This window comes from Xyrauchen texanus, chromosome 4 (assembly GCF_025860055.1).
Source record: "Xyrauchen texanus isolate HMW12.3.18 chromosome 4, RBS_HiC_50CHRs, whole genome shotgun sequence".
Classification (NCBI taxonomy): Eukaryota; Metazoa; Chordata; class Actinopteri; order Cypriniformes; family Catostomidae; genus Xyrauchen; species Xyrauchen texanus.
In genome coordinates, this window is record NC_068279.1 from 3,335,082 (window position 1) to 3,457,534 (window position 122,453).

Consider the following 122,453-nt stretch of genomic DNA (forward strand, 5'->3'; position numbering starts at 1 on the left):
CACCAAAGTGGCATTCAACTGATCACAAGTATATTCAGCACATTACTGATGTAAAAAACAGCACCATCACTATTTGAAAAAAGTCATTTTTGATCAAATCTAGACAGCAGCATCACTCCAACACCTTATCCTGGAGTAATCATGATCAAATGATCATTTGGTACTAGAAAAATCACTTGCCATTATATCAAACACATCTGAAAGCTATTTGGTTCATTAAATGAAGCTTAACATTGTCTTTGTGTTTGTTTTGGTGTTGCCACATTATGCAATAGACTGGCATGACTTAAGATCAATATTAGGCTAAAAATGGCAAAAAAATAAACTCTAGAAACTCATCAGTCAATCATTGTTTTGGAGAACCGAGACAAACCGGAAATGAGCCGCCACGATATGCAGAACGGGCCACAAAATGGCGCTGTGATATGCCGAAGGGGGCAGCGTCATAAAAGTGACACCACCAACCCCAACCCTCCCCATGTAATATCCCTTACCCGATTTCTCTTCCCAGTCCACCCCTGACTATAGTCTTCAAAGAAAAAGCACAACTGTCTCTAACAAGGACAGAAAGAGATGTGGAAGACAAGATGTGCAACTAAACAAGAGGATAAGTACATCAGAGTCTCTAGATTGAGAAATAGACGCCTCACATGTCCTCCGCTGACAGCTTCATTGAATTCTACCCGCTCAACACCAGTTTCATGTACAACAGTAAAGAGAAGACTCAGGAGGACTTATGGGAAGAATTGCAAAGAAAAAGACACTTTTGAAAAGAAAAGGTTCGAGTGGGCAAAGAAACACAGACATTGGACAACAGATAATTGGAAAAGAGTGTTACGGATCTAAACCCCATTGAGCTTTTGTGGGATCAGCTAGACTGTAAGGTGTGTGAGAAGTGCCCAACAAGACAGACACAGCTACAGGAAGTGAGGGGTGAAAGGTCAAGTGCTACAGGAAGTGAGGGGTGAAAGGTCACCTGAGTACCTGAGAACTCTTTGAAGTAGTTAAATTTTTTTCTTTAACATTTTAATAGTAATTTGACACGTTTATTAATGTTCTGACTATACATTGTGATCAGTTGAATGCCACTTTGGTGAAAAAAATGACTTTTTGCCAATAGTGTACAATGGTATATGGAAATGGTAATCATACTCTATATCATGGTATTCTTTGAAGTACTTTAAGGAATCACCTAAATACAAAATGGTACATAAATATAGTTGTATATAAAAGTACTATGATTTACCTTCTGAGACCATCAGATATTGGTATTGCCCATGGCCATGTGTGCACACACAAGAAATTTGGACTCTGAACAGAAGCTTGCATACAGAAATACAAGAGCTAGACAAAATTACAGGATAAGATGAATAGTATGTGTGTAGAGTTGTTATATATACTGTAGGCATGGGCAAAGGAAACTGAGTATAAATGGGAATATGAAAAATAAAATGTAAAAATAGTAATTTTGCATATTGATCACATGGGTTTGTATAGGTAGCATGTATAAACATGCTTGCAAATGCATGCATATTTTGGCTAGAAGGTTGTTGTTATCTCTTTGAGATTGACCGGAGCAGCAGACAGATTCACTTTGTTGTGTTTTGAGGAGTAAGCATTTCTAGGAACACTTTGGTTGTACATCATTTCTAGTTTTCAATTTGAGTTGTTATCCACTTAGGGATAGGGATATGGGGGATATGAATCAGTAAAGACGGATTAAATTAAACATGACCAGAAATCTTATCTTTTTTGACCAATTCTTTATCTTCCATTGCCTGTTGTACAACGGCTATGTGACCACAAGAGGGAGGCATTGGTCACAAAACGCCAATTTGTGCACTTCAACACGTTTTATCAAGTAAGCATTTTCACATTTACTTCAACCACTTCTGCACTAGATAACAACATTTAAATATGCATCCCGCTGTAGCCTAAATAAAACCAGATTTTTGCATTATATGAAGACAATGCATTTGCCAAACTTTCCACCATAATGCTAAGGGCATTGCTATACTGTTGGGTCGCGAGCCCCTGCCCCGTTCATTCACAAATCTAAAGATGCCCCTCTGGTTCAGAAAACAAATAGACACTTTAATAATTAAACTAAAATAGTTAAATAAAACAAAATTAAAATCTTGTAAAAATCTCATAATAACAGTAATAATGTGTTATTATGAGGTTTCTTTGTTAGACATGGGGGTACTCAAAAAATATAACCGCATGCGCTACAACGTGGAGGCGTACTGACTCGCCTCAATCCGGGTGGCGGAGGACGAATCTCAGTTGCCTCCGCGTCTGAGACCACCAATCCACGCATGTTATCATGTGGCTTGTTGAGCATGTTACCGTGGAGACATAGCACGTGTGGAGGCTCACCACGCGCCCCACCGAGAGCGACCATGAGGAGGTTACCCCATGTGACTCTACCCTCCCTAGCAACCGGGCCAATTTGTTGCTTAGGAAGTCTGACTGGAGTCACTCAGCACGCCCTGGATTCGAACTCGCAACTCCAGGTGTGATAGTCAGCGTCATTACTTGCTGAGCTACCCAGGCCCCACCTGAACTTATTTTTGATGCTACAGGTGTAGTGGGCTAAAGCACATAACTGGTAATCAGAAGGTTGCTGGTTCGATCCCCACGGCCACCACCATTGTGTCCTTGAGCAAGGCACTTAACTCCAGGTTGCTCCGGGGGGATTGTCCCTGTAATAAGTGCTCTGTAAGTCGCTTTGGATAAAAGCGTCTGCCAAATGCATAAATGTAAATGTAAACAGGTTAATTCTCGATTGCTACCGTATTTCCGAAATCACATGGCACACACATGGTCTTTTTTAGAAGACTGCCATTAATTTAAGGAGCTTTCTGATTCAGTCAACACCACTTTGTTTTTTGTATAAACCAGTAGACTAATCACTTTCAGAAAAATACCATGGTATTACCATTTTTGGGCATGTTTTTTACCCATTCAAGACCATGTTGGCGAGGTCAGAATGGAAGCAGCAGAGATAAAATGATAAAGTGAGGCGTGCAGAGATGAGAGAATTGAAAAGTGATGTGACAGGAAAAAGATTAGAGCCCTAATCGCTGTGCCGTTACCAGAGTAATACCACGGTACTGAATGATTATATTCATATTTCATGATACTGTCATAGTACTCCACGATACTTGGTTTATACCATGATGAGATTTACCATGGTTTGACTATGACACATGTTAAAAACATGGGATTATCTAAGACAATGTCACAGAGCAAAAGTGTAAAATATGGTGCTTTTTGTTATTAATATAATACATATAAAGTTTATAATACAAAAAAAAGCTTAAATACTCAAAAAGCAAAGACTAAGTTAAGGATGTATAAGTGCTACACATTAAAATAATTACAAATCTTTTTATCCTTTCGCCCCTGTCCATGCTGCGGTCTGTGCACGCCCTTGGCTAGGGCATTGTAGGTGATTTATTTGGTGGTACTTATCCCCACCACTAAGTATAACCAATAAGAATGATCATGCTTGTCTTATCAAACAGCACTTATTAATAGATGCTGTATACTTAAAATGCTTCATATTGCTTAATCAATTACTGTGCTCACTGAAAGGGTTCTTGAAACATGTTTCCTCAAAAATCTGGAAACTCCTTCTAGCACAATGAGTTCATAAGATTCATTTCCAAAGAAATGGTGTGCATGATATTTTATCCAGTAACCTGACAGGCCCAGGACATTTTGAAATGCATTGGCCCACACGCTATCTAATGCATATGAATTTGCGCTCGGGGGGTGAGCAGGACTAGAAAGGACAGAGAATGGTGAAGATGAAAGGTCAGGCACTCTGAAACATTTATATGCATGTTGAGAGACTGCCCACTCCATTTCATGCATCACATACACATACACCAAATGATTTGACCCTCCACAAAAACAACAACAACTGATTCTGTCTGCAGCCCAAAGAGACATAGAGAGGATGTGTACAGAGAGATGTTTTTGGGTCATTGTGAGATCATCTGACATTATAGAAAGAAAATATATATGTGATATGACACAGCTAAGTTATTATAAAACATCATAATAATTATTTAGTATGAACAATTATTTAAAAAACATGTCCAGGCTACAGTAACCCTCAAAATCAAAGTAAAGTAATTTTATCATATTTTAGTACCATTACAATATATATATATATATACTGTATATACACAACAGTTAGTTCCAGTCCTCGAATCTGACTGGACGAGAGACGTTCCATGAGCACCGATGGTCTGACAGCATCAGCACTCGGACGCTTCACTGTGTGTGTATCACTCCGCTTGTGTTTGTGCCGTTCTAAACTAAAGTGTAAGAGCAGTGCAGATGTGTTAAGAGCTACTGTTTGTCTTTTTTTTTTTTACATTACATATGTTAGCCAGCAGGTGGTGGCAAAAGATCATTTTTGTGTGTAATATGAGCCAGTTAGGTGACGTGAATACATACAACAGCTCTTCGTGATCACTTACTACACTACTAAATCTAGGAAATAGCTTTAAATCACTTTAAACAAACAACTTCAGCATTACGGCTCATCACAGCTGAGAGACACAACAGACTGATATATTAATTACACAATGGGTGCTGTTAAAAATGGCGGAGGACATTGCGGTTTCTATAGCGATCGACTCTAGTGCACCGGCTACCGCGAAATAGGGAGACATACCCCCGCATGGACGGCTATTTTACCACTGAGAAAGCTGATCTTCAGAAAGCTGACAGCATCTCTGATTGGGAGTGGCAACAGGTGATCGCACACGCTCCATCTCTCTGTGACATTTTTGAATTACTAATAAAGGCTTGGACGCATCATTTGTTTTGAACCAGCAACAGCAGTTTCTGATCCGTCGCGTAACAAAGTAGTTACATGCACATGTAACAGCTGGTAGATAGCTGTGCAGTGTGAAAACCTCACTCTCCTGACCTCAAGAGGTGCACTAGCAACTGACGCTAGAGGCTGTAGCCACGCCTAGGTAGGACCTAGGTTCGAGTCCCGTACAGAGCGGGTTGAACAAGAGCGTCACATTGGTGCCGTGACCCGGATGGGAGTGAGGTTTAGGGGGGTGAGTGTAACGGGAGCCAGCTGGTAGATAGCTGTGCAGTGTGTAAACCTCACTCTCCTGACCTCAAGAGGTGCACTAGTGACTGACACTAGAGGCTGTAGCCTCCTTGTTAGAGCACCCGCCTCCCACGCGCTGTCCTGTACGGAGCGGGTAGAACAAGAGCGTCTCACACACACACACACATATATATATATATACTGTATATAGAGGTGTAAAATATGACCTGATCTTGAGAAGTCTCATGAGAGATTAATACAAACTGTCTGAATTAACTCATTCGTTCTAGGTTCATACTAGTTTCAGAGTAGCATACTTCCATACTATTCTTACTACTACTGAAGTATACAGTATATACTGTATACTGTGCACAGAATACCTGGATGACATTGGCTGAGTTCAGAACAGTATACTACCATCTGCCATAGCTACTGTATATAAAAGTAATCATCCACTGTCACACATTATTCAGTAAACAGTGAACTAGTATTCTACAGCGAACATAACTGTAGTGTCTATGAAGTGAGCGCCAGTATTTGGTTAGACAGGCGTAACACCACCCTCCTGTTCGTCACAGATGATCATTTATTTCCAGTTTGGACTGTCGTTTTGTCTAGTTGAAGGCTCATCTCGTTCAGTCTCAGGTGCAAGTTGTTGAAATTGCATTCGGAATTGAATGTGTGATGTCAGATTTTATCACACCGTGACTAATAGTCACATTTAAATGGGGCTTGTGCATGCAGAGGTGATGCATAATGAAATGATGAATATTAATATTTTGGTAGACTATTAAACATCCACTGCATTCAAAAAGTGTTTATATATCACAATATTTAAGCATTCAGGAATTAAAACAAGTGTGTTTTTGTATTCACTTTATATTCGAATGGAGTGATGAGTTCACTGGTTCATGCATCCACTGACAGCACGACATCGGAGATGTGATTGATATTCCTGCTCTAATGGTTGAATTCTCTCTGTGTGTCTCTCTTTTTGTTTAAAGGCGTGTAAAGACATTAGAAGGAAAGGAAACTATAGAGAAGTTCTAGCATCACTTGTCATAAGTAATTTGCTGACCTTTCCATAAATGCTTGCATGAAAAGTCAAATGTGAGAGAAAGAAGCTGTACTATTGCCTCTCAGCCTTTGGCAAAAAAAGAGATTGGCCTCAGAGACTCATGCATGCTTAGGTATGTACTGTATACTGTGTGTGTGCGTGCATGTGTGTGTGCGTGCATGTGTGTGTGCGTGCATGTGTGTGCAGTCTTGTGTGCGTGTGTGTGTGTGTGTGTGTGTGTGTGTGTGTGTGTGCGTGTGTGTGCGCGTGCTTGTGTGTGCGCGTGCGTGCTTGTGCGCGTGTGTGTGCGTGCTTGTGTGTGTGCGTGCGCATGGTTGTGCGCGTGTGTGTGTGTGTGTGTGGGTGTGTGTGCGTGCGCGCGCATGGTTGTGCGCGTGTGTCTGTGTGTGTGGGTGTGTGTGTGCGCGTGCGTGTGTATGCGTGCTTGTGTGTGTGTGTGTGTGTGTGCGCGCATGCGTGTGTGTGTGTTTGTGTGTGTGTGTTTGTGCGTGCGTGTGCGTGTGTGCGTGTGTCTGACATGAGCAAAAGTTATGCAAAATGTATTTACGCATCTTAAATATGCACAATTAAATTAAATGTTCACACTTTCTGCATAATTTGGCAAAATTACAGCTTGATTACAAATGATGCCCAATAAAATATTCTGTACAATAGTGATATTTACCATGTTTTTTTTATTATTATTAATTTTTTCCAGACATTACTTGTCTAATATTTCCTCTCAAGCATGCTCTTCACTTAGCTCTTTATCAACTTGGTTATTAATTACACTAACTTTAAAAAAAATATATATAATAATTATAATTACTGGATGCAAAATCGGAAATGACGCCACCACAATGAGACAGTTTATTAAAATAAAAATACAAATTAGAGAAATAATTTTCACCCAATAAATATTGAAACGGTTTATGATTATTGCACTCTTTGTTTAGATGAACATACTTTTAAACGCGTAATAATTAGTATTTTTAAAATAGATTTTATAGTTTAATTTGAAAGTCTGGGTACAGTAAACAGTAAAAATCAGTACATAAAAGGCATTTGAAAAGTATCAAAAATAAATGATGAAGGCCTGTTAAAAAGTTTCTAAGTCGGTGACATGAAAGTGTCTGAAGTTGAAGAAACACCTGGCAACTTTTGTACTATTTTTGTCATTTGATGCATGACAAATGCTGTGAAACCTGTGCAAAACATGCCACCACAATGGGTTATTAATAACACCTTTCATCAGCAAGCTTTGAGGTTTGATTTGAGGCATCATTCATGTCCGGAGCACAAGCAGTGAGGGACAGAGTATGTGCTGATGTTTAATATTTAAAGTTAGGACTTCAAATCCCTCACTCTAAAAACGTGCAATAGTACTAGTGACTCTGGCCTGAGTGCCGCTAGTTCATGTTCATATGCATTAATATGCCTGGAATTGTATTGCAATGCTTGACACGTCTACATGCATTTAAATCATATACCTATGTACATAAGATATAAGTAAGTTTGCACATTTAAAGTAGCACATTTGAGTTCTTGCGTATTGTCATGAATATGCATGCAATAACTTGTGCTTTTGATTGTATGGATGAAAAAGGGTAGCCAAACGCTCAATTTTCAAGGAAGTTTCTATGTTAAATTCTCTTATAGAAAGTATGGAATGAAGATGTGTTAATCTGCATAGCTAAAGGACTTCTGTGAAATGTAATCCTCTCGTTTTAGAGCGCACATGTCATCCACACCGCATTAGCATGCTGTCAGAAGGCAAGACAATCCTAAACCAGCAGCTAATGTAGGTCAGATGGTTTAGAGTGGAATTACATATTTGACAGGAAGTTGGGATTTTGCACTAGTTTACTGTGTGATATAGAGGAACCCATGTGAAAAGTACTGCAACATATTTCTATAGTCATTATAATATTTGAATATTCTGTATGTGCTTTTTTTATCTTGTGTGTCCTGCTTTTAGTTAAAAGCCTTTAAATAACTCTGAGGCACAAGTGTTTTTAACATCTTTTACACTGTCCAGTTGGTGTGTAGGTGCACTTGTTGTTGTCTTATTTGTTTATCACACTATACCCACACATACAGCAGTGTTATTATGTTTTCTTTAAAGCCTATTTTTTCCCCAAGGTGTGTTATTATTTTCATATTCATCTCTCTCTCTTGTACTGTTTATTGACCTTATTTTTGTTCATGCATTGGATATGTCTATATGACTGTACCCCCTGGTTTACTGGATGGCCCATACAAACACATCATATCGTAATCATAACGGTTCTTAACATCACTATAACTATTGCTAATACTATGAACAGACATCTAACCCCAAGCATTGTAGGGGAGACCGGGGCTAGTTGTCACAATTTGTACTCCAGTGAATTCAGATAGGTGTCTTTTAAAAAGTACATTTTTGCATAGTCATGTACTGTACCTTTAAGTATTGGCTACATAAAAGCTTTTGACATTTCACAATTATTGCTCTGGAAAAAAGATACAGTACGCATGTTGACCTTTTGTGACAACTTGCCCCAGTAGCGGGCCAAAAATAAAAAACCAAGAGGGGTTTGAACTGGTTGTTTGAAATCAACATACAAAACCTCTTCAAGAGAAAACACACATTTGCGCATTTGGACTTTTGTCTCGTTGTAACTTGTATCATTACTGAAATATAGCCCTTGTTACAACTTCACCTTGTGACAACTAGCCCCAGTCCCCCTTAAATTATCCCACACTACTTGTGCTTCGTAGTTCAACCAAAAATGAAAGTTCTCTCATCATTTACTCACCTTCATGCCATCCCAGATGTGTGACTTTCTTTCTTCAGCAGAACACAAATGAAGATTTTCAGAAGAATATCTCCGCTCTGTAGGTCCATACAATGCAAGTGAATGGTGACCAGACATTTTGTAGCATAGAAGTAATCCATAAGAACCCTGTGTTTAAATACATATATTCATAAGTGATATAATAGGTGTGGGTGAAAAAACAGATCAAGTCTTTTTAAAAAAAAAAAAATTATTACTCTAAATCTTCACTTTCACTGTAAAAGTGAAAGTGGAGATTTAGAGTATTAAAATGACTTAAATATGTATCTGTTTCTCTCCAACATCATATTGATTCTGAAGACATGGATTAAACCACTGGAGTCATACAGATTACTTTTCTGTTTCCTTAATGTGATATTTGGAGCTACAAATGTCTGATCACCATTCACTTGCATTGTAAGGACCTACAGAGCTGAGATATTCTTCTAAAAATCTACGTTTGAGTTCTGCTGAAGAAAGAAAGTCATACACATCTGGGATGGCATGAGGGTGAGTAAATGAGAGAATTTTCATTTTTGGGTGTACTATCCCTTTAATGCAGGGAACTGAGCCATATCTAGAAACCAGAATTTTATAGAGACTTTAAAGTGGGCTAGTAAGCAACCACCCAGTAATTTACAGATCTAATTTCCACATGCTAAGAATATACAAATGAAGTTTGTAGGACTATGAAACAAGCTCTCAAATCAAAGCGAGTTCCATTTTTCATATAATTTTCATATTTTTCAAGACTTTTTCTTCTTTCTTCTCCTGCTCAATTTAAATCTCAGCTCCTCCTAATGATCATCTTTTAACAATGAAGCAGCAAACACACTGGCAATGATTAAAGGACCTGGTTGAAAACACCCCCATATTCTAAACATATAGTGATTAGAGGCTTATGTGAACATGTTCCTTTAAAATTCTAGCACTTTTTGTTAATGTTTGGAAACTGGATCCTTGCTTACTGTGTGACACATAATGAGGTGCAGCGCAAAAGCTTATTAACAGGAATATTAAAAAAGTTATTTTGCACAAGAAGGAGAGAGAGAGAGAGAGAGAGAGAGAGAGAGAGAGAGAGAGAGAGAGAGCAAAGCTTAATTTGTCCTGGTTGGTCTTTCTCAGTCGTAAATTGCAAAGTTCCCAGTGAGCTCGTATAATGAGCTCTACACGCCTGTCAAACTGCTTGTCATATCCGCTAATTAATGCCGAGGAGGACTTTCCAACAAATGGAATCTATATATACACACAACAAATTCATCATTTCGTGTTTTGAGAGCATTTAAAGGGCTAGTGTCTTGGTGAAATCGTCAGAATACTGTTTCTTAAACTCTAAAGGGATTAAATGCTTAATGGAATAGTCAGTCATTTCAAACCTCTTTCTTATGTGAAGCACAAAATGAGAATTTACATGCACAGATGTAATTAAGCTCCATAAATGACAAAAAGCACCATAAAAAGTAGTCTGTACGATTTGTGCGCTATATTCCAAATCTGACGATAGCCATGCGTAGGCCTGTCGTGATTAATCATTAATCATTATTAATAATAATCTGATTGCTAACCAATTATTGTGCATTTCAAATTAGGGAATTTTAAGTGAATATATAAATGCCATGAATGGCACATTTGTGTGTCTCCAATGATATAATATAATGTAATATAATATAATATAATATCTTGTTGATTATATTTTTTATTATACATTTTTTGTATGTTTGTTCTATTGTTTTTATTTCTTTGTTCTTATTTTATTACTGACTGTTTATTTATCTTTAAAAATGATTCAAATTAGTTAGAATTTGGTTTTGTAATGCGTAGCACAGTCGCCTCACAGCAAGAAGGTCCCGGGACAACTGGGCCTTTCTGTGCGGAGTTGGCATCCTAATGAGACTCGAACCGGCGTCTCCGGCGTGGGAGGCGGGTGCGCTAACAAGGAGGCTAAAGACTACAGCCTCTAGCATCAGTCGCTAGCGCACCACTTGAGGTCAGGAGAGTGAGGTTTACACACTGCACAGCTATCTACCAGCTGGCTCCTGTTACACTCACCCCCCTAAACCTCACTCCCATCTGGGTCATGGCACCATTGTAACAGGACTCGAACCGGCATCTCTGGCGTGGGAGGTGGGTGCGCTAACAAGGACTAACAGTCTCTACTTCAGTCGCTAGTGCACCTCTTGAGGTCAGGAAAGTGAGCTGTATCTACCAGCTGGCAACCGTTACACTCACCCCCCCTAAACCTCACTCCCATCTGGGTCACGGCACCATTGTAACGCTCCTGTTCTACCCATCCATACGGGACTCGAACCGATGTCTCCGGCATGGGAGGCGGGTGTGCTAACAAGGAGGCTAAAGGCTACAGCCTCTAGCGTCAGTCGCTAGTGCACCTCTTGAGGTCAGGAGAGTGAGGTTTATACATTGCACAGCTATCTACCAGCTGGCTCCCGTTACACATACACCCCCCTAAACCTCACTCCCATCTGGGTCACGGCACCATTGTAACCAGCCCTACTCGCCCCGCTCCAAACGGGACTCAAACTGGAATCTCTGGCGTGGGAGGCATGTGCACTAACGAGGAGGCTAAAGGCTACAGCCTCTAGCGTCAGTCGCTAGTGCACCTCTTGAGGTCAGGAGAGTGAGGTTTATACATTGCACAGCTATCTACCAGCTGGCTCCCGTTACACATACACCCCCCTAAACCTCACTCCCATCTGGGTCACGGCACCATTGTAACTGGCATCTCAGGCGTGGGAGGCAGGTGCGCTAACAAGGAGGCTAAAGGCTACAGTCTCTAGCGTCAGTCGCTAGTGCACCTCTTGAGGTCAGGAATGTGAGGTTTATACACATTGCACAGCTATCTACCAGCTGGCCACGTTACACTCACCCCCCCTAAACCTCACTCCCATCTGGATCATGGCACCATTGTAACTGGCCCTGCTCGCCCCGCTCCGAACGGGACTTGAACCGGCATCTCAGGCGTGGGAGGCGGTTGCACTAACAAGGAGGTTAAAGGCTACAGCCTCTAGCGTCAGTCGCTAATGCACCTCTTTATACACATTGCACAGCTATCTACGAGCTGGATCCTGTTACACATGCAGGTTAAATGAAAAGAAGACTTTAAATTGCCCCGTAGGTGTGAGTGAGTGTCAGGAAGGGCATCTGTCGTAAAACCTGTGCCAATTCAAATGTGAGGATCACGGATGGTCTGCAAGTTTGCATTTTGTTGTGGTATCAAAATTTGTATTTACAATCGTCAATTGCAACATATATGTAAGCAAAATGGACATTATAACTGAAATATACCCAAAATGCCCAAAGCTTGTGAATTTGAATTGAATCAGGAAACCTATATCAAAACCCAGCACTTTTGTGCATACTCTCGTATTCAAGGCTTTGCTTTAGATATACATACACCTCACACTGGGGTATAATAATGCTTTCGTTCCCGTGGAATTGTGTGGCAACATTTTACATAATCATATCCTCACCTGAGCACATGATAAATCCCTCTCCTCATGTTATTCCTCATAAAACTATATTCCTGAGGACTTTTGCCATTATAATATACATGTCTAATAGGCATGCTCACACATCTACAGCGCATTATCACAGGTGTCATTTATCTCGCTAATGTTTCTTTTGTTTTCACTACAAGTGTTGCCAGGTCACTCATTTGTTTAATGTAATAAATGAAGTTTGTTCTTGTGTACCTTTTATTTATAGCTGGAGGAGGTTTGGTGAAAAGTAGTCTTTCTTGTTCCCTGCACACATAGCTGTCTCCCCCCCCCCGTGCAATCCATGAATATTTAAAAACATTTGCTTTCTGCTGGTTTGCTGATTGGAGGAAGTTGGGATTTATTTTTCGGCCCGTTTCGATGTATTATTCATCAGAGTATGCAAATAATGCATGACTGCTTCCCTGCGAAAATTAACCCTTTGCCTCGGAACTGCACAGCAGTCAGTCTCTTGATCAATTAATGAGGTTATTAATACTGCGATTGGCATGAAATCTCTGTCTGGGTAAAGACATTAAATATTGTGTTTGTTTACAATTCTTGCTGACAATATGCAGATGTTACAATATTAACAATTCTGGTTTATTTTGTGTTTTATTGGTCACCTGTAGATTGTTATGGTACACTTTTCATTGTCATCGTGTTTTCAGATGAACACAGTTTTCAGGTCCCACACAGACCTCCTTTAGCATTGTCTTTTGTTCTTGTTACTTCAGCATATGGTCTGGTCCATTTTGCAGTTTCTCCTGGCCAAGACACGCCCACTTAGACAGAAAAATTGGGCTTTTCCACTGCACGATACAACTCGACTCCACTCGACTCTGCTCGCTTTTTGGGGGTTTTCCGCTGTGGATAGTACCTGGTACCTGATACCTTTTTTAGTACCGCCTCGGTCGAGGTTCCAAGCGAGCCGAGCCGATACTAAATGTGATGTCAAAATCGTGCAGATCACTGATTGGTCAGGGAGAATCGTCACTACCGGCGTCAGTGGATTTCCGACACGCGACATCAACCCGCTAGTTTTAAAGTTAGCAACAGCGATAGCAGTATCATTTGTTCACGTGACTTTCGACTTGTGAAAAAAGAAATGGCTGTGTGCAAAACCACGCCATGGTCAATAAACGAGGTGCAGACGGTCCACTCGTTAGCGATGAGCGAAATGAAAAAGTCTCTCAGGAAGTGTCTCAGCTGTTGGGCGCACACTGCTACCACCGGACCTACCAACAGTGTAGGGAAAAGTACAAAAATAACTTAAAAGTGACTACAGAACCATCAAGCAAAAGTGGAAGTGGTTCGACCAAATGGACTCTATCAAAACCGGCGTGCAATGGGAGGGAGAGTGCAAGGACGAGGTGGGAACCGGCTGAACAGTCAACATAAAGTTTAATGTAAAACAAAAATGTTGAGTGCAGCCATGTGCGCCTCTCTCTCTCTCTCGCCCTCTCGAACCGGCATCTCTGGCTGCCCTTTATCTCACTCTTCCGCCGATCAGCTGATTCAGCTCTGGCCGTGCACCCTCATGAAGGACGAGACACAGAGAGAGAGAGAGAAAGAGAAGAAATTGCTCGTGGCTCTACAACATAATGAAAAGGAGGAGGTGAGAACCGGCTTAGGTGTCAGACAGCTGTCCGTAAATCTCTCTCTCTCTGTTGCACTGCCATCTTCGGTTGGCCTTTATCCCTCTCGAGGGCTAATTAGCCTGATTAGGGGCCGGGTGTGTAGCATCACGACTTGGCCCCGCCCTCCGCCCTGCCACACACTTCTACAATTTAGTTGCCATGAAACTTAATGTCAACCAACCCTAAAATGCATGTTTCTGCATTTAAAGCCTCCAAAAATGGGCCCCATTCACTTCCATTGTAAGTGCCTCACTGTTTCCTAAAGTTTTTCTTTTTAAGAAAAGGAGGGACAAGTCGAAATGTTTTTTTGTGGTAATCAGCATTATGCTACAAATGCTGTCAATTGAGCTTACCATGGATTTTCCGAAAGGATATCTAGCCGCTGATACCTCGCTAAATTAAAGTAAACATGCACATAATGAGATCATGTGACAACAATATTACACGCTAATGCTTGAAACGTTTATTGTTGCATACTGTAGAGTGTATACAGTCGACAGTATGCATTACATCCTCCACAGTATGCACTACGCAAGTTTACCGTTCCAAACATAGCCATAGTCTCTTACCGCATCTGTAAGGTAAACATTTCTTATATCACGACAATCAAAGGGTTAAAGGTACTAAGATCCCAAAACCCATTGTGCATAATGTGTTCTGTATAAATGACTGCAGAAATAGTCCCACTGTTAAACAACAGAATGAGACAATCATCTCTAACTCAGTTTTTGCTCTCTACATTCCCCATTCATCATAATGATAATAATCATCAGTTTTACACACCCTGCTTGACTATTACAAGCACATCTATCTAATAACAGCAATCTCATTGTGCCACAGGGGTGGAGAACTCAGCTTGACGGTTTTACATTGTAGATTTAGAGGGATAGAGAGGTAAAGAAAGAAAGACAAAGAATAATTAAAAGCGAGCAATGTGGGATCTGCCTCTTTTATTGTATTATTGCTGTAGATGTCAGTGCCAGCAGAAAGAAGGCATGACTTTGACTGTTTATTGTGCATTAGATACAAGGCACTTAGTACACACTGGGCAGACTGATTTTGTGAATTCAGAAACATTAGGTAGAAAGGTTTACTGCTGAATTCAGTCTGTCAACTCCAGTTTCCAGGTTAAATGTCCACAGAGAAAGATGTGTTGTATTTTTAGCAGTAAATTGTGTGAGACAGTCAACAGGAATGCATGTTTTATTAACTCTATCCTCTAACTCCAACCCTAAACCTAACCGTCAGTAGGGTATAAATGTAATGTAAGAGTGAAAATGCAACTTTTCACCATTACATGTCACCAAGACAAATTTCTTATATGTTTAAGCATTTGTTTGGCAATAAAGCTCATTCTGACTCTGATTGTGATTATTTCAGATAATGCAGATTGTGCAGTATTCACAAAAGTTGACGCTACCTGCCTGGATTAAGTAACACTGCGTTATTTAACAGATTTGAAAGAGCAATCTTATCTTCTTCATATCTATGTTGAGCAGTCAAACACACTCTCATCACTTTTACAAGACAATTTTAATCTGCCTGGATCACATGTAGTGTTTCTGGATCTATCCAAACACACATATATATATATATGCAACATATACAAGTGTCTTCAAGAGACACTCTTAAAGGTTTAAATTACCTTTAACTTTATGTACTGGTAAATGTAAAAATATTCTGGGTTCAATAAAAGGTTAAGATCAATCGACTGCATTTGTGGCATAATGTTGATTACCACAATAAATAAATAAATACACTCGTCCCACCTTTTCTTTAAAAAAAAAAAAGCAAAAATTAGGTTACAGTGAGGCATTTACAATGGAAGTGAAGGGCCAATGTTTGGAGGGTTTAAAGGCAGAAATGTGACGCTTTTAATAAGGTAAAAACACTTACATTAATTCTGCTGTTAAAACTTGTGCATTAACATCATTTTTACAGTCGTTTTACATTTCCATTTATGCATTTGGCAGATGCTTTTATCCAAAGCGACTTTCAGTGCACTTATTACAGGGACAATCCCCCCCGGAGCAACCTGGAGTTAAGTGTCTTACTCAATGACACAATGGTGGTGACTGTGGGGATCGAACCAGTGACCTTCTGATTACCAGCTATGTGCTTTAACCCACTACACCACCACTCCATGGGTTTTTGGTTTTAGAGTTTCCTACATTACAATATCATGGCAACAAAGTTGTAGAATTGGCTCTAACTTTACCAGAATAGGTTAGTAAGCGATTTTATTGCATTTAAGTCATGTTAACATGCATATTGTTTATGTCTTGTGGCTTTAATGTTGAAACGGTGAGTATTTTAACATTTACAGATTGGCCCCCATTGACTTCCATTGTAAGTGACCAGAAAGTGGCCTTTTTTTAACAAAGTAGAAAAGGAGGGACGAGTCGAAATACATGTTGGTGTTAATCAACATTTTGCCACAAATGCAAGAAGCAGAACATTTCCGCATTTATACTTCACACGGCATCGTTTTAAAAAATGATCGTTCAGGAAAATAAATGAAGAACGTCACGTCCAAACCACAACTACAATTAGTTTGAACCAAATATGAATGCTCTTCGACTAGCCGAGATCAGCTAGGTCAAGAATTTCAGCGATTGAATCAAACAGGAGAAATATCACCAAACAATAACCTCAGCTGAACAAAAACTTCAATTCAAAGAACCCTTAAAATGTGCCTTAATTTAACGCAAACAAACCACCTGTTGATCATCCAATGCTTGTTTCAGCTACTAATGAGGCACAATAAACCACCGTCTGGTTTGAGCAGATGGCGAGACGTGAAATTTTATGAAGCCGTTACGCCGGCAACAGTAATTACTGAAGTAGCATCTGAAGATGGAACATTAGCAGCGCTCGCAGGTGCTGCTGTCTGCCAGTAATAACATCAATGAAAAAAATCAATTACAACATAACGGCAAACACCATCCCAGCTGAAGGGAGGGTGAAATGAATCAGTGTTTATGAGTGACTGGTCCCCAGCAGGCCTTTAAATATCTCTGGACACACATGAATGCTAATACTGGGCTAATTAGCTGCCACTTAGACCAAAATGACTGTGAGTTTGTAAAAATTACGTTTAGGGAATAAGTTGATTAGAGCAAGACCGACAACACCTTTTTTGACCTAGATGAGTTTGTAAATTTGCAGTATTCGCTATGAGAAAGCAACAAACTCAGCATCTCCGTTCAATCTTCCCCTCCACCGTAGCTCAAAATGCCAGGATTGACATCATTAACATCGAGCATCGTTGGTTCTACAGTGAGAGCTTGCTGCAAACTTGCCACGAATCTTCCACTCATTATTTCCACTAATGGCCGCGCATTTTCCCGGTGGGCCGTCGCACTTTGGGGCCGACCAGGGGCTGACTGGCCAGCGGGAGAACCGAGCGGGCCGGTGGGTCGGCCGTGAAATGTGCCGAATGGCCCGCGATAAGCTTAAATGCGCTGCCGCATTGTGCAGAACGGACCACAAAACGGAGCTGCGATATGCAGAAAAGAACAGCGAACCAAACCCCTTGCAAAGCAAGCTCGATGAAGTGTAAATGGTATTGTAAATGGTCTGCACTTATATAGTGCCTTTTTAACCTTAGCGGTATTCAAAGCGCATCTCATTCACAGATTCACACACCAATGACGGCAGAGCTGCTATGTAAGGCACTAGCCTGCCATTGGGAGCAACTTGGGGTTCAGTGTCTTGCCCAAGGACACTTCAGCATGTGGAGTCATGTGGGCTGGGAATCGAACCACCATCCCTGCGATTAGTGGCCAACCCGCTCTACCACCTGAGCCACAGCCGCCCCGTTTTGCATTTTCAATGATGCCGCAGGGGGCACAATAGTGAGATAAGTGGGAACTGTCCGCTTCTATGGTGAGTTTTGTTTTCTTTCAACTCAACTGCTGTCATGTTATAGCAGTTCAGATAGAATATTGCTGAGCAAGTAAGTTAAAGTCAATATATTTAGAGCAACTTACCAGAATAGTAACATCTCAATTAATGGCTCAGATGTTTGAAAGTAACTCTATCGCCCCCCCCTTGAGTACTGAGGTTTGTTCCAACCACGGTAACACAAGATCGCACGTTAAGCATGTTCAGCCAAACCACGCATTGGCAATTATGTGGTAAATGGTCTGCACTTATATAGCACTTTTTTAACCTTAGAGTTAAACCAATCGGCCATTCACACTCATACACCAATGGCGGCAGAGCTGCCCTGCAAGGTGCTAGCCTGCCAATGGGAGCAACTTGGGGTTCAGTGTCTTGCCCAAGGACACTTCGGCATGTGGAATCATGTGGGCAAGGATTCGAACCACCAACCCTGCGATTAGTGGCCGACCCACTCTACCAACTGAGCCACAGCCACCCATGTGTGGCCATGTGCTCCCATGCATTCATATACTTGTATAGAGTATGATTCGTTCTTTAGGAATATATTTAGAGACTCTCTGTATATAGAGAGCACACAAGTCATTTGGTAATTTTATTGTGTTGTTTTTTTTTGTCCATTTTGGACTTTAGGTGTAGAGGTAGACTGATATATCGGTATTAACGATTAATCGGTGCCGATAGTTGCTTTTTGGAACTATCATTATTGGCAAAAATCTTTGCCGATAATTGTTGATAGCTTTTCGTCATTTCAAAATAAGAGTCTCTGGTGTGTTTCAGGCTTGTAAGTACCACTTTATGCACCAAATCATCAATTTTTTCTCTTTGTCTGTGCCTGTCATAGTAAGGAAAGTATAATACTCTTTGTCAAAATCAATTTTGAAAACTATCGACCAATTAATCAGTTATCAGCCTTTCCAACCACCACTATCGGTCGACCTCTACTTGGGTGTGTAGTCAATGTCCATTTTCATTGTGTTTAATGTATGCAATAAAAATTCTCCTTTTGTGTTCCATGGAAGTAAGAAATTCATGCAGGTTTGGAATAACACAAGCGTGAGTAAATGATGACATTTACTGATGTTGACTTAATTGGTCAACCAGTTTCACCAGAATGGTCATGTTTGACTATTGAAGTCTTGTTGGCATAGCTATACTGGTCTACCCCCCAAACCAGCATCAAACTCATTGCAAACCCACTGGAAATTGACTACTGATCACAGCTGGTCTTTTCTGCAATGCTGCTATCAGTAAGGAGCTTTTTTCAAACAACATTTTTCAAGGTTTTCTTGGAATTGGAACCAAATTCCATTTTTTTTTGTCCGTATCATATTAATCTTGTCACCAGCCTCACAAAGTCATTATTTTGGCTATGATCTTCATCTTCTACTTCAGGATATTGAAGTTAAAAATGGCCTTGGGAAACCGGTACATGCTGATCGTATCATTTCTGGGGCCGTTTTTCTCCGTAAAGAGCAAACCCCACTGCTCATCTTTATCTCTGATGAGTTCTAAAGGGCGGTTCTGTTCAACAGTGACTGATTGGATCTTCTTCCACAGTATCCATTGGTCATTCACCGCTGGCTCTTTATCCTCAGAGGAGACCAGCTGGGATTGAAGATCTAATATAAATGAGAGGTCAAGTGGGGGTCAGTTTAAAACACTAATCAAATGCCCTTTGCTTTTGTGTGCAGATGTGGCCAAGGATGCTCGGAGAAATGGTTTGCATGCAGCTCCAAGGCAGATAAACAAAGCAGTGCATGCTTGGTTTTTAACACATTACCACTTTATTGACAGTAACATAATTTTCCTTATTACTGGTAATTGTTTCAGCAATATCGCTTTTATTATTGCTCATCATTTTCACATGGTGGATGTTTGAGCATAGCGTATATTGGTGTTGAAAAGGCCACTTGGAACATAACAAGATACATTGTATCAGTTAAATAGAATTGTCAACTTTGAAATGTGTCAATTAAAGGAATATTCCGGGTTCAATACAAGTTAAGCTTAATCGACAGTAGTAGCATAATGTTGATTACCACAAAATAAATCTCTCTCTCTCTCATATATATATATATATATATATATATATATATATATGTATATATTTTGACTCCTTTTCTTAAAAAATCTCAAATCTAGGTAACAGCGAGGCACTTATAATGGAAGTCAATGGGTCAATTTTGTGACGCTTATGCCTCCTACACACTACACGACTTTCAAAGACATCCGATCGTGATACCGTTTATTTTACACAACTGTCTGTCTTGTCACGGAAGTCGTAGCGTTTTCAAATTATACGTTGAATCGGCGAAAGGCATGAACATATTACAAAAACATTTCACTATTGACAAATCCCCGACGACTCTGCCTCCGCCGATCACAGACGGGTCCAGATATTTAACATTCTAGATATCTCGCTGACACCGGTGACGTGTCGGCGCTTCTCTCAAATCGTGTCTTTGATAGTTCATACATTGCGTTCTTCGTTCATGGGAGCGAGCTCCGATTTGCTGACGATTTCAGGCTTTTGTCGGTGATCTCCACAAAACGAAAATCAGGCTTAAAATCATGTAGTGTAAAGTCGGCATTACAATTTATAAAAGCACTTACATGAACTCTTCTGTGAAAACGTGTGGATTGTTTGAGCTGTAAAGTTGTTTAACTCATCATTTTAGGTTTTGTTGTAAAATTGGATATAACGTTACATAGAAAACATTAGTAACCAATCACACTTAAATCATGTTAACACACATATTGTTTACGTCTTGTGGCTATACTTGTTATTTTAACATTTACTGATTGGCCCCATTGACTTCCATTGTAAGTGACTCACTGTAACACAGATGTTTGCTTTTTTTTAACCCTTTAATGCATACCTCAGGTCTTTAGTGACCGAAAATCTAATTTCACCTCATTTACCTCTTCAGTTTTTGGGAATTGTGCCCACTCCTTTTTATAATTCCTCAAACTTTCCCTTTTGAATAGTGTAACAAAAAAAAACTGCTTAATTAGCAAAAGTGTATAGGGTCATTAAAGATCCGAGATATGTAATAGTGTCGCTTTTTTGCACTTCCCTAAATTATCTTTTTTGGATTATTTCATATCTATATTAGTTTATCACAATATATATTTCTTTGTTTATTACAAGACAAATGAGTACTTTATCAGTGTGGACACAGACATATTTTTCATGCTATTTCTGACTCAAGGTGGCGCTGTTGTTTCAGTGATTGACTTTATTTGCATTTGACATTGCTATTTGATGTAGAAACAACATGAAAGTAAACTATAGCAAGTTTAACACATCAACAGTTTGATTGGACTATTCTCATTTGTGTGTACAACTGAAACGATGTAAGTTGTGCATCTATTTAGACCCAAAAAGTGCCCGAGAAAACACATATGAGGAATTTAATATGTGTTTGACAGCTAGTTGAGTTGCATGAAATTTCAGTGTGAAAATAATGAATCCTGTTCTAGATGTGTTGCATCATCTTTTCAATATATGAAAAATAAAACATCAAATTATATCAGAATATTTCTAAATATATCAGAATAAATGATATGCTATTATTTTCTAAATGATACATGTGCCAGGTTGCTAAAGACTAGAGGATAGTAATGAATTTAAGGGTTAAATGTATGCATTTTTGAAGTAATCAACATTATACCACAAGTGCTGTTGATTGAACTGAACTTGCATTGAACCGGGAATATTCCTTTATTCTCATGCAAATATATTGTTTTCATTTTTCTTTTTTTATCCCCTTTTATCCCCAATTTGGAATGCCCAATTTCCACTACTTAGTAGGTCCTCGTGGTGGCACGATTACTCACCTCAATCTGGGTGGTGGAGGACAAGTCTCAGACTGTCAATCGGCGCATCTTATCACGTGACTCGTTGTGCATGACACCGCGGAGACTCGCAGCATGTGGAGGATCATGCTACTCTCCACAATCCACACACAACTCGCCACACGCCCCATTGAGAGCGAGAACCACTAATCACCACCACGAGGAGGTTACCCCATGTGACTCTACCCTCCCTAGCAACCGGGCCAATTTGGTTGCTTAGGAGACCTGACTGGAGTCACTGACCAGGGGTGATACTCAGCATCAATACAAGCTGAGCTTTTTTTTGGAGTTTAAGGGTTTTGAACGACACGATGACTTCAAAATGCATTCAATTCAAATGTAAAAAATTCAGACAAAATAAAGAAGAGAAAATTATTTGAGCATAACAACGATGGAGTTGACAGGAGCTTAAAAGAAAAACTGCGGCATGAGTCATCCGACACCCCGAGCAAATCCCCACTTCTCTCCTGGAACTCTCCTGATTAACATAATCAGAGGGCATTAATTATTCAGGAGGTGTGGTGAGCCGCTCCAGGGGTCAGGCTTTTGGTCTGTGTAATAACCAATGTTTAATATTAACGAGGCAGACAGGCAGTGTGATTTGCATATCCGTTATGATGCCTGCTGGCTGCAGCTTTGGCTGAGCTCAGGATCACCTCATGAAGAGTTTGAAAAGGGGAAGATGGAAATTCTACAATACTTGAAACGGTCAACACTCCATTTTATACGATTATATCGATATAACTTTGACGACTTTGATAAAGTACGTTTTTACAATTTGGTGCATTTAAAGGGATAGTTCCCCCAAAAATGGAAATTCTCTCATCATATACTCACCCTCATGCCATCCCAGATGTGTATGACTTTATTCAGCTGAACACAAATGAAGATTTTTAGAGGAATATCTCAGCTCTGTTGGTCCATACAATCCAAATGAATGGTGACCAGACCTCACAAATGAAGATTTTTAGAGGAATATCTCAGCTCTGTTGGTCCATACAATCCAAATGAATGGTGACCAGACCTCAGAAGGTCCTAAAAGGACACAAAGGGAGCATAAAAGTAATCCACACGACTCCAGTGGTTTAATCCATGTCTTTTGAAGCGATATGATAGGTGTGGGTGAGAAACAGATCAATGTTTAAGTCCTTTTTGACTATAAATCTCCACTTTTACTTTCACATTCTTCATCTTTTGTTTTGATTCACATTGTTTGTGCATGTCGCCACTTAGTGTGCAGGGAGGAGAATTTATAGTAAAAAAGGACTTAATGTATATATTGATCTGTTTCTCACCCACACCTATAAAGTTGCTTCTGAATGTATAGATCAGGGGGCCGCAACCTTTTTGACATGGTAAATGGTCTGCACCCCCATTCACACACACACTCACACACCAATGATGGCAGAGCTGCCATGCAAGGTGCTAGTCTGCCATTGGGAGCAACTTGGGGTTCAGTGTCTTGCCCAAGGACACTTCGGCATGTGGAGTCATGTGGGCCGGGAATCGAACCGCCAATCCTGCGATTAGTGGCCAACCCGCTCTACCACCTGAGCAACAACCGCCCATTGGTGCCATTAATGAATTATTATTATGAATTGTTTAATGTAATTTTGAGTGTGACTATGGTTTAAGGAGGGTGTACCTTTATGCTGGGTTGGAAATCTCAAGGATTAATAGTGGTGTTTTCCTTATTACATCACGTGTTGCTCTGAAAGCCTCGCAGGTGACCAAAGCAAAGTGGGCGAATTTACTTGCACAATTAACCGAATGTGAAGCGCTACCGGCTTGTGATGCGTGAATGGCTTGCACGCGCTGCACGAGTCTGTTGGGTATTCTGCAGCTCCTGTCAGTGTCGTGATCATGAGGAAGGATTACATCAAGATGTAGATAGGAATGCAGGTGTTAAATTAATATATATATATATATATATATAAAATAGTCTACTCCTCTCTCGCCATTGCTGGCGTGCCAGTGATTACCCCTCCCCGTGCCAATGCTGGCATGCGTGCCATAGGTCACCGACCCCTGGTATAGATTAAACAACTGGAGTCATATGGATTACTTTTATGCTGACTTTATGTGGTGTTTGGACCTTCGAAGTTCTGGCCACCATTCACATGCATTGTAAGGACCTACAGAGCTGAGATATTCTTCGAAAAATCTTCATTTGTGTTCTGCAGAAGAAAAAAAGTCACACACATCTGGGATGGCATTAAGGTGAATAAATGAGAGAATTTTCATTTTTGGGTGCACTGTCCCTTTAAGTGAGACGTTTTGTGATTGTGTCAAGAAAGTCCCAACTTCCATGAATAAATGTGCATAACTGTGACAAAAGGAAGGAACTTGTAATAAAGACTAAAGCAGTTGAAGCTGTGTTGAATTATTTGATTGGTTCACATCTCTTTAACCTCACACAGCAAACGGAGCCTTATTAATAATTCCACCTGAGTGGCAATAAATCTGTGGTGGTTCTCGATGAAGCGGCAACACATGATCATAAATCAGTGAGATTACAGGATGATATTTCACGGCCTCACGTCTGTTTCTGTCAGTCGAACTAATAGCCTTTGCCAAACGCTCACAGTGATGGCTCATGAATCGGAGATTTGTTTTCAAAATGTCAACGGTGCAATATGCAATCTCACTGACAACCGTAAAATGCCCTCTAATTATTTATTTAGCCCCTGCTGTCAATTAGAGGGCTGAGGGCGGGAGACGAGAGGTCAGGCAGGATTGCCAGTACGCCTAATGAGGGAATTTGATGAAATATTCCCAACAGTTTGGAGCTTATCAAGATCAATACAACAGAGGAGGGGTGAAATTGTTTATTGACAAAGTGTCCGAAGAATGTGATTCTTTTTGCAGCTTACTTGGAATTCGACATGCTTTGTGTGTGTGTGTGTGTGTGTGTGTGTGAAAGATTTGTTTGTGTACAACATGTATTTATACATTTGTTGCCTTCTTAAAACTACGTGCAGTGGTTTTGACGTGCTGCATAATATGCTACAATATTTGTACATTTTACAATTCAATTGTGAGGGGTGCTCCTTGCAAAACTCGCTGCCACAATGTTTCTAGGGCGTTGCTATGCGGTTGCAAGGGTGTAGATTTGGTTTGAACACTGGGGGAGTGGCTGCATGAAGCATTTACATGGTTCCATTGATGGGGGGGGGGGGTCTACGCCCCTAAGGTGTTCTGAGTAGGGATCAAGTGTGCCGCTCAAGCCCTCAAAAGTGAAGCCAAAACGTCTCGATCGCCCCCCGGTGACTGGTCCTAGTATAGGTCATAAGCCCCGCCTCCCCATGTTATTCAACGGGACATGAGACCAACTAAACAATTAAATTACACTTCACATATCTTTTTTCCAAAGATAGTTTCTGTCATTTACTGTAGTTTCTATCACATTGATGTCATTTCAAGTGTTTGTTTTCAAAATAAGTTTGTTTTTAGTTATTTGATGCTATAAAAACGGTGCTGTGACATCATGATTGACAGCTGTGATTGACAGGTTCTCTGAGCGAAGTAGTCACTGAAGCACCAACTGACTTTTTTTCGGGATCTTCGGAGGACTGAGGAGATTGGAGCTTTAAATTTAATATCTAAATTTCTATAATTAATTATTTCAATAATTTTTTGCGATTGATATAGCGAGAGTGAGGGCGGGGCCTTGATTTCGCGGCTTTACTTCCTGCTCACTACTGCGCAGGTCTGGTCCTGAAATCGCAACTGCGCAGACTCAAGTCCCAAGATGTCAGCGCCATATCGGGACACTGGCGGCTTCAGTTCTCACCAATGGAAAAGAGCGAAGGGGCGTCGTTCATCTTTTTTTACAGTCTATGGTTTGAACACTGGGGGAGTGGCTGCCTGAAGCATTTACATGGTTCCATTGATGGGGGGGTGTCTACGCCCCTAAGGTGTTCTGAGTAGGGATAGACCAGAATATTGGCCTGGGCTGCGTTTCCCAAAGGCATTGCAAGCTTAAGTTGATCATAGAAACCATTGGTGCCAATAGTTTCTACTAACCATTTAGGCTTGCAATGCTTTTGGGAAACGCAGCCCAGGCACAATTTTGTGATTATTGCTTTACAAAACTAATGGGTTGAATTCTCCATTCAAAATGTTTATTGAAACACTTTTGCTTTTGGTCAGAAACACAAAGTATTTATTTTATCAAAAGCTAATACTAGCCTAAATGAATGATTCTACATTGAGAGTTGCTTTGGGTCCTCAATGTACAGCAGTAATGGTACAAATAAACCAAAAATCTGTTAATACATTAGAATTATTATTTTTTTTTAAATATTACAACATCTCATAACATCATATTACAAGATATAAACAACCCAACAAAACTCAATAATAATAACGAAAAAAATAACAAATGTAAACATGTAAAAGAATCAGTGATCAAATGAACCCTTCGCTAAGCTCCGCCCCCCTTGGTTACGGTTGCTCGCCGTGACAAGCTAGAACTCCCCATTTAAATAAACATTCAAGACAAATCTACGCCCTTGTTTGGGAGTGAGAGCTGACACCGTTTAATCAATATCATGCTCTTCTCCAGATTTATTTAAATATTATTATTTTTAAAAAGAAAGAAAAACACTACGGGTGTCGTCTCTGGGTAACTCGTGTCACTATTACAAATGACCCAGCAACAACGTGTTTGACTTTTTTTTGTTTTATATATATATATATATATATATATATATATATATTGATAAAATCCCACGTAAAAGTACTCAAACACAAGCTCCCATAGACTGTCGTTGGAAAATAGCAAACTTGTGTCAGAGTAATGGCGGCAGGGCAACAGTTTCTAAGACAGGATTGGTCAGAAGCGTTTTTAAGGCGGGGCTTAGAGAAGGGTAAGTTCTCCATTTTTTAAAAAGCTAATACGCATGTAAAGACAGAAATTAATAACATTCAAAAATGTTTTCACTATGTACAGATACATTATGTGATTATGTCCATTATCAGATTACCTCTAACCGAATGTTTTGTTTGCATTCGGTCTGTTTCAATGGCAATATTAAGTAGTAGATGGTTTTATGAAATCTGATAAATGACTGGCAATGGCTCAACAGTGACCTCCCAGCGGACTGAGTTTTAAACGTTTTTTCCCATTTCATTTTTTTTATTATTTGTAGGCATTTAAAAAAGTAAAAGTGAATAGAGTTCTGAGCCATTAATCAAACCAGCCAGCTCCATGATGTATCACAACATCACAGTTTTGAAAATTGGACTCAAAAAAGTGCAACAGGACGTCACTTGTGCATGTGCACGACGTCATACGAACCTGCAGTACTGTGCAAATGTTTTAGGCACATGATATGTTTCACAAAAGCTTTTGTCTTAAGATGGTTATTTATATCTTCAGCTTTAGTGTGTCAGTGGGAAATATAAATGTAAGACTCACAAAGATTACTTTTGCAAATAGAAAAGATTCGAATAGAAGAACAGGAAGCCCTGCTGCAACAGATGTCATGACCCCCACAGAGACCCCCACTGAACATCGTGTCAGTCTGAGATTATTTAAAGAGACAGAAGCAACTGTGGTGAACTCTCCAAGAAGCTTGGAACATCCGATCTGCCAACAACCAAGAAAAACTTGGTTTTGTCTAGGAGAATTGGGCTGTTTTAAAGACAAAGGTCACACCGAATATTGATTTAGCTTTTTTATGTTTACTGGACTTAGTATGACATTAAGTGATAGATGAAAACTATGTATGTCATTATTTTTGAAGACATCCTCACTATGCAACATTTTTCACCAGTGCCTAAAGCGTTTGCACAGTACCGTACAGTAATGTATGGAGGACAAAACACGCAAAAATAATAAATAAATACATAAATAAATGTAATAATAAGAAAATAAATAAAGGAATAAATATCTTGATAAAACAAATATAATTAGTTTTTAATGGAAATTATTCCTGAATTTATTTTTTGTATGACTTTTGTTCCTTTATTTATTATTTTCTATATTTATTTGTATTCTTTAAAACTTTTTTTATTCTTTCATTTGTTTGTTTTTTATTATTATTATTTATTTATGCATTCATTTATTTTTTGATTTATTTATTTCTATATTTAAATATTCCCACATTTATTTATTTTTGTATTTATTCTTACATTTCTGTCTCTTGTATGATAATGATGTGGGCGTGTCCTGCTTACAATTGGCTTATTGTAGATTGAAGCATGTGCTCGATTACTCTTGACTTGTTTTGATGTGACGTCAGATCATAGCCATATCCCGTGTAAACTAGCTATTTGTGGGACTAAAATAAGAGCTTAAGTCAATCCAAGATGTATTGGTTAAATACTACAATCACAAAATAAATGGGGAGCTGTTTCTTCATCAAAACCACAAAATGAGCAAGTTTCATAAATGATATGATTTAAACTTATGCTTATGCTAAACTTACGTTTCTGTGTATATAACTTCATTTTAAGTTCTGCAATAAAAAAATAAAAAATAAAAAATATATAGCTGACGCTTCACATATCTAGAGAGTTGCGCAACTTGCGAATTAAGTCGATAACCGCGCATCAAATGACAGTTTTATTTAGAGTAGAGGTGCTTATTGATGTTTTAGGAGAGCTGTATGCCCTGGATTGTTAAACTCTCTTCAAAACCTTTCCCTGCATATTCTAAATCTGTGTGAGTCAGGGGGTGCTAAGGTGGGACGTCCATCTGCTTCCGAAAAGTAGCCTACTATTGAGCTCTCAACCAATGATGCACTGGAGCTACGCAAGGACCGCCTCCCTCATTTCCATGTTACACACAGAAAAGTACAAATAAATACATGAATAAATAAATAAATAAATATGGGAATATATAAATATGGAAATAAATATATGTGGGAATAAATAAATATAAAAAATAAATTAACACATAAATAAAAAAAATATGCAAAATAAATGAATAAATAATTAAAAGTTAAAAAGAATAAAAATAAATATAGAAAATAATAAAAGTATAAAGTCATACAATAATAAATTCAGGAATAAATTGTATTAAAAACCAATTATATTTGTTTTATCAAGACATTTATTCCTTTATTTTTTTTTTTTATTATTACATTTATTTATTTATTATTTATGCAGGTTTGGGCCTCCACAGTAATGGCATCCAAATAAATGTACAAAATGTGCACAAAAGCAACTTTTTAGCAAATAAAATGCATCAATGAGTTGAAGTTCCTACATGATAACAAAACCAGTTTAGCAAACGTTGCAGAGACAGGTGTAAATGATCTTCTCTGTTGTGCACCTGCAGAACAGATGCAATCACCTCATGCATTGTTTATCTACTAGGAGACGACTTTACTGACAGTCAAACACCTGCATTGCCAAGTCATATTTGAGAATATTGAAAAGAGTATTCCACATCCGACTTTAAAGGGAAGACAGCTAACCAGCGACTTCTCTGATTGGTGGATCTTGCTTCAGGATTGTGGGTAGTGACTAACTGGGACGTTCTCTATTGCATTTTTACTTCTGAACCCTAATGTCGAGCTCTACTGATGATATTGGACTGTTTTCGGATTCCAGATAAGATTGAGTTCTGCGGCAATATTGCTCTATTGTGTTTGTTATAATTAGATAGTCTGGGTAAAACCAAGATGTCAGTGACGATTATGATATATAACATTAATAATTAAAAATACAATAAAAGAAAAATGGTTGGTGATGCATTTTTAGACACATACAAAGATGTTCACGAAGATAACGTCTCTCATTTTGTCACGCTAAACGTGTTTATCGAGGCATCCCCCAGAAAGCTGTTGTACTGCTTGTAGTTTTTATTATAACATTTGGACCACTAATCCAGGCTTATTAGATTGGTTATTTTTGCATTGAAGTACTGAAGAATCCTGCATGCTTCCTTTGTATAACTGTGATCCTTTACTGTGTGTTGAACTGAAGCAGCTTTCAGTCTATATCCCAGTATCATGCTCTTCTGTCTGGATTCTGGCTATAGATTACATTGGGTGATGTTAGTTTTCCTTTGGAATGTTTTTGTTGGGAATTAAGTGACTTCAGACAGCAGGTCTGGTCAGTTGGAGGTATCTGAGTGAACACTGTTTGCTCCCTCTATAGGAGATGTCACAGAAGATGGAGTGACTGCGTCATGCCAGCCACTGTTACCCTAGAAAGAAAGAGAGAGACAGTCTAAGTCACATTTGAGAGGTATAAAGTCAGAATGGAAACATTAGCCAGTATAGAGTTTGAGAGTAAGAGCAAACCGCAGATGAATGTGGCTTAAATCAGATATTTTCCTCTTTGGATTCCAATCTGGGCCACTTTCATATATAAAAACAAATGAGATACACGTTTTAGGGTCATTCCGTGCCATCTCAGACCACCTCCACACTAATCCATACCTAAAAAGGAAAGTTATCTCATCATTTACTCACCCTCATGCCATCCCAGTTATGTATGACTTTCTTCTGCAGAACACAAGTTATGATTATAAGAAGAATATTTCGGCTCTGTAGGCCCATACAATACAAGTGAATGGGTGCCAAAATGTTGATGCTCTAAAAAGCACATAAAGGTGCAATAAAAGTAATCCATATGACTCCAATGTTTTAATTCATATCTTTAGAAGAGGGTGTGGGTGAGAAACATATATATATATATATATGAAATTGTTCACTCTATCCAGTAGGGGACGATATGCATGACAAATGTGAATCATCAAAAACACAAGAAGGAGAATGTAAAAGTGATCTGTTTTTCACCCACCCCTATCATATCACTTCTGAAGACAATGTGATTTTTGGAGCTTAAAAGTTTTGGCACCCATTCACTTGCATTGTATGGACCAAAAGAGCTGAGATAGTCTTCTAATAATATTCATTCATTATTATAGCAGATGTAAGAAAGTCACTCACATCTGGGAGGGCATGGGGGGAGTAAATGATGAGATATTACTCTATATTTACTCTATATACATTTTTGCGTGACACTTTCTACATTTCGCTGTAGTTTCCTGGTGAAACGACCACTGGAATCGCTACAACAACTGTGCGTTTTTATAATTGTCACACAAATCACGAGCACAATTGCTAATTATGACTTTTTAAACACTTATTTTTCACTTTATTACTCACACATGTTATGCTACGTTATGATATCAAAACACTTTTACTTTAACGCACGATTTGAAAAATTATACATTTTAACACTCGTATTACGGACTCACCTACATTTACACACTTATTCCAATATGAATAGCTTGCTTGTTAGCTTACGTGATAAGATTGTTGGACTTTGGACTCGTCAACTGCGGTTTGAGGATCCACCGAGGTTTAGGTTTGGTCAAGGGTAAGGGTGTCTGTTTTGATAAACTCTCATTTATTTTTCAGGTCACACTTGGTGAGGTTTAGGTTAAAGTTTTAGGTTAGGGAGGCATGTTTTACTTAATTAAAACCTCCATCTAAAATTCACCTTAAAACCGTGTCTGATTACAACTTCATTTCACTCGGTTTTGGCGCCCCCCGCTGGGCATATCACTGGGAAACTGCAGCCAAACGTGTAATGAAGCACGTCATTTCGGCTTTGCCAAAACTTTACAATGCTCACATAAATTGAATGAGATCAGGCTGATTATTTTTTATTTTTACACAGAGACTTTTTAATAAAATCTGTTGAAGTGCCTTAAAAAGCATTTGTATTATTTCATAAAAAATATAAAATAATGAGGCTACCACCTTTCTAGGGTTAATTTTTGACCTGAAGTTTTGCTCCAAACCATAGGCAAAAATAGTCATTTTGACCCCCCTCTACAAAATAATAGATTACTTAGTAAATATAGTACACAAATACTTTTTGGGCCACTGTATGTATGAACAAACAACAAACAAATTATTATGACATCTGAAGCTATTTATACAGCCCCCAACGTCTCCTGGTGACATCGCTGTGGATGATAATTTACCCCTGGCAACAGTATTACACAGTCCGGATGGCATTTTCCCCTTGCTTTAGCTGCCTACACAGATAAACAAAGCTTTAACACCATGACTCCTGATCAACTCCATTATAAAGCATATTTTATCAAACCTAATATAGGAAGACGTGATTCACATCTGTACAAAGCTGCAGGCAATTCCACTTTCATATTTTATTACCATGATAAGAAAATGGACTGCAGATTCGCTCCGGAAAAGAGAGAGAGAAAGCCTGGTTCAATAAGAAGACAGATATATATTGTCAGCAACGTTGCATGTCGTTTTGTTATTAGATGCATTTTACAAAATGGAAATGGAAAGCATTTGCTTCCCATCCTGGCAAATGGCCCCGTGTGCGCTTGTGAATATGAATCCATACATTAATCTTTGCCTTTTCACAGGACTGCCATCAACCCTCCCAGACTTAATCTCTGGTGTCGTCTTTGCGCGGGCTTGTGGAGCGACGGCTTGATCATACAGACAACTCGCTGAATGACTCGGGTACGCCTGCTGGGGAAAGATTATCCTGTTTCCCTTTAAATGCCACATGAGAAAGTGTGTGTAGTGCGTATTGCAAATGTGTGGCATATTCGTTAGTTCCTCTACTGTTCGACTTAGCTTTTGGCACACACCCGAGTCCATTTGACGTCAAAGTTCAGTTTGTTTGGCTGGTAAAAATGTGCTTTTCTGAATAACATAAAAAATGTTCACCCTTAAACTTACATTTAAGCCATGAGGGCTGTAAAGCGGGTTGCCTCGTAAACCATCGCTGTAACCCAACGACTGGCTTATGGTGTGACGTATGGAGTCGCCCTGCCAAGACAAAGACAGATTCAATGTAAAGCCTAATTCATACAATGGAAGAAGCCAAACTTTAACAACTCCTCAGCTGGCACGTGCCAAATCACACCCACGGTTAGTTTTAACCAATCACCAATGCTCTTCGACGCCCGAGGAAAACAGGCGGTAAACTGAATTGTATTTAAAAGAGATTTTATAGGGTGAGAAAGTCACGAATGATGAATTGTGCACTTGCTACTTTCACCCACTAATCCCACTAATTCATGCCATCAGCTCTATTTATACCAGTGTGTGATTATACCTGTGTCTGTCCTGTACTAGGGATCTGAGCCGGCTGGTATGAGCTTCCATTCAGACTAGGCAAACTCATGAACATATCACCAGAACCTGACAAACTATATGAACCCGAGGAACCTGCAGAGAGCAGAGATGAGAAGAGATGAAACAGTGAGTTTGATGTCATAGGCTGAATAGTGGAGGAAAGAGGGAGATTTTAAGTTGACATACCAGTGAACATGTTGTTTAACAGATTGTTTTTGTCTTCTGTTGCGTCTAATTGAAAATCTTCATCTTTCATCTGAAAACCTGCAGTGAAAATAATGGTATGACATTTTAGCTGTGGCACAGGACAAAATCTAATTTACACATTAGCCTCTGAGCATACATGGATATTTAGTTTTCATAAGCTTATGCTTAACTCATAAAAACAAAAAACATATTAAACCAGCCTTAGGTCTCACAGCCTGGCCAAGCAGATGTTCAGTTGACTTGCTGAAAAATGTCCTAAACATCTACAAAACCTTAAAACCAGACTAGCCAGACCATCCTGGGAGTCCAGGAAAAACCAGCAAACCAGCTTAGGCCAGTTTAAGCCAGAGGTTTTCAAACTTTTTGAGGACTTCCAAATATGACGATCTCTTAAGCGTATGACTTCCTTGTCTTCCCAATCAGACATCCTTCCTTCACAAATGACTTTCAACCAGGGTTATATATGTCATAATACCTCAACATGACTGTACATGCCAGCCCATTGGCCAACTGGAACCGAGAGTAGGGCACTGGAACTCAGTGCCCTACTGGCTCTGGCACTGTATCTCTCGGTAACTCAGTGCCACTGGTTCCGTATGGCATACTACCTCAGCACAAGCCCTCACCACATAAAACCCAGGTTCCCTTTTTCTAAGTTTCCTACTTCTGAACCCCACACTTTTTGTCCTTCCTTCCTTTGGCCTTCCCTTTCTCAGCTTCCTCTGCCAATTCCTTCAAATACTTTTTTTTAAAGCTGCTCCTACGAAGCCAAAGTCTCTAAATAGGTGCTGCATTGATGTTCCCATAAATCCTCTGCACCAAACCTCCACAGGGTAGGTGGCAGATCTCCATCCATTTTCCTTACACTCTGCGGCCAGATCAGCATATTTTAGCATCTTCCTCTTCCCATGTAAGCTCAATCATCACTATTTTCCTAGCTGAAGTTGACCACAACACTACATCCGGCCTCAAGGAGGTAATGGCAGCATCGGAAGGAAATTTTAGCTGCTGGCCAAGGTCAACCATCATTGACCAATCACTTCAAGGCACAAAGTTTGACCAATCAATTCCAGGCTTGATCTGGATTCCCTCCGTGCTGTGCCTTATGCAGCACCTCCCATTTTTAACTAAATCAACATCCTGCCTCTTGGGAGCATGGTTGCCTTTGTATGCCTTTACTCTATTTACCCCTAGGATCTCTGCCAGCTTCCGCAGGACCTGATCATGCCGCCACCTGTGCCATCCTTGTGCCAGGGCAGTCTTGCACCCAACCAATATGTGCTGCAAGTTTGCTCTTTGGGTTTCACAGTGGGGGCAACTCAACTTTTTACCATACCACAGAGACAAATTCCCAGGGCATGGTAGGGTATCGTAGGTGGATCTTTTAGAAAACTTAGCCTGGCCTGGGGTACCTTCCACAGGTCAGCCCATCCTAACACTCTATCAGATGTCCAGCACCCTTGCTGGTGCTGGCTGACTGCCCTAACCTTATATCCTTCCTCTTTCATCCTAGTTAATTACCACTGCTTTACTCGGTTTTTGGGAGGCTGCTGGCCACAGTTTGGGAGCCACCCCCCATTCAAGTCCTGTTCTTCCTGACTGTGTTCTTCCAACAAACTCTTGTTGCTTCAGTCTTGAAACCGGCTGGTTTACGACATCCTCTGCCTTCCAAATTCTGCCCGTTCGGACTTGACTTCACCTGCCCTCACTGTCAGGTCTGTTGATTCCCGTAGCTCCAAAACAAGACTGGTCTTTTCCAGCTTGTAGCCCAGAGTAAGTGATTTTTGAGACAGTTGTTAGACACATAAACTTGAAGAATTTTTTTATTTATTTTTTATTATTTTTTTTAAAACCCCTGGTTGAAGCTAGCATGTTTTTTTTTCTTTTCAAATATACATGTTTGACCCCACATTAGTAAAACAAAAGGCCATTTCTGAATTATAAAAATAAAATATTCCAATAAATCTGCAATGAGTTTATTAGCTGTAGTCTTTAAAGGAATAGTTCACACAAAAATGGAAATTCTGTCATCATTTACTCATCCTCATTCTGACTCAAACTCGTATGGCTTTCTTTCTTATCCTAAATACAAACAAAGATATTTTGAGGGATGTATGATGGTGTTTTTGTCCATACAAAGTAAGTTAATGGGGTTAAAAACTTTCAAGCTCCAAAAAGTGTATCAAGGCAGCATAAGACTCAAGTGTTTTAATCCATGTCCATGAAACAAAGTAAACATTAAGTTCTTAATCACCTAAACGCTCACCTAAAGAGCTTCTCTCGTGAACATGCAAAGAAGGGCTGGGCAGAAATGTATTTTGGCGAAAAAAGAATTAATTTTTGGTTTGATTCACACCCAGAGTGATCATATAGCTTCAGAAGATGTGGATTAAACCACCTAAGTCATATGGATTACTTTTATGCAGCCTTTATAACAACAACAATCCTAAAGTTTATTCAGTACTGTGGCTAAATTGGATAGGAATAAAACTTCAATTGAGCCAGATATTCCATCGCAGCGCAGTAGTAATGACTTTATGTATTTCTTTACTGATAAAATCGAAATAATCAGAAACAAAATTGGAATCATGCATCCATCTGCCACAGCACCCCAGAAGACAAAAATGATTCCCTATGAGCAACTTAAATCCTTTGCTGTTATTGGCCAGGATGAGCTAACAAAAATGATCAAAACATCAAAATCAACAACATGAATGTTAGATCCAATACTGACTAAACAGTTAAAAGAGGTGTTTCCTGTAATCTCAGAACCTCTTCTTAATATTAATGTCTCCTCATTATCCTTAGGGCATGTCCCAAGAAACTTTATATTGGCAGTATTCAAACCACTAATCAAGAAACCAAAGCTTGATCCAGGAGAATTGTTTAATTATAGACCGATTTCAAATCTCCCATTTATGTAGAAAATACTAGAAAAGATAGTGTCCTCCCAACTATGTTCATTTTTACAGAGAAATGGTATATATGAAGAATTTCAGTCAGGATTTAGGTGCCATTATAGTACAGAGGCTGCACTTATCAGAGTGCTGCCCTCGACACCATTGATCATGACATATTGTTGGATAGGCTTGAAAATGATGTTGGCATTTGTGGACAGGCATTAGATTGGTTTAGGTCCTATCTCTCTGACTGCTACCACATTGTCTGTGTAAATGAGGAACTGTCAGGTCAAATTAAAGTTAAGTATGGAGGGATCAGTTTTAGGGCTTGTCTCCCTATATATGCTCCCCCTAGGAGACATTATCATGAACCATGGAATTAGTTTCATTGTTATGCAGATGATACCCAACTTTATATTTCTTCAAAACCCGATGACTAAACTAAGGAATAGTCTTCCTAGCAGTGTTCGGAACACAGACACACTCTCTCAGTGTAAGTTTAGACTAAAGACTTATCTATTCAGCCAGGCATACACATAATTTATCCCTCAATTCATTGTTATGCTGCTTTAGTTAGGTCTGCCGGAACCGAAAACACTTCTCTTATTCTTTAACCCTGCTTTAAAGTAATTGACATCTATGCTAATTTTATTCTATTATTATATCCTGAGGTTACCAGAGCCTGCCAGATCAATCTCCGATCCTGCCTGATGTCCGATTCCCACTGTGTCGCTGAGTGATGATGACCAAGTCCAGCATGTGGCAGCCAGACTTCTCTTCAGTCTACTAAGACAGACTTCACAGAGGATGAATTTATGCAGACTCAAAGATATGGGAATCTTCATGAGCCTCTGTCTGAAGCATGGGCTCAGTATGTAGTTCACCAAAATTACCTGCCATAAGATTAAAGCTGGACTGTGATGCTCCTCACCGAATGATACCTCTAACAACTTGGTCAAAGGAGGGACAACACTCTCTTAAAAAATGTACTTAATAGAAAATGAATTAACCACTTTGGCCAAAATCAAAGGACAGTTAATCTACATTTACATTTATGCATTTGGCAGACGCTTTTATCCAAAGCGACTTACAGAGCACTTATTACAGGGACAATCCCCCTGGAGCAACCTGGAGTTAAGTGCCTTGCTCAAGGACACAATGGTGGTGGCTGTGGGGATCGAACCAGCAACCTTCTGATTACCAGTTTACCAGTTATGTGCTTTAGACCACTACACCACCACCACTCCTACATCTACATGTATTTCCTCAGTTCATTTGGGATGACTTCAAGGACTTATAGTTCACTAAAACTTAAGAGTTCATACAAAATCATTTTGTTTAACCATTTACCCACAACACTTACTTAGTTTACTAATTTTAACCACTAATAATTCTAAACATATATAACTAATATTGGCATTATATTAATACATTTTCTGTTATCCAATAATTTAATGTACAGCTGCTTTGAAACAACGGCTATTGTGGAAAGAGCTTTACAAATCAATTTGACTTGACTTTATGTCCTTTTTGGAGCCCAAAATTTAGGACCCCAGTGACTTACATTGTATGGAAAAAAACACCATCATACGTCCTTCAACAAATCTTCATTCGTGTTCCGCAGAAGAAAGGAAGTCATTCAAGTTTGAGACGGCATAAGGGTAAGTAAATGACAAGAGAATGACATTTGTTTGGTGAACTATTCCTTTAATTGGTTAGAAGGTTGTACATCATAAAGTGTTTGCATTGTGTTGTGTTTACCGGAGCTGGGTGTGGCAGGTGAGTTGTTCTGGCTGTTTTGTATGGCGGCGGCCACAGCTTGAGTGGCCGTTACAGCTGTCTTAGCGGCATATAGATTTGCCTCTTCCTGGAATTTACCGATGTTCTTCTTATAGCGAATTCGTTTATTACCAAACCAGTTAGACACCTGAGAGAGAGAGAGATAAGCATATGCAGGTAAATCTTACGAAGAAATACCACTGTCATATTTCAAATGAGAAAATATATATATATATATATTTCTCCTAAACATAATACATTAATACAAACATTTCATTACAAAAAAATCAGTGCATTTACATAACAACCAAAAAAATCAATTTATAAAAAATCTGACAATGCAAGACCTTGTTTTCAGTTTGTTCTCTGCTTTTGACGTCAAAACGTAAAGAGCGCACATTGGATAAGCCTGTAAGAACGCCGGTAAAGGTGTTTCCATGCAACACTGCTTAAAAAGTTTTTGACCATACCCTGATAAAGGAACACCATTTAAGGCTTATTAAGCTCATTCAGCTTATTAAGCATAATCGGTGTAAGAATATGCATGTAAACACACTCACTGTCAAAAATAGTCTTAAAGGAATATGCACCCAAAAATGAAAATTTGCTGATCATTTAAGTAATGTCTTCTGAAGTTATTCGATATGTTTGTGTGGAAAAACAAATCGCTAATTAAAATATTTTTAACTTTTAAATCAGCACTTCAAATTATGCTGGAAATGGTGCATTTTAGACAATGTTTTCATGAAGAAGAAAAAAATACCAGTTATCAACATTTAAAAATAAAGTTTTCACTCCAGAACAATTAAAATGACTTTGTTCCGTTTTAGGTTGCGTTCAGCAAAAACTTCGTTTTCGCTCCTTGGAACATTTTCAGTCCCTGGTTGTCACAGAGTCTGTTGTTTTCGTACAATTGTAAGACACTGTGAATGGACCAACCATTAGCAAAAGAACATTACATTTTCGACAACCCAGGCATATTAAAATGATATCCACCCCGAGCAACAGCTCCCTCACAACAAGGCTGCTTGTTACTAAATCGTTTTTGAGACACTGAGACACGGCTGCCACGTCAACCAACAACGACAGACAAGACAGCGGACAGACGAATGTTTAGTAACATACCTGTGACACAGTGATGGTGTTTCCCTTCCCCTGAGGGCAAAAACAGAAGGGGCTTTTTTACAGTAATGACTTTCTGTTCAACCCACCCACCCCCCCCACAGCCGTGACACAAACAACGGCGATTCTATTAAAAAGACTGGATGTCGGATTAACATTCATCATAGTTTGGGGGTCTGGGTAGCTCAGCTCGTATTGATGCTGACTATCAGACCTGGAGTCACGAGTTTGAATCCAGGGTGTGCTGAGTCACTCCAGCCAGGTCTCCTTAGCAACCAAATTGGCCCGGTTGCTAAGGAGGGTAGAGTCACATGAGGTAACCTCCTCGTGGTCACGATTAGTGGTTCTCGCACTCAATGGGGCGTGTGGTAAGTTGTGCGCGGATTGCAAAGAGTAGCATGAGCCTCCACATGCTGTGAGTCTCCGTGGTGTCATGCACAACGAGTCACGTGATAAGATGCGCGGATTGACGGTCTCAGAAGCGGAGGCAACCGAGACATGTCCTCCGCCGCCCGGATTGAGGCGAGTAACCGCGCCACCATGAGGTAGTGGGAACTTGGCATTCCAAATTGAAGAGAAAAGGGATAAAAAAAAAAACTAAAACAAAAAAGATTCGTCATAGTTCGTCTAATTAGAGCGCAACAGTTGCATTATGCAAGTAAAAGATGGCATTCAAAATTCCCATGCTAAAATCTGGAGGTGACGTCCAATGGGATCCGAGATTGATTAGAGATTGCTTATGCTTCTGTTGCCATGGTTTTCTTCAGAATATACGGTGAAGTCGCTGTTACCATGGAAATGGGAACCGCGGCAAGCAGTCTTGTAATGAGTTTTTACAAGCTAGGTCACGTTAGCTAACATTATCAACTACTAGCCACACATAACTGCATGTAGCTTGTATTGTTTTTATTTTTATGGGCGAGTTTATCTAAAATAATTTACAATAATGGATTGCTGTGAAAAAGATGTATTCAAATAATCACACAGCAGTGTCGTTCCGTAGCGAGCAATACAGAAAACACAGAAGAAATTAGCGCAAATGTGGCTTTCTGTCTTTCCAAATGTAATAGAGATTTTGACAGTAAGCAAAGTGGAATATACAATTCTGGAAATGTACATTTAGTTTACTCACTAGCTTCTTAGTACCTCAGTTGTGTGCAAGCCGAGACTAGCTAGCTAACTACCTAGCATTAGCCAGTATGGTATGCTGTTGCGTTGAGCATAAAAAACAACTATACTTTTTATCACGTTTCACAAAAGAAAAAATAATTCATTCCAGCGTAAGTACACTGTCTTGAAACTTTGTTGTTTTCTTCCAGATTTTCTGATGATCATTTGCGAAACAATTGTTGTAATATGGCTGGTTGGTTGAAGAATCGGCCGGTCACTGTTGCGCTCTATATCACTTCACACTTTATTTTTCATATATTACTGGGCAACATTGCTTTGTTTCAATTAATTGATTGATTTTTAAGCCAAATTATCAGCACCTTCACAGTGTCACAGCCACATAAGCTAAAACAAATGGTTAGTTACATTGCTCTGATTCAGAATACACCCCCCTTTGATTCACTGCTGTGTTTTGAACCCACTTCTACGTTCCTCAAACATTTAAAGGGATAGTGCACCCAAAAACGAAAATTCTCTCATAATTTATTGACCCTCGTGCCATCCCAGATATGTATGACTTTCTTTCTTCTGCAGAACACAAATGAAGATTTTTAGAAGAATATTTCAGCTCTGTAGGTCCATGCAAGTGAATGGCGACCAAAATTTTGAAGCACCAAAAAGCACATAAGAGGCAGCATAAACGTAATCCACATGAATCCAGTGGATAAATCCATGACTTTAGAAGTGATATGATAGGTTTGAGTTAGAAACAGATCCATATTTAAGTAATTATTTACTGTAAATCTCCACTTTCACTTTCCTTCCACCATCTTCTTTTGTTTATTGGCCATTATCATTCTTCCTGCATATCGCCACCTACTGGTCAGGGCTGGTCAAAGGTTGATTTAGGAGATTTACAGTAAAAAAAAAAAAAGACAAATATTGATCTGTTTCTCACCCACACCTATCATATCTCTTCTGAAGACATGGATTAAACCACTGGAGTTGTATGGATTACTTTTATGCTGCCTTCATGTGCTTTTGGAGCTTAAAAAACCTGGCCACCAATCACTTACATTGTATGGACCTACAGCGCTGAAATATTTGTCTAAAAATCTTAATTTGTGTTCTGCAGAAGAAAGAAAGTCATACACATCTGGGATGGCATGAGGGTGAGTAAATGATGGGAGGATTTAAATTTTTTGGTGAACTGTCCCTTTAAGATAATGCTTGAATATTGGTCACATGAATCAACAGTTTTTTAAACAACGTTAGGTTGTTTATGGCAGAAAGTCAGACTCACCTGTGATACTGTAATGGCACACTTCTTGGCCAGCTCCTCTTTTGCCTCCTCGCTGGGATACGGGTTACTGAGGTTAGAGTAGAAATACTCATTTAAAATCTCTGTCGCCTGCTTGTTGAAGTTACGCCGTTTCCTCCTGAGAAAGTAAAAGAAGAGGAATCTTCAGTCTCACAATCCTTTCTATATCATTATTTAATAACAAACACTATATAAACTTAATTTGCACATTTTCAGATAAAGTTTTTTGTTTGTCGCAGAACATTATTCAGCCATTATCTCTCCACCAGTAAAGAAAAACACTGAAGAATCGCCATTTGCTCTAAGATCCTAAACCACCAATATTACCACATCACCCACTTGATCACACTTGCTTTGCTTTCAACACATTTAAGAACTATGAGAAACAAACCGACACTCACTAAAACACCTACAAGTGTAAAAGCACAGACACATGACAAACAAATCAATAATTATCCTTCTTTATTTAGCAGACGCTTTTGTAAGGGATTGTAAGTTTGCCATGTTTGCAGCAAAAATATTCTGAGATTGTTTGGCCCAGATTCCGCGTGGTAATAAGATGCGTTTTCGGCAATCTGATCACATGTGGTCAGCCGATTAAACTGTGACCGCTTCTGTTCAGATTTAGAGGGGAGGGTCTCTGATGTCATGACGACATGCTTCATTTACTCTGTCAGTGTGATAATGCTTGATAATAAACATCAAAATAATCATAAAAGACATAGCGTGAAAAAAGCGCAACATTTCGTGCAGATTTTAGTATTAACATGCACTTTAGATCTGTGTCTCTACATGTTGATTTCAGACACACTGAAGAAGATCTGTAAAGTTCTCATGCTAGAATATGTATTAGCTTTTTCACATTTTCTGATCAGACGATTATTCCCTTTTTACATTTATGCATTTGGCAGATGCTTTTATCCAAAGCGACTTACAGTGCACTTATTACAGGGACAATCTACAGGGAGCAACCTGGAGTTAAGTGTCTTGCTCAAGGACACAATGGTGGTGACTGTGGGGATCAAACCAGCAACCTTCTGATTACCAGTTATGTGCTTAAACACACTACGCCAGCACCACTCGTAACCGGCAAGTTTAAAGTCTTGTTTTAGCGCAGCAGTTGACTGACAGGTGAGGGGCGGTGCATTGGCTGTCCAAATGATTAGCGTTTACACCTCAAATGGGATGTGGTCACATGCATGTGATCCGATTGCACCCTGTATTTAGCGCTGACCACGTGTGATTGGATCAACCGAAACACATCTCAAAGGAGTTTTCCGGGCTCAATTGACAGCGATTGTTGCATAATATTGATTACCACAAACATGTATTTTGACTTGTCCCTCCTTTTCTTTAAAAAGCTAAATTCACTTCCATTGTAAGTGCCTCAATGTAACCTTTTAAAGAAAAGGAGAGACGAACCTGGAGTACTGCTTTAATGCTAGGTAGTAACGGGGCATTAGAGACACTTAGTAGCAAGTAACTATATTGTATATCCACATGCATTATTGTCTATCAGGGAGTGGTGGTGGTGTAGTGGGCTAAAGCACATAACTGGTAATCAGAAGGTTGCTGGTTCAATCCCCATGGCCACCACCATTGTGTACTTGAGCAAGGCACTTAACTCCAGGTTGCTCCGTGGGGATTGTCCCTGATAAGTGCTCTGTAAGTCGCTTTGGATAAAAGCGTCTGCCAAATGCAGTTTGCTGAATTATTTTTCATTTTAAAAATAGTGACTCAAGACTGACAAGCTCTAAAAAGGACAAAAACAAAACAAAACAACTGTACAAATAGTCGATATCTCTCATGTCGATATCATCTTCCAAGTCTTCTGAAACCATATGATCACTCTGTGTAGTCATGGACTACCACACTGCACGTAAAATCAAACTGTGGATAGTTGCTTTACTTGTCAGTCAGACGGTGGGTTGTTTTTGGCCAAAATAAGCTGATAGCCGAAAGTCTTGCTCTGTGAAACTACACCATCTCCAGTCACAATCAACACAAACGCACAGATGGTCTGACCTGGCGTCGAGGAAGCGAGACCTGAGGATCATGACGGCTTCACAGGTGCTCTGCTTGAGCTGCATCTGGATGGAGCTGAACTTGCGATGGATGATGTTCACCATGCGCTCGATCTCTTTGGGCGAGATGGGCCGTGTGCGCGACTGCTCCCTCAACAGGTTCATCACATGGGTGGTAAACTCGTTGCATGCCTGTCAACCAATCAAATCATTCATAACTGATTATGCAAAAATACAAGTTAAGCTCAATTATCAGCATGTGTGGCATAATATTGATTACCACACACAAAAACAAGATGTTGACTCGTCCTGAGTTCATGATTACAGTAACATACAATCGAAGTCAATGGGGCCAATTCACAAACGCTAAAATACTCACAGTTTCAAACATATAGCCCCAAGACGTCAACTTTATACATGTTTACATGATTTTAATCTGATAAAATCACTACTAACCTTTTCTTTTGCCATGCTAAAGTTTAAATGTAGCTTTACCAACAGTACCAATCAACAACTTGTGTAACAATAACACATTTCTTTGATATTGCTGCATATATTGCATTAAATTTGTGCACAGGTCTGATTCTGAAATCTAGCATATTATATTATCTAACCGGGGCGTTGCACACCTGCTCGTATTTCTCCATTTCTGTGTGGTAGATCTGTCTGATCTGGGTGAGTTTGGCTCTGTAGTCCGAGTGCCCGATGGAGTTATCAATTCCGACACCCACTGCTGCTGTTGCCGCGGCAACTGCTGCTGCCCCACCCCCTTTCTCTGGTCCGGACACGCCCTCCGCCAGCAGCATGTTATCCAGCCGCATGAGCTGAGGGTCAGTGGGGTCATTGTCCTGGCTGCCACGGATACTGAGACCTATCAGAGGATATGGGGAAAATAAATATATGCATTCCAAATATACAATGACCCTTTATTTTTTTAGGAACATTTTTAATTTAAGTCCATATCTGTTAGCTTTGAGCTCATTTATGTGCTAGTGCACTCTACAAGCTCACATAATTAACTTTTAACAGAGCTACACTTTTAAAATGGACAATGTTTTTCTCTCTGGACCACAATATTGATCTTTTGTAGAGTTGGGAACAGAGAACCAGGTTTTATTCAGAACCGAGTCAGTAAAAAAAAAAATCCCAGCACTGAATGATTTTCATGACATTTAGTTCTTTTAGCATTTCTCAAACATGTCATTTTCTTCCAATAAGGATGCAACATCATACAATTCCACAGCACCGCAACACCTACTACGCATGACCAGTGTAGTATGATTCCCAAACAAATGACTCATATGAGCCAGTTCATTTAAATCGACCACGAAAAACATACAGCATGACCAGCGTAGTACGATTCTCAAACAAATGACTCCTATGAGCTGGTTCATTTGAATCAACAGCACAAAACATACAGCGTGACCAGTGTAGTATGATTCCCAAACAAATGACTCCTATGAGCTGGTTCATTTAAATCGACAGTGAAAAACATACAGCGTGACCAGTGTAGTATGATTCCCGAACAAATGACTCCTATGAGCTGGTTCTCAGTGGTTCTCAACCTTTTTTGAACAAACGCCCCCCTGACCTCTTCATGATCCTCTTAACGCCCCCCAAAAAAAAAACACTTCAGAAATACTATTACAGCCAAACAATTGCAACACTGATACCTGAAGCCTGAGTTTTTGGTAAAAAAAAAAATTGAAACAGAAGTTTCTTATTGTATAAACTACATGTAAAAGCCTCAAGTTGAGTAATATTGTGTTTGGAAAAAATGCAAAAACACATGGATTGTTTGAAAGGTATTGCAAATGTATTTAGAAATTCAAACAAATTCAGGCTCACACAAATTTTTTTTAAGATGAACCAATCACGTGAACAATAACGTAACTAACCTAAATGGCCAATGAAAAAGCAGCGGTCGTTCGCGCACTCAATTAGGCAATATATACTAGGCTTCAAATTTGAATAGCCTACAAACGGTCATTTCTACCACTCTGACAGCTGCGGCATTTGTTTTTAGGCGTTGCTATGGAGATCATTTGCCGGTAACTAGCCGAGTGGGTTATTAGCAACATTTAAATATGAATTCATTAATTTGCACAGACATAATTTTATTTTACATTCAAATGAACATTGTATGAGTTGTCAGAGGCTTAAACGTTGTGATGAATAACAGTGAGTAACGTAGGGTGACCACCTGGCTATTGCTCTGTTGCAGGTCAGCAGACCTGATTTTGCGGGACACGAGGGAGAGAACTTAAGTTAATATTAATATACTAGGTGAATAGCTGCAAAAGACAAATAATATAAAATCAATATTTATATTATTATGACTTTATTATTCCCATCGGCCAATTACACATTGCAGAGTAGAGATGCGCGGATCAGCTCTAACGTCACCCGAATCAGCTGTTAAAAACAAACTCACCATCACTAATGATTTTCTCCGATTAGATATCCGCACCCGATCATCACATTACAATTAAAATTCTCAGGGCCAGATGTACTAACGCTTTAATTGCGCCCACTTCAGGCGTATTTGTTTCGCAAAGTGCGCATAAAACCATGGCGAGGTATGTACGAACGGGACGCACCGAGATGAAAGCGCAGATTGCCTGTCGCAATTGAAAATGGCAAAATGCGCTTTTCGTGTCATGCATATGCATTCATGGGATGGACATGGGGAAAGTGGGAGTGTCACATAAATAGATGGGAGGGGAAGCGTAAACTGCGCCTAATTATGTATTCCGCGTTATGTACAGAAAAAGCCGGTGAAAGCGCGCCTCTATTTTGCGCTGAAAATTCTCCGCCTATTAAAAGCATGTGTAACTTAGGAAGCGGCTCTCCTGGCATATCCTCCTGGTGAAGTGGCAGCAGTAATCCGAGCAAGACGAAGACATAGGCTAAGGAGAAGAGCTGAAAAGATTTTTGCGCAGGCCGCCTGTTGAGTACCTCTGAGTAACGCCCCCATTTGTGCCTGAGCCCCCTCTCTGCTGCCTCGTTCACACCGCCCCCCAACACTGTCCAAACACCCCCTAGGGGGCGGTACCGCCCCCGTTGAGAAACGCTGATTTAAATCGACAGTGAAAAACATACAGCGTGACCAGTGTAGTATGATTCCCAAACAAATGACTCCTATGAGCTGGTTCATTTAAATCGACAGTGCAAAACATACAGCGTGACCAGTGTAGTATGATTCCCAAACAAATGACTCATATGTGCTGGTTCATTTGAATCGACAGTGCAAAACATACAGCGTGACCAGTGTAGTATGATTCCCAAACAAATGACTCATATGAGCTGGTTCATTTGAATCGACAGTGCAAAACATACAGCGTGACCAGTGTAGTATGATTCCCAAACAAATGACTCATATGAGCTGGTTCATTTGAATCGACAGTGCAAAACATACAGCGTGACCAGTGTAGTATGATTCCCGAACAAATGACTCATATGAGCTGGTTCATTTGAATCGACAGTGCAAAACATACAGCGTGACCAGTGTAGTATGATTCCCGAACAAATGACTCCTATGAGCTGGTTCATTTGAATCGACAGTGAAAAACATACAGCGTGACCAGTGTAGTATGATTCCCGAACAAATGACTCCTATGAGCTGGTTCATTTGAATCGACAGTGAAAAACATACAGCGTGACCAGTGTAGTATGATTCCCGAACAAATGACTCATATGAGCTGGTTCATTTGAATCGACAGTGAAAAACATACAGCGTGACCAGTGTAGTATGATTCCCGAACAAATGACTCCTATGAGCTGGTTCATTTGAATCGACAGTGCAAAACATACAGCGTGACCAGTGTAGTATGATTCCCGAACAAATGACTCATATCAGCTGGTTCATTTAAATCGACAGTGAAAAACATACAGCGTGACCAGTGTAGTATGATTCCCGAACAAATGACTCCTATGAGCTGGTTCATTTGAATCGACAGTGAAAAACATACAGCGTGACCAGTGTAGTATGATTCCCGAACAAATTACTCATATGAGCTGGTTCATTTGAATCGACAGCGAAAAACATACAGCGTGACCAGTGTAGTATGATTCCCGAACAAATGACTCCTATGAGCTGGTTCATTTGAATCGACAGCGCAAAACATACAGCATGACCAGTGTAGTATGATTCCCGAACAAATTACTCATATGAGCTGGTTCATTTGAATCGACAGCGAAAAACATACAGCGTGACCAGTGTAGAATGATTCCCGAACAAATTACTCATATGAGCTGGTTCATTTGAATCGACAGCGAAAAACATACAGCGTGACCAGTGTAGTATGATTCCCGAACAAATGACTCCTATGAGCTGGTTCATTTAAATCGACAGCGCAAAACATACAGCGTGACCAGTGTAGTATGATTCCCGAACAAATGACTCACATGAGCTGGTTCATTTGAATCGACAGTGCAAAACATACAGCGTGACCAGTGTAGTATGATTCCCGAACAAATGACTCATATGAGCTGGTTCATTTGAATCGACAGCGAAAAACATACAGCGTGACCAGTGTAGTATGATTCCCGAACAAATGACTCATATGAGCTGGTTCATTTGAATCGACAATGCAAAACATACAGCGTGACCAGTGTAGTATGATTCCCGAACAAATGACTCCTATGAGCTGGTTCATTTAAATCGACAGTGCAAAACATACAGCGTGACCAGTGTAGTATGATTCCCGAACAAATGACTCATATGAGCTGGTTCATTTAAATCGACAGTGCAAAACATACAGCGTGATCAGTGTAGTATGATTCCCGAACAAATGACTCATATGAGCTGGTTCATTTGAATCGACAGCGAAAAACATACAGCGTGACCAGTGTAGTATGATTCCCGAACAAATGACTCATATGAGCTGGTTCATTTGAATCGACAGCGAAAAACATACAGCGTGACCAGTGTAGTATGATTCCCGAACAAATGACTCATATGAGCTGGTTCATTTGAATCAACAGTGCAAAACATACAGCGTGACCAGTGTAGTATGATTCCCAAACAAATGACTCATATGAGCTGGTTCATTTGAATCAACAGCGCAAAACATACAGTGTGACCAGTATAGTATGATTCCCGAACAAATGACTCATATGAGCCAGTTCATTTGAATCAACAGCGCAAAACATACAGCGTGATCAGTGTAGTCTGATTCCCGAACAAATGACTCATATGAGCTGGTTCATTTCAATCAACAGCGAAAAACATACATAGATAGGACATACATAGGTCCATGCTAGAGACCCCGGTTCGAATCCCACACGGAGCGCATCAAGCAGGACTGGTTGCAAATACAGTACTTCAAACCATCTTTTGAACATCTTTAAAGGTCAGAAGTATGTAGTATTACCACACATAAAACGTGCAGCTATGGAAGAAACGTTCAGACATGCAAAAACAATTTCACTAAGACCTGGACCACTTCTTGTCAGCCCAAATCCTCAAATCAAACGGAATAAGTGACTAGACGGGACCACTGAGAAGAACTGCGGCCCTGTCCCGTTCTCAGCCATTAATGCACAGTGCAGGATTTGTCTGTTATTATGACACGATGTTTCAGAGGTCACATCAGCCAGCAAGGTGTGTTTTTGGCAGTGTCGTATACGAGAGAATGATTGACAGTGACGGGTCTCTGCACCGAGGAGGAATAAAAGCGCAGTGAGCCATTAAGGAGGCTAGGAGGCGTTCAAGCCAAACGCGGCCTCTTCAAAATCCACACCAAAAATGTTTTTGCCACTTCACATTTTCATTTTGATGTTGATTTGGTCTATTAATTGTTTGTAACTGATACAGTTTATATGGACTAATGCAGACATTGCTGTAGTCGTGCTTGTATTTGTTTATGTACTTCTTTATATGTGCTAAAACTAAGAGCCGCTGCCTGAGAGATGCATGTCATGCGATGTGCTCTGTGCTGAATTAGCATTTCTTTGCCTGAGGTCTGAATAAGAATGTGGCTACCTTTGCCATTTTGTTTCCATTTACAATGAAAGCGAGGCCAGAGAAATGGAAAGAGATGAAACTGAAATCCAATTAAGATTGCAGAGCAAATGTTCATAAGCTACGGAGGAAAAAGTGCAGTCCTGCAGGAAGATTTCGATGCACGTTTTCTAGCTTTCTCCTTCCATCTTGCGCTTGTTTGCCTTTGTCTGCTGTTCTTTAAATTTCATCTTCCACTGACCTCATGAATAGTGTGTGTGTGTGTGTGTGTGTTGGGTTCCCGGAGGGCAATGTGTGTGTGGAGCCCTCTTCCAGTCATTCTAAGCAGCTGGGATCTGTTTACGTTTCCGTCCTGAGGTTTTTGGAAAATGCAATTAAGACCATTATATTTCCATTCAAAAAACATCTCAAACTCTCAGACTTTCTTTCTTCTGGGGGACAATATTCTTTGAAGGATGTATGTGGTGTTTTTGCCCATACAAAGAAAGTCAATATCCAGCTCCAAAAAGGACATAAAGGCAGCAGGGCAGCATAAAAGTAATCCATACAACTCGAGAGGTTTAGTCTGTATCTTATGAAGACAATAGAGTAAATGATGAGAGAATATTTTAATGATTAACTTAAACAAAAGACAAACACACACACATGACGGACATGTCCGTAAACGATCTCTCTCTCATCGCACCACAGTCCGCAATCGGCCTCAATCCCTCTCGGAGATACTAATTAAAACTAATTAGCCTGATAAGGGACAGGGTGTGTATAATCACAACCCGGCCCCGCCCTCCGCCCTGTCACATCATTATAAGCAAATCATCTTAAAGAGACGTTGGTACGAAAAGTGTCGTATTACAAAGTTTCACTAGCATCAGAATAGTAGTATTCAAGACAGATTAAAGTGTTTTGTTTTGGAGGTTTTTAGTGACTGGTTAAGTGCTCATGGAAAAGATGTGTTTTAAGCTGTTTTTTGAAGACAGACAGTGAGTCAGCTTCACGGATGGAGTTGGGAAGGTCATTCTACCAACGTGGTACGATGAAACCGAAAGTCCAGGAAAGTGTTTTGGTGCCTCTTTATGTTGGCGCCGCTCATTAGCCGACCGCAGGCTTCTAGTGGCCGTGTAGCTCTACAGAAATGATTTTAGGTATGCTGGAGCAGATCCAGTGACTGTTTTGTATGCCAGCATCAGGGCCTTGAATTTAGTACGTGCATCAACCGGCAGCCAGTGGAGAGAGACAAAGAGTGGTGTAACATGCGCTCTCTTAGGTTCATTGGGCAGTGGTGGCTCAGCGGTTAAGGCTCTGGGTTACTGATCAGAAGGTCGTGGGTTCAAGCCCCAACACCACCAAGACACCACTGTTGGGCCCTTGAGCAAGGCCCTTGAACCTATCTGCTCCAGGGGCGCCGTATCATGGCTGACCCTGCACTCTGACCCCAGCTTAGCTGGGATATGTGAAAAATAAATAATTTCACCATGTATATGCAGAAATGTATGTATAATGTGTGACAATTGGTCAAATTAAATTATTAAATTAAAGACCAGACGTGCTGCTGCATTCTCGATCATTTGCAGGGGTCTAATTGCACATGCAGGAAGGCCTGCAATGAGAGCGTTACAGTAGTCCAGTCTAGTTATGACAAGTGACTGAACCAGCAGTTGTGTGGCATGTTCAGAGTGGAAGGGTCTTCCTGATATTGTAGAGTGTAAATCTACATGATCGTGCAGTCAAATTGAGTTGGTTATCGATTGTTACCACTAGATTTCTGACCGCTTTGGAAGGCGTTACTGTAGTTGTACCCAGCTGAACAGTGATGTTGTGTTCAACAGCAGGGTTGGCTGGAAAGACAAGGAGTTCGGTCTTGGCTGGGTTGAGTTGCAGGTGGTTTTCCTTCATCCAGGCCGAGATGTCTGCCAGAGAGGCAGAGGTTCAAGCAGTCACCGTGTTGTCATTTTATGTTGGTGTGATGGAGTGGTGGTGGCGTAGTGGGCTAAAGCACTGAGCTGGTAAGCAGAAGGTCGCTGGTTCGATCCCCACAGCCACCACCATTGTGTCCTTGAGTAAGGCACTTAACTCCAGGTTGCTCCGGGGGGATTGTCCCTGTAATAAGTGCACTGTAAGTCACTTTGGATAAAAGCATCTGCCAAATGTATAAATGTAAATGTAAATGTTAAGTTATTTACTCAATAAAGCCACCTGTCTTTTTGAACCTGGCTTCCGGCATACAAATATATTTGATGCAGATGTAAAGTAACTAAAGTGCACACACCTCTTTATTGTATTACAGTGATTTTACCACTTAAATCACTGTAACGCATGGCCTCTCTTGTTGACTTATTTCTCACTAAAATAGTTAACATACTATATTAACATACAATACACCCTCAGTTTGTGCGCGTACACCCACAGATTGCGCAAACACTCCCACCCCCACTTGTGTTTTGCGCTAGCACAAAAATTTTATAAGAGACAGACAGACAGATTTTCCTGGACTGTCCTATTGAAATGCTTTATACTAAAATGACAATATGGAAACACGAATGTCCTAATGACTGTATAAAGGTCCAACAGTTCACATGAGTTAAAGCACAAGCACAAATACATTAAGTCTGGGATTTGATGTTTGCCATTTTTCAATCAACTCAATTCAAGAGACTTTTAAAGAAACATGCATGGTCAAAATAAAGACTTTTAGAAGGTTATTTTACATATAGGATGGATAAGAAGTTTATCAACCATTGAAATAAACCAAGCCACAAAACAAATTAAGTCTTCTCCACTAAACTCTCTTGAGCAGGGGGTCTAAAATAAATCCAGAGCTCTCAAATCTCTGCAAACCCCCATTAACAAGTCTAATTTAATCTGTTCAGAAACACTCAAAACTGGTTTCGTTGTTGAGCAGTGACAGTTACTGTTCGGATAGACGGAGCTGTGGGTGGTTTCGGATTTCTTCACGGAGCATGAATGAATTGTTGAAATGCATATTTGATCCTTAAAGACTGTAATAGAAGCCATCTCCTCTTTCGAGGAGCTCTGGTATACTCACAGAAAATCTCCTGGAAGCTGCTGCCTGCTCTTAAATTAACACCGGGCTCGAAAATAAGTTGACATAAGATAAACGAAAATAAAATGTCATTTTTTTATGTTAAACCTTCTTATAAAATGGACTTCCATTGGGCAAAATTAAGCATTTAATCAGCTTCTCTAGTAAGATGTCTGGATTAATTGTCTTAAATATATGGGCACTTCTTACAAAAAAATGTGTGGGGGGGTTTAAGATTCAAAATTACTAATAAGTAATAAATTAAATGTGATACTCTTTAATATGGATGGAAATAGCTCTAAAATAAACTCCGATTGAACCATTTGATTGTACCTACTCCCAAACCCAAATATAATCACACATATTGGCTCTAAAATGAAAGATTTGTGTATAATGATACATTTTATTACAACCTGGTCTTACAGAATTAAGTTACTATTACTACATTTCTGCTCGTTGTACGTCTCGGAGCAGTTTCCTGATGAATGAACACTAGAGGCTCTACAAAGACTTGTATTTACTTTTTCGAGTAAAACAGCAGATTATCAGTTCATAAACACATACTTTTATCTCATGACATCTAAACACTTCTTTTACTGTAGTGCATGAGCTGTAAGACGATGCATTTTAATGTTTGGATTGCATAACCAACTATATTTACAATCTTGTTCGAGTTGATCAAGTTGCACAGAAGCTAAACTGATGGAGTGATGCAATTGCGATGTAAAGGACTGGGGTGCATGTCGGTTTTGTTGATTTAAAACTCAAGTATTAACCTTAAGAACCCTCATCTGTTTGAAAATGTAACTTGTTTTTAGTGCCACCCAGTGGACATTTAATCTCAGAACTCAAGTGATGTCATTTTGGAAAAATGTCACCATAATCACGTAAAATTCATGAGATCAGGCTGTTTTATTTCTATTGCTATAATCTTGATTAAAACATATTGCGACGAGGAGGAGGGCGTGGCCGGGCTGTGAGGATGTGCAGCCGGCGCTGAATCAGCTGATCAGCAAGAGAGCGAGATAAAGGGGAGCCGGAGATGCCAGTTGGAAAGAGAGACACATGTGGCCATGCTGCTTGTTTGTCAGTTTTCTTCTTTTGTTTTATGTTGACGGTTCAGCCAATAACTGCCTACTCCTTGCCCATCCTTTAACTGTTACAGTGGTGCCAAAGTCCTTGCCACTGCCGTCTGCCTGGGAAAGAAGCCGGAGGAACCGATGCCGTCCGCCGAGAAGGGGAGGATCGGAGGAGCAGTTGAGGACCGGGCAACAGCGTGTCTTCTTAAACTACTTCAAAGAATTCTCATCAAAAAATCCTCCACGTGCAGCGATGACAGCTTTGCAGATCCTTGTTATTCTAGCGGTCAGTTTGTCCAGATACTCAGGTGACCTTTCACCCCTCACTTCCTGTAGCACTTGCTATAGATGTGTCTGTCTTGTCGGGCACTTCTCACACACCTTACAGTCTAGCTGATCCCACAAAAGCTCAATGGGTTTAAGATCCGTAACACTCTTTTCCAATTATCTGTTGTCCAATGTCTGTGTTTCTTTGCCCACTCTAACCTTTTCTTTTTGTTTTTCTGTTTCAAAAGTGGCTTTTTCTTTGCATTTCTTCCCATAAGTCCTCCTGAGTCTTCTCTTTACTGTTGAACATGAAACTGGTGTTGAGCGGGTAGAATTCAATGAAGCCGTCAGCGGAGGACATGTGAGGCGTCTATTTCTCAAACTAGAGACTCTGATGTACTTATCCTCTTGTTTAGTTGCACATCTGGTCTTCCACATCTCTTTCTGTCCTTGTTAGAGACAGTTGTGCTTTATCTTTGAGACTTTAGTGTACACCTTTGTATGAAATCTTCAGTTTAAAGCATTGTATTGCCTGATGAGTTTCTAGAGTTTCTTTTTTTACCATTTTTTACCTAATATTGACCTTAAGTCATGCCAATCTATTGCATACAGTGGCAACTCCAAAACAAGCACAAACACATTGTTAAGCTTCATTTAATGAACCAAATAGCTTTCAGCTGTGTTTGATGTAATGGCAAGTGATTTTCTAGCACCAAATTAGCAATTAGCATGATTACTGGAGTGTTGACTGCTGGAAATGGGGCATGTCTAGAATTGATAAAAAATTACTTTTTTCAAATAGTGATGGTGTTGTTTTTTACATCAGTAATGTCCTGACTATACTTGTGATCAGTTGAATGCCACATTTGTTAAATTAAAGTGCCAATTTCCTTCCGAAACAGCAAAATCTGCACATTATTCCAAACTTTTGGCCGCCAGTGTATATTAAAGCACCATAGTAACCACCTAGTAACACTAGGTGAGGGGCAGTGGTGGCTCAGCGGTTAAGGCTCTGGGTTACTGACCAGAAGGTCAGGGGTTCAAGCCCCAACACCACCAAGACACCACTGTTGGGCCCTTGAGCAAGGGCCTTGAACCTATCTGCTCCAGGGGCGACGCTGCACTCTGACCCCAGCTTAGCTGGGATATGTGAAAAATAAATAATTTCACCATGTATATGCAGAAATGTATGTATAATGTGTGACAATCGATCAATCTTCTCTTAGCATTGTGGTCATTGTTATTCCATTTGATACCACTAGGGGTGTAGAAATTATATACTTAACTTTTAATGAACAAAGAAATTAGTTACACAATGGTGTAAACGTTTGTGACTGTCACCGTACATAAGACTACATTTATTTGAAGGTGAATGACGTTTAGAAGCTCAAGTGATTTAACAGTCTATTTCTTGTCCCAGATGTATTTCACACTTTTATGGGTCAGTTAGCTGACACAGTGTGCGTCAAAACCGAATTTAACCATCTCAACTGCACCAGCCTGTCTCCTTGCTACATCCACCAGAACACTGCGGGAAGCCTACAGCTGCAGCTTAATTTCCCATGACTCCTCTAATCACTGTAATTAAGGGGTAATTGGCATTAATTATTCTCACATAAGCTCATCACAAATCAACAGGAAAACGATGGCTTTCATACATGACACTGCATGGTTTAACTCTGAAAGAACCTTTGAAGCGAATATGTTCTTCTCCTACTGAAGAGTAAAGCAGCTGTCAATCAAATGGAAGTGTGCTGACATTTTCATATATTGACTCGAGATTTAGGAAACCTGCTGAAAAACCGACCTTATCTTTTAACAGTCGAAGGGGCCATTCACACTTTTGCATTTGTAACATACAAAGCAGAATTTAAGAACTGAGATTGCATTCAGGAAATAATTCAGATAAGACAGGTGATGATAAGACTCTCTTCCTGTTTTTACACACATGGGAACTATTCAACAGATATTTGCTTAACTCCTACAAAGCCTCACTAATATCCTTTTAGCAAACACGCTAAATGATAATAAATGTCTTATCCCTTGTATGCATTGATTTACGCTAGGGTAGAGCAAGGAGAACTGAAATTTGTTAGCATCAAGAATGGGTGGGAAAATGTGGAAGCTCGCAAATATGGTAAATTCAAATGGTCTAATGGTCATTGTGACGTTCCCTAGCAATAAAGCTATTGCACATATCATGCTTTTTAGTGAGCAATGACTTAAATTTGGGTCTGTTTTTCATTAACAATACAGTCAAACCAACACTTCAGAAGCCTTTCCTACAGAAAAGATCTGTTTTGGCCTGCATGGATTTCGATGCTCTGCTGGACAAGTAAAGGAACTGTTGAGCAAGCACTCTTGGGAGAAGGTCAAGCTGTGATGGTGCTCCATTGAGCATCAGTGAATCTATTTGGAAACCAATGAGAACTGTACTTCACCTATGATTGCCCTGATTAATCATGTAGATTTATTGACAGAAACTGTAAATGAAGTCCATTGAGAACTTCCATAGCCCTTTAGTGTGTGTGCAGCAATCTTTCTGGAACTGGAACTATCGATTGATATGATTTCCCAAGACTCCACAGAATGGGGGAGAAGGGGGGAACTTGCCGATACTTTCAATCATTCCTCAAGGACCGTCTGCATAAACAGTTTACTGAGCTTCTTTTCACAGTGGAACGGTTTCTGACTGTCTGTTGCTATAAATACAACTACAACTAGAAGGCAAGGGACTTATCCTCACCCTCATGCTCTATCTCAGCGAATAACAACTTACATTTAAGTATGTTCCTCACACAAAGTTCTCAAATGGCTTTAAAAGGCTTCGAATGTAGCTCACAATTCGCATGCTTTAGAGTTTTAGAAGAGAAAATTTGTCTTTGGCTACACTATTGTTAGGGATACTGAATCTTCCATCCATCCATCCATCTTCAACCGCTTATCCGAAGTCGGGTCGCGGGGGCAGCAGCTCCAGCAGGGGGCCCCAAACTTCCCTATCCCGAGCCACATTAACCAGCTCTGACTGGGGGACCCCGAGGCGTTCCCAGGCCAGTGTGGAGATGTAATCTCTCCACATAGTTCTGGGTCTTCCCCGAGGCCTCCTCCCAGTTGGACATGCCTGAAACACCTCCCTAGGGAGGCGCCCAGGGGGCATCCTTACCAGATGCCCAAACCACCTCAACTGGCTACTTTTGACGCAAAGGAGCAGCGGCTCTACTCCGAGCTCCTCACGGATGACTGAGCTCCTCACCCTATCTCTAAGGGAGAAGCCCACCACCCTTCTGAGGAACCCCATTTCGGCCGCTTGTACTCGCGACCTAGTTCTTTCACTCATGACCCAGCCTTCATGACCATACGTGAGGGTAGGAACAAAAATTGACCGGTAGATCGAGAGCTTTGCCTTTCAGCTCAGCTCTCTTTTCGTGAAAATGGTGCGATAGAGCGAGTGCAATACCGCCCCCCGCTGCCCCGATTCTCCGGCCAACCTCCCGCTCCATTGTCCCGTCACTCTTGAACAAGACCCCGAGGTACTTGAACTCCTTCACTTGGGGCAATACCTCCTTCTCTACCCGGGTAGGGAAGTAGATACTGAATCTTCTCTTGTTCGTATTACTCAAAAAATGCATGTAACCAAGATAACATCATTTAAATGCTTTTCAACTTTACTTAATCCATTTGTGTTGGGACAACACCAGGGAGAATAGTAAGTATTTAATGTTTGTTATGTTGAGATTTATAAGAGTTTCTGTAATATTGGAATTTTGGGGGTTACCACTGTGGTGAAGAGCGGAGCTTGAGCATTGATTGAATGCTTAAAATTATTACATTGCTTTGACCACTTAGCTATATTTGTGCCACTCAAAGCAGAGTTGTAAGGATTTATTTGGTTGAGATTCACGCCAATTGAATCTCAAATCGCAGCCTACTGTCCCAGCCAATTGTTAACTGAAAGTTCAACGCTTATTATCAAGTTAAACTAGCATAATATTCATATGTAACACAAACAAATCCAAATGTTTTGCATTTACTCAAAAAGCTGTTGTCCAATTTGCTTGGATTACTTTATTTTATCCAACTGAACCGTGGCTTGTTGGAACTAATCAAGTTCACTGTTGCGTGGAACCACACTGTTTTTTTTCCAAATAAATCCAACAATATATTTATTTCAGTACCGCAGCTCCCTATAAGCAGACTACACAGTCTACGTAGGGCACCAGCTCCATAGAGGGGCACCATCTTACCCTAGGAGGGCTCCAGAAAGTCCAGCAGCTGCCCTTACTCGCACGTTGTAAGTTATTCAAGGACCCGAAAGCAGTTGCGGAACACAGACGATCGCTTCATGCTCATATCATGCAAACCACCACCCCCAAACCCCCAATCCCCCCACCCACCCCACGAAAGGCATCAATTTGTCCAGCGGCAGCCCTGATTTATTTTGAGTGTAATAAAATAAAAATATTGATTTTCAGACTTAATTTGAACAATCCCTGTTTTTAATTCTTATTTTCATACTATACCAAGTTAGAAGGTCCCCTGCACAATTAACAGCATTAGCTGTGAGAGTCTTTCATGCGTACGCTGAAACTGAATGAGTCAGAATCCAATCAAATCAAATCAAAACGATATATAAAACACTCTCCAAACACTTGTATACTAAATGTTTTCTGCCTCAAGCGCAACGTTCATTATTTTCAAGAGAATGGCTTTTAAGATTGCATTGCTATTCAGTCTGTCAAACATATGCAATTCATCCACTTCAGATGAGTCAGGTGTGGTTTGAGTTCACATATACCCTTTATATGGTGTGTTTAAGCTTTTACGCCAGAACTGCTGTGTACGTCTGATCAAAGCTGTGCGCTTCACTGGAGACAAGGCATGCAATACTTCACCCTGGCGCTGGTGCTTGTCTTGGCATCACCTAAAAGCAGTCTTTGTTCCCTCGTTCTAGATGAAAGAACCAATCTCTGACAGCTATGAAACAGGTGAGACAACAGCCTCGGCGAAACCAAGACTGTTTCCTTTGAGGATCAAAGTGTTTATTTGTTTGGTTGCTGCAAAAGTCGAACGTCGCGGGAATTTTTCAACCTGGCATCTAGAATCACGTCACCACCTTCCATTTTAAGAAACTGCAGAGTTGAAATTGTTGTTTGCAACAAATGTCAAAAAGTCGTCTAATTTATGACAAGCTGATCTTCAAAGCATCTGTACAATTACGATGGAGGATATTGCAAAACGTCAACTTGAATCCGCGTTCGCAACCCATTTTTATGAAATATTCTGGGTTCAATACAAGTTCAACTCAGTTGACAGCATTTTTGGCATAAGAAAGAAAAATATTTTCGATTAGTCTCTAGCAAAAAGGGAGGTAAAAGAGAGACATTTAAAATGGAAGTCAATGAGGGCCAATTTGTGGAGGATTTTAAGGCAGAAATATGAAGCGTATAATTTTATAGAAGCACTACATTCATTCTTAATTGTAGTATTTGAGCTGTAGATTTATTTAAATCGCCATTTTTATGGTCATTTTTCATTTTTAGACACGTTAAGTTCCTGTGAGTGTGCCGGTGTTGTTTTTTGTCTCTCTCTCTCACTCTCACTCTCTCTCTCTCTCTCCTCTCTGTCAGTTTCTTAGGTTCAACCTCTCTGAACTCCTATTGGTTCGAGAAGATGTCAATCTTCATTAAGTGGTATGACGACATTCTAAAATCCCTACCACCTTTGATTTGCCATTTTCGTGTGGGGGGACATTGTATTACTACTGTTTGTAGTAATACAATGTCCTGTTTGTTAACCTTATAATAACAATGGCATGTTCTCTTCCCAAGAGAAATGTGGACAGGTAAGATGTCACGTGACATACACATTTACATTTATGCATTTGGCAGACGCTTTTATCCAAAGCGACTTACAGTGCACTTATTACAGGGACAATCCCCCCAGAGCAACCTGGAGTTAAGGGCCTTGCTCAAGGGCCCAACAGTGGCATCTTGGTGGTGCTGGGGCTTGAACCCCCGACCTTCTGGTCAGTAACCCTGAGCCCCAACCACTGAGCCACCACTGCCCCAAAAGTCTTACACAGTACAACATTTAGATTAGTATTTTTATGTTAGTTAGGTTAGTGGATTAATCATCAGTTAGATCTGTGTTTTGTTTTATTATTTTTTCTTTTCTTTGGCGTTACTTGAGTCCCGTTTCTCTTGGGCTAATTACTTGGAATGTATTTGTTCCAATTGAACATATTTGTATATATCTATTTGCTTATTGTTGATCTTTATTATTATTATCATTATATAAATAAATCACCCTTTTGTCTTGGCATTACTTCGTTTAGCGTTGTCTCTTGTCACCACCATCATTCCAATTTCAATGTTACCTCTTCTAACCCTAGACCAAAATAAGAGGTCGTAACATTTAATGGGGGCTCGTCCAGGATATTATAGATAATTAAAAAAATATCCCTGTAATTGTGATAATTGGTGGGTGTTGGTGGCAATTGATACTATACTGTTGACGTATAAGCGGCGTACTTATGCGGAGTGGTATTGTAGTACGTAAAGTTGTAAAATTGGCTATAACTTATATATATATATATATATATATATATATATATATATATATAATATAAGCAATTTTATCATACTAAAATCATGTTTACACACATATCGTTTACGTCTTGTAACGTTTGCAGATCAACACCATTCACTTCCATTGTAAGTGCCTGCACTGCAACCCAGATTTTTGCTTTTTTAATATCTGCATTTATGCATTTGACAGACGCTTGAACCGGCAACCTTCTGCTTACCAGTTCTGCACTTTAGCCCACTACGCCACCACCAAATGCTGTCAATTGAGCTTAACTTGTATCGATCCCCGAATATTCCTGTAAGTATGTGAAGGGCCGATTTTGATATCACATTGACTTATAACTGAAGTAACCCATTCTGCTGTGGTTGCTCTCATTTCCACTCCATCATACAGAAATATGCTGTGCGTGAAGTGGACTAATTCATTATGAGTGTCGGGAGATATATAACAAGCACTCAAGAGGGTGAAGAGTTCAAGGTAGCAATTAATCCAGTTGGGGCAATTGAGCAGACATCAGCATCTTAAAACAAACAGCAGTACATCCAAGAGATTTACAGCCACTCTTCATTACCCAAATAAAAATGCTCCAGAATGGGCACAGACCACTATAAGTCATGCACATGATGAGAGCTGTTAACACTTATAATATATTACCATGAACATGACAATGCCAGGGGAAATTCAGTCTTGACTGTCAAACTGAATGATGCCCATGCTGAGTGTGCCCTCATGCTGGGAAATGACTAATGTGTGAATTCCCTGAGAATGAATTGCACCCGCTGATAGCATTGTTTATTTGCACACGCTGTCTGCGTTGTATTAACGCCCGAGCCACTAAAGGAATTATGCAAATCAGGTAATGTAATCACAAAAGAGATCTCATTAATGGGGGTTTCTTTAAATGTTGGCACTTTTAGCACTGTGGACTTTTAGAAAGTATCGCTTTATTCACATATTCACTACTTTTTTATTTGTCTACTAAAAATGTTCAACAGAGTATGTGCATGCATTACAGGATAAAACAAGGTTAAAATTCCAGGTTAAATATAATATGAGAGGAAAATGCTTTAATTAGGCTTCATTTTCAATTAACATGACATAAATCTCCTGTGATGCATGTACATATATTGTTGAAGATTGTTCATAGACAAATAACTAAATTGTGAGATTGTGAACATGTTTTAAGAGACTTTATTTACTAGAGGTGCACAGTGCTAATAGTGCCCGAAGTTGAAGAAACACCTATATATATATATATATATATATATATATATATATATATATATATATATATATATATATATATATATACACTCACCTAAAGGATTATTAGGAACACCATACTAATTCTGTGTTTGACCCCCTTTCGCCTTCAGAACTGCCTTAATTCTACGTGGCATTGATTTAACAAGGTGCTGAAAGCATTCTTTAGAAATGTTGGCCCATATTGATAGGATAGCATCTTGCAGTTGATGGAGATTTGTGGGATGCACATCCAGGGCACGAAGCTCCCATTCCACCACATCCCAAAGATGCTCTATTGGGTTGAGATCTGGTGACTGTGGGGGCCATTTTAGTACAGTGAACACATTGTCATGTTCAAGAAACCAATTTGAAATGATTCCAGCTTTGTGACATGGTGCATTATCCTGCTGGAAGTAGTCATCAGAGGATGGGTACATGGTGGCCATAAAGGGATGGACATGGTCAGAAACAATGCTCAGGTAGGCCGTGGCATTTAAACGATGCCCAATTGGCACTAAGGGGCCTAAAGTGTGCCAAGAAAACATCCCCCACACCATTACACCACCACCACCAGCCTGCACAGTGGTAACAAGGCATGATGGATCCATGTTCTCATTCTGTTTACGCCAAATTCTGACTCTACCATCTGAATGTCTCAACAGAAATCGAGACTCATCAGACCAGGCAACATTTTTCCAGTCTTCAACTGTCCAATTTTGGTGAGCTCTTGCAAATTGTAGCCTCTTTTTCCTATTTGTAGTGGAGATGAGTGGTACCCGGTGGGGTCTTCTGCTGTTGTAGCCCATCCGCCTCAAGGTTGTGCGTGTTGTGGCTTCACAAATGCTTTGCTGCATACCTCGGTTGTAACGAGTGGTTATTTCAGGCAAAGTTGCTCTTCTATCAGCTTGAATCAGTCGGCCCATTCTCCTCTGACCTCTAGCATCAACAAGGCATTTTCGCCCACAGGACTGCCGCGATACTGGATGTTTTTCCTTTTCACACCATTCTTTGTAAACCCTAGAAATGGTTGTGGGTGAAAATCCCAGTAACTGAGCAGATTGTGAAATACTCAGACCGGCCCGTCTGGCACCAACAACCATGCCACGCTCAAAATTGCTTAAATCACCTTTCTTTCCCATTCTGACATTCAGTTTGGAGTTCAGGAGATTGTCTTGACCAGGACCACACCCCTAAATGCATTGAAGCAACTGCCATGTGATTGGTTGATTAGATAATTGCATTAATGAGAAATTGAACAGGTGTTCCTAATAATCCTTTAGGTGAGTGTATATATTCAGTATGCAATATACAAAACTTTTACATTACTTAATATGCTGCACAATACAATTTCCTTTTGAATAGGTGGCTGCAAGCAAACGTCCATCGGTTATTGCAATCTATAACATTACAGTACATCTATAGCACATATTAGAGCAGAAATATATTCAATTTTTGTTGGTCCAATGACAGAGCTTGTGTTGTGGCAGCAACCATTTTATCACGTTATGATATTTAAGCAGACATCTGAGCGGGAGAGCAGCTGCAGCGTCCAGCCACTCTGCCGGTCGGTCACTGCGAGTTGTCAGATCTGATAAACGAGTGCCGAGCTGTTCAATTTCACATTTCGTCCTCGTCGTATCCGCAGCTCGGTGATCATGCGCCAATGACCCGCGCAAGACGGCCAGGAGGATATTGATAAAACAATTATCTGCTCTCTGCTCATTTGATTTTCTATTTCAATTACCGCCAGTGAGGACGGGAGCAGCGAGGATTGCACTATTGATTTTTTTCCTGTGACAGGAGAGAGCGAGACTCCTTCACAGATGACACTGCAGGGGTGTAATAGCACGCTTTCCAGTGTCTTTGGCTTTTTTCACTATTTCTGAGTCCCTTGTTACAATTATGTGTTTGTGGGAGACACAGGGTGTGAAATATGAAGACACTGAGAGAGAGAGAGAGAGAGATCTTTGCTAAAGGGATTTAGTTATATATATTATTTAACATATCCTACCTCTTCTGCATTACATTCCCTTGCACTGTATATAACAGATTTGTATTTGTACATACTATATGTATATTTTTGTCTTGTGTATTTCTATATATACTTTATGCTGTTGTATTGTTTGTGCACTGGAAGCTTCTGTCACCAAGACAAATTCCTTGTATATGGAAGCATACTTGGCAATAAATCTCTTTCTGATTCTGAATGTGATAAACTGTCTGTATTTCTTCCAATTTGATATGTATTGTAATATAGTGTAATCCAAACTGTCTACTTGCAGTACAAGCAGTGGTTGGCCTCTTACCTCAAAGATAGACCTTCGCCTTCTCAGTGAGCTTTGGGAAGTTTTCTTCTTCTTCGTTGGTTCTGCTATTATGTGGTGTGCCCCAAGGGTCCATTTTAGGCCCTCTTCTCTTTTCACTTTATATGCTCCCCTTGGGTGCCATTTTTGAGAAATGTAAGATCTCCTACCACTGCTATGCTATACACAATTTTATCTACCAGCTAAAACTGACAGTAGTTATACTTTGGACGCGCTTTACGACTGTTTTGAGGAGATCGAATTGCAATTAATCGAAAGGAAAAGCGACATTCTAATTTTAGCCCCCTCCAGGTCTCCATCTGTTTTTTAATTTAGGTTCACTTTCTGCCAGTGTTCAACGGCCGAGTTACATTTGATTCCTCGCATAATTTTGAGAAACAAATCAGTACAGCGGTAAAGGCCAGTTTCTTTCATCCAAGATCGGTTGCGAAATTAAAACAGTTTCCACCCCCGAAAGATACAGGGACTGTAATCCACGCTCTCATAACATCATGCCTGGACCACTATACTGTGGCCTGCCTCAAACTGCGATCTCTCGCCGGCAAAATGCCAAAAATGCTGCAGCGAGACTTAAGAACTAAGAAGAGGGATCACATTTCTCCAATTTTAGTGACTTTACATTGGCTTCCAATAAAGTGTGTACAAGTTCTGTGGGGCGGCTGTGGCTCAGGTGGTAGAGCGGGTCGACCACTAATCGCAGGGTTGGTGGTTTGAATCTCAGCCCACATGACTCCACATGCCGAAGTGTCATTGGGCAAGACACTGAAACCCAAGTTGCTCCCAATGGAAGGCTAGCACCTTGCATGGTGTATGAATGGGTGAATGAGTCACAGTGTAAAGCACTTTGAATACTGTAAAGGTTAAAAAGGCGCTATATAAGTGCAGACCATTTAGTAATCAGCTTCTCTTAATGGTCCACGTAAAACTAAGGGTACCTAAACTTTGGAACAGTCTGTGCCCGTAAATGTGAGGTTTACTCCTTCACTAGCCAGTTTTAAATCGGCTCTTAAATCGTATTTGTTCTCTCTGGCTTTTGATTAAGGTTAGTTTAAGGGTTTTATGTCGAAGTTTTCTGATTGTATTTGATTTATTGTGTATATATTATACGCTGCATGTGTTTCATTTTATATGCTCAACGTTTTATTGTACAGCACTTCTTTGCGTTTAAAAAACGCAACTCCATTGCGTTTAAATGTGCTATAGAAATACATTTTGACTTGACTTGAAGCAGCATAAACAAATTCTTAATTTGTAGCTTAATTGAAAAAAATAAATAACATTTCAATCAAAAATGAAAATCATTTTCCATATTATTTATATTCATTTTATTTAAGTATATGCCATACTAAGTGCCTTAGTAAACATACTATCTATTGTTTCCAAACAGGTTTCCCTAAAAGAGTGCAAAAGTACCCTGTCCCAATACCCCCACTTGCGGTTTTGGTCTTGCCTACTTACCCACTTGTCTTACGTATTTCCAGTGTTTGGCCAAGTAGACGTGAAGACTGCGAGTGTGTGTGTGTGTGTGTGTGTGTGTGTGTGTGTAACATTTGATTGCACGTTGGGACACTCATAGAATTAACGACAACTCACCACACACCCCATTGAGAGCGAGAACCACTAATCACAACCATGAGGAGGTTACCCCATGTGACTCTACCCTCCCTAGCAACCAGGCCAATTTAGTTGCTTAGGAGACCTGGCTGGAGACATTCAGCAAGCCCTGGATTTGAACTCGTGACTCCAGGGGTGGTAATCAGCGTCAATACTCGCTGAGCTACCCAGGCACCACTTGGGCTGTGTTCTTAACAAATTAATTGAATAAATGATTCACTCTTTACACATTACAGATATCTGTCGCCACCTACTGGCAGAAACAAGTATTACTGACCACATCAGTGAATGAATCGGAAGGAATATCTTTGCTGAATGGATCGTAAAGACTTGATTCAGCGGGATGAATCAAAAGCCCTGTAATCTTGCCTCCGCAAAAACAGCACCAAAAGTAAAATTCTGGTGACTTTTTACAATTCAGTTTTGCGATTAATTAATAGAAAAGAACCGACTCAAAACAGCGTTTCATGTGCGAATCATGCATCGGTAGTTCCCAGCTGGTGGAAATACGGGTCACACATGAAGGATAGTATATTGTCAGAAGCAGGGGCGTAGCAATCATTAAAAAAAAGTTCGTCTTGCGCAAACATAAATATATAAGATCATTTTTTAAGGTTCTCAGTCGCTACAACATTTTTTGTGAATTAATTACATGGTTAACTAGTGTATTTTAACTTTTGCATTTACACATTGAGACATTTGCTGTATGAAAGACACGGCGTAAACACATTTGCCCTGTTGAAAAGTGAGGGGGACGAACTTTGGTTTCATTGAAAGTGAGGGGGGCATGACCCCCGCGTCCCACACGTATTCTTCGCCCCTGATCAGAAGGATTTTCTGTCAAATTTGACACACTCCGAGCATATTTAATATAAAATATTAGATATTTTTCTGGAGAGGTTTATTTACATAGTCTATTTAATCAGTTTCTAAATAATCACCTCACACACGGTAACATGTTGATCTAATAATACTGTTTGTGAATACAAATCTGATTTGACAATAGATGCATGTTATGTACCCAGTAACTTAATGGTTCAATTAAAATAATGTAAAAAATGTCTACTAAAGTATTTCCTCTGAAATCATGCTCTTGCAGCAAAATTGCATTACATTGAACTGTGCAATCAAACTGCAATTGTGCTGATCAGTGTCAAGATGCATATAAAAAACCATAGTCATAAATAAACGTATACTTATAAATACAGAACTCCTGACCAAAACGCATCACCAACACAGCTCTTGTTCACATTGATAAGGAAGCAGCTGTCAATGTATAACAACAACATAAACACTATTGTCTGTAATAGACATGAAGTTCTGTTGGACTGGTGGTGGCTATTGTGAATTGAACAGCAGTCTGTCTTGAAGAGCAACAGCCAAACAGGTGTAATATGGTACTGTTTTGTGTGGGACATAAACAACCACTCACCTGTTTTCTCTTTGATTTCACATAGCACGCTGAATAGAGCCGGCTTCATTCTGTGACAGTTCAGCCCATGCTTTCTTTCAAAGAAAAACACAAGATACACAAAATAGTGGATTATTCATACATAACATTAAAATACTGTTTAAAAATATTTTGCCCTATTTTTATGATTTTGTTTATTTATTTTCCCCCCTTTTCTCCCCAATTTGGAATCCCCAATGCGCTCCAAAAGTCCTCGTGGAGGCGTAGTGACTCGCCTCAATCTGGGGGGCGGAGGACGAATCTCAGTTGCATCCGCGTCTGAGACCGTCAATCCGCGCATCTCATCACGTTGCTTGGTGAGCCCGTTACCGCAGAGACCTAGCGCATGTGGAGGCTCACGCTATTCTCCGTGACATCCACTCACAACTCACCACGTGCCCCACCGAGAGCGAGAACCACATTATAGCGACCACAAGAAGGTTACCCCATGTGACTCTACCCTCCCTAGCAACCGGGCCAATTTGGTTGCTTAGGAGACCTGGCTGGAGTCACTCAGCACGCCCTGGATTCAAACCTGCGACTCCAGGTGTGGAAGGTCTTGCTGAGCTATGTATGCTGTGAGCTATATATATATATATCATCTATAGCCACTTGTCCTATGCAGGGTCATGGGTAGTGCTGGAGCCTATCCCATCTATCTCTGGCCGAAGGCAGGGAAATACCCTGGGCAGGTGGCCAGTCCATCACAGGGCAACACACACACGGACATTCACACTCAAACTCTCACCTATGGGCAATTTAGGGTATCCAATTAACCTAAAATGCATGTCTTTTTGCACCGGGGGGGCAAACCAGAGCACCCGGAGGCAACCCATGCAAACACAGGGAGAACATGCAATGCATTATGCATATGATCAACTGACTGGACAAGCAACAGTCTTGAGTTAATGCTTCTGACTTTTGGTAATATCTTTTGTCTTTTATGTAATACATGTTAAATGAAGAAGTAAACAATAAAAGCACGATGCATTAAGGCAAGCGTCAACTATATAATGATACTGATCGTAGAGTTTAACCAAAAGGTTGAACTGTGTTTTTCTGGGACAAGGGTCATTTTTAATAAATGTCACAATGTGACAAATGGGTTTTATACTGTATGCTGTCTTGTTTATACGATTATTATTTTCTGTTGGCAAAAATAATGGCTTGATATCTTTGTATATTTACCTTGTTTCATGAATGTTTTATTCTATAGCTAATTGTTTTACTGTTTAACCCTGGCTGAAAAGTCCATAATACTGCAGGCTATTCAATGGCAGGTTGCATTGTGACAACTTACCCCATGAACAACACAACCCCTCCCCCAAGTGTTACCAATTATTCTGCAACTAACTTTGCTTGAGCCTCGTCCAGGCTTTGGTCGGTGATGGTCATGATTTGATGCAGAATGTCCCCGATGTCCTGTTTGTTTCTCGCGTCTCCGTCTGTCTCGTGACCGTGAGAGACCGGTAATGCCACCGAGTGTCCGGTGAGCGTCACGGCGCCCAAGGTGTGCATCAGATGGCTGTGCTCGTCCATGCGCCGTCACGAAGGTCTTTTAATTCCTTTAAAATCCACACACAGAAAGATCTTGATTCTGGAATATATCCGCTAAATGGAGACGCCAAAAAAAATGCGTAATTGTGCGCAAAATGATCCGAAGTGAATGCAAAAATATGAGCAGCTTAAATGAAATAATCAAGAATACTTTTGTCACCTTTGATGCTTTAATTGTTCTTTATGCTGACATTATTTACAATGTTGCGTTCTTGCAATGCTTCTCCAGTAGTTACGCCGCGCGCTAGTTTTTCTTCAGTGGCACCTTGTGCAAAACTTCAGAAATCCCACATCCTTTGATTTCTCAGTCTCGGGTCCATCAAGACAAAAATAAACGAGAGAGAAAAAAAATATGTTTAGATGGGCTGCATCGTGTTTTCCTCCTCGTGGACGCTGTTGAAAAGTAAAGGCAGGTTGTTAAATGCACATCATGTGCTTCTGAATGATCTACAGCAGATGTGATGTGCTGAGAACATCGGTGTGGATGTCTGTGTGTTCCTCGAGCTCAGACGCTGCTGTTCATGTACCCGGTGTTGCACAACAGGCTCCGCCCACCCGGGGCAACTGTGAGTCTGTGTCTCCTATTATAATAATTATAATAATAATACAAATAAATAAATAATAACAATACAAATAACCATAAATTATGTATGCATTTTTATTTTATTGATTCATTATTTATTTATTTATTTATTATTAGGCTATTATTAAATAATACAAATATAATAAAACGATAATATTAAATAATAATCATATTTACAATAATTAATTATAATAATAGTATTATACAATTATTTTGTTTTGTTATTAGTGCTGTTAAAACAATATAATAATACAAATAAATAAATAATAACAATACAAATAACCATAAATTATGTATGCATTTTTATTTTATTGATTCATTATTTATTTATTTATTATTATTAGGCTATTATTAAATAATACAAATATAATAAAACGATAATTTTAAATAATAATCATATTTACAATAATTAATTATAATAATAGTATTATACAATTATTTTGTTTTGTTATTAGTGCTGTTAAAACAATGTCATTAAATGTGTCAATTGATTTAATACATTTAAATTAAAGATTGCAGCATAAATAAATAAATACATTTGTATTTATTTTAAAAATTTATTATTTCTGATAGCATATTAATAATTGTGTTATTATTATTATTATTATTATAAAAAATACAAAAAATAATCATATTAACAATAATTAATTATAATTTATCTTTTTATTATGTTCTGTTATTAGACTGTTTAAACATTAAGTCATTGTATGTCTCCAATGACGTAATACATTTAAATGAAAGATTACAGTATGAATTAATTAATACATAAATAAAGTTATTATCAGTACACACTGCCAAGAAATTAATGGGAAGTATAAATAAATACAGGTAAATAACGGAACACTTTAAAACAAGGATGTTATAGGCTGTATTTTCTACTGTCAGAAATCTTTTGGCTATAATGATTTATGTTAAATTTGTTGAGTTGGCCATTAACAAAGCACACCCAAGCACACAAATGTACCATAGATAGATGCTGCTATAAAGTGTGAGCACAGATAAGAGTAAACACTTGATAATGTGGTGATTAATGCACTATGGCATGATTTACAGCTGGTAGATGTTTAGTTATCAAGCACCTACAGTGATTAGAAAGCACAATTATTTTAGAACCAATCATCAAACTCAAATAAATAAACTTAATGGTGCAATATAATGTTAAACACAAAAGAACAGCAGAAATGGGCTTTATAGATTATTGTAATTTATATTTCATTTGGACTTCATTCTTCGGCTGCACACGTAAATAGTTCAATCCTAGTGAATATTTCTCAGATGAGGTACATTTCTGTATAGCCACATTAAAGATTTGACTACAAAAAGATTCTGGTTCACTGAACACAAGTTGATATTTTAAGGCAATTCCAATAGTGGGGCATGTTGTCACTCCATATGAGCTAATTTGTCACAATAAACTACCTTTTATTAGCTTTTCAAAATTTTAAAATAAAATAATTTGAAACAAACTGAGAATGTGATCTGGTAGTAATGGTTTGCGTGCATTTTTAAACGTCTCTTATTAATGCTGTCAAAACACAATGTTGTGATGTGAATGCAAGAATAAAAAAGGAAATAAATAAATAGCCTAAATAAACATTCAAATGCAGTATGAAGTTGTTTACTATTAAATATAAATATATAAAAAGTATTTAATGTATATACTAAATATATAAATAATATTATATATATTTATATTGTATTTTATTACAAATATAATATAAATCCAATATTCTATTGAGAATAAAATCTCTCACTCGTGATTGGTCGAATATCTTGTCGATCATCTCTCACTCTAGAGGGCGTTTCCTGGAGCCATTTACTTCCGGCATGAGGAGTAAACCGCCGGAAGTAGCTCTCATGACCACCAACACCGGAACAGTAATGTAAACAGATGTATTTATTGTTTTTTTAATGACAATATCTTAACAAGTATGACACGAGACAGCACAGCGCAGACCTGACTCGGATGGTATGGATTGTCTGTAATGTTTTCAGTCGCTGAAACACGCATGCGTGAAGGTAAATAATGATGTTGATGTTCTCTGTCTGGTCGAGCAGATTAGCACGAGATTTAGCAGGGCGCGTTCACTGAGCTCTTCTAATGTGTCTTTTATTTAATATATAATCCACATTTATTATTACTCGTTTCAAGTAACATTGAGAGAACATTTGCGACAAGTTCCCCTCATAAATAATACAATTAGAACGTTTGTTTATACGAATTCTTAAGCTTGATAACTGGTTGTCTTCTTAGCATCTTAGCAACACAACTAACATCTTTTTTTTCCCAATTAGTTTGTGTTATAAGTTTTGAAACCTAAAATAACATGTCATGTGTTGCAAGCACTGTTGGGTAAGTTACTCTAAAAAAGTAACTGATTACTAACTACTAATTACATATACTGTGCTAATTAGGCTCTCTGAAAATTAATTGCATTACTTATTACTTTCTAAAACCCTTATTAACCTCGACCAGATGGAAAATGCAAGGTTAGTCATGAAACTGTTCTTTTCATTCTTTCAAATAAATCATATAAAATCAAATAAATTATTCATGAACTGGCCGGAAATTAAGAAGCAGCGTTAAATTAGAAAACATATTTTAACATTAGACATTAAATTTCGATTTTAAATTGACTATTGTTTTATATATAATTTGTCTATACTCCATACAGTATTTAACTGAACTAACTGTAGTTAAATTACTGAAAATTTAACAGTACTCCCTTACTACATGTTTTCAATGAAAAAGTAATTTAAGTACAGTAAATAATTACTTGGTAAGGCCTTACATCCAACACTGGTTGTAAGGAAATGGTGTAGCGATTCCCATTTGTGTGATTGGCTTGTAAAAAAGGTTGTTGTTGTTGTTGTTGTTGTTGTTGTTGTTGTTGTTGTTGTTGATCTTAACATTTTTAGTCAGTAGCTAGAGTTCAAACTCATTACCCGCACTGTGTGTATTTGCTTTACTGGTTGTTTATATCATAAACATGCCCAAAAGTGCAAGACTACAGCCTGGGGGTGGCCTGTATGCTAGTTCGCTAATTAGAATCCCAGGGTGGGCTGAGTGACTCCGGCCAGGTCTCCTAAGCAACCAAATTGGGCCGGTTGTTAGGGAGGGTGGAGTCACATGGGGTGACCTCCTCATGGTTTTTATAATGTGGTTTGTTCTTGGTGGGGTGCGTGATGAGTTGTACGTGGATGGCATGAAGCCTCCACACGCGCTATGTCTCAGTGGTAACGCGCTCAACAGGCAACGGGATAAGATGCACGTGTTGACGATCTCAGATGCGGAGGCAGCCACCACAAGGAGCGAATTGGGCTCCCCCAAAAAAAGACTACAGCCTGGAAAATGGGTTTATCTGTCATTTTTTGTGTCCAAAACTGGTTAAATGAATGACATGTTTGTAGTAGCTGGGTAATCTATCTGCGTGGGTGATTTGTGATATTTTTGGGTGGTTTCATAGCCACAAGCGACAATTGTCAGAGGCAAAGTTTATATAGAATAATGACCAAAATAATCCGATTTGAGAGGAAAGATCCTGTGGAACTGCTACTGCGAAGTAGCACAAAAGGACTAAGTTATTGTGCCCCCTAGCGTCACAAATTAATGAAATTATTTATGTGACTGACTCTAACCCTAAATCATACCCTAACTGCCTTAATCACTGTTGCAAAAATGTTGAAATTTTGCATGTGACCTCAGAATGTTGTCGCTTCCATGTGTTTTAAGTTTTGTTAAGTTTGAATATTTTCCTTTCAAGATACAGGCCAATTAGTAATTACAGGCCACACCCCAAAATGTATTCGCTTATATCTTCCGAACAAATCTAACGAATTTGATAACGTTTTGTCAGTAGGGTCTGTAAATGATGTATGTTAAATTTCGTGCGAATCGAGGAAACGGGCAAGGACGAGTTCGAAAAAGTAGGTTAATCCAAAAAATCTAAGTGTTTGAAAGGTTTTCATGCAGAAATTGAAATCCATGTGACCTAGTGTTGTCAAAAGTACCGATACTTCGGTACTAAGTCAGTACAAAAAAAAAATACATCTAACGATACCAGTGTTTCAGCAGTACCGAGCACCGACTCTATCCGGTATCAGCGCGCAGTATGACTGACACATAACAGCTTTAAAATGCTCACAGGCTTATAACATGTGCTCCTTTTACACTGAAATGGACAATTAATCCAACTGACATGTCCTGGTGGGATTTATTAAACCGCTGTAGGCTGCAATCTTGGTGTGGATGAGCTGCGTACTTTAAATGAATGTATAAATCCCACCACTTTGAGATGACAAAGCAGAGCACTAATCCACCGTGAACCACACAGCACATGTAAACTATATATTTATATAATTAAATCACAGCATTTGTGCTTTAATCTCAACTCAACTTTATTTATGTAGCATTTACAACAACAGAGTGGACCAAAGTGCTTCACATTAATACGATTTAAAACATAACATTTCAAAATTACCACATACACCAACACCATTAAACTAAAATCCAAACACTCCAAACGGGGTCCTACATTTCATTTGTCAGACTCAAAGGAGAGTGTAAACATGAGATTTCAGACGTGACTTAAAAGTGTTCAGGGATCACACAGGGCCCTGTCACGAACTGTTTATCAGTGAAGAAATGTGAAGCTTCCGGCAAAAAAAACGCATGTCATAATAAAGCACGATTCACAATAAAAGCTGATAAAAAAAAAATGTAATAACATGTTAAAAATGTCTATTTTCACTTTTAACATTTTTTAAGAATTCATTGATTAGACACCATTTTGATGATTAAATTCAACTTTAAATCATGTTCTGGACAATAATAATAACAACTAAACTTGTGTGTTCAATAGCAAATTATCATATTAGTATATTTTTGCTGTGGTATCAAGAACTTTGAAATTTCGTTATCATGTTAACACTAATGTGACCATATGATTTGGGGGCCCTGAAGGATTTAGAGAAGCTAAGAAAAATTATTATAGTCTATACGGTTCCGGAGTTATAAGCAAAAACACAAATTAGCTTATGATAGCGCCACCGTGTGGACGATTCTCTCAAAATGTTTTATACCTCTTCAAGTAGAGACCCTTCTTGTGTATAATAATTGACATGATCATCGGCCATTATTAATTTAAGTTGTTAGGTGCTGAAGTTTGATTGGTTGCTGGCGGCCATTTTGTTTTCTGTTTCAAATGGATATATTAAGGCTATGTTAGCACTTGAACCAAAGAAGGTGCACATTTAATTTGTACTTTGTCAATCAAATGGCTGTGAAGTTCTGATTTTTATTTTGTTATAGCGCCCCCTATGGGCAAAATTGCACGAAAATCTGTGTGTATTACCTTTGTGTCCTTTAGTAGTAATAGACTTGTATATATATTGACCAGACTAATTAATCTACCAATATTGGGCTATTTTCAAATGATTGGCATCAACCGATAATGGTGTTAGGACATCTGCAGCCTTGTCAGTGGATAATGCACATTTTCAGTTTCCAAATGTTTTTGTGGAGTTCATTGATATTCAGCGGTTTTGTGTATGTCTTATTTGTTATCAATAAACTGTATTAGCTCAGAAGTAAATCGGCTGTCAGCCACTTGGCTCTCTAGATATCAGTATTGGCATTGTCCAAATAAAACTGTCAGTCAACCACTCTTGAGCTAGGAATAGTTCACCCAAAAATAAAAAGTAATTCTCTCATCATTTACTCACCCTCATGTCATCCCAGATGTGTATGACTTACTTTCTTCTGCAGAACACAAACAAGAGAATTTTCATTTTTAGGTGAAATAATCCTTTAATTTACAGTTCTGTTTCCATTTATGCATTTAACAGTTAGAAATTTCTTCAGAGAGTTTATATTTTTCCATTTATGCTCCGCTCTGAAGTATTTTATTAGCTAGATGTTGATCTTGCCTCGAGCAAAACTTGTTTGCAAGCCTTAGTGTTGTCTGTTTTGTGAGTTAAGCCAATCTTTATTTTTATTCGGTTCTTCTTAATGAATTGGTCGAAGCGGTTCACAAATCAGTCAAAGTTATTTCTGTTTGTCACTCTTTGAATGATGCCGAAGCATTGTTTACATCTTCTACTGTATGTGACCCTGCAGACAGGCATCCATGTGCCACCATGGAGAGGAGAAAATAACCCCCAAAAGAAGACGTTGCATTGCTGAGGAATCTTCAGTCTGTAACTCTGACTGAGGATCGGCACATCCGGAAAGAGTCCCGGAGAGAGTCAGAGGGGGCGAGAGGCTTGGAGGAAGAGGGTGCTGCTCAGGATGGCGTTCCTTGACAACCCCAGCATCATCCTGGCCCACATCCGGCAGTCCCACGTGACCAGCGATGACACGGGGATGTGCGAGATGGTCCTCATCGACCACGATGTGGATCTGGAGAAGTTCAACTCATCTGCGGCGTCTTGTGGAGGCGGGTCGTCTGGAGGCTCGTTTGGCGACGGCAGCAGTGGAGGAGACGGGCAGACCTGCGATCTCTCTCAATCTGTCGACATCACCTCCAGTTGGGACTTTGGCATTCGGCGGCGCTCCAACACAGGCAAGTAGATGACTGTCTCCCGTGAAACTTTAATGCTTTTGGGGCTCTTGATCAAATTTAGTGGTGAAAGGTTAGAGTTGCTAGTGTGCTCTGGTACAGATAAAGTGATATCACCAGTAATGTTTTTGCTCTTTTAAAGGAATAGTTCACCCAAAATGTTTTATTCTGGCATCAATTACTCACCATTACATCTTTCCAAACCCATATGTCTTAATTTCTTATGATGAACGAAAACGGAGAAATTTCAATGAATATCCAGGTTTGTCTTTGCAGTTCAATGACAGTTGATGGTACCTCACTGTAAAGTTTAAAAAAAGGACACAAAAGTTTAACAAAAGTAGTCCATGCGGCTTTGTGCGTCATATTCCAAGTCATCTGAAGGCATATGATAGGTTTTGATGAATTTTGCGATTATAAAATAATCATCTGATCGTGGTAATTTGATATTATCTCTGTTATTTTGATGATTATTGTGCACTTTAAATTCCAGTTAAATTTTAATGCCCAAATAAAGATATTTTATTCTAATATTTAAATGCCATCAACTGTGCTTTTGTGTGTCATTTAGTTGAACTCAGAGCGTCACTGAGCTGCACCACGGGCATCATCCAGAGCAGATCCTGTCCGGAGCGTGAAGCACTTCACAAGCTATCTGACGCGTGAGCCGTCAGCAGAGGCTCACGCCAATCTCCCGCGAAAATTTAAACGAACAATTATAAACTTTGATAGTTAACGCAAAGCACTCCGGCTTCACTTTAAACGATCGTTTAATGGCAAATGTTCCTGGTCATAGCGTGTTCAGTGTTAATGACATGCAGTGACACAGAGGAGAAGACGCACACTTACTCTATTTCTGTGGAGTGATAAAATGATGAAACAAATTAAATGGCAAAGGTTTTGCTCCATGAGAATTTAGGGCTTGTGGGTGTAATCAAAAGAGCATTCAAGTAACATTTGAAAGTGAAGTGACATTTTTTTTTTTACTATTGCGCAATATAATATAATATAATACTATATAAATATACTACAATATAAATATACTGTATTAAAAATATATAATTTAAAATATATATGAGTTCCAAAAACATCAGTGTAAATGTTAAATTAACCAAAACTAAAGATGACCAAAAAGAGAAATTAAGTATTTAGAAATATTTTGTAATGCAAAACATAATTTTTTATGTCTTTAACAAGTATTTAAAGCCTTTATAGGAAATTATATATGTTTATATTATTAGCTATATAACGTTAAATATGTGTATGAAGAACACAAGCAACTTAGGAAATACGACATTAATCGTTTATATGACAATTAATCGTGAAAGCCCTAAAAGAGACATTTTATGATTCATAATTATTTGTTTCACAATTAACCATCAGCCAAATTTCATAATCATGACAGGCCCTATTCATGATTCATTTCTGGGTGCAATATTCCATTAAGATAAGTGAATGATTTACATATATTAGCCAGACCGACTGATCGGCCAAGTGCACTAGCTGATTATTCTGCAGACTTAGCCACATTATAAAAGCTTTTGTTTTTTCACTACAATCTGTTATCAAATGTAAAGTCCTAAAGCTTTATTGTACAAGCCACTGAAAGTACAAATCTGGACTGGGGCTTTATCAATAGCTATTTGCACAAATATAAGTTTTGTGATATGATTTATGAATTTCATAAAGAATTTTGGTGCCAATTGGTAGCATTCAAATTGAACTGGAATTATGAAAGTATGGAAGTATGCCTGCAAACACACAATAATTGATGATGATTTTTTTTAAAGAACAACTTTTCGCATGGAACAGTCAGTCTCTTAGGTCTAATTATCTGTATGTGAGGCTAAATGGCATGGAGTTTTGTCAATTTTTGACTTTTTGGCTCAAGCTCTATCTTCAGATATGAGCGATTGCATTTTGTTTCTTGCTGTTCATCAGTTCCATTTTGAGTCATGGAATATAATGTTGTTTGGTCACGAGCAACTGCAGAAATGTAAAGATGTAGCATCAAAATGTAAACATCAACAACAGTACGGACCATGTTAATTCAGATACGAATAATTTATACCCCGCCATGTTTTCAAACTAGAAGCCTACGTTTCCATCAAATTACTTTTGCCGTTTTACAGCATTTTGGTGCTGAAAAGTTGGAAAGAAAAGTATACTTTTATTCACCAAAGTGACATTCAGCTGATCATAATGTATAGTCAGGACATTACTAATGTGAAAAATGACTATTGCGATAAAAAAATAAAAACATTTAAACGTTGATGAAGACCTCAACACCATTAATCACATGGAGACATGAAGTCCGAAGTTGACTATTTAGGCAAATTCGGGCATGGAATGTCCTAGTACATATTGGGCAGATATGTGTATGCACTGCAGTTGTTGCGCTGGTGGCTCTCGACTTGAACTTCAGTGGTGGCTCAGCGGTTGAGGCTCTGGGTTACTGACCAGAAGGTCGGGGGTTCAAGCCCCAGCACCACCAAGATGCCACTTGAGCAAGGCCCTTGACCCTATCTGCTCCAGGGGCCCTGCACTTGGACCCCAGCTTAGCTGGGATATGTGAAAAAACAACTACATTTCACTGTACATATGTCAAAATGTATGTATAATGTGTGACCAAATTAAAAGCTTCTTCTATCCCGTATTCGGGTCACATGTTTAAACTTTTAATGAGATGAAAGTGTGCTTTGTTCATTTAAAGCTCAAAGACTGGAGCGACTGCGGAAAGAGCGGCAGAACCAGATCAAGTGTAAAAACATCCAATGGAAAGAGAGAAGCTCGTCTCAATCAGGTACAGTAGCTATAACTGTGGTCTTGCTTTCTATAAGGTCAAAGTGAAGTTCACATTCATTTTCTGTTCCTCCCTTCTTGTCCTCTGAATAATTTGTTCCTAACTTGATTTTTATAGCAGAGGATTTGGGCTCGTTTTTTGAAAAGAAGGATTTTAAGGACCGGTCCCGGAGCACAGGCAGTAAATCGACACTCTCACTACGGTTAGAAAAGTGTCCTCAACAGCTTAACAACCCCTTCAATGAGTACTCAAAATTTGATGGCAAGGTGAGCACATTTGTGTCTACATAAAGTTGTTTTGTTGTGAACGTACAAGTGTCTAGTTTCTATGAAATGCGCCCTTATTATGTTAATAGTGTTTAAGGTGCTGTACAAAGACAACTTGAAATCAAAATTGTCCCTTTACTGTTGTGTTACACTTATTGTGCATGATTCATCAGTGTATTTTGGTCATATCGCCTACCCCAAATTTGTACATCGTAACATTTCTTTTAAGATAATGCCTTCATTTGTTAGCTTAACGATGATGAAAGTCACGTGTTCGTTTAAACACTAAATGCATCATTATTAACAAATGATTCAGGGCCCAACTCTTTCTATTCTGCATGATTAAAAAGCAATGAACACATTCTTAAGAAATCACTGCTGTCACCAAAACCCAATTATCAAACCACACCAATAAGAGGTGTTGATGGAAAAGTGATGTAATAAAGGTTTAAGTGGATGCAGAGTTAATTGAATTAAACACAACTTTAAATGCTTCTTTTGCATGGGTTGAAGGTTTTCATCACTCTAAGCTTTTCTCTCTGAAATGTAGAATAATCAGCCTAGATTCACGCAGGTTCCTGTCTCCTTGCATTAGGGTCATCTGCAGGCGCTAACACCTTTTATTCTATTTATACTTTACATATTAATATATTATTTATGTACTCGATTCATGTATTTATTTGTTTAATATTAAATTTGTATTTTTCTTTTTTTTTTGGGCTACTTTTATGATCAGCAAAAACATATTTTTTTTAATTATTTGTTTTAATATATATATTTATTTGGCTACTTCTATGATGGTAAATGGTCGGTTTTCAAAGTGCTTTACACTGCATCTCATTCACCCATTCACACACACATTCACACACCTGCCATGCAAGGCGCTAGCCTGACATTGGTGCAACTTGGGGTTCAGTGTCTTACCCAAAGACACTTCGACATGTGGAGTCATGTGGGCCGGGAATCGAACCACAAACTCCGTGATTAGTGGACGACCTGCTCTACCACCTGAGCCACAGCCACCCCAAATAATCAGCTAGTTAAATGGTTGTTCGTTGATGCTCTTTATTTTTATAATTTTATTTTACTCCAAAATGGCTTAAAATGGGGATTTCTTTTCGTTAAAATGAACCATTATTTCATCCTCACAGGCATTGAAACCAAATAGATTTAAAATGTGTAATACAATAACTAAACCACCATAAAAGTCTTATGAGGATGTTTTCCACTAAATTAACACAATGAAGAATACTATTTGATTATTTTCGTTTTAAGCACCAGACCACTATAACAATACATGGTAATGTACTGTAGGTCAACGCTAAATGCAGCACATTATTGAGTGATGCCTTACACAATTTGTTGAATCAGAGTTTTGAATTGATTCATTGAAATGGACCATTTGGAATGATTCATGGAGATTAATTTAATTGCAAAATACAATTTTTGTTACTGAAGTTTAAAATCAGAGACCAAAGTATCACAACATTTTTGCCCACTATTTTCAAGGTAGTAGTGTTAGAATAAGAAGTCAAACCAAACGTGTTTTTGCATCCGTCTGCACTCTTGAATTTATTTCCTGTGTAAACATGACAGTCTTTAAATGATACACAGGGTCTTTATGTTTTTAAGCACTTTTAAAAATGTATCTCGAGACAGCTGCATTCTGTCTTGTTTATTTAGCTGCATCTACCTTTTTTAGAGCAAGAACTCACTCAGTCTGAATGGCCCCTAACACCTTGTCTACACCGGACGCGAGCGGTGCGTCGCGTCAAAAGCAACGGAACCCCATTAAAATCAATGATTCTGTCTACACTGGAAGCGTCCATTTTGGCCCATCCATCGCGTGGCAATAAAATCCAATTTGCACTGCTGGTGCTACTACACTAATTAAATGGATTAGAGTAATCGTGTGGACGTGTCCAGTGTAGACAGTCAATGGATGCGCCTGGTGTACACAGGGTGTTAGACTGTCCTTTATACATTAACACGTTTTCTCTTTTTTCAGGGCCATGTTGGTACAACAGCAACCAAAAAAATCGACGTCTACCTCTCAATGCAGTCAACCCAAGAGAAGTTGCACCCCATGACGGTGGTCACGATGGCTAACGCTCGGGTCCATGATCTCATCGGGCTCATCTGCTGGCAGTACACCTGTGAAGGCAGTGAACCCAAGCTCACGTTAGTACAGATTTAACATTAGCAAGTATGTTGAAGTCGGCATGAAACTGAATTTACTTCTGTATTATCGAACTGCTTATCGAAGAAGAATATAGGGCGGGGATTTGAGTTTATCCATTGGTTGTTGATTGGATTGTGGAAATATGGGCATTACATAGCGGAATGGAGGCAGATCTGAATGCGACACACCCCTACCATCGTGCTGCTCGAGTCAGAGCTGGTTATCTGTGAAATTAAGGAGTGATCTCAACACATTTATGATCAAACTGACAACATAAACGCACAAGCATATCGCGGTCTTTGCATACGAAGAGGCTGTAGCCGTTGAAAACGAGTGAGTAAAAGAACCATATTTTAACGTTTTGGATCACAATACACTAAATATAAATAATCTCCAGAGACATCCGAAGTGTTGTATTCATTAGTGATCATCTCAGCCATTTAGGCGTAAAATGTCTCAAACACAACCATGAATTTGCCGTTATTCCTCCTCATTTGAAATGTAAATTCAAGCCAGCTGACCCGTAACCAAGGAAGTTTGGGTTAAGGAACACGTTTTTGAAGGAAAACAGAAGAAAATACACCTTGCCATCTTCACCAACATGTGATTGACACTTCGTTCAACTCTACGCCAGGTTGTGGTATTTATAAGAAAGGAGCGGGGTTTAAGTGGACTAAATGATTGGAGAAGTCCTGCATACGTCACCAGAGAGAAGTCTGTCTCAAGCACTGTTTCTGAAGTATAGCCACAGGACGTAAACATTATACATGTTAACATGATTTTAGTGTGAAAAAAATCTACGATTTACCGGTTTTAACGCGTTTACCAGATTAGATGTTTTACCAGCGTAACATCGTCTTGTCTACAAATTTGTAAGCAGTTTTATCTCGCTAAAATGATGTTAACATGTATAATGTTTACATCTTGTGGCTATACTTTTGAAATAGTTTGTATATTAGTGTGCTGGCCCCATTCACTTCCATTGCGTCTTTAATAAACGAGGTACTACTTTAAATTGTTTTTTGTGGTAATCAACAATGCCACACATGCTGTTGATTTAATCTTGTATCAAACCTGGAATATGCCTTTAATGCTACATAATTGGACGGATGAAATGGACCCATTCCGGTTTATCATAAATAAAACATGTTTGGGATCAACCTTCTTCAGTAGGCTATTACTTTACTAGTAATGTACTAGTGACCCTCCCAGTCCTCAACACATACACGTCCCCAGAGTCATTTATATTCTTTTCCCATCTACCTCTGCTGTAATGTCAGTCCTGACCTTTCCCAGCTCATGCAGGAATTCCCCTGGGTTCTTTTCTCATCTCCTCATTCAATACGTCTCCGGGGTTTGCTGACTGAACAGCACAAGAATTTTTTCTCTGGTATGTGTACAATATAAAGATTTATAGGGTCAGATTGAGAAGAGGACAAGCATTAAAATGGAGAGGAGTAGAAACAAGGGCTTTGTTTGCATTGCACATAAATCTGATCCTTAGCTCAGACTGTTTGTTCAGAAAGCATAGTCAACATAGGAACAATTCTCAGTAAAATCTTTTTAGAACTCATGTAAACCCTTTAATCAGTTGAAAATAGTCCTAATTTTGCAATGTCAGACTAACAGTCCTAGATAATGCTATTGTAGCTCTGCTTTGTCCAGGATGTAAACAAGTTAATCGGACAACAATTCAGGCTTGTGTTGTGTGCTCTTGTTGTGCTTCCTTCAATATTCGCTAAAGCATTATATCATGCATACTTAGACAAATAAAGACTGTCATCTACGCAAAAACCCGCTGTAGCTCGATCATAACTGCGTGTGTAAACATACTGACTGTTTCCTAAAACCTATCACTCGTTCACTATTCATAGTGAATGTTACTTAGTTCACTTTATGAGGAAAGTGTGAGTGAAATGAGTGGATTTAGGCACAGTAACACACTAAAACAAATATTTTGTGGTGGAGTAAATATAGCAGAAAAGATTAAGTATACTTTCTACATTGAATAAGTTAAAGCATGAACTTGAAAATGTGAATTCAATTCTACATTTGTTCTCCATTTAAACATGTAAATATTTATAATCTCGCTTATAAGTAAATAGTATTTATGGTTATTTGTTGTATTTACAATGTGTCATCATGTATGAATCCAATGTGATCTCATGAGAAATCGCATGTATTCTTATATTAATTTGGTTCTAGCAAACGTACATTCTCTTACGCTTGCATAGAGGCTGAAAAGTAGAATATTTAAGCAATATCACACTCGCAAGTGTGCGATATGGCCCTACATCAGCACTGCTGTGATTCGGCCGCAGCAGCAGTGCTGATATAGGGCCATATAGCACGATTGAGAGTGTGATATTGCTTATATACAACAGTTCAATGAACAAGTACATTTGAAAAAATTAGGAAAAACTGCGTACGTTCATAAAAACGCATTTGTGCATGGAACTACTTTCTTATGCGATGGATCAGAAACTGCCATTGCTGGTTCAAAACAAATTATGCGTCCAAGCCTCCGTTAGTAATTAAAAAATGTCACTTCAGAAATGGTATCACGGCTTGTGCTGCTTCAAAGAAGTTATTGGATAAACGTGTGAGAGTGTGTGAGAGTGTGAGACGGAGTGTGTGCGATCACCTGTTGCCACACCCAAGCAGAGATGCTGTCAGCTTTCTCAGTGGAACAGTAGCCATGCAAGTGGGGGTATTTCTCCCTGTTTCGTGGTAGCCGGTGCACAAAAGTCATTCACTATATAACCCTAATCTCCTCTGCCATTTTAAACGGCACGTCCTCTCCAACGTGGAAAGTCCAATAAGTGGTAAGCTTACACAGTTTCTGTAATTAATCAGTCAGTTGTGTCTCTCAGCTGTGATGAGCCATGATGCTGAAGTTGTTCGTTTAAAGCCATTTCCTAGCTTTAGTAGTGTAGGATTAATACAAGTGATCATGGAGTGCTGTTGTATGTAAACGCTGGCTGATGCGGATTCACTTCACATCAACTAACTGGCTCGTATCAAAAAACTGCGATTAATCGCGATTAAATATTTGAATCGTTTGACAAATTATTGCTACTCTACATCAACTTGTTAAATTTTTGAATTGTTGAAATGTGTTTATGTTTAGAGATTGGGGTAGGGTTATGGGATATAATACAATTTATAATCAATTCGTGTATTCAAATATATTTGTAATGGATTCGTCAATATTCAACGTTTCTAAAGCTGGAAGTACATACAAACATTTAGGTTTTAGATGCTTTCAAACGTCCATATTGTACATTTTAGTGTCTTTCCAAACGTTCAAACATGTACGTTTAAATGTTACAAATATTAACATACGAATAGCTATTTATATTCATGAGATCAGGCGGTCCAATCCAAAGTAGAAAAACTTTCAAAATGTATTTGCTAATTTGAGTACATTTAATTGATATATTAAATAAGAACATTTTACTTAACCTTTTTAACCTGGTGTTCCTAGCAGGCTCTGGACTTAAAGGGATAGTTCACATAAAATTAAAATGAACTCATCATTTACTCACCCTCATGCCATCCCAGATGTGTATGACTTTCTTTCCTCAGCAGAACACAAATTAAGATTTTTGGAAGAATGTTTCAGCTCTGTAGGTCCATACAATGCAAGTGAATGTTGGCCAGAACATTGAAGGTCCAAGAAGGACATAAGGGCAGCAGTGGTTAAATCCATGTCTTCATAAGTGATATGATAGATGTGGATGAGAAACAGATTAATATTTAAGTCCTTTTTTACAAAACATCTACACTTTAACTTCCACATTTTGGTGTGGGTCTGACTTTCACAGTCAGACATTTTTGCATGGGACTGGATTGGGAGAGTACATTTTGAAATTAAGTGTTATTTGAATGTATTTCTACACAAAATAAAACAAGTTGGAGACCTGTTAGTGTTTAAAGTTCTGTCATGTTGGTATTTAGAGGAGTTTTTGTGTTGGTGGACTTTTTAGAGGTTACCATTGTGGAGAAGAGTGGATCTAATGGTTAGATTGAGGATGGGTGATTTACCATGCTTAAAATAACTGTGTTTTGCTTTTGTCACGAAGCAAAGGCTGAGGTATCATCAGCGTAAATGCTGATTGAGGATCAGTACAATCCTTCAGCAGCGCCATCTTTAAGTAAACAAAAATATATGTATAAGATGTATTGTTGCTAACTTGTAGCAAGCTGCAATGTTCGTTGGAGTTATTTGGACATCTAATTTAAGTGAGGTTAGCTCAGTTCCTTTGGGTTCATTCATCACAAAATATTTAAGTAAAGCCTACATTTTATATAAAGGAAACTCATTTTAATTGTGTGGAACCGATGTCCACAATTGCAAAATCTTATTTTAATTGGATTTCATCACACATATGGATGTTAAAGTTAGTAAAGATGAGATTAGAAAAAAAACGATTTTATATTTTTGTTGGCCGTCTGAACAAAGCCAAGGAGAGCAAAAGCAGATTCTCTCGTAGGCAGCTTGAAACCTCACAGACCATCTTGGTGGTTGAGATTCAACCTGATTGGCATAGCAATGAGCCTGTTCCCCCCTGGAGAAGGGTCAGGCTTTGTAGAGGAAGAGATACAGGCCATTGCTGGAGGCCCTGAGAACTCTGCTTTTGAGTGAGGATCAAGGTTAAGTGATTCCTCTCTTGACTTAAAACACAGAGATTCTTTCATGATGTTCCAGATCACAGTCTGGGCCAACCACTAATACCTCATCTCCATCACCATCCTATAGTTTGAGTGTTGTGTTTTTAGTCAAATCCTACGGTTTCTATTTTCTATTCTGGTATGATTTGCAGCTGGTGTGAAAGCAATCTGTTCTAATCTGCCATGGTCTCTCTCTGCACCATGATGTCTCACCATAAGGAGACTTCTCGAGACTCTGAATTAACACTATGACAGCTCAGGTCTGGATTTTGACATTTTGTCAGAGCAAATTAAACACCATCCTCCAAGTACAACACCAGCGTTGGCACTGCCCTTAAGGTGTAACACTATATCATAAAGACCAAGACTTTTTATAACATTGCTGTGGATAATCTGTCATAAAATAGGTTGCTTTTAATTAGTGGCTTTTACAGAAGTATGCATCACTAGTACTATTACCACTGTTATTACCATTGCTCATACAGTATTTGACCCCAAATATTAAATTTTGGGGTAGGGATGCACTGATATTGAATCTGGGCTGATACCAATAATCGATAATTCACATCACATGGTGGCCAATACTGATAACCAACATTTTTAAACATATTTTTACTTTTAATTTATAATTTTTTAACCTGGAACTGCTAGCTAATTAAATTATACAGTGCCATCCACTAATATTGGCACGCACCCTTGGTAAATATGAGTAAAGAAGGCTGTGGAAAAAAATGTCTTTACTGTTAATCCTTTTGATCTTTCATTCAAAATATTGACCAAAATCTATCCTCTAATGAATATCAAACGGTTGCAAACACAACACAAGTTTTATCAAAAAACTAATATTCTTGTCAGATACATGTGTCACAATTATTGGCAGCCTTTTATTCAATACTTTGTGCAACCTCACTTTGTCAAGATAACAGCGCTTTGAGTCTTCTCCTATAATGCCTAATGATGTTGGAGAACACATGGGAAGGGATCCGAGAACATTCCTCCGATGACTATGGCAGAACCTTGATTTTGTTGTCAGCGAACCATTTTGGTGTTGTTTTTTATGTGTGTTTTGGAAAGTTTGTGTGGAAAACTTTATAAGGATTTTTATGTGTTTTAAGGCATACATACAATAATTTGCCTGGAGCCTTTAATTGTGTTCTGAGTAAAAACTTCTAGACCAAAGTTTGAAACTTGTATTATTATAAAAAAACACACACAGGCTAATGAAGTCAGAATCAGAATGAGCTTTATTGCCAAGTATGCTTACACATACAAGGAATTCGTGTTGTTGACAAGACATATATATAGATAGATACAGTTGAAGTACTTGGGTCAAACGTTTTGGGTAGCCTAGGGTCATTGTCCATTTGGAAGTCCCATTTGCGACCAATCTTTAACTTCATGGCTGATGTCTTGAGATGTTGCTTCAATATATCCACATCATTTTCCTTCCTCATGATGCCATCTATTTTGTGAAGTGCACCAGTCCCTCATACACCCCCACAACATGATACTGCCACCCCCATGCTTCTCGGTTGGGATGGTGTTCTTCGGCTTGCGGTCTCACCCTTTATCCTCCAAACATAACGATGGTCATTATGGCCAAACAGATAGATTTTTGTTTCATCAGACCAGAGGACATTTCTCCAAAAGGTTTTTGGCCCCATGTGCACTGCAAACTGTAGTTATTTATGGCTGTTTTGGAAGTGTATTCCTTGCTTTGCAGCCTTTTAGGTTATGTCGATATAGGACTCGTTTTACTGTGGATATAGATACTTGTCTACCAGTTTCCTCCAGCATCTTCACAAGGTCCTTTGCTGTTGTTCTGGGATTGATTTGCACTTTTCGCACCAAACTGCGTTCATCTCTAGGAGACAGAATGCATCCCTTTACTGAGTGTTATGATGGGTGTGTGGTCTCATGGGGTTTATACTTGCGTACAGTTGTTTATGCTGATGAACGTGGTACCTTCAGGTGTTTGGAAATTGCTCCTAAGGATGGACCAGACATGTGGTCTTTTTTTTAAAATCTGATTTCTCTAGATTTTCCCATGATATCAAACAAAGAGCCACTGAGTTTGAAGGTAGGCCTTAAAATACATCCACAGGGACACCTCCAGTTCAGTACACCTCCTATCAGAAGCTAATTGTCTTAAGGTTTGACATCATTTTCCAAGCTGCTTAAAGGCACAGATAACTTCTGACCCACTGGAATTGTGATATAGTCCATTAAAAGTGAAACAATCTGCCTGTAAACAATTGTTGGACAAATTAATTGTGTCATGCACAAAGTAGATGTCCTAAAAGACTTGTGAAAATCTGTGGAGTGGTTAAAAATGAGTTTTAATGACTTCAACCTGAGTGTACTTCTGACTTCAACTGAATATGTAGATATGCATGTATACATACGTATATACGTATGTATGTACAATATACAAATACAAATCTGTTATATACAGATGCAGAAGAATGGCAGAAGAGGTATGGTATTTTGGATAAATATAACTAGACTAAGCTGTGTATTGCACATAACTATTGCTCAGTGGATAATTGGTTTTTCAATGGATAATTGGTTTTTCATGAGATGGATAGCCTGAGGGAAAAAACTGTTCCTGTGCCTGATGGCTGTGGTGCTCAGTGATCTTTAGCGCCATCCAGTTAGCAACAGTTCAAAGAGGTAGTGGGCTCGGTGAGTGGGGTCCAGAGGAATTTATCCAGCCATTTTCCCTGGAATTGTACAGTGCTTGTAAGGAGGGCAGGGGGGCAACCAATAGTCCTCTCAGCAGTCCGAACTGTCCGTTGTAGTCTTCTGATTTCTGATTTTGTAACTGCACCAACCAGACTGTTACTGAAGTGCAGAGGACAGACTCCATGACTGCTGAGGAGAACTGTATTGGCAGCGCCTGTGGCTGGTTGAACTTCCTCAGCTGGCGAAGGAAGCACAAACTCTGCTGGGCCTTTTTCACAATGGAGTCAATGTGGGTCTCCCACTTCAATGCCTTTGAGATGGTAGTGCCCAGGAACCTGAATGACTCCACTGGTGCCACAGTGCTGTTTCGAATGGTGACCGGGGTCAATGTTGGGGTGTTCCTCCTAAAGTCCACAATCATCTCCACTGTTTTGAGCATGTTCAGCTATAGGTTGTTAATGTTTTATTCCAGAATGAGTAGCCCCCATTGTAAATGCCCTGACTTAAATTGGGTCTTGGCGATTTTGTTTGATAAAAAAAAAGGTAATTATGACTTTTTAGCTCAAGACACCCTTACTAAGGTTTTAAGTGGATTTGGTCAAATAAAACAGATAGTGCAATATGGCTGCTTTAAGTTTTAGTAATGCTGGGCTTTTATAATTGTATTATTTTCTCCTTTGTTTTCTCCACAGAGAAAACGTCAACACCTACTGTCTGCACATTGCTGAGGATGACGGAGAGGTGGATACAGACTTCCCTCCTCTCGACTCAAACGAGCCCATCCACAAGTTTGGCTTCAGCACGCTGGCTCTGGTGGAGAAATATTCCTCTCCTGGACCGGGGCCCAAACAGTCACTCTTTGTTCGAATGTAAGAAAACCACTTAAGTCCGACTTTATCGTGTCCAATCAAGTAATCTGAAGAATTTAAAGTCAACATTAAATCAAAATTGACCCTATAAATGTAAAACACTTTCCTGGTCTTATTATGAACACTTCTTCAGCTCACATATCAAACACACATATTCAACATGCAAACAAAAAACAGCATATGAACGCTGTTTCATGTTCACATTAAATGTTCAAAAGTATAATTACTCAAACCATAAGAAGGTTTCTGTTCAATTGTAAATGGTGGAAAAAGCAATATATGTGCATTTATAAGGGTCAGATGAACCAGTACACCCACAAATCTATAAAATCTAGCTCTCAATTAGTTGGCTGCTCTTCTGTGCACTTGGGATGATCTCTAATCAGCTGTTTGGCAAGTATGGCTTACAAAGCATTAGGAAGCCCCTATTATTTTGAAATCGCTAATCGGATTTGGGTTGGCACCCAGCCCTGGCTCGTGATAGGGTAATGTGTCTCCACCGGAACCTTGGTTTGGGTTGTTTTGTAGGTTCTGCTTTTTGTTGTACCTAAGATCTTACTGGTTGTGTACACTTTTTTTTTTTTTCACATGATTTATTTTTGTACTTAAAGGGATAGTTCACCAAAAATGAAAATGTTCTTATGATTTACTCCCCCTAATGCCATCCCATATGTGTGCGGCTTTCTTCTGCAGATCACAAATGAAGATATTTAGAAAAATATCTCAGCTCTGGAGGTCCATACAATGCAAGTGAATGGTGGCCAAATCATTTAAGCTCCAAAAAGCACAGAAAGGTTGCATAACATTTAATAGAAACCCTCAGACTTTACAAAACAAGTTACAATACAACGGTGAAAATAAACTTTAAAAACTCTCACAGTATACTCACCCTCATGCCATCCCAGATGTGGGTGACTTACTTTCTTCTGCAGAACACAAATAACGATTTTTAGAAGAATATCTCAACTCGAACCGACTTAGAAGCTCCAAAAAGCACATAAAGGCAGCATAAATGTAATCCGTAAAACTCCGGTGGTTTAATCCATGTCTTCAGAAGTTATATGATAGGTGTGGTTGAGAAACAGATCAATATTTAAGTCCTTTTTTACTATAAATCTCCTCATTTGACCAGTCACGACCATTAGGTGGCGACATGCACAAAGAATGTGACTTGCCAAAAAACAAAAGAAGAATGTGGAAGTGAAAGTGGAGTTTCATAGTAAAAAAGGACTTCGATATTGTTTATTGTTATATACTGTTTCTCACCCACACAATCATTTAAATACCCTACCTTGCACATATATTAACACTTGCACATGTACATACGCCATTCTATGTTATATGTCCTATTATCTGTATGTCTATTTATACTCTTACCTTGTTTTACATTCTGTGTTTGTGCACTTGTTTCTGCTATCACTAAAAAACATTCCTTGTGTACGTGAGAACACGTGGCAACAAAGCTCATTCTGATTCTGAAGACATGGATGTAACAACCGGAGTCATATGGATTACTTTTTATGCTGCCAAAGTTCTGGCCACCATTCACTTCCATTGTATGTGGCTCAGGTAGTAGAATGGGTTGTCCACTAATCGCAGGGTTGGCGGTTCGATTCCCAGCCCACATGACTCCACATGCCAAAGTGTCCTTGGGCAAGACACTGAACCCCAAGTTGCTCCCAATGGCAGGCTAGCGCCTTACATAGCAGCTCTGCCATCATTAGTGTGTGAATGAAACGGAAAACGGTTAATGTGATGAGAGAATTTTCATTTTTGGGTGAATTGACCCTTTAATCAAGTTCTGGTATTTTCTCTTACTTAAAAATATCTTTAGGGTTTAGATTGGAGGAAAAGTTGGTGTTTGTAGCCAAGAAATCGTGAGGAAAGCATTAACATGCCATTTAGGCATACATCGTATATCAGCATGTATTTACATTTTCGTTGTTATCAATATTAGTCTGTTTAATATTGATGTATGATTTGCCAACGAGTTGGTTCTTTTTAATGTTTCACAAATTGGTTTAATTATCCATTTGTAAATTTAGTTTTTAAATTATTCTCCAGTAATCACAATGGACTGGAAAAGTCATGGACATTCATTGGTGGAAAGTGTGTGAACCCTGAAATTAGAAAAACATTCTTGTAGAACATTGACCCAGCTGTTTTGCACTTTCCAGTGCATTTTACCTGTTTTTGTCTGTTAATATGCTATTTACTCACCAGCTCTTAGCCGTTGGCTGGTATTCTGAGTGCTGTGGGTTAGCTACATACTCCCTTCATGAGACAGGGCACTGATGTGGCACTGCAGAACTGAGCCTGTGCTCGGCCCGCAGAGGGCCATTGGGTCTTCGACCTCTCCTGCTGGACCCTCAGCCCCTCTCAGGCCTGACGTAAAGACTGTCAGAAGCACTGGCCAGAGGCACACGTGTCACGACTACTAAATGGAAGTGGACAGGCCAGTCCTCTGTCCAGATCTCTAGAGTGTGTGCTCTGCAGTCTTTGGCCTTGGGTTGTTTTTCTGTTGTTGATGCATTTGTGTCCACTGCTGTGATGCACCCATGTGCTCAAGGGTTGATTTGTGGAGTGCCCCTCGGCTCTGTTGTGTTGAAGAAATGCTTTGTAAAAGCAAGTCACCCACTTGAGTACTGTGTACAATACAGTCTTTTAGTGTATTAGAGTTTTCAGAAACAACACTGCTAAATGTGAAAAAATAGGTCTAGTTGATGCATATCCATGCACCTTTTTATTTGTAATCAGCATAAAGATTTTAACTTAAAATGTACAAGGATGTATAAGGACAAATTAATATTTTTACAGTTTTGCATTGTTTTTCAATCACTTTTTGCCTTCACTAGATCATTTTAAGCAGTTCTGTGGTAAAACACATGATTGAAAAGTACAAGTATGACATACTCTATAAATGAATATGTGCATGCATATTAATTATAAAAGAATTAACTAAAAGAATTAGTTTTAAATAAGACTATAGCATGTTACTCTGCAGGACATGTCAACATCAACACAAGTATTTCATGTTGATTGCTCCTATATAGCTGTAAGTTTGTGAATTGTACATGTTTAGGATGACTGGGTGCCGTGAAATAATGCATTGATAAGGAGCTCCGTAAAACATCGGACTTTCCGATGCATTGTCCTCGCTGATCAGACTGAATCGAAAACAGGAGTGATTGGTCAGTATCGATCTGATTCGGCTCAGATGACTCACTCAATCACAGAATCTTGATAACAGGTCAAAAGGGAAAGAGAACTGAGAGTGAAAAGATGCAAATAACAAAAATATGAAATTATTGACTTATTTTATTTCCTCGCCTCTGTATCCACGTTATCTAACACCTATATCACCCATGTGAAAAATTAACTTCCCCCTTAAACTTAATAGCTGGTTGTGCCACCTTTAGCTGCAACAACTGTAACCAAACGCTTCTGATAACTGGAGATCAGTCTTTCACAACGCTGTTGGGGAATTTTGTCCCATTCTTCTTTGCAGAACTGCTTTAGTTCAGCCACATTGGAGGGTTTTCGAGCATGAACTGTCCGTTTAAGGTCCTGCCACAAGCATCTCGATCGGGTTCATGTCAGGACTTTGACTAGGCCAGTCCGAAACTTTAATTTAGCTTCTTTTGAGTCATTCAGAGGTGGACTTACTCCTATGCTTTGGATCATTGTCTTGATGCATGGAGTGGTGGTGGTGTAGTGGTCTAAGCACATAACTGGTAATCTGGTAATCAGAAGGTCGCTGGTTCGAGCCCCACAGCCACCACCATTGTGTCTTTGAGCAAGGCACTTAACTCCAGGTTGCTCCGGGGGGATTGTCCTTGTAATAAGTGCTCTGTAAGTCGCTTTGGATAAAAGCGTCTGCCAAATGCATAAATATAAATATAAATATAATATAAATATGATGCATAATCCAGTTGCGCTTGAGCTTCAACTCATGGACCGATGACGGGACGTTCTCCTTTAGGATTTTCTAGTCGAGAGCAGAATTCATGTTTCCCTTAATTATTGCAAGTTGCCCTGAAGCAGCAAAGCATCCCGACACCATCACACGACCACAAACATGCTTGACCGTAGGTATGATTGTGTTTGATTTACGACAGATGTATCGGGACCCCTGTCTTCTAAACAGTTCCACTTTCGACTCATCAGTCCACAGAACCTTTTCCTAAAAGCTTTGAGCATCAGGCTTGCAGTTCCTTGGATGTTGTCCTTGGCTTTTTATTGACTTCCTGGATGAGTCGTCGCTGTGCTCTTGGAGGAATTTTGGAAGGTCGGCCACTTCTGGGAAGGTTCACTACTGTGCCAAGTGTTCTCCATTTGGAGATAATGGCTATCACTGGGGTTCTTTGGAGTCCCAGAGCTTTTGAAATGTAACCCTTCCCAGACTGATGTATTTCAATCACCTTTTCCTCATCATTTCTGGAATTTCTTTCGACTTTCAACTGGCATAGTGTGCTACTGGTTGAGACCTTTTAGCCAACTTCATGCAGCTGAAAAAGTTGAATTTAGGTGTTGATTTGATTGAACAGGGCTGTCAGTAATCAGGCCCTGGTGTGTCTAGCCCAGCTGAACCCCATTATGAATGCAGTTTCATAGATTTGGGGATTTATACATTTAATAACTGTATTTTGTGTTTACTCAGATTGCCATTTTTTTTAATGTTAGACTTTGTTTTAATTTTTGAAACAATTTAGTATGAGATATACACAAAAACAGAAGCAATCAGGATGGGGCAAAAACCTTTCCACACCACTGTACCTTTTATATTATGTTGGGATTGTAGACAGATGTAAACATTTGAGGCAGTGGTCCCAAAATATAATGCTCTAATAAAATGACAATGCTATATTAACTAACACAAATGAATGTTCTTGTATTGTTTTGTTTCTTTTGTTTTTGGTGACTCAGTAAAGTGCATATTTACTGTTGTTCTCCAGTTTCCTCAGGGTTTGTTGGGGAACAATCAGTTCACATCAAATTCATTATAACCCTTAAAATTGAATGACTTAAAGCTGAAGTGTGTCATTTCTTAGCTAAAAGCATTAATGGAATTGCAATAAAACAATTGTCTCCTAAACAGTCCCCCCTTTACATACAATGGTGTCGTTGCATATAGAGCTGGGATAGGTGAAAATAATATAACTTAGAAAAAATGACACATTTAAGCTTTTAAGTATTTATATAGTTGAATATGATATGTTGCAGTTAATTCAGACCTAACGTCCAAAACTACATAAAGCGTTTTAGTTTTTATGCTGTGTATGATAGTTGGTTGCAACAAACACACATGACTGAATTTTGCTTGTCTCACCCCACAGAAACGCAGCTCATGGTTTCTCTCTTATCCCAGTGGACAGCCTAAAAGTGACCATGAAGGAAATCCTGCAGAAGGCTCTTAAAAAGAGGAAGGGTTCCCAGAAAGGGTCAGGTGGGACATCTCAGCAATTCAGTTTTTATTTCATGTGAAAAGATGGATTTTTGTATTATTTACATATGAAACTCTTAAAGGTACAGTAGTGAAAAAGCTGTTTTAATTCTAAGGATTAGAGAGAGGGTGAATATGGTCATACAATATTTAATTACGAAAATGCCGCCTTTTATATTGTCAAAGTGGAATTTGTATGTGTGTAATCTCCATCTGTGTTAGTAAGTGAAGCCGTCTGCTGTGATTTGGATGATATCCGTGGCAAAGTGCCAATTGGCGTGATAGCAGAATTGGGCAGGGTCTGATAAGGCCAGACACTTAAATACAAAAAGTCGCTGGTAATGGATCGGCCCTTAGATGGCTACGATGAGCCATCGGGTGAAATAAGCAGCGGGTGAAATAAGAGGGGCGAAGAGAGAGAGAATGAGCCACAGACTCTGAAATGGAGACGAGCACATAAAGAATGGAAGGCAATGGTGCGGGAATGAAAGCATATTAGAGCGATAATGGATGAAACACAATGGAAATGATGGAGCTTGGAGAGTCACTAGAGCTTCATTCCTCCTTGAATTTACCAAACACTGCAGACAAAACCTAGAGTGAGAGACGTTTGGTTTGGTTCTGGGTGCTAGGGGCTAGGGTCATTGGTTTAAAGAGACCATATTCTATACGTTTGTGACATTTATTTTAGCCCCTGACCACTTGTAAAGTAAGTCACCACAAACAGTCATAATTAAGTCTTGCATGATATTTGACACTCGGTGACTCTTAGAAGTAAACGAGCTGTTGTTGTTTTCTCCTGTACCTTTAAGACTAATATAATGTAAATGTCCTCTGGTATGTTTGGCTAACCTTAGTATACCTGACTGCAATGGCTATGTCAGATTTACTTAGAATTCTCCCCATTTTTAAGATCATGCAAATCCTTTAATTTTTAAGGAAATTATATTAATGACATTATTTAAAAGACTTATAGGCCTCAAAGAAGACATCTTATTTAATGTCCAAAGCAAATTTGCAGTGAACTAAAAACTTGGGCTGTGAAAATTTTGACTTTGTATCCCTAATATCTGTGAATAAAATGTTATATATAATTAGATCCTTCTACTTTGACTAGTCTAGCCGTTTCAGATTTTCTTTCATTTACCTCAGTTTTTACGATCATGCAAGTCCTTTGATTTGCTGGTGTGTTTTATTAATTGTGAATGTTTTCTCGTATACTGTATGGCAATGACGACACAGATATTTGTTTACATTATCTAAATGGTTTCACAGCAGAACTCTTTTGTTTTGTCTTTAGAAGTTTACTGAATAATCTGTCATAATAAAGTTTGCTTGTGCCGGACAAAAATACTTTTCTCACAAATAGTCCTTGACGTGTACAGGACATATAGTGTTGGATGATATTTTTGGTTATGCCATCTGTTGGCATTCCTTTCTGCATTCTAGACTGCATTTTGTCAGGCAAAAAATTAAATACGCCCCTCAGTGGAAGATGATGTCATTAATATTCTTGGCCCGTTTTCCTAGAAGAAAAAGCTGTACACTTTAAATGGGTGTATCTGCTAAAAGATACGTTTTCAGCTTTTAGGAGTGCAATAGCATGCAGATGCCCAGATGCACTAAAAGCCACAAAAGTCAATTTCGATGTCATATGGTCTTAAAAAGTACGGCCACAGTCAGTCAAATGAAATGGCGTATTTAGTGCCAGTGCTTTCAGAGTACTTGTGCTTGATGTACAGCCTCATCAGAAAAGAATTGATTTGACAGCAGCCCAAGAGAGCCCTTAGAGTGATTTTCATTGGAAATAAGCAAAGTTGCACAGAACTGCCCTGTGGGCAGTGAGCCATTCCCCCTGTCCCAGCCCAGCAGCCCATCTCACAGGTGATTGTTTCTTTTCAAGTCTGGGATGTTGTTTCTAAATGGTTGTGATGGGGTGGTTGGTCCTGAAGAGAAACATTGGACTGTGAAAGCCTTGTGAGTGGAGCAGACTGCTCTCCTATCTGCATTTAGATTAGGATTGATTGTTTGTTTACCCGCTGGAGATAAAGAGACCCAGCCGGACCCCGCACAGGTCCTGAATCCTCTCTGGACACTCCCCATGCTACACGATGCCCCCTTTCACCAAGAGGACACCAGATTCCCGTTTATTTTGAACATTATTCCCCCTGGACACTATTTTCCCCTTTCTAAGAACATTTTATGTTTATAATTATTTCCAATAAATGCCTCTCCTAGGCTTGACGCTACACCCACTGTGTCGATCTCTTGCTCACCCCTCCACACCTTGTCTTTCTTCCTTCTGAAAAAAATATTTCCAAAAATAAATGGTTAAAAAATATCAATATTTTGCTAGTGTTGTAGGTGGTTGCAGGGGCATTGTTATGCATTTGCGAAGGTGTTTTGAGTGGTTTCTAGCCTGTTGCTAAGGGATTTCTGGGTGGTTGCTAGGTGAATATTTACTAGCCTGAGTCAAGAGCCCACCCCAAGTCTCATGAAATTCATGAAAGAAAAAATTAAGGTTCTGGATAGATTATGTAAATGAGTACGTAAGAAGAAGGTAGTTTTAATATAAAATTAAACCTCTTTTTTGGGAATACGAAATTAAAGTCTTATGTCCAAAAATAAGAAGAAAATAGTAGTTAAGAATTTTGTTCTCAAGATATGTTTACTTGATCAATCGCATATATTGTTTTTTTTAAGTTTATCAACAGCTACAAACAAACCTTTAGTCCCAAACTAGCTAGTGCCAATGCGTAATAGCTTCATTTAGGCTAAATCTGCCTGTAAATTGTTTAAAACCTGTTACTTGTAACAAGGATACCCATTCCTATGGTTTTTATTAGTTATTTATTGTGCAATTGTATACATTTTATTAGCCAGTAAATCTTATTTTTATTCAATATTTAATCAAACACATCTCAGGGTTTAAAACTGTACTTATATTATTTTATTAAAAAAATTCTCCATCTTTAAAAGAGTCTATAAAAAAGACTATAATCTAATTGTCTCATTTATGGTTAAACTGAGCATGTATTGCACAGTAATGTTTGGACTCTATGAAGGGTGCACTGTAAAATGTGATGAATGTTAGGAGCAGCTCAGGGTTTTCAAAGCTCAGTGGGTCTGTTGGGGGCGATAAGCGGGATTAAATGCTTCCTATGTGCCTTATCTGGGTAAATGTTGGTGACATTTGGAAGGCGGTGACTGCTGCTGTTTGGGGGCCGTTGTGTGAACTTCATGTGAGCTTTAGAAGGAAAGACCATGACTGTTATGGTTTATGTGCTTAGAGTAACATATTGAGACATAATACAATGCGGAATATTTCAGGTGTTGCATTATTTATGTTCATATGTGGTATTTACGTAGTATCAGCTGTTTTATTTAGTGTGTGGATTGATATTTTAATAGACACGTGCAGCTGGAGCTGAAAAATGGATTTTTAGCTTCATGTGGTGTATTTCAGTCTCCAGTTATTAACAAGATCATTGTTACAACAGATAACAATGTTCCGGTTCTAAAATCTGATTGGTTCAGCCATGTTGGAAGCCTTTGTAAAATATATGATGTGTGGTATTAATGTTTTTTTTAAGCGATCAGACCAATTTTAATCTAAATTTCTACCTAGCAGACAATAAAACGTGCAAAAATATACCATAGACTTACATTGAAGGAGAGACCTGCACCTTCTAGAGACGAACATGTCATAGAGACTTTGGGGTCGACACTTTTTTTTAATTTATTTTTTTAAACCAATTAGCAACTACTGAGAATACCCTAACAACTACCCCGAACACCTTCGCAACCGCATGGCTACACTCTGGCTATCTAGTAACCACCCAAAACACCCTAGTAACTGCTTGGCTACACTCTAGCAACCTAGCAACCATTCAGAACACCCTAGCAACTCCATAGCTTCACTCTGTTAACCCAGCAACAACTCAGACCACCCTAGCAACTGTGTTGCTACATTCTAGCAACCTAGCAATCACCCAAAACATCTTGGAAAACAAAACCTAGGCATTGGCCACTTAGCAACCACTCAGAATACCCTAGCAACTGCATAGCTACTCTCTGGCAACCTAGCAATCATTCAGAACACCATAACAACCGTATAGCTAGGCACTTACAACCTAGCAACCACTCAGACCACCCTAGCAAATGCCTAGCTTAACTGGTAATCCAGCAATAACTCAGACCACCCTAGCAACTGCGTAGCTACATACTAGCAACCATCCAGCACACCCTAGTAAACAAAAGTTAGGCACTGGCAACCTAGCAACCACCCTGAACACCATTGCAACTGCATAGCTTGGCACTGGAAACATAGCAATCCCCCTAGAACACCCAAACAACCACTCTGTCAACCACCTAGAACACCCTAGCAATCGTATGGCAACTCTCTGGCAACCACTCAGACAACACTAGTAACTGCATAGCTTGGCACTGGCAACCAGAACAACCTTGCAACCACATAGCTACACTCTGGCAACCTAGCAACCATCCAGAACATCTTGGAAAACAAAACCTAGGCATTGGCCACTTAGCAACCACTCAGAATACCCTAGCAACTGCATAGCTACTCTCTGGCAACCTAGCAACCATTCAGAACACCCTAGCAACCATAAAACTAGGCACTGGTTACCTAGAAACCACCAAGAACATGCTAGCAACCATGTAGCTACACACTGGAAATATAGCAACCACCAACACCACCCTATCAACCACATAGCTACACTCTGGCAACCTAGCAACCACCCAGAACACCATATCAACCATATAGCTACACTCTTACAATATAACAACCACCCAGAACACCCTAGCAACAGCTTGGCTACACTCTGGCAACCTAGCAACCACCCAGAACACCATAGCAACAGCTTGGCTACACTCTGGCTACCTAGCAACAATCTAGAACACCATAGCAACCGTTGGCTACACTCTGTGAAACCTAGCAACCACCCAGTACTCATCGCAGTTTTATAAAAGCAATAAAACAGCCACTCTAAGGTTGCATGTTACAATGATTTTTGTTATGGTTAAGGGGTGTTGATAGTTCCCTTAACCATAGTAAAATCTTTTTAACTGTTTAGTGGCTATCGATTTATCCTGTAACTGAAGAGATTGGCAAAAGTAATTGTTGAGCTATATCTGAGCTATTAATACCTGGAGATCATATCACACTGTGACTTTTGAGTGCTTATAACTCAATGAGATGAGAGCAGGGAAGTAAGCAGAGTTGGAAAGGTCACTTCCCATGTTTCTAAATTAGTCACACTCTCTTGTTCTTCAATGTTACAGCAATTATAGGATTTCACATTTTCTCCCAAAGATTTCAAGAGCTATGGTCTCCACTGCTTCCATATATTTAACTGCTTCCATAACTGCACTTCAAACACAGAATCTGAGTGCTTTATAACACTTATTCACTTCTAACTGAAGTTTGTTTTGCTTCAGTTGTGTTCTGATATATCACGCATTGTGCTGGAGGGCATCGAGAGCATATTTTTTTTCTGTGTCTCAGTGGAGGTTGTAAGCTTTTGGAGGCTCTGGTGACATTTTGGAAACTATGGTATTTGCAAAGGGTAAATATCGCCCAGAGTGTTCGCATATTTAGATTGTCAGCTGCAGTGTTTTTTGTTGTTTTTCCCTTCTTTTCTGGCAAAAACTTGAGAATGTCTTGATCCTGCCTATGGGCATCGTTTCTACTGCATCCCACGAGAAAGAATCAGTATCGGTTTAAGCCATGTCTATAGGTTGTTTGTTTTATAACCAATCAATGGTTCCTACATTTCGATATTTATAGACTGACTTTCACAAACCTCTCTAGTACTAAATTAGACAAACTTTGGTGTATTTTGGATGTAACTTGAGGTTTTGGTGTAATGACATCTTATGGCATCTGGTGTAATGACATCTTCTGGCCTTGGGCAGTGTGGTGTAGTGGTTACAGGTCAGGGATAAAGGCGGCCGGGGCGACGGTTCGAGAGAGAAAAAGAGAGGGAGAGAGAGAGAGAGAATGATAGGCAGCTGCTCTGTGTGTTTATGTTTGTGTGTTTTAAAATTCTTATGTATTTGTAAATATGTGAATATTTTTGTTTTTTATATAATTAAAGTCAACAACTTTTAAATGAAATATTTATATATTTCCATAGTTTTAAATTAGATTACGTTGTTTGCAATGCTTCATGGGATTGTAGTTCTTTCCCTCAATAATGATTTTAAGTACGCAGCCTTGCACCTCTTTGTCTGTGTGGCAGGGCGGAGGGCGGGGCCGGGTCGTGATCCTACACACCCGGTCCCGTATTAGGCTAATCAAGCCTCCCGAGAGGGATAAAGGTGTATATATAAGGTAAATAATAGTTTAATAATAAACTGAAACAAAAGACAAACACCCTCATGAAGGACATGTCCGTAAACGATCTCTCCCGCACGATCCTCTGTAGTCGACCTTTATCCCTCTCGGGAGGCTTGATTAGCCTAATACGGGACCGGGTATGTAGGATCACGACCCGGCCCTGCCCTCCGCCCTGCCACAGTCTGATTTTAAAATAATATTTAGCTTTAAATAAAAGCTTGTAATAATGTGATTCACCTCAGAGCTGGTGCTCTTGTGAAGGATTTTATGAATTCCTTATGGAAAAATAAACGAGAGAAAATACTTCCGGAACCAAGACTGCTGAAAAAGTGAGCGGGCACTGTTGTGATCTACTGGAGCCCCTTTAATGTATTTAACCTCATAGCAAACACTAAGTGTCATGTTGGCACGTTTCAGGTCCCATGTATCGTCTGGAGAAGCAAACTGAACCGAACGTTGCTGTAGACCTGGACAGCACGCTGGAGAACCAGGGAACGCTGGAGTTCTGCTTGGTCCGAGAAAACAGTATGTTCTGATGACATTTCTCATTATTTGGGAACTTTGAACACATTTTTTAAACGTTCTTAAAATATTCTTAGTTAGAGCAGACAGATGTATTTACAAAAAAACAATAATATCAAATGTAAAGTGCACAGAGAGACCACGATGCAGACGTGCAGTCTGACTACGTTCACTCAGATGTATTTTTCTGTTCCCTTTCACTTCTTTATGAATAGGTTCTAGAGGTGAGGATAGCTCGGAGGAGGACCCGCCCATAGACATCACAACGGTACAGGACATGTTGAGCAGTCACCACTACAAGTCCTACAAGATCAGCATGATCCATAAGCTTCGATTCACCACTGATGTGCAGCTAGGTATTTGTAGCAGGAAGCGTTTTCCAAATCTCTTTATTTTATACCATTAAAATGTCTGGCTCTACGTCTGCCAATACACAGTCCAAAATCCACATCCAGTCCAGGAGAATTCAAACTATTAAAATTACGTTTTTTTGCTGGAGAACATGTAGTGTAGAAGGCCAAAATAGTACATTATTATAAAATAGTATAGTTTAGATATAATATAGTATAACACCGTTCTCTCCAGTTCCCACTTCTCAGTTTCTCTCTACATTTCAAAGCACATAACTCTACTCAAGAACAAAGCTTTGCCGAAGGTCTTCAGATCAAAGACTTGATCTTTTTTTATGAATACACAAGAAATATTCCACCACAGCTGACAGTTGCTACAATCCCAGTTCCATCCCAATTACAGCAGTGCTCCGGGTGCAGGAAGCCTGTGTGCTGTGGAATCTCTTTTGGAATTTCACTGTGATTGACAGGCTGGAATTGTTTTTGACACACTGATGTTTGCATGCTATTTTTCATGTCATCTGAATGATGGGCAGCTGTCACTTCCATTATGGATGGGCTCTGTGTGTGTTTGTGAGATAGACCTGTAAAAATATTCCAAACCTCTCTCACAATGTTTTATATGGAGTGAATGTTTGTCTGGGTCGGTTACCCATTCATATTTAAATTTCAGCTTCAGCATCGCTTCAGTCTTTAAATCGTGGACTTCCTTCATTTGTAAACCCTTTTGATAGACAACATGAAAATAGATCTTACCTGTCATATGTTTTACAATAAAACCTTCCCTCTCTTCCAGGAATTTCTGGTGAAAAGGTTGAGATCGATCCTGTCACCAATCAAAAGACGAGTACGAAATTCTGGATTCGACAGAAACCGATCTCCATTGACTCTGACCTGCTTTGTGCCTGCGACCTGGTGGAGGAGAAGAGTCCAAGTCAGTACTGCTCATACTATTTTATATATATATATATATATATATATATATATATATATATATATATATATATATATATGAATATATATATATACCGATCAGCCACCTCGTGCCACCAAAACGGTGCCAACCAACATCTCAGAACACCATTCTGAGATTATATTCTTCTCACCACAATTGTACAGAATACATGTTATTTATTCATCACAATGCCGCAGAGAATCCGTTTTTTTTTTTTTCTTTTGCATGTTCATTTTGTCAATATTTTAATTAATTTGACACTTTCAGTTACCAATGAGAGACTCTCAGCTCCATTTAGTATGGATTTCAATATGATGTGGATATTACACTTGGAGTAAAACAGGACCTCTGTTACTGAAAACACCATTTACGTCGTTTCTCTGTACGGTCTGCGTTTGTAAGTAGTGCAGACATCTCTTGTTAGTGGATATGACAGGGTCATGTGTGCTGCTCTGTAGTCGTGCAATGCTAACAGTGATTGAAGTGCAGACAGATTGCTCTAGTCTGCTAAGAGACGGTGGCAGCACTCACGGATGCCTCGACTGCACCTTGAACTGCTCCAGTCTCACAGTCACTCTTACTATGGTTTAAGTTTAGGGTATGCTGTTTTTACTGCTTGCCATTATGACTTGCCTTTGGTACTGTGTTGACTGAGCCTGTGCGGAGACAGTGACCCATGCACACCAAGAATGCTGTGTGATACTCTTTAATGCTGTCAATTCCATGCACATGCACTAATGGCATGCACGTTTAATGTGCTTACAAAAATTAGGCTTTTTGTGCACAGGCTGCACGGACCCTGGAGATGATGGGATTCACATAGGCAAAAATGTACTTTGTTTTTCCATGTGTTTTTCCACATACCTTTGCAATACACACAAGTGGGTGTGACACAAATTTTGTCATCATCACAGCCTTTAATTATGTAACTATAAATGTAAATACAATTAAGGCTATCAGGGAACAGCAGCTCTATATTATTTGACTTTGGTATGGCAAATAAAAGAACCACTTTTTTTTTTTTTTGTAGGTCATGCAATATTTAAGCTCACATATCTTAGCAACCACGACTACAAAGCCCTGTACTTCGAATGTGACGCTGCTACTGTTAACGAGATTGTGCTCAAGGTAAGTTTATTCTCATTCTTAGTCTCTAGATGGATATGTTCACATTAATGATGTACCAATATATTGGAGATAAATGTCTGAGATAAAAAATGTAAATGTGTACTTTATAATGTTCATGTATTTTTCATATATTTAAAATATGTATTTTCATGCATTTTCTAAAAAAATATATTTTTTAATGAATTCAAAATGTCAAGTGGTGAAACCATCAAGTAAAATATATTTCCTTGCACCTTGAATTCACATGAGTGTACACAACTTAATCATTCATTAAAAATAAAACAAAATGTCAAACATATTGTTCTAGGTAGAAATATCATGAATTTTGCCTCACGAATATAAAGGGTTTTTAGGGGTGAACTATTGAATCTGAACAAAATGTGCCTTTTCATAAAATGTCAAAATATCTGATATTCTTTAAAAACCGCACATATGGTCTTTGGCTCATTTCGTTTTTATTTTATTTTATTTTTTGTGGTCACATGACAACAGAATTGTGACCTGCATGTTGGTTACCCCACTTGACTTTAGGGGCTTTTCCACGGTACGACTTGACTCTGCTCGCTTTTTTGGGGTTTTCCACTGTGGATAGTACCTGGTTCCTGATACTTTTTTTTAGTACCACCTCGGTCGAGGTTCCAAGCGAGCTGAGCCGATACTAAATGTGATGTCAAAATCGTGCAGATCACTGATTGGTCAGGGAGAATCGTCACTATCAGCGTCACTTGATTTCCGACACGCGACATCAACCCGCTAGTTTTAAAGTTAGCAACCGCGATAGCAGTATCATTTGTTCACGCGACTTTCGAATTGTGAAAAAAAGAAATGGCTGTGCGCAAAACCACGCCGTGGTCAATAAACGAGGTGCGAAAAGAAAAAGTCTCTCAGGAAGTGTCTCAGCAGTTGGCCGCACACGGCTACCACCGGACCTACCAACAGTGTTTTTTAAAGTGACTACAGAACCATCAAGGAAATGTGGAAGTGGTTCGACCAAATGGACGGTGAGCAATGGGAGGGAGAGTGCCCTGGACTGGCGTTGATCCATGATGGAGGATGGTATGTTTTGTTACGTTAACTCTATACTCTGTTTGAAAGCTTCACTTTATTTAGTTGACCAGCTACTGGAAAGCTTCTAAAACAACCAGGACAATTTAACTGTTACACTTGTGTAAAATCAGCATGCAACTACTGCTTTATGCAGCACAATGAGCTAGTAGCTAACAGCTAGCGGTTGTGTTATTGTTTTGGTCAGTTTGTGTCGTGTTTAAGATGATGTCACGGCAGTAGAGCCGGCGCAAATATGACGATCAGCCTATAATCCCACTTGATGCGGCACTAAACTGCAGTGGAAACGCAAGCTCAGAAAAGTAAAGCGAATAGAGTTGAGGCGAGTCAAACCGTAACGTGCAGTGGAAAAGTGCCATTTGATTTGGTGGACTTATTTATTTATTATTCTTTTATTTATTTTTTATTAATAATAACAATATTGTTTCCCTGCTTTTGTTTTTAACATTATTCCATTGTACTTATTCCAACATTGTCTCCATATGGTTACACCACTCTATTGTGTATGGTGCGTTCACTTACATCGCAAAGCAAATTTTTGCCTCGCATTGCTCGCGCGAGTTTGACCGCTGGATTATAAATTTGTGTTTAAACTCGCGTTTGCGCGCGTATTTCCCCTTCTCTTCCGGAAAAGGACAGGAGGACGGGCTTTTACAACGTGGTTCATAGTAAAGTACAACCAATAGCTGGAATCAAGTAGATGTGCATATTTTCAGAACTTACCAGGTAGTCCAACTTCCTCGCTCACTTTCCTCCATGCGATGTCTTTTTTCGTCCGGTCTCTGTACATGTATGACGTTGTGTCGCTACAACAATTTTTTCATCCGTTTTTACAGATTTCTTTTGCTACTACGTCAGTGACATCCGGACAATTTCAATGCTGATAGGCTTTCGCGACAACGCGTCATACGAATTCCTCACTCGAGTTGAAAAATTTCAACTTGCGCAAATGAAGCGATTTCGCGTGTTCGAGTCGCGTCATTCACTTCATTCGCATTTTTGCATTGACTTTGTATGTAATCACGCCGCGCGAAACGCTCGTTTCGCGTTGTATGTGAACGTACCATAACTCCCCCTCACGCTATCCCAGATGTGTATGACTTTCTTTCTTCAGCTGAACACAAATTAAGATTTTAGAAGAATATTTCAGCTCTGTAGGTTCTTACAATGCAAGTGAATGGTGGCCAGAAATTTGAATCTTCAAAAATCACATAAAGGAAACAGAAGAAATTCATAAGACTCCTGTGTATAAATCCATGTCTTCTGATGCGATATACTGTAGTACAGGGGTTTTCAACAGGGACATTCAAAGGATGCCGGGGACACTGAGAGCAAATTTGTAGAGAGGGGGGGCATTAGGTAACAAATAGGGACGTTAATCAGTCATAATAATCAAATCTATCAATTTCCTCCTCGCATTAAAACATTTATCTAGACTTGTAGTATATCAGTTGGTGCTCTATTTTACGGGTTGTTATGCTGTTTATAATAACAAAACTGCCATAGTTTTATATGGTAAATGGTCTGCACTTATATAGCGCCTTTTTAACCTTAGCGGTATTCAAAGCGCTTTACACTGTGACTCATTCACCCATTCACACACACACATTCACACACCAATGACGGCAGAGCCATGCAAGGTGCTAGCCTGCCATTGGAAGCAACTTGGGGTTCAGTGTCTTGCCCAAGGACACTTCGGCATGTGGAGTTGTGTGAGCCGGGAATCGCCAACCGTGCGATTAGTGGCCGACCCGCTCTAACACCTGAGCCACAGCCACCCACTTTAAAGGTGACTCGATTGCATCATGGAAGTTGGCTGCAGAGCACTGTTGGTGCACTTTCAGCTATTACATTTTTTTCAGCTATTTCACCCACACACACACACACACACACACACACTCACTTATAGACGCAGATATAGCCCTCCCATCTGCTTGAATTCAAGAAACGCAAGGTTTGGTCTCACATTCATGAAGCGTAAGCCTGCTGAATTTAGTTACAAAACTTCAAAATTATGCAATGAATCGAAGTTGCATGGAGCAAATATCTCAAATATCTCAAAAACGGACTTTTTTGTTTTTTCTTATTTTTCTTTAGTTTTTTGGTACAACAAAGCAGGGCTGGACTGTTAATCTGGCATAACAGGCATTTTCCCGGTGGGCCGAAGCACTTTAGGGCCGATCAGGGGCGGACTGCCCATCGGGAGACACGAGCAGGCCAGTGGGTCGGCCACAAAACAGGCCGAATGGGCCACGATAAGCTAAAATGAGCCGCTATGTTATGCAGAACGGACCACAAAATGGCACCGCGATATGCAGAAAAGGACAGCGAACAAACCCCCCACCCCCCCGTTCAACTTTTGGGACAGTTGCTATTTAAAATCCCAGGCTGATTTCTCTTCCCAGTCCAGCCCTGCAATAAAGTCTCCACTTTCAAATTATGCCACAAAATGGCGTATGGGAATGAAGTAGGGGGGCGTGGGATGGCATGAGGTTGAGTAAATGATTTCATTTTTGGATGAACTATCCCTTGAAATGTGAATTTAGACTTTTCTACTGTACATTGTGTTTGTGTAAATATAGTCCCTTTCACAGTAAGTATGTCCTCTTCCTCTTAGGTGAACTACATCCTGGAGTCTCGTGCCAGCACTTCAAGGGCGGATTACTTCGCCCAGAAACAACGCAAACTGAACCGCCGCACTAGCTTCAGTTTCCAGAAAGACAAGAAATCGGGCCAGTAGCGCTCATGACCAAACCGATGAGCAGTCTCCGAACCCACCAGAGAGCGTGACGGTCCTTCGAGAAAAGAGGCAATGAGATAGATGGGAAACATAAAGGATGGAGCGAGCAGGAAAAGACTAGGTTAGGAAGGAAGACGAGATAAAAAGTGAAAGAAGACGAGACAGGTTAAAGGAAAAGTGAGAGGAACCAGATCAGACATTTGTCTCCTCTTAATCGAGTATTCAGCCTCTGACAGTTAACTTTTAACTGGACTGATGGTCCTTAAACATATCAGAGCTCTTGAGCTCTCTGCTGTCACTCGAATGTAATAGACCAGCCAACAATTGAATTGAACAGTTCTATTAACATTTGACGCGACAGCCATCGCCCGGAACATACAGAAGCACAGAATTCTGGGGCCCAAATTCGACAACTTCACACGCTGCTGTTTGCGTCACTTATTTTCAAAGATTTTTTCCACTGCCTACATACAAACTGTAAATAAACGCACCCCAAAATGAACGCAGATGGACATTGGAACCCATAGAAGCCGGACAGAGCAAGAAAACTGCATTAGGTATCCCTATATACCTATATATGTATAACCGCTGTATCAAAAATGTTAACTTAATCTGCATTGAACACTGACATGTAAAGGGATTGCGTTCCTTTTTTAATGAAAATGTAAATGGCGATTTTCGGGGTGGGTTGACAAACCCTCTTGGCCATAGTACTTCAGTGCCTGCTACAGAACAAAAGGACAAATGTTGCATTCATCGAGATTTTTAGCGTCCGCTGGTTTGAGGAAAAGCCTAGAATTTAATATTTGGTTTTTATACCAACAGAGGGGGGCTGGTAGATTAAAAAGTAGTTGACCTAAAAATTATTTTTTTGTCATGGTTTGCATGACTTTCTTTTATCGTGAAATACAAAAGGAGATATTTATAGCAGAATGTCCAAGCGGCTCTTTTCCATTTTAAGAAAGTGAATCGTGACCGTCGCTGTCATGCAATATTTAAAGTGAATACGGCTTAAGTTTCAGTCTGTTCCTCACACAAAGCTATTGTATGGCTTTCGAAGACTAGTGCATAACTACCTTTATTTACTACCTTGACAGCCCATGATCACCGCGCACTTTCGTTATATGCAAGAAGATTCTTTAAATATTCTCCTTCTGTGTTACATGGATGAAAGTAAAATTCATGCGAGTTTGAAAAGACAAGAGGGTGCATAAAGTAAATGACAGAATTTTCATTTTTGGGTGAGCTATCCCTTTAATAATTGACAGTTTTTTTTGTTTTGTTTTTTACGATCAAATATGAAATTAATAATTGAACATTTTACTGTGATGTGTCCTTTTTCCTCTGCATTATATCTTTTGAATGCATATATTGTAACGAACCAATCGCTGTCTATCTTTCCGACAGATCTTTTGGTTTATTCTGTCCTCTTGGGCTGCAGTGGGAATGTATGACCCTTTTTAACACACTTCTTTATAAATGTTTAAGATGAATTTATTATACTATCTTCGTTTCGTCTGCGTATGCAGGGAAAGTCTGCTAACGCACCAAACCTACCTGTGGTAACACTTTACAATAAGGTTCTGTATGTTAATGTATCAGGTATCGTTCTCTAACAATGAGCAACAATTTTAATTCATGATCATTTATTATTATATTGTTGTTCATAGTTAGTTCATAATGAATTAACTGCTGTATGGAGCTAAAGAAATGACAAAATATTCAGAAATTAGATCATATTAATTCTTGACATATGACATTTAACAAAATGGAAGATTTTCGCATTGTATTTTATAAAACAAAAAGTTAAGTAGAAGATTTTAAATTTTTAGAGGCTGAATTAACTGTAAAAATTGAGATTATAGAATTACAGATTCACAAAAAAATACTTTTAATTTGAAAAGGTGGTTCAAGTAAATGCTTGACCTTTGGCCATGTTTGTTTGTTATTTATTGGAGTAATTAATTTTCTCTTAATCTGAAAATTTCAAGCTGCTATTCTATAATCAGACATTTTACTCCTTTAAAAAATGAAAATAATAATCTGCTGTTTAAAAAATAATAATATGAATGTATAAAATACACCGCAAACATCCTCGCATATCTAGAATTCAAATAAACAAATTGTTGTAAATACTTTTTAAAGTTTTGTCTTTTGTCATTGTACTAGCTCCATACATTTTTTTTACTTTTGTCATTGTTTTATTTTTGTCATTGTTCTAGCTCCATACTATTTTGTTTTACTTTTGTCATTGTTTTATTTTTGTCATTGTTCTAGCTCCATACACATTTGTTTTACTTTTGTCATTGTTCTAGCTCCATACTGATTTGTTTTACTTTTGTCATTGTTTTACTTTTGTCATTTTTCTAGCTCCATACTAATTTGTTTTACTTTTGTCATTGTTTTACTTTTGTCATTGTTCTAGCTCCATACTGATTTGTTTTACTTTTGTCATTGTTTTACTTTTGTCATTGTTCTAGCTCCATACTGATTTGTTTTATTTTTGTCATTGTTCTAGCTCCATACTATTTTGTTTTACTTTTGTCATTGTTTTATTTTTGTCATTGTTCTAGCTCCATACACATTTGTTTTACTTTTGTCATTGTTCTAGCTCCATACTGATTTGTTTTACTTTTGTCATTGTTTTACTTTTGTCATTTTTCTAGCCCCATACTAATTTGGTTTACTTTTGTCATTGTTCTAGCTCCATAATTTTTTTTTCTATTCAGATGTTAAAATTGTATCCGTATATGTAGAAATGAACATTAACCATGTTTAATAAATATCGAATAAGCTTTTGACATTGTTAGTTCATGTTAACTATTCCAGAAAAAATGTTATGTATACAGCCTTATTGTAAAGTGTTATTTTACCGTTTTAACCGGTTTCTTTCAAACATTGGGGGAAACTCTTACACTATGTACTCCAAAAGCTGCTGTTGTTAAACTTGATTCAGGGTGTCTGTTCTATCCAAAACTGTGCTGACTCAGGTTTCCGACTGCCATTTTGTCTTGACTGATCTTGTTTTTTGTTTTTTTTACGTCTGTCAAAAGCTGAGAGCGATGACTGACACTCAGTTCAACTCTGATTGATGAAGAAAGTGGGTGATTGTTGTGTTCCCATGTCAGGGAGAACCACGGAATAGACATTTCAAATAAAACTTTATTTATAATGTTCTGATGACCTGGGGGGGTTGTCATGTGGCCTAAGAAATCAATGATATTTGCTACAGTACATGTATACTGTAAATAAGTAGATTTTCTAATTAAAGACCGAATTACAATATGGTTGTTGTCTTGCTGTTTAATGTGTTTTCCTGTTCATATTGTAACAGACAGATTGTTTCACTTTTAATGGACTATATCGTTATTCCAGTGGGTCAGAAGTTTACATACACTAAGTTAACTGTGCCTTTAAGCAGCAAAAGAAATCAGAGAAGTCCTCAGAAAAAAAAATTGTGTCTGGTTCATCCTTGGGAGCAATTTCCAAACACCTGAAGGTACCACATTCATCTGTATAAACAATAGTACACAAGTACACTCACATAAAGGATTATTAGGAACACCTGTTCAATTTCTCATTAATGCAATTATCTAATCAACCAATCACATGGCAGTTGCTCCAATGCATTTAGGGGTGTGGTCCTGGTCAAGACAATCTCCTGAACTCCAAACTGAATGTCAGAATGGGAAAGAAAGGTGATTTAAGCAGTTTTGAGCGTGGCATGGTTGTTGGTGCCAGACGGGCCGGTCTGAGTATTTCACAATCTGCTCAGTTACTGGGATTTTCACGCACAACCATTTCTAGGGTTTACAAAGAATGGTGTGAAAAGGAAAAACATCCAGTATCGCGGCAGTCCTGTGGGCTGAAAATGCCTTGTTGATGCTAGAGGTCAGAGGAGAATGGGCCGACTGATTCAAGCTGATAGAAGAGCAACTTTGCCTGAAATAACCACTCGTTACAACCGAGGTATGCAGCAAAGCATTTGTGAAGCCACAACACGCACAACCTTGAGGCGGATGGGCTACAACAGCAGAAGACCCCACCGGGTACCACTCATCTCCACTACAAATAGGAAAAAGAGGCTACAATTTGCAAGAGCTCACCAAAATTGGACAGTTGAAGACTGGAAAAATGTTGCCTGGTCTGATGAGTCTCGATTTCTGTTGAGACATTCAGATGGTAGAGTCAGAATTTGGCGTAAACAGAATGAGAACATGGATCCATCATGCCTTGTTACCACTGTGCAGGCTGGTGGTGGTGGTGTAATGGTGTGGGGGATGTTTTCTTGGCACACTTTAGGCCCCTTAGTGCCAATTGGGCATTGTTTATATGCCACGGCCTACCTGAGCATTGTTTCTGACCATGTCCATCCCTTTATGGCCACCATGTACCCATCCTCTGATGGCTACTTCCAGCAGGATAATGCACCATGTCACAAAGCTCGAATCATTTCAAATTGGTTTCTTGAACATGACAATGAGTTCACTGTACTAAAATGGCCCCCACAGTCACCAGATCTCAACCCAATAGAGCATCTTTGGGATGTGGTGGAACGGGAGCTTCGTGCCCTGGATGTGCATCCCACAAATCTCCGTCAACTGCAAGATGCTATCCTATCAATATGGGCCAACATTTCTAAAGAATGCTTTCAGCACCTCTGAAATGTTCAGATGTTCTCTCTTGGCTCTCAACGAAGGCGGTCACATTTTCTCACCCTCTCCCTACCCTTATCTTCCCTGCTTTGCTCCTCTCGTCATATCTAGTCTACTGTCTTGTACTTGAGAGACTCTCTCAGCACTGCTCTTCAAACTAAGTCATCATGGATTTGATCAATTGGTCTCTCAACGCAATTGACACCATCTTCTCGACGAGAAGCTTGGGTTCGGGGGAACCTGTCTGCCCTGACGGAACGTTCGCAGCTGGCTACACGATGGACGCGTGGGAGAGGTGGCGGTCGTGTGTCTGGCGGCTCTTTCCGTGGAGGACGTTGAAGATATCTACCTATTCGGTACCATGATAACAGGTCTTCTGCTGATTGGATTAGGCATTGCCCTGGTTTATCGAGGAGTTAAGAAGACGGTGACAGCTGTCCAAAGCCTCACAAGGCTGCCCGTCATGATTGAAACAGTGGGCAGAGCTGTCTGCACTCAGACTGGGTCTATGAACCAAAATACGGATAACATCATGGAGAAGCTCACAGCTTTGCAAAGGCAAATGGATCGTTTCAGAGACCAAAATGGACCAGGAGAATAGCCGTGTAAATTAGAATGCGGCTACTCTCCTTAAGACCAAACAATCCCAATCTTATCTGTTTCGGCCACCCTCAACCAGCACTGGCCTTGGCCAAGGCCGCTGTTGGAACAACAACTCCCCGGAAGAGCACTGCAGTGAGCCACTCTCGCGTTCCTTCCCCGACTCCCCAGACACCTGGTGATTGTTGACTATGTCTGGGACCTGATCAAGGTTGTCTCCATGGCAACTTGCTGTGTATCGCTATGACAACCCCTGCGGACTGAGGCACCTAGATTAGATGCTGGCATAGCGACTCTCCAGGCCTACACACACATGAACTCTTACACATATATACAGATATGCAATCATCCGCCCGATACCCTATCCCTCGCCTTCGCGCTTTGTACCCCCAGTCTGACAGGCGGGTCTGTGACCAGCGCCGAACATGGCTGCAGGTCCGGATGGCTGCTTGCCTGTGCTGGGCCACCTCCACCCCCAATCCCTCCCCTGTTGCAAGTCTTGTTCATGTTGTAGAGTGTACTGATTATGTGCTAATGTTGCTGAGGTGTTTTTTTTCCCTGTTCCCACACTGTACTTCTTAAGGAGCATAGTCTGGGGGCTGCCTTTTTTTTTCTCCTCTCCTCTCCTCATGTCATGCTGTATTTCTTCTAATTCCCTGTCTTCCTGTCCTGTCTATCCCCTTGTCATATGTATGTTTGTATGGACAGGTCGATGGCCAATTTCACTGGTTTACTATGTGACAATAAAGGACTACTACTACTACTACTACCTTGTTGAATCAATGCCACGTAGAATTAAGGCAGTTCTGAAGGCGAAAGGGGGTCAAACACAGTATTAGTATGGTGTTCCTAATAATCCTTTAGGTGAGTGTATAAACCCCATGAGACCATGCAGCCATCATAATGCTCAGTAAAGAGATCCATTCTGTGTCCTAGAGATGAACGTAGTTTGGTGCAAAAAGTGCAAATCAATCCCAGAACAACAGCAAAGGACCATGTGAAGATGCTGGAGGAAACTGGTGTACAAGTATCTAGATCCACAGTAAAACAAGTCTTATATTGACATAACCCGAAAGGCTGCTCAGCAAAGAAGAAGCCACTGTCCAAAACCGCCATAAAAATGCCATATTACAGTTTGCAAGTGCACATGGAGACAACGATCTTTTGGGAGAAATGTCCTCTGGTCTGATAAAATAAATATTGAACTGTTTGGCCATAATGACCATCGTTACGGTTGGAGGAAAAAGGGTGAGGATTGCAAGCCGAAGATCACCATCCCAACTGTGAAGCACAGGGGTGGCAGTATCATGTTGTGGGGGTGCTTTGCTGCAGGAGGGTCTGGTGCACTTCACAAAATAGATGCATCATGAGGAAGGGAATTTATGTAGATATATTGAAGCAACATCTCAAGAAATCAGCCAGGAACTTAAAGCTCGGTCGCAAATGAGTCTTCCAAATTTACCAAGCATACCTCCAAAGTTGTGGCATAATGGCTTTAGGACAACGAAGTCAAGGTAAATGGTAAATGGTCTGCACTTATATAGCGCTTTTTTATTAACCTTAGAGGTTACCAAAGCGCTTTACACTGTGTCCCATTCACCCATTCATACACACATTCACACACCAATGGCGGCAGAGCTGCCATGCAAGGCACTAACCTGCCATTGGGAGCAACTCAGGGTTCAGTGTCTTGCCCAAGGACACTTCGGCATGTGGAGTCGTGTGGGCCAGGATTCGAACCACCAACCTTGCGATTGGTAGCCGACCCGCTCTACCTGGAGGTAGGAGTGGCCATCACAACGCCCTGACCTCAATCCGGCAGAACTGAAAAAACGTGTGTGAGCAAGGATGCCTACAAACCTGACTCAGTTACACCAGTTCTGTCTGGAGGAATGGGCCACAATTTTGCAACTTATTGTGAGAAGCTTGTGGAAAGCTACACAAAACGTTTGGATGTATGCTTTGGGTCATTATCATGTTGAAAGTGCTCAGCGGCCCAGGGAACGGAGAGATGGTATCAACGTCTCTTTCAGTATTTTGCAGTACATCTCTGAATTCACGGTGCCATCAAAGTGCAATTCCCCGACACCTGCAGCACTCATACAACCCCACAGAAGAACACTGCCACCTCCATGTTTTACTGTGGGTAGCATTCATTTGTCCTTATACTCTTCGCCCTTGCGACGCCATACAGTTTGGATGCCATCAGTTCCAAAAAGATTGACCTTTGTCTCATTAGACCAAAGTATGGAGTCCCAATATTCTGCACCTTTGTCAACATGTGCCCTGGCCAAGGCTAAACAGGCTTTTGTGCATGGTATTGTATTGTACATACAATTTTTAGTTTACTGTTTCAAGTTAAATATAGTTTAATTCTCAATCATTAAACACATCTTGAGATCCCTTAGTTCACATTTGCGCTCCTTCAAGTGTTTTAAAATGCAAGAATGTAACGCATGTTTGTGTTGTTCTGCCTACTGAAGTGTTTCTTCACTGTATAAACTGTGTGTTGCTCATACAGCTGAAATTTCACTTACTGCCCTCTGGAGTAAACAGGTGGTACTACAAGCTTGCATTTCTCAGGAATCTTCCTTATTATGGTGCGATTAATTGCGTTAATTGTTTTAACGTGTTATTTTTTTGTCAAATTAATCGCACTGAATTAACGCGTTAAATCGACAGCCCTAATATATATTTATATATAGTTGCAATCAAAATTATTCAACCCCCCTGACCAGCAATATGTTCTGGTGATGTGAATTAAAACACATCAACTAAAATCTCAGTAAACAGTCAAAGTAAGTTTTTAATACACATGTGAGTGATTTTGAGAACAAAGAGTTCAGTTTACCCAATTTTTTAAATAAAAAATAACTAATTCTCTCCACAAATGTCATATCAAAAATATTCATCCCCCAAAGTCAATCATTTGTGGAGCATCCTTTATCCTTAATATCAGCAAATACGTATTTCAGGAAAGTGTTCTCAGACTTCGGACACCTTTTTAAACATTTCTCATGAGCAAAAGATTCCCGCTCATTGACATTCTTTGGTTTCTGTGCAGCCACTGCTTCCTTGAAATCCCAACAAAGGTTTGCAATGGGATTTTAATGATGTCTGAAAGGGCCATTTAAAGGACATTCCACGACCCATCCCTGAACCAGATTTTGGACAACTTGGATATATCCTTGGTGTTACTGTCTTGCTGGAAACTCCAGTGATCCCCAAGCTTCAATTTACACACTGAAGGCATCACATTTCTCATACTTGAAAGAATCCATGCCGTCAGTCACATGGTCAGGATAGCCATTTTCTGCACCCCCATATCAGGACTGACCCTCCACCATGCTTGACCATGGGGACGGTGTCTTTCTTGTCATCACCTTCCCTTTCTTACTCCAGACGTAGTGCATATACCCATGGGTCTAAAACTCATTTCCATAAAAATGAGATTTCCATACGTCCATAAAACCTTCCAGGACTTCACAGTTTTTTCCAAATTCCTTCTTGAATACATTTGAAGGTTGCAGTTGTACCATATTTAAAAAAAAAATGTATGAATTGTGCAGCCAACGTTGTCTATTGGAAATTGAAGTGCCTTGGAAATGTACATTTCGTACATTTTCTTGTATAATGAAATTATCCCCTCTATTAGCTTTTGTAACAGCTTATGTGTATCCTTACATATTGAAGAGACACTGATTAAATCTAATATCCAGGGGCTGATGAAGTCTCTTTATAACACACCGAGGATTATTTTCCAACAATAATACAGATCTAGAAACCAAGAGAGCTTCTAACCCTCAAGCGATTACAGTCTCTCTTCTGTCACATCGATTTTGTTTGGCTTAACTGACCCCACAGGCCTCTAGAGAGGTAGAACTGAGCAGGGATTGATCCAAGAATTTTTCATTGATTTGCCTTCTTGTATATTATTGTTTGACTGATTATATACGTTAAGCATTTACTACTTGAGCCTGTAGTGTAAATCAGAGACTAAAAATGGTTCAAGGAATGAAAATCGAAAACAAACTAAATTATTTGCAGAATGTTACCGAAAACGGGAACAAAGTGGTTTTCAAGTGGAGTGAAACCTTTATTTTTAAACGCTGGTAACCAGTTATAACTGGTGTTATATGACCTTTATAACAACTGTCTATTATTACTACATATACATGCATGATACAATGAAAACATTAATAGAGGTGAAAAGTACATTTATCAGTTGTTACCAAGTTTTCATTGAATTATTGCTGCTGGTTTTGACCAAGAATCTGATCTGTATTTAAAATCCTACTTAACTGTTAATTAACTGAATGCTTGTTATGATGCAGCTGCTCCATGCAGGGGGCCCCAAACTTCCCTATCCCGAGCCACATTAACCAGCTCTGACTGGGGGACCACAAGGCATTCCCAGGCCAGTGTGGAGATGTAATCTCTCCACCTAATCCTGGGTCTTCCCCGAGGCCTCCTCCCAGCTGGACGTGCCTGAAACACCTCCATAGGGAGGCGGCCAGGGGGCATGCTTACCAGATGCCCAAACCACCTCAACTGACTCCTTTCGACGCGAAGAAGCAGCGGCTCTACTCCGAGCTCCTCACGGATGACTGAGCTCCTCACCCTAAGGGAGAAGCCCGCCACCCTTCTGAGGAAGCCCATTTCGTCCACTTGTACTCGTGACCTAGTTCTTTCGGTCATGACCCAGCCTTCAACACCATAGGTGAGTGTAGGAACGAAAATTGACCGGTAGATCGAGAGCTTTGCCTTCTGGCTCAGCTCTCTTTTCGTGACAATGGTGCGATAGAGCGAGTGCAATACCGCCCCCGCTGCCCCGATTCTCCGGCCAACCTCCCGCTCCATTGTCCCCTCACTCGTGTACAAGATCCCGAGGTACTTGAACTCCTTCACTTGGGGCAAAACCTCCTTCCCTACCCGGAGTACGGACTCCATCGGTTTCCTGCTGAGAACCATGGCCTCAGATTTAGAGGTGCTAATCCTCATCCCTGCCGCTTCACACTCGACTGCCAAGCGATCCAGTGAGAGCTGTAGGTTACGGACAGATGATGACATGAAGACAACATCATCTGCAAAAAGCAGCGATGAGATCCCCAGCCCAACGAACCGCACACCTTCCCCACCCCGACTACGCCTCGATATCCTGTCCATGAATATCACAAACAGGATTGGTGACAAAGCACAGCCCTGGCGGAGGCCAACCCCCACATGGAATGAACTCGACTTCGTGCCGAGGACCTGGACACAGCTCTCGCTTTGGACGTACAGGGATTGGATCGCCCTAAGAAGGGACCCCCCACCCCGTACTCCCGCAGCACCTCCCACAGTCTCTCCCGGGGGACCCGGTCATATGCCTTCTCCAGATCCACAAAACACATGTAGACAGGGTGGGCATACTCCCAGGCCCCCTCCAGGATCCTTGCGAGAGTAAAGATCTGGTCCGTCGTTCCACGGCCAGGACAAAAACCGCATTGTTCCTCTTCAATCCGAGGTTCGACAATCATATCTTGTTTATTCTTAATGAAAAACAAAAACTGCTTTCCAGCGGCAGCTTAAATCGGGCTTTTCAGCCACTCACACACTAACTCTGCTTTTCAGCTCAACACTCTCACACACACACACACACACACACACATATGACAGGCGTGTCAATCTCACACCCTCTTCTCCGGCATTTCCGTTCTCATCTCCCCATCTTGCTCTCCATTCATACACTAACGCTTGACCACACCCCCCGCCACCACATACCCCCATCACCCGGGCTCACTCGGGCCTGCCCAGTTCTTTATTGAACCTGCGGGACATCCTCTAAGCATTACAATAATCTAGTTTTAAAGGAACGTTCTGGGTTCATTACAAGTTAAGCTCAATTGACAGCATTTGTGGCATAATGCTGATTACCACGAAAATGTATTATGACTTGTCCCTCATTTCTATAAAAAGAGCTAAATTTGAGGTTACAGTGAGGCACTTACAATGGAAGTGAATGGGGACAATTTTTGGAGTATAGAAATGTGAAGCTTATAATTTTATAAAAACAAATGAATTCTTCTGTTAAAACTTTGTAAAGTTAAAAAAAAATCGTTTAAATCGTCTTTTTTAGGGTTTTAGGATTTGTAGAAATGACATCGTCATAGTAACGAAGTTGTAAAATTGGTTGTAAGTTTACACACAGGTTAGTAAGCGATTTTATCACACTAAAATCATGATTTCACGCATATCCTTTTTGACTTGTGGCTATACTTTTGAGACAGTGAGTATTTTTATGGAAATAAATTGGCCCCCAATTCACTTCCATTGTAAGTGCCTCACTGGAGCCAAGATTTGTGCTTATTTATAGAAAAGAAGGATGACTAATCAGTATTATGCCACAAACACTGTTGTTTGAGCTTAACTTGTATTGAACCCAGAATATTGCTTTAAGTTCATGAACGCATGAATTTGCTTTTTGCCATCAGAAACAGAGAGCATGTATCATTACTTATCAATATTTCTGAGGTTAAAGAATGCTGTCAAAGATGGGAAATGTGATTTTCAAAGGATAGATAGTAAACAAGGAGAAAAGAAGAGGACCTAATACTGAGCCCTGTGGTACTCCATACTTCACTTCTATTTGAACTGAATACTCCTTGTTTACGTAAACAAAGTGGTAGCGGTTAGACACATAGTACTAAAACCAAGCTAATGCATGTCCACAAATGCCAGCATAATAATACATCCAGGCTGAACTTCTTTACAGATACCATTTTTTCTGTAAAAATGAACTTTGAGGACACTACCGTTCCTAATATATTAGACATAAATGGAAGATTTGAGATCGGTCTATAAATAGCCAACTCTCCAGAATCAAGCTGTTGTTTCTTGATAAGCGGTTTGATAGCTGCAAGCTTAAAAGTTTTGGGTACATCCTAAATATAGCTTGGAGTTACTGGGTTCTCTTTGTATTGTTCCATGTGATGTATGTGGGGAAACCGCTGCTTAAACACCGGCCAAAATAAGGGACGTTTGTGAGATTGGTATTGGCTGATAACTATGATGGAGTTGTGGTGGTGTAGTGGGCTAAAGCACTAAACTGTTAACCAGAAGGTTGTTGGTTCGATCCCCACAGCCACCACCATTGTGTCCTTGAGCAAGGCACTTAACTCCAGGTTGCTCCGGGGGGATTGTCCCTGTAATAAGTGCACTGTAAGTCGCTTTGGATAAAAGCCGTCTGCCAAATGCATAAATGTAAATGTAACTAAACTTGCTTGGTTGATTATCAGAAGTCTGAGCTTTAATGTATAAAATTATCATTTTTAAATAATTGTTTTAAAGATTTTTGAGTAAATATGAAGTCAATCGTGCCACTTTTTAGAAGGATTTTGGTGTGCATCAAGAAAACTGTTCAATCACTTGGGAAGTCCCTGATGCTTCCAAATCCTAGAGACACACCTTTTGGCTACACCGCTTGACTTTGAATTGGTGTGCGAAAGTTTAGCAAATATTAATATTTTAAGACAAAATTGTTTCACTGCTTATTTTTTAAATAAAATAAAAAATAAATTCCAAACAACTTGTCAACATAATTATTTCCCCTTTTTTTTTTTTTTTTTACAAGCGTTTATGCATTTAATGAGACTTTTAATTATTATTATTATTATTATTATTATTATTATTGTTATTTAGTCTATGGACTGTTACACCACCTTTTACTTAAAAAATACATACCAAAATGACTTTGAACTCAAAAATGTCATTTGAATTGATTGAAAGTAATTGTTTTGTGTGAACTGCATTTCGTTATTTATTTTTGAATAAATTAATAGATCCGGACAAAAATGAGAATTATGTCACTGACCCAGACATTTAAATTATATATAAATTACTTAACTAATTAACTGATTTTACACAATGTTTACTCAAAATTCACACACACACACACACACACACACACACACACACACACACACACACACACACACACACACAAAATAAGTGTGTAAAGAAAAACGTTCTACCTTTCCCTGTCAATAGATTGTGGAGCTTGCACCGATAGGTGGTAACCCCTTTGATGTTATTGATGCCAGTAACTTTAATATGGCCAAACATCTGCCAGTTTATCAGCCTGGATGATAGATTGGTCTATAAATAATATTTATGACCTGTATTACTCTGTTCACCTGACATTGGCAAGTGAGAAAGAAAAAAAAACATCCTGGTTGCCAATTTCTATTTTGAATGGTGTGTGTGAACTTGTCCTCAGAATATAGGACTCATAGCATGTGAGGTAAAAGCCTCAACATAAGATGTACATATCCTCTAGAAACTACTGACTGCAAACACCAACTTGTCAATCATTCTCGTTTCAAGCAGGATGGAAGTGGGACCATTTCGACAACAAGTAAAGTCTTGCCTTTGGGGTAAAAACTAAAAAACTTTGTGCTAAAACAGACACCAGCTGGCAAAGGACACATCCTCACAGACACCTCTGTCTCTTGGGGTTCTTCACCAGCTGTGGCCCCTGAGAGATCTTTTTCTGCCCTCTGTGGGAAACAGAGATAGACCCTGGCTAAAAATATCTCGAGACAGCGCCACGACCAAGACAAGAAACTTAATGCATAGTGACAGGCGTGGAGCTGCAGAAGGATTTTCTCAGTTCTTGTTGCATATGTGTTGTGGAAAAGAGAAGGCTTGTTTATGCTTTCTCTGGTGTCTTAGTGAAGCACGCATCTTCACCGCTTGGTTTGGCTGTGTAACTCTGCATCCAGGTGATGTCAGTTTGGTTTTTCACACACAATGCATTTTGTTGTCTGTCTAGTCTAATATTTTGATGCTATAGTCTGGTTTTCAAACATCAACTCTGCATTTTGATGCACAAAGTGTTGTTACACATGTTATTCGAGCAGCAGAGGTGCCTTGGAGATCTTTAAGGTGTTTTTTTTAATCACCTAGGCCAGTGCTACTCATACAAATTGCATTCATGCTGAGTTAATTTCTGACCCTTTAATTTTAAGCAAACCCAAACAGAACCCACGATTAGCTTAATGCTGTGGGATTCTGACAAGGAGTCAAGAGGCCGTTCTGTTTGAATGGATGTTATTGGAAGAGATGCTTCAGAGCGCTGTATAAACTGCTTTTGTGAGGACACAGCTCATCACTTAATGAATTGACTGATTGTCTGATTATCTCAAACATGTTTGACATTAAGTGATTCCATGGTGTTTCAAAATACTCTATTCTGATTGGCTGGAATGCGTACATTAAAACAGTTTAGTGCACGGGTAGATACAGTCAGTTATAAACACCATTATATATTACTGTACTTACTTTGCTGTGCTCAGGGCTCGACTGGTAATCTGGCACACCGGGCATTTTCCCGGTGGGTCAGCGCACTTTGGGGCCGCTCAGGGGCAGACTGTCCATCGGTGGAACTGAGCGGGCTGGTGGGTCGTCCGCGAAACGTGCTGAATGGGCCGCGATAA

The 122,453-nt window shown here is 39.5% G+C and overlaps 2 protein-coding genes across 5 annotated transcripts; one reads left to right on the forward strand and one right to left on the reverse strand.

Moving 5' to 3' along the window:
- Positions 1-29,756: 29,756 nt before the first annotated feature.
- Positions 29,757-69,010, reverse strand: pbx3a (pre-B-cell leukemia homeobox 3a). Of its 3 annotated transcripts, none has more exons than XM_052125390.1 (10): positions 68,337-69,010; positions 66,965-67,038; positions 44,040-44,281; positions 43,412-43,602; positions 41,369-41,504; positions 37,816-37,981; positions 33,134-33,211; positions 32,928-33,040; positions 32,549-32,638; positions 29,757-30,018 (listed from the first exon to the last, which is right to left on the reverse strand). In XM_052125390.1, exons 1-10 carry the CDS (start codon positions 68,519-68,521, stop codon positions 29,926-29,928), a joined length of 1,368 nt encoding a protein of 455 aa, XP_051981350.1. In that variant the 5' UTR covers positions 68,522-69,010; the 3' UTR covers positions 29,757-29,925. The 3 variants fall into 3 exon arrangements, with proteins under 3 accessions (XP_051981350.1, XP_051981352.1, XP_051981351.1); XM_052125392.1 differs by lacking the exon at positions 33,134-33,211 and adding an exon at positions 34,796-34,798; XM_052125391.1 differs by lacking the exon at positions 33,134-33,211.
- A 1,976-nt stretch (positions 69,011-70,986) lies between these two features.
- On the forward strand, positions 70,987-110,994 carry LOC127642935 (target of rapamycin complex 2 subunit MAPKAP1-like). 2 transcript variants are annotated; one of them, XM_052125388.1, is made up of 12 exons: positions 70,987-71,141; positions 75,241-75,685; positions 78,396-78,485; positions 78,603-78,751; positions 80,760-80,932; positions 88,985-89,161; positions 94,498-94,607; positions 101,380-101,487; positions 101,700-101,840; positions 102,631-102,768; positions 103,820-103,917; positions 107,600-110,994. In XM_052125388.1, exons 2-12 carry the CDS (start codon positions 75,412-75,414, stop codon positions 107,720-107,722), a joined length of 1,581 nt encoding a protein of 526 aa, XP_051981348.1. In that variant the 5' UTR covers positions 70,987-71,141; positions 75,241-75,411; the 3' UTR covers positions 107,723-110,994. The 2 variants fall into 2 exon arrangements, with proteins under 2 accessions (XP_051981348.1, XP_051981349.1); XM_052125389.1 differs by having other exon boundaries at positions 78,606-78,751.
- Positions 110,995-122,453: the final 11,459 nt, after the last annotated feature.

What these genes read in the sequence shown, in the direction of transcription:
- LOC127642935 (XM_052125388.1), top strand. Translation starts at nt 75,412, where the DNA reads ATGGCGTTCCTTGACAACCCCAGCATCATCCTGGCCCACATCCGGCAG. An exon ending in GGCAGTGAACCCAAGCTCAC is followed by an intron (nt 80,933 to 88,984) that starts GTTAGTACAGAT and finishes TTTTCTCCACAG; the next exon opens with AGAAAACGTCAACACCTACT. An exon ending in CACCACTGATGTGCAGCTAG is followed by an intron (nt 101,841 to 102,630) that starts GTATTTGTAGCA and finishes CCTCTCTTCCAG; the next exon opens with GAATTTCTGGTGAAAAGGTT.
- pbx3a (XM_052125390.1), bottom strand. Translation starts at nt 68,521, where the DNA reads ATGGACGAGCACAGCCATCTGATGCACACCTTGGGCGCCGTGACGCTC. An exon ending in TGAAATCAAAGAGAAAACAG is followed by an intron (nt 44,282 to 66,964) that starts GTGAGTGGTTGT and finishes ATCCTCTGATAG; the next exon opens with GTCTCAGTATCCGTGGCAGC. An exon ending in ACCTGCCACACCCAGCTCCG is followed by an intron (nt 33,212 to 37,815) that starts GTAAACACAACA and finishes TTTTCACTGCAG; the next exon opens with GTTTTCAGATGAAAGATGAA.